Genomic DNA, 144,179 nt, shown 5'->3' on the forward strand with positions numbered 1-144,179 from the left:
GCACGCGGCTACCTATAGAAGCCTATAGGAGAGCATGTGCACAGTGGTCTGAAAAGAATCAGATTTTCAGACAGCCCATGGACCTCACCAAAGGACAGTATGGGAACGGTGGAGTGGGCGAGTATAAAATATATATATATCCCCAACTCCTCATTATCTCCCCGAAAAGCACCATAACTTAGTTTATGGCGCTACTCGGTTGTGACAGGTTCCCTTTATTGGGGTCTGTTTGGCTATATTAGGGATCTGTGATGTGTGGGATCCAACATTTTTAACGGGGAAGAACACCTAAATTAGAAAGCGTAGATATGAACCAAACCTGAATGTAGTAAAAGTGCAATAAGACACAACACACGATATCTCATTTAAAAAGATTTCTTTATTCTTTATTTTAAGCAAAATTACTTTTAATAACTTTTTTCAGTATTATTTTTACAAAACCGTGTTCTGTTTTTTGTTTTTTTTTTCTTCCATTGGAGGCGGCATGAGAGGGAATACAATGAGAGGAGGAAGATGAGGGGGTGGTCAGTAAACTACGGCATTCACACATCAAACACACCCCTCACAATCAGACACAGCAGGGTGGGAAAGTCAAGATCATTCTGCAGCATAATGGTAACTGAAGGAAGGCAGAGAGAAGGCGCCCAGCCTGAGAGAAAGGGGAGAGAGACCCCACTCTACCTAAAATCTCACAGCTTTTTATGTTTAACTCCTTCAATGCCAGAATGTTTAAATATGTTACAAATGTCTTTGGCAGCGACGTGTAATATAATAACAATAATAATTACATATATATCAGCTCTTGTCCCCTTCTCTCTTGACATTGTCACTCTCCCTTATTCCAGAGCAGCTTACACTTCAATAAGCTCTCACAGTAATAATTAATACCTTCCTCTTTCAAGGGCCCTGCAGAGAATGGCGCATATGTGGAAAAAAAAACAGCAATGCTCTGCATTTTGTGTCAAATAAAAGGTAAGAAATATATTTTTTCGACTTCTGTATCAAAAAAGGGTGATGCTTTTGAAGACTCCTCTGTCACGCTCCGCCCTTGAGGAGGGAGAAGTCACACACTTTAATAATACAAATAACATAAAATAAAACATATCCCGTACAATCGCTGGCCAATTGCATTACAATGGAGTTAGTTCCAAGTATAAGTTACAACAACAACAACAATAAACTACTGGGGTCATGGTGTGAGAAACAGGAGCGAAGGACAAGGGGCTGAATGGTCCTTTTCTTTCTCTTACATGGGGGTATTTCCTAATTACTGGCCCAAACACAAGGCCACCGGTAGCCCTCACTTGTCCACTTTATGGGCTTCAAACCCAGCAGTTGCCAGATGGAAAAAATGCGATAGCAAAAAAATTCAAGGCCTCATATATAAAACTAGTGCTAAAGGGGTTGTCTAACTTTGAGCTGTTTTACTGTAGGAAACAAACAGCTCCGCACATGATTTAGTGGCCTGGGTTGGTACTGCAGACTGAGTCCTACTGAAGTAAATGGGACTCAGCCTGCAGTACCAGCCCGAGCCAGTGCTCAATGCACGGAGCTGTCTGCTTCCAGCAGAAGAACAGCTAGAAGTGGGACAACTCCTTTAACAAAACGTGGGACAGTAATCCATATCAATCAATCAGATTAAAGGCACACTGGAAAAAGATATGTTATCTGATTGATTGTTATTGTCCCATGCCCAACAGCTTTAGTTTTTGCACATGAGACCCTATCAAGTCAACCATTGCTCTAGCCATTATCTACTGAGTCTTCGCTCACAAAGCGGTTTAGCAAGTTCTTGCTCCAAGCCATATAGTGGACATTTGGTTTTTGTATGGTGGCCCAGATGAATGTCAACCAGCTCCTGACCATAGATGATGCGTATATTGGTGTATTTTACATTTATATATATAGTGCATGTATGTCCATACTTGTGAATGTCTGAGTGTACTGTATGCAGATCTGCACAGCTTCATGTGCATCCATAGACAAAGACTGTGTTCTCTATTGACATGTACACATATACACAGTACGAACGGATTCATACAGCATCAGTGTGTGTATATGCGCCTGCCGGTGTATCAATGTCAGACTGCAGGCTCATCTTATAAAGTGTAGCTGCCTGACTATGTTTACAGATGGACGTCTAAAAAGGCAGGATAAAGGGCTAAAGGGAAGGCAACTGAGGGAAAGGAGAACAGAGGGGGATACTTGAATCCTTTTACATTCACACCATGCAGTAGCACCATAGTTGATGAGGTTAATCGTAGCTCTCCGACTGTTTATTTTCTCCGCCTGCCGCAGTATTTTCCCTGGCCGCACTGTCCAGCACCTACATAGAGAAAGACTTTTAGTAAAATGTGGCAAGACAGTATTGAGTCCAAACACCGAAAAGGCCTTCATTCAGTATTACAGGGCTGCTTTATTATTGGTTCATTTGTGTGATACATCCTTGATAATTCAGACATATTGAATAACATGGATGGAGGCCATTAAGCTGGACTCCCCAGTAATTCTATAGAAGGAACTAAAGTGCTTGGCGATGCACCTGAGCTTCTCGGTGTTTGCCGGAAATATATAGAAGTGTCAAACACAATACGACTTTGCCATATCAATTGCATTACCATGTGCATCCCTGACCTGGCGCCATTGAATCAATGGAACATCAACTGGAAATTTTTAGTTGATGGAATCTCCAATAACTAGCATTAAAGGGGGTGAAAAGCATTAGAGAGTCATGGTCCATGAGAATTGTTGAGGTCCAAGCATACATACTATATTATCTGATGATGGTGACACAAAGCATCATTAAAGGGTTTTCTGGGACTCTGATACTGATGGTCTTTCCTTAGCGTAAGCCATTTTAGATAGGTGGCGATCTGACACTTCGATTCTGGTATCCCCACAATCAGCTGACTGAGGGGGTTCCGTGTCCCCTTCATTCTTTACCAAGCACAGTTCATATATATTTTGTAGTGAATTTTCCTGCTGTAGCAGCTCAGTCCCATTCACTCAAATGATTGCTCTTCAGCTCTATGCAGTACCTTATACAGCCACTACAAAATGTATGGAGCTGTGCCTCTCAAGCAATGAAGGTGACACAGTACTTACCAGAGCCACTTAAGTCCGTGAATTGGTGTGCATGGTAGTGAATTACACCGTGTCCATGATGTACCACATCATGAAAAACACAGTGAGTGCCTGCTGGTCTGTAACTGAGTCTGAGCACATGACAAAACCTTTAATGTTCAATGGAAAGGAGTTAAGGGGATTGTCCCCAGGATAGGTCATCAATAGTTGATCGGCAGGGGTCCGCTGCTCCGGTTTCCCACCGATCAACTGATCACTTTGCCTGATGTCAATGCAGACAGCGCTGGAAGAAGATTGCACTGTCCGTTTTGCAGTGGCCCATTTTGATACTGCATGCACAGCTCCCATTGAATTCAACAAGAACTGTACCTGTAGTACCAAACCAGGCCGCTGCAATGTTGGCAAAGCTATCTGCTTCCAGCTCCGTCCGTACCGACAGCCGGCCCAGTGATGAACTAGTGGCAGGGATTTTTAGTGGTAGACTCCAGCCAATGAACTATTGAGGACCTATCCTGAGGAGGTCATCAATAGTAAAAGTCCCAGAAGTCCTGGAAAACCCCTTTAAGTAAAACAAAGGATGAGGAGGAATGGCCCAATGTAAATCAATGGGCTTTTAGGACGCATGAAAAATACGACTGTATGAGTGAGCCCTTAATGTCTTGCTAATTAGTGACATCCATTTACATCAGCAGGTATGTTATCCTACCACAGGGTGACGGCACCTGATAAAATGGATATTCACTGCTGTCCAGAAGCATTAGCAGTTCATGAACCCTGATCTTATGTCATTCTGACCCACGGATAAGATAATTGGAACACACGGTAAAGGCTAATTGTCCTGGCCAGACCCTAGTGTAGGCTATGGTGTAGACAGGACATATGCCTCTATGTGCTAGACTTTGATACTATATATTATACAGCTCTATTGATTGTGCTATAAGCAGCTTTTATCTGTATTGTTGCCACCTATTGAATGGAGCGATACAAATAAATCTTACATATATGTAATCAATACCGTTTCTCTTACTAGGAATGCTCCCTTACACAAGTGTGCCTATATGCAGTACAATGTGACTGCAATTGGGATATACTTTATATGGAGTCGATAGCAACTTTGGCATGAGGTGACATCATTGCCTGACTTTAATATTCCCTTTTATGTTTATGGAAAGCACGCAATACTTTTTCACCTTTCTGTGTTCCTACTAAGTTTACTTGAAGCATTTGATTATATCATACAGCTGACTAATCCTGTTTGTGCTCATGCATTATAGATAGGGCTTTGGACAATATTTAGCCTCATACAGTTTAACTGATACTAAATGCCATGCAGAATTTTCCAAGCCTTTATTGCAAAAATTGTCAAAATGTGTCCCAAAAAGGTGTCTGGCTTTATAGTGGCGCGTAGTATCAAGGGATTGTTCAGTTGTAAACTATTGATGGTCTACCCTCAGGATAGGCCATCAGTAGTAGACTAGTGATGTTTTGTTGCCTTGGATCCTCAGTGTTCTCTGGACTGGTATTCTCATGCATAGTGCTGATTTCTGCAGTTAGCAGATATCTCTGTCACCACTGCAGTGGCCAAACTTGGTATTACAGGCAAAGTTGCCATTGAAGTGAATGGCCTGCAATACGAAGCCTGGCCACTACAGTTGGAATAGAGTTGTTTAGCTCCTGCGGAAATCATCTCAGTGCATGTATGCATTGGCCCGCTATACAGTTGTTCAATGAGGGTCTCTGGTGGTGGACCTCCACTGATTTATTCTAAGGATAAGACCTCAATAGTTTAGAACTGGGCAGCTCCTTTATTGTTTGCTACATCTGCAAGTTAGGACAACCTCTTGCATCGTAATCTTTAATGTGGTATAATTGTGGCACACCCTGCATAGAAAAAGAATATCGGCGCACCACTTCAGTAAAAGTAGATATACCCTATTGTGTCGAGCTGTACAGTTTTTAAGAGACATTCTATATTCTGAGTACTGCCAAACTGCAGAAACAACATTCATAATTACCTCGGTAGTAGGATTTAGCTGGCTTTTGAGCTGTAAAAAAAAAAGGTTTACATTAATATAATTATTATGCATAACATTTTCTCCTATCATATTAGTTGTGGAGATTTTTTTGGGAAAAAAGTAATAATGTACCTCCTAGCGGGTATCCTCCCTGTCCAGCACCTGTAACTGAACAACAAAGAAAAAGGTTTGGTACCATGTTAGCCAGTAGAGTAAAGTGTGATTGTTCCCAGCAAGAGAAACCAAGTCATCTTGTAGATATGATACCTTTTAATGGCTAACAAAAATACATGATGTAATAGCGAGCTTTCAAACTTACTCAGGCCTGAAAAAGAACCCTGAGTAGATTCAAAAACTCTCTGTAACATCCTGTATTTTTGTTAGCCATTAAAAGGTATCATATCTACAAGATTACTTGGTTCCTCTTACTGAGAACAATCACATTGAGCAAAAAAAGAAAACGTTAGTTTGAGGCACCATCTAGTGTTCATTACACAGAATGCAAGCTTTATCATATGCATTATTACTGCTTGCAGAGGTCTGAAAAATACACAGGGATAGTAGATATATCAGAAGATGGGCTCTTGTTGATGATTTGTAAAATGTTATCTCTGCTTTATATCCTTTTCTCCTTCTGTATTTAGGAAAGATGAGCTTAGTGAAAATAAATAGATAAACCCATTTGACAAAAATTGTGTGGGTGATTTTCTATACCTTCTAGTCCCCAACACTCGATTGAGATAATGTTCTACAAAAAGTTATCATAAGTCATTGAAAAGCTATTACTGTCTTATCTTAACACAGTAAAAAAGCAACTGAAAGGACAAAAAAATATGCCACAGAAAGTTATCCTAAAGTGTTAAAAGTTAAGTTAAACTTTGATACATTTGTACATATCTGAAACATTGAAAAAAAGACAAGGGTTACATCCAGTCCAATGTACAATGTTGATCAAAAGAAAAGGCAAGAAAGACTATTTTATTAATATGTTTGAAATAATTATGTCTGGAGAAAAAAACATTCTTAGTTTTCTGACAGCCAAGTCAGTCAGGCAACAAAGAAAGCAAGAAGCTTGCTTGACTACATAACTAGAGGTATAACCAGTAGAAAGAGGGAGATTGTGATCCTGCTGTATAGAGGTCTGGTGAGATCACAGCTGGAATACTGTGTTCAGTTCTGGAGACCTCACCTACAGAAAGACATTGGTAAGGTAAAACAAGTCCAAAGACAGGCTACTGAAATGTTGGAAGGTCTTAAGAACAAAACTTATCAGGAAAGACTTAAAGAACTTATTTTATATAGCGTGAAAGAGTAGTAGATGCTTGGAACAAATTTCTAGCAGATATGGTTGGAAAATCAACAATTAATGAATTGAAGCCGCCTAGGATAAGCATATCTATCTTAAGAGAGAAATAATATAAGGCCAAATTAGATGGATCGGGGGTCTCTTTCTGCCATCAATTTTCTATGTTTCTTAATTGGTCATCTGCTGGAAACAGCTTTAGAAAGGAACTATATAAATACATAGTAACATAGTATGTAGGGCCGAATGAAGACAATGTCCATCTAGTTCAGCCTGTTTATCCTCCTATGTTGTTGATCCAGAGGAAGGCAAAAACCCCAAGAGGCAGGAGCCAATTAGCCCTTTTGGGGAAAAAAATTCCTTCCTGACGCCCTAATGGCAATCAGACTGTTCCCTGGATCAACCCCTAATAGTTTCTACTTGCCTGTATACCCGGATTAACAATTAACCTAAGATTCATATCCTGTAATATCCTTCCGCTCTAGAAAGACATCAAGTCCGCTTTTAAACTTCTCTATGGATTTTGCCATCACCACGTCCTCAGGCAGAGAGTTCCACAGTCTAACTGCTCTTACAGTCAAGAACCCTTTTCTGTGTTGGCGATGAAACCTGCTTTCTTCTAGACATAGCGGATGCCCTCTTGTTACTGTCGCAGTCCTGGGTATAAACAGATCATGGGAGAGACCCTTGTATCGTCCCCTCATGTATTTATACATAGTTATTTGATCACCCCTTAGCCGTCTTTTTTCTAGAGTAAATAATCCCAATTTGGATAGCCTCTCTGGGTATTCCAGTCCTCCCATTCCATGTATTAGTTTAGTTGCCCTTCTTTGAACCCCGTCAAGCACTGTAACAAATGGACCAGGCTAAAGGAAAGCAATCTTATATCTTGGTATTGATTTTCAGTTTATATACAGTGATATTTGTTCATGGCAGCTTCTTCCCAAACAGGGTCCCTGGAACCAGGTCAGGGGATCCCCAGAAAGCAGCAGTAGTCTCTTGATTTGTGCCTATTTTGCAGAAGAGATTGCAAACTGATTTCAATCTACTCAAAGATGCTTGGCAAAACAGTCAGAACACCTTGCTGAACTATACAGTAACATTAGGCAAAAGTTATGGAATGCCTTATCAGTAGAGATGAGCGAGCACACTCGTTAAGACGATTTACTCGAGAGAGAGCATCGCCTTTCTCGAGTACCTGCTGGCTCGTCCATGAAGATTCGGGGGGGGGGGGGGGGCTGCACGGGGCAGCACGGGGCGGCGGAGGGGAGCGGGGTTGAGAGTGAGAGAGATCTCTCTCTCCCTCCCGATCCCCTCCGCAACCCCCCGCTCACCCTTACTCACCCCTGTGGTCCCCGAATCTTCAGGGACAAGCCAGCAGGTACTCGAAAAAGGCGATGCTCTCTCTCTCTCTCGTAAATCGCCTTAACGAGTATGCTCGCTCATCTATACTTATCTGTCCTTTCATTGAGCTTTTTTTAAAGTACTAATGAGAGTAGGGCTTCCCCGAGAGATCATTTGTTTAGCACTTCCTTTACGGACTAGAAACCACTGGTGATATAATAAACTTCAGTGTTTGGCTTTGTTATTTTATATACTCTTGGTTGGTTGTAATTCTACGATCTAATCTATTGGTTCTGATAGAGTGGCTCTATGTATAGAGGGGTCAAGATATTAGTGACCAAAGCAACAGGCCTAAATATGGATGAACAGATTTTTTTGCCATTTATTGACTAACTGGATCTTAAAGGAAGTCTCAGTATTTTCCTTCTTTTCAACAGTGACTTTCGGCAAATTCTCACAAAATATTAGAGGACTGCTATAGCCAGATTTGTTAACTCTTGACCCACTTGGAGCCTTGTAATGGTATGAGCTGTTATTTTATTATGGCTATTATGTTTCATTTATTGAAAATCCAATACAAACACAGTGTATTAAAAATCAGGCTATTGACTTTATTTAGTAGATGATTAAAATTATACCTCCAAAGCCGGCTCCTCCTGGCCCGCCTGCCCCGCCTGGTCCTAAACTTGCTCCAGCTCCATAGCCTGAGAAAAGAAGAATCTTTTTATTCTGTTCAGACTCATTGTAATATGAGACATTTATACCCCATAACAGTGAATATGGCCAAAGATGACCTATGGAATTTTATTTCAGGATAATGACACTATTCCAAATTGTATGGTCAGAACATGATAGTAAGTTCATTCTGCGTATCCTGGCCCTTATGACCTTGTTTGTTTGGTTTTTGTTGCCATAATTGCACCCAGATCTTGCAAATAGCACCACCCATATTTCTATCCACATTAGCACTAATCTAGCTTACAGAAAAGCTCTTCAGATATTGATCTTTGCTTCCTTACCTGGCTTAGGTGGTTTGCCTCCAGCACCTGGGTATTGGCCTGGCAATAGAAAAAGATCTTATATAACATCTGTTGAGCAATGTCATTCTTATTTCATTTCAGTCACATCCATCTTTCTTCTTTTATCCCTTGGTTCTTAGCTTTGCAGAGTGGTTGCACTTTGATGACTTATCCTCTGTCTGCCCTTACTCTATTATTATAATTAAATCTCACCTCCAGCTCCTCCAGCACCTCCTGGACCGAATCCAGCTCCAGCACCAGGTCCAAATCCAGCTCCAGCACCAGGTCCAAATCCAGCACCAGGTCCAAATCCAGCACCAGGACCAAATCCAGCACCAGGTCCAAATCCAGCACCAGGACCTGCACCAGCTCCACCTCCTACCCCAGATACAAGGCCACCACCATAACCTTTCAAAGGAAAAGTCAATAATCGGAAATCAAGCTATGTTCGTTATGATTTAGACTGTTAATAGAGCGCATACGTTGTCCAGCTTACCTGGCTTGGGTGGTTTGCCTCCAGCTCCTGGGTACTGGCCTGCCAAAAATGAGACATAAATTGACCCAATGTGCCTTGCTGAAGCATTCCGTGAATGGCTGCTCATCATACGCACTATAAAACAATCTCCTCATAATACAGCTGCTCTGTCAGTATTTCTCACTAGCACCACATATTTATGGCTATACTAGGTATTTCTGCATTTTCTATACCGTCTGCAGTTCACTTGCTTTCCTGCAGCTGCCTGCAATCTGTTTTGTATCCATAAAACTCCACTGAGACAGGCAATAACAATAAATGTCATTTTCCAAGCTTTTTCTCACATGCTTGTGTTTGGCTTCCTTGAAGCCAAACGGCTTGAATTGTTGTATTATTATTTTGATCTTTATGACAAATTTTAACGGTTCCAATTCTATGGAATGATCCATATGTCTGTGGTCCCGCTGCTCCCTAGTACAACCTTTTGATGGAATATATTGTAACACTGGCTCGTGTAGCCATGTCTACTCACTCCACTGCAACTATCTGCCAATTAATGTAAGCAGTTGACCTATTTTTCAAGCTGTCAAGCACCAAACAAATTTATGATCCATATTCATTTCATCATGTTAACATGTAAAGCTTTACTCCATCCAGCTTAAATCTGTAGGACCTTCGCAAGTGTTTGGCCAGACATACTGAGGAATGCTGGCGGTAAAATGTACGTCTGAAACTGCTGATAAATTCTTAGGACCATTTACAAACTAAAAAAAATGCAGAGGCCACGAGTAGTTCACTTAAAAACAGACCCCTGAAAGTAGAACAGAGGGTTGTCTGTTTTAGGCAGTCGCTTTTCAAATAAGCAGTCAGACTTTATATGGCAACCTTATGTGGCACTTCTATTTAATCCTTTGCAATCCAATTTTGGATTCAGAGTTTCCTAGGGGGTTTTCTCTTTCTGCCATTATACAATGGTGCCATCTGCTGGCTAGAGCCAGTACTGCGGTATGGGACATGTTGGAGAGGCCCCCCCGACAACAGAGCGGCCAGTAATCTACAGTAAGAATACCCTGCCGCACGTCTTTCGACATCAAAGCTGTACAGCCTTCAATCAGAATGTCTTTAGACGTCAGACAGTGAATTGGAAAGGGGTAATGTGAAGTCCCTGAATGAGGCCACTTTAACGGCTATGTACATCTTTGCACTCTTTTTTTATTTTAATTTGTCTTTAGAAATTAAGACTTTTTAAATTGCTTTTTAATTAAAAAAAATTCTCATTGCTTGATTTCTTTGCTTGCATTGTTTTCCAATGCACTGTAGACTGGAGGACTGAAATCTTAACAAAGTCTGTCAGTCAAAGTAAACTGCCAGCTCATCTTCTAGTTTGCTCCCATGCTGTGAACTTGCATTTGCTGCCTTTCCACTGAGCCATTACAGAGGGCTGAATGACAGTTGCGAGGAATGGTGGAGAAAATTGGGACAATAGAGAACAGAGAAAGCTACTATTTCAGAAGGTTGTAATTTTTCACTCCTATCAGCAGGGAGCTGGAATGGGAACAGCAGCTACTCAGAGAGAAGATGAGAGATAGCTGTGTAGTATTGAGTAGGTGTGGTTCTGCTACACAGCCTTTGAAAGAGGAGAGAGGAGGGGGAGCTGAGCTTGTGTGCATTCATGAGAAAGACTAGCTCATCAATGCTGGGAATGTCCCCAAGCTAGAAACTTGAATGTAGGAAAGCCTGCAAATCAAGTATGAGGTTTTCTAAATGCATAAGAAAGATAATTCAATGCAAAAGAAACCCCAAAACAAATTTGTGCATCATATGTTTTCTACGGGGACTTAGTAATATGTGTAAGTATTGATTTTTCAGGCACAAGCGTTTCCATAGCCTTTAAGCAGATAGTAGACATCATTAAACTGACAAATCACAATTTTTTTCCAGCATGTGTCCATTACTTTAGTTATATAGGTAGTTAGTACAAAATTGTTACCAATGTTCCAACGCCTGCAATATAGCATCTTATCCCTATCCCTATGTATAAATAAACCTCACAGTCAGTATAGAGTAGAGCAGGATCGAAGTTTTAACTATAAATCGCTATCAATCATTTTGGTGTGACATAGTTACTTAGGTCTAAAAAAGACACCTGTCCATCAAGTTTAACCTTTCTCAGATCATCTATACAGCTTTTAAAGCTGATATACAGTAAAGCATATCATTATAGTATGCCATCATGTTATGATTGATAAGAATCTGAGAGTTTAACTTCTAGGACCACTACTGGTCTTGAGAATGAAGAGGATGTAGTGCTGGTTTAACGCTGTTACTCCTTCTAAATTTTTCATGCACAGTGGCTGACTTGAATGGGGTCATAATGCTGTTCCCCACAAAATGGGTCACAGAGGTGCTGCTATGCAGGAGAAAAACAAGGAAAAAGATGCAACATTATACCAATGCTGCATCCCCTTCATTCTCAGGATCAGTGAAGGTCCCAGAGGTTCGACCCCTACGATAATAAAGTAATGGCATATACTAGCAATAAGATTAAAAATCCCATTAATGTATTTTGTGAGAACAGATATTGGTTTTAGCTTGTTTTAACTTTGTCTGGGGTTCTGGCTGTTGGACCCTGTTAGGGCACAATCAAAGTGCGCAAAGGTATATCCTATCACCCCTAATGATTAAAGGGGTTGTCCCGCGAAAGCAAGTGGGGTTATACACTTCTGTATGGCCATATTAATGCACTTTGTAATATACATCGTGCATTAATTATGAGCCATACAGAAGTTATTCACTTACCTGTTCCGTTGCTAGCGTCCCCGTCTCCATGGTGCCGTCTAATTTCAGCGTCTAATCGCCCGATTAGACGCACTTGCGCAGTCCGGTCTTCTCCCTGGTGAATGGGGCCGCTCGTGCCGGAGAGGTGGTCCTCGTAGCTCCGCCCCGTCACGTGTGCCGATTCCAGCCGATCAGGAGGCTGGAATCGGCAATGGACCGCACAGAGCCCACGGTGCACCATGGGAGAAGACCCGCGGTGCATCGTGGGTGAAGATCCCGGCGGCCATCTTAGTAAGGTAAGGAAGAAGTCGCCGCAGCGCGGGGATTCGGGTAAGTACTAAACGTTTTTTTTTTATCACATGCATTGGGTTTGTCTCGCGCCGAACGGGGGGCCTATTGAATAAAAAAAAAACCCGTTTCGGCGCGGGACAACCCCTTTAAGTAATCAGGGAAGAGACACATTGCATTCATGTAGTAATGAGAAAGTTCCTGTTTATTTCTACAAGCATCTTGGTTTTAGACAAATTTAGAAACCGGGATATTTGATATTTCGATCATGCGCAGTATTCCTGTTGATTCATTTAAAATGCATTTCGCAGTTTTAAGAGCTAGCATGCACAGATAATATTTTTCGTTGTCTTGGCAACTTGGTTTAAAGGTGATTTTGTTATGGCTCATTATGGGCCCTAGAGTGGAGAAGGGTCCAGCCATTTCTTAATTCCTGCAAAACTTTGCAGTTTAGTTCCCCTGTGTAGCTTTCATGTTCCTTAACATCAGCTACACTAAACCACGACTTGTAAATTGGCAAGACAGGGCCTATAATCTTTGACATATATTTCAGCAATGCTATATAATCAACTTGAAATTCATAGAAAATGACTGATTGATTTATAAATGGATAAGAAAATAATAGATAGATATAAGATATGAGACAGAAATATAAAACAATTATTTGTTTGGATATCGCTTGCTCTATTAACCCCTACCGAAATGTCAGATTAATATATAATAAAGGTCTTCTGTATTGAACCCTTTTCATTGGCATAGAACCCATTTACTGTACATTGAAAGGTATTGACTTGCTGCTCTCACCTGCACCACCTATTCCACCAGGTCCAACTCCAGCACCAGGTCCAACACCAGCACCAGGCCCAACTCCAGCACCAGGTCCATAACCACCTCCAGGTCCAAAGCCTCCTGCACCTAATCCCCCAGCTCCAAGTGCATAGCCTACAAAAAATTATATTGAGTAAGGGGTTAAGCCCACTTAATATACCTGTCTTTAAATGATTGAACTAGTATGTGAATTTAAGAACCTTCAGAGAGGTCATATTTCTCTAACTTTGTTGCTGTGGACTAATAGGAACTGAGCTTCCTGCTGATTGGCTGATGGGCTAGGTATAAAAGACAGGTCCTGTGTAGTGACTCAGCAGTTTTGCAGAGATCAGAGCGCCTTTTGAGGACTGAACTGCCCCAGTGCTACTGGAGAGCTAAGTTTTCCTGTTCCAGAGAAAGAAACTTGGATTCCAGGAGAGGAACTACCCAGTTGCTGCAACATGCATGCCAGAAGGAGTTCTGCCGATTATCCAAAGAAAAGTCAACTGCAATTATTTACTGCGAGTGCCCATCCATCACTGGGACACCACCAGTGTGAACAGACAGACCGATAATCAGTACTCAAGTATCAGTGGTGTGTAATCATGAGTCCCATCACCCAGGTTCATCACTAGTAAAACAGATTATTTTGACTTTATCACTCTATAGCCTCCCTAAAGGTTCATGGGACGGTGACTGCATATTTCAGTTAGTGGATTTAGTGTTTTAGTTAACCAAAGTTCCTGCCAGACTAAGTTACTTGAGAGGAGGCTCTTATTTTCAAGCAACATCTTTAGCTATTGATCCCTAGCCATGGAAATCCATTTATTGACTGTGTTAATTTTATACTGCGTGAAGTATATTAAGGATACCCTATTCATAGCGCAAGGACCAAAATATAGTGTTAATCAAATGTTAGTAAACTGTTTGCATTATATAATACTGCTATATGTCATTTCCATATTATTCTCTATGGTACATTCAGTTGAGCATTCTTTTAACTGAACTGGTGTAAAGCCTCTCCACAACCAGCATTATATTCCACATTTGCAGCACATTTCATTTGAGGCTCTCTCATCAGGCAAGTTAATAAATTGAAAACTGAGACAAATACACAACGATTAAATTATATTACATCAAGATGTTGTATATGGGATATCACACCAATAAGATAAGCCAGGGGGAAAAAACTAAGGTTTTGTGTACATGATAGAAATGGAAAAGGTGATGACGCAGGAGGTCACAGATCTGGGTTCAGGTTGATGTGTATGAAGGATCCATGTAATGAGTCATAAATCTCGGTGTTAGGTTGAGCCCTTTGGTCAATGACTGGAAAGTTCTTGTCAATTTGAATTCCCAGAATTTTCTTTCTCAGTCGTTCTTAAAATGACCTTGCAAGATTGAGACCTTTAAATCTGTCACACTGTGTCCTGGTATACAGAAATCTTTGCCCACAAGTGCCACTATCGTCTTTGTTATTATTTGTCGGTGTAGAATCATCTAGGACTAGAGATTCTCTTCAAGATGTTCACCTGGACGTTGTATGTGACCACTAGGGGCAGCATGATGTTCTCTTTTGTTTGTATTCCAAGAGGCTGCTCCTTGGAATCCTTGTGGCTTTATGGATGTGCTCACCAGTAGATGGTATCCATGTTGTAGGTTCTAAGTATTTCTAAACATGAGATTGCATCCAGGAAGAAGAGAGACAACTCATTCATGAAAAAATACTTCACGCCGCTAAAGGATGAACCCACCAAGAAATATACAGAGCAACTTAAACATATAATTAATTATGTCAATCCAGCATCATTCACTCTACTGGAACTTATACCACACAATCCAAAAATGGGTGCTTTCTACATGTTACAAAAGAAGGCACCCAGAAAGACGAGCCATAGAGAATATTCAAAAACCCTTGGTGAGGCGCATACCCGGCTATATCCAGGACACTACGGACATTCTCTGCAAACTTTTATTCCTAGGAACACAACTAAAAGGCATAATATTGGCAACTATGGATGTAGAGTCCCTGTACTCTAGCATCCCCAAAGAGGATGACATGGCCACATGACAATACTTCCCTAAAAAACCTAGCCAGACAGCCAAACATACAACTGATTAGGTTTGTACTCCATCACAATTATTTTTCATTTAGGAGAAACACATACCTGAAGTGCATTGATAGCACCATGGGGCAAAATGTTAGTATGATATGCCAACATTTTAATAGCCAAAGTAGGAGAAGATGCTTTCGTTATATTGATGATCTGCTGAAAATCTGAAGATGAGCTGCTGATCTTTACACAAAAACGAGTTCTATCCACTATCAGGTTTAGTTTTAACCACTCACAGTCTCAAATTCATACTTAGGATGCAGCCATACACATCAAAAGGAATACCATACAACATCAATCTACCATAAATTCGCAGGTTGTCCAACATATGTAAGATGTTACAGCTTTTATCTACAACACATACAGAAGTTCATCGCCTACATCTGTTCAAACATCTGACAGATCTGTTCAAACAGTGAAGACAAAAAGTAGCTGTAATCTCTGAGGAATACTTTCCTACAACAGGGATACATCCATTGGTTATAGATGAAAAGAACCACAATGATTCCAAGAAGCAGCCTCTTGGAATACAAACAGAAAGAAGAGAACAGAAGGATGCCTCAAGTGGTCACATACCACCCCAAGATGAACATCTTAAATGAAATCACTGCTGATCTCCAAGATATACTTCACAAAGACAATAAACTGAATCAACATTAGGAAAGCACAGTGAAAACTACGATCTGGGATGAAGTTGCGCAGACATACAATAATGAACATATTTGATACACCTGTGAGCAAACTGTTCTCTGGATTATACCACAGTGTGACAGATTGAAAATGGTTATCCTGAAAGGTCATTTTAAGAATGACAGAGAGAGAAAAATCTGGGAATTCAAACTGACATGAACTTTCGAGTAATTTACATAAGGATTGAACCTAACCTAACCCCTGGATTTATGACTCATTACATGATAGACAGTTCACACCCATCAGACTGAATCCAGATCTGTGACCTCCTAAGTCATCACCTCTTCCACTTCTATCTTATACACAAAACCTGAGTTTTATTGCTCTGGCTTATTTTAATGATGTATCACCCCATGTACAAAGTCTTGATGTGATTTTTCCAAGCAAGAGAAACCAAGTAATCTTGTAGATATGATACCTTTTAATGGTTAACAAAAATACATGACGCTAATGCAAGCTTTCAGACTTACTCAGAGTCCTTCATCAAAGGACTCCGAGTAAGAGCAAAAGCTTGCATTAACATCATGTATTTTTGTTAGCTATTAAAAGGTATCATATCTACAAGATTATTGGGTTTCTTTTGCTGGGAACAATCACATTTTTCTTTACTGGCTAACACGGTACCAGACTTATTTCAAAGTCTTGATGTAACATCATTCAAGGTTGTTAGAGATGAGCGAACGTGTTCTTAACGAACACTTACGCACCCAGACACCGGCTTATCCGAGGACTTCAGTGTCCGCGCGTAAGTATTCGGCCGGCGCCGGGCGGCGGGGGGAGGTGCGGCGGCGCGGGCGGCAGCAGCGGGGAACAGGGGGGAGCCCTCTCTCTCTCCCTCTCCCCCCCACTCCCCGCCGCACCCCCCCGCGCTGCCACGGCGACCCCCGAACTTTTTTCGCCCGAGCACGGAATTGCTCGCAAAGTTCGGTGCTCGGGTGAAAAGGGGCGGAGCCGAACACGTTCGCTCATCTCTAAAGGTTGTACATTTTTCTCAGTTCTCTATTTGTTAACTTGCTTGATCAAGGAGCTCTGAAAACTCGCAAATATAATTTTTCTGCTTAGCTTATAAAGGTATCATCTCTATAAAACTTGTCTTTCTTATACATGAGAATTTAACATCAAATGGATTTTTCTGGCTAACATAGTACCATACAATCACTTTTACTAGTGTGGACCATTATCTAACATCTTACGACCAATCTGTTGGTTCTCTCTTTCTAGTACTGGCCATTCCTCTTAAACATTTAAAGGATCACTCTAAAGAAAACACATTCTTCCATCCCTGTCAAACTCTGGATGTCATTGTCTGTCCCCCCATGTATATTGCAGTCATTTTCATGCACTGCAGCCTCTTGTTTGATGCTTATCAGGCACCATCTTGTTGAGATTTCTCCCTTCTCACTTTCTCTACAGTCTGCTAACACTTCCATGATGCATCAACACAGCATCTCATGACTAGCTACAGCCTGTACCATCGCTGCCTGATGGGAAGACACTACCATTGCAATCTGTATTCTGTATTTATCTAAATAAACTACAGATCATAATTATACAGTCAGGAGAATGAGCTGTAATCTCCTTCATTATAACTGTGTGATAGGAGCTGTGCGAACTTCACCAGTAACTATGATAGGAGTGTATACAAGCTGACTACTTTGAAGGCACATAAACCCAAGTAAATTTCAGCTGGTCATAATTGAGATCACATGACCACATGACATGAGGAGGAGAACTTCAGGGGTTTTAGATAGAAAGGAATAACTAAACAAGGTAATATTAGCCAACTTATATTCAGTATACTGGGGGAAGAGTTACATAATGAATTAAAACAAATTTTCTGGAGTGGCCCTTTAAGGCCTGAAGATCCCTGCTAGCTACATAATGGTACCACATTAATGATTACCTGGTTTAGGTGGTTTGCCTCCTGCACCAACTCCAGCTCCAGGATAACCTGATAGCATAAATAAAATGAGACAGAGAATTACAATTCGGTCATGTAGCTAAAATATTTATTTCACAATCCTTAAAGGATATGTCCACATTTAATTACTATTTTACTGCATGCATGCAAGCTGAGTAACTTTGTAAATACGGAACACTGAATTTATTATCTTGTGGTCCTGAGAGGTCCTACAGCCTGTATTACAGTCCAGAGTTGCTTTTATATTGCATTGTATAATAATTAATAGTAATTAATACTTCTTTGCAGAAACTTGAATTGTCCATAAAGGTTTGTGCATAGGCTCATGTGCAATCATAGCTAAAGCAGACCACTAATACATCATTTTGTGTGTCTCCAAACCTGAGATACTTTAATATATACTATGTAGGACCACCTAAAAGGAAACTGTCAAGTGACTGGCCCATGATTCCATGTAAATGATACCTACTAATTGGCCCAGAAGTACAGATTGGGGTGCTGAAGCATATGCTAAATGTAAATTGTAGTTGCTTTCCTATCCTTAGACTTGAAGTGCTTGTAGACATGACTAATACATTACAGAGAGTTCAGTGAAAGGTGTTATAGACCTAATAGTAGACATTGACTTGTTCTGTATAGAAGGGTGGGCATTCAGAATTAAGACATTCAGGTGTGATGCTACCCCCTTGATCAGCACCACTGCTTAGAGGCTGCACTTGCACTCACTAGTTTATCTTCAAGGCATCTTGCTATTTGAAATGGCTTTGTCCTATGACATAATCCCTTTAAAATACAGATTAGAAGCAAAGATAAAAAAAGAGATTTCTGTATAAATAATCCTTTCTAATGTCTAACTGAAAAGATGATGACAAATAGCAAGCTTTTGAAACTACTTAGGTCTCTTCATCAGGCATGGTGTCCAACCAATTCATCTTCACTTGTAGAAGCTCTTCATAGCACTGAGGATGCACTAGCTGTATTGTCCCGTATGAGACAAAAGGCACATACTGTACATATGAGATTCAATCATTGACGTACTTCATTCCCAGGGGTACAATTGACTTTGCTTCTTCAATTTTTGAAATTTTTTTCCAGCTGTAACATGCAGTCCACACAGACTAACTAATTGGATGGTTTGCAAAAATTCACAAATCAACATGTCGTTAACCAATAAACTAACCATAATATTTATTTATCTGCCCTTATTTCGTATTCCTGGCTAGTAAGGATTCCTTGGAGAGTCAACATGGTTGGCCAGCTCAAGGAAAACAGAGCCACATGCTTAATGTCTTTGCAGCATCCAGTAAACAGCCGTCACACGGTGACATTACAGCTGCATTATGGTGACTCATGATTTAGGCTTTTCATTATGGAATTAAAATAATTTTCTCCTTTAGACTGATCGCCAACGTAGGGTATTTCCAGGGTTTTGGTGATGTAGCTCTGGGGAATAAGAGTTATACACAGAGCCAGATATATTTCATTGCCTTTGAAAAGATGTTAGCTAACCTCGGGTCAAAAGTGACATCATGGTCTAGTCCTGCTTTTCCAAGATATTTTTGAACACTTTTTCTGTTTGTTTCAGTTGGATGTAAAATGATATTTGTATGTTCCCCACAGCAAAACTGTCAGACCTTGTCGGCAGCTCATTGCTATTCAATGTGACTCATGTATCAAAGTTCAGCTGTTGGTATCTTTTATTTTCATTGTGTAAGACTATGTATATTCCTAAATTAGGTCTGGAAGTTGTGTTCTAGTAGTGTTGGGTTTCGTAAAAACAGAGCTTAACAATCGATTTTAAAGGGCTTGTCTGAAGAATTCAACTCTGGCCTAAATGTCTTACATATAATATGTGATGGTATATACAGTGGTACTCTGTTTAAGATCCCCTTCCTATGAGCCAGAGAAGAAAGCTGCTAAAAACGACTAATTCCTAATTTGGTGGACTTGGCCCTTCCATGTTTTATATGGTCATCCATTCATTTGAAAAGCTGGCATTTAAAACTAAATTTTTAAAGCTCACGGCTTTCTTGGGGTTTTTTGAACCTGGCAATCAGTTGATTGCCGAGGTGTTTTTTTTTTTTAAAGTGCAATGTTTAAGTCCTTTTCCAGCATATTGCATGTACCACTGATGATCATTCCTCCCAAATAAGGGAGATGGAACAATACCTTCACAGTGCCACCTATTGGAAGGCAGCATTCCTTCAAGTTAATGTTAGACTCTTTATATAAGCCTTGTAACAATGACTGGGAATTGAAAGCAATGTCTGGCTTTGCTTTTAATTCTTGGTCATTGTTACAAGGCTTGTATAAAGAGTAACATTGACTTGAAGGAACGCTGCTTTCCAATAGGTGGCACTGTTGAGTTATTGTTCCATCTCTCTTATTTGCATATTACCCAGAGGAGCATTAAAGGCATTTTAAGTCTCCTCACTCACTTACCATCTAGGTGCTCTCATAAAGAGAAAAAATAGCGTTTCTGACCCTTGTTCACACAATGTGTTCTTTATTACTATACATTCATATTAAGAAGAATATCTTCATTAATTATGCCTATTTGTTTTAAAGGAACCCAAAATGATCAGTTTTTTTGCATTTGTGCGTTTTTACAGATAATTTAAATTAATTAGGAGGTTATTTTAAGTAAATAGAATGATGAATAAATACATATATACTCTCTGCTACCAGTACTTTCAGTTAAAACAGTTATACAATGCCCCATTATACACACCTCCTGCTCCAGTGCCTAGACCACCAGGACCACCACCAAGTCCACCAGCACCAGCTCCCAGACCACCAAGTCCACCAGCACCAGCTCCCAGACCACCAAGTCCAGCACCAATTCCCTGACCACCAAGTCCAGCACCAGCTCCATAACCTTAAAGAAAAATATTCTTGTCTAATAAAACATAATAGAATAAATTTAACTGAACCAACACCAAAAATATTGTAAGATAAAAATAATAGTTTGAGTTGAGTAAACTTAAGCATTCATTGCATCAATTGATAAAAAAGTATTCTACCTGGTTTTGGTGGTTTTCCTCCCGCTCCTGCTCCTGCTCCTGGGTACAAGCCTGCCAAACAGAAAGAAGAAAACAATACAGGGTTGTAGCAACAAAACTGAAAGAATAAACCTTTCAAGCAATACTTTATAAAGTAATAAACTATAAATAAACATACATCATGTTTCAATAGACATAAATATATGGACCCTTAAAGGGGCTCTGTCATTAAAAAAAAGTTCTATACTAACCTATTCCTCCCCGTCAGTCTATTTACCAGATCTTCACCTCACCTATCATCTTCTGTCTCCTGCAGTCCGTGCACAGCCTTGCACAGAGTGCTGAGCTTTTGCAGAGACTGCCCATGCCCACTGTCTTTGCAATACATCAGCATTCCTTCCTAGCCAGTGAACGCTTAGTCAAAGGGACATGACCTTCACTGATCTGCAGGAAGAAGAATGTGAGGAATGCCGGCTTCATAACAAATCGACCGGCTGGAGGTGATGTGAGCCGGAGTACTGCAGAAGCTCAGGGAGGAGAAGATGCCATAAGGAGTCTGCCTGTGGAGGAGTAGGTGAGTATAACATTTTTTTTTAATGACAAAACCCCTTTACGTCTCACCTCCAGCTTCTAGGGGTCCATACTGTATTATACAACCACCAGCTAATACTCCTGATATTTGTATGTTCCCAACAGCAAAACTGTCAGACCTTGTCGGCAGCTCATTACTATTTACTGTGACTCATGTATCAAAGTTCAGCTGTTGGTATCTTTTATTTTCATTGTGTAAGACTATGTATATTCCTAAATTAGGTCTGGAAGTTGTGTTTTTTAAAAACAGTGCTGAACAATTAATTTTAAAGGGCTTGTCTCAAGAATTCAGCTTTGGTCCAAATGCCCTATATATGACAAGTGATGGTATACGCAGTGGTCCTCTGTTTAAGATCACATTCCTATGACCTAGAGAAGAAAGCTCCTAAGACTAGCTCCTAATTTGGTGGACCAGGCCCATCCATGTTTTATATGGTCATCCATTGATTTGAATAGCTGTTATTTAATACTACATTTTTCGAATTCACTGCTCTCTTGAGGGTTCTTGAACCTGGCAATCAGTTGATTGCCAAGGTGTTTTTTTTAAAGTGCCATGTTTATTTCTCTTTGTAGCATATTACATGTACCACAGATAACCATTCCTTGTTCACACCATGCGTTCTTTAGTACTATACATTCATTTTAAAGAGAATATCTTCATAAATTATGTCTATTCTTTTTAAAGGTTCCTCCTGCACCTGCTCCTGCTCCTGCTCCTGCTCCTGCTCCTGGGTACAAGCCTGCCAAACAGAAAGAACAAAACAATACAAGGTTGTAGCAACAAAACTGAAAGAATCAACTTTTCAAGCAATAAACTTATAAAGTATTACATCATGTTTCAATATACATAAATGTATGGACCCTTAAGGGGGCTCTGTCATTAAAAAAAAATTCTATACTTACCTATTCACCCCGTCAGTCTACTTTATAGATCCTAACATCACCTATCGTCTCCTGTCTCCTGCAGTACGTTCACAGTTCACAGTCTTGCATAGAGTGCCGAGCTATTGCAGAGACTGTGCATGCCCGCTGCCTCTGCAATACATCAGCATTCCTACCTAGCCAGTGAACGCTACGTCACAGGGATGTGACCTTCACTGATCTGCAGGAAGAAGAATGTGAGGAATGCCGGCTTCATAACAAATCGGCCGGCTGGAGGTGACGTGACCCAGGGTACTGCAGAAGCTCAGGGAGGAGAAGATGCCATAAGGAGTCTGTCTGTGGAGGAATAGGTGAGTATAACATTTTTTTTAGTGACAAAACCCCTTTAAGTCTCCCCTCCAGCTCCTATGGGTCCATACTGTATTATATCACCACCAGCTAATACTGATATTTGTATTTTCCCAACAGCAAAACTGTCAGACCTTGTCGGCAGCTCATTACTATTCACTGTGACTCGTGTATCAAAGTTCAGCTGTTGGTATGTTTTATTTTCATTGTGTAAGACTATGTATTTTCCTAAATTAGGTCGGGAAGTTGTGTTCTAGTAGTGCTGGGTTTTGTAAAAACAGTGCTGAACAATTGATTTTAAAGGGCTTGTCTCAAGAATTCAACTTTGGTCTAAATGCCCTAAATATGACAAGTGATGGTATACGCAGTGGTCCTCTGTTTAAGATCCCCTTCCTATGAGCCAGAGAAATAAGCTCCTAAGGAAGACTAGTTCCTAATTTGGTGGACCAGACCCATCCATGTTTTATATGGTCATCCATGCATTTGAATAGCCAGCATTTAATGCTACATTTTTCGAATTCACTGCTCTCTTGAGGGTTCTTGAACCTGGCAATCAGTTGATTGCTGAGGTGGTTTTTTTAAAGTGCAATGTTTAAGTCCCTTTCCTGCATATTACATGTACCACTGATGACCATTCCTTGTTCACACCATGCGTTCTTTACTACTATACATTAATTTTAAGAAGAATATCTTCATTAATTATGTCTATTCTTTTTAAAGGAGCCCAAAATGATCACTTTTTTCGCACTTGTGCGTTTTTTTTACAGATAATTTAAATGACTTTGGAGGTCGTTCAAAGTAAAAGATAAAAATCAAGAATAAATAGATGTTGTACATGTTGTGCTATCAGTACTTTGAGTTAAAATAGTTGTACAATGCCCCATTATACACACCTCCTGCTCCAGTGCCTAGACCACCAGGACCACCACCAAGTCCACCAGCACCAGCTCCCAGACCACCAAGTCCAGCACCAATTCCCTGACCACCCAGTCCAGCACCAGCTCCATAACCTTAAAAAAAATGTTATTGTTTAATAAAACATAATATAGTAAATTTAACTGAACCAATACCAAGACTATTGTAAGATAAAAATAATGGCTTGAGTTGAGTAAGCCTAAGCTTTCACTGCATCAATTGATGAAAGCATTCTACCTGGTTTTGGTGGTTTTCCTCCCGCTCCCACTCCTGCTCCTGGGTACAAGCCTGCCAAACACAGAGAACAAAACAATACAGGGTTGTAGCAACAAAACTGAAGAATCAACTTTTCAAGCAATACATTTATAAAGTATTAAAATATAAATAAGCATACATCACGTTGCAATAGACATAAATATATGGACCCTTAAGTCTCACCTCCAGCTCCTAGAGGTCCATTCTGTAAATTACCACCACCGGCTAATACTTCTGATGTTCGTATTTTCCCATCAGCAAAACTGTCAGACCTTATCGGCAGCTCCTTACTATTCACTGTGACTCATGTATCAAAGTTCAGCTGTTGGTATCTTTTATTTTCATTGTGTAAGACTATGCATATTCCTAAATTAGGTCTGGAAGTTATGTTAGATTTCGTAAAAACAGTGCTGAACAATCTTTTTTAAAGGGCTTGTCTCAAGAATTCAACTCTAGCCTAACTGTTTTATATATGACATGTGACGGTATATACAGTGGTCCTCTGTTTAAAAGCCCCTTCCCATGAGCCAGAAAAAAAAAACTCCTAAGGAAGAATAGTTCCTAATTTGGTGAACCTGGCCCTTCCATGTTTTATATGGTCATCCATTCATTTAAATATCCGGCATTTAATACTACATTTTGAAGAGCTCACTGCTCTCTTGAGGGTTCTTGAACCTGGCAATCAGTTGATTGCCGAGGTGTTTTTTTTTAAAGTGCATTGTTTATTTCCGTTTCCTGCATATTACAAGTACCACTGATGATAATTCTTTGTTCACACTATGTGTTCTTTATTACTATGCTTTCATGTTAAGAAGAATATCTTCATTATTTGTGCTCCTTCTTTTTAAAGAAGCCCAAAATGATCACTTTTTTGCATTTGTGTGTTTTTATAGATAATTTAAAATACTTTTAAGGTTATTTATACACACCTCCTGCTCCAGTGCCTAGACCACCAGGACCACCACCTAGTCCACCAGCACCAGCTCCCAGACCACCTAGTCCACCAGCGCCAGGTCCCAGACCACCAAGTCCACCAGCACCAGCTCCCAGACCACCAAGTCCAGCACCAATTCCATAACCTTAAAGAAAAATATTCTTGTCTAATAAAACATAATATAGTAAATTTAACTGAACCAACACCAAAAATATTGTAAGATAAAAATAATGGCTTGAGTTGAGTAAGCCTAAGCATTCATTGCATCCATTGATGAAAGCATTCTACCTGGTTTTGGTGGTTTTCCTCCTGCTCCTGCTCCTGCTCCTGGGTACAATCCTGCCAAACAGAAAGAACAAAACAATACAGGGTTGTAGCAACAAAACTGAAAAACAATCAACTTTTCAAGCAATAAATGTATAAAGTATTAAAATATAAATAAGCATAAATCATGTTTCAGTAGACATAAATATATGTCTAGATATACATGCTCTGCTACCAGTGCTTTCTGCTAAAACAGCTGTACAATGCCCCATTATACACACCTCCTGCTCCAGTGCCTAGACCACCAGGACCACCACCAAGTCCACCAGCACCAGCTCCCAGACCACCAAGTCCACCAGCTCCCAGACCACCAAGTCCAGCACCAATTCCCTGACCACCAAGTCCAGCACCAGCTCCATAACCTTAAAGAAAAATATTCTTGTCTAATAAAACATAATAGAATAAATTTAACTGAACCAACACCAAAAATATTGTAAGATAAAAATAATAGTTTGAGTTGAGTAAACCTAAGCATTCATTGCATCAATTGATAAAAAAGCATTCTACCTGGTTTTGGTGGTTTTCCTCCCGCTCCTGCTCCTGCTCCTGGGTACAAGCCTGCCAAACAGAAAGAAGAAAACAATACAGGGTTGTAGCAACAAAACTGAAAGAATAAACCTTTCAAGCAATACTTTATAAAGTAATAAACTATAAATAAACATACATCATGTTTCAATAGACATAAATATATGGACCCTTAAAGGGGCTCTGTCATTAAAAAAAAGTTCTATACTAACCTATTCCTCCCCGTCAGTCTATTTACCAGATCTTCACCTCACCTATCATCTTCTGTCTCCTGCAGTCCGTTCACAGCCTTGCACAGAGTGCTGAGCTTTTGCAGAGACTGCCCATGCCCACTGTCTTTGCAATACATCAGCATTCCTTCCTAGCCAGTGAACGCTTAGTCAAAGGGACATGACCTTCACTGATCTGCAGGAAGAAGAATGTGAGGAATGCCGGCTTCATAACAAATCGACCGGCTGGAGGTGATGTGAGCCGGAGTACTGCAGAAGCTCAGGGAGGAGAAGATGCCATAAGGAGTCTGCCTGTGGAGGAGTAGGTGAGCATAACATTTTTTTTTAATGACAAAACCCCTTTAAGTCTCACCTCCAGCTTCTAGGGGTCCATACTGTATTATACAACCACCAGCTAATACTCCTGATATTTGTATGTTCCCAACAGCAAAACTGTCAGACCTTGTCGGCAGCTCATTACTATTTACTGTGACTCATGTATCAAAGTTCAGCTGTTGGTATCTTTTATTTTCATTGTGTAAGACTATGTATATTCCTAAATTAGGTCTGGAAGTTGTGTTTTTTAAAAACAGTGCTGAACAATTAATTTTAAAGGGCTTGTCTCAAGAATTCAGCTTTGGTACAAATGCCCTATATATGACAAGTGATGGTATACGCAGTGGTCCTCTGTTTAAGATCACATTCCTATGACCTAGAGAAGAAAGCTCCTAAGACTAGCTCCTAATTTGGTGGACCAGGCCCATCCATGTTTTATATGGTCATCCATTCATTTGAATAGCTGTTATTTAATACTACATTTTTCGAATTCACTGCTCTCTTGAGGGTTCTTGAACCTGGCAATCAGTTGATTGCCAAGGTGTTTTTTTTAAAGTGCAATGTTTATTTCTCTTTGTAGCATATTACATGTACCACAGATAACCATTCCTTGTTCACACCATGCGTTCTTTAGTACTATACATTCATTTTAAAGAGAATATCTTCATTAATTATGTCTATTCCTGCACCTGCTCCTGCTCCAGCTCCTGCTCCTGGGTACAAGCCTGCCAAACAGAAAGAACAAAACAATACAGGGTTGTAGCAACAAAACTGAAAGAATCAACTTTTCAAGCAATAAACTTATAAAGTATTACATCATGTTTCAATATACATAAATGTATGGACCCTTAAGGGGGCTCTGTCATTAAAAAAAAATTCTATACTTACCTATTCCCCCCGTCAGTCTACTTTATAGATCTTAACATCACCTATCATCTCCTGTCTCCTGCAGTACGTTCACAGTTCACAGTCTTGCATAGAGTGCCGAGCTATTGCAGAGACTGTGCATGCCCGCTGCCTCTGCAATACATCAGCATTCCTTCCTAGCCAGTGAACGCTACGTCACAGGGATGTGACCTTCACTGATCTGCAGGAAGAAGAATGTGAGGAATGCCGGCTTCATAACAAATCGGCCGGCTGGAGGTAACGTGACCCAGGGTACTGCAGAGGCTCAGGGAGGAGAAGATGCCATAAGGAGTCTGTCTGTGGAGGAATAGGTGAGTATAACATTTTTTTTAGTGACAAAACCCCTTTAAGTCTCCCCTCCAGCTCCTATGGTCCATACTGTATTATATCACCACCAGCTAATACTGATATTTGTATTTTCCCAACAGCAAAACTGTCAGACCTTGTCGGCAGCTCATTACTATTCACTGTGACTCGTGTATCAAAGTTCAGCTGTTGGTATGTTTTATTTTCATTGTGTAAGACTATGTATATTCCTAAATTAGGTCTGGAAGTTGTGTTTTTTAAAAACAGTGCTGAACAATTAATTTTAAAGGGCTTGTCTCAAGAATTCAGCTTTGGTACAAATGCCCTATATATGACAAGTGATGGTATACGCAGTGGTCCTCTGTTTAAGATCACATTCCTATGACCTAGAGAAGAAAGCTCCTAAGACTAGCTCCTAATTTGGTGGACCAGGCCCATCCATGTTTTATATGGTCATCCATTCATTTGAATAGCTGTTATTTAATACTACATTTTTCGAATTCACTGCTCTCTTGAGGGTTCTTGAACCTGGCAATCAGTTGATTGCCAAGGTGTTTTTTTTAAAGTGCAATGTTTATTTCTCTTTGTAGCATATTACATGTACCACAGATAACCATTCCTTGTTCACACCATGCGTTCTTTAGTACTATACATTCATTTTAAAGAGAATATCTTCATTAATTATGTCTATTCCTGCACCTGCTCCTGCTCCAGCTCCTGCTCCTGGGTACAAGCCTGCCAAACAGAAAGAACAAAACAATACAGGGTTGTAGCAACAAAACTGAAAGAATCAACTTTTCAAGCAATAAACTTATAAAGTATTACATCATGTTTCAATATACATAAATGTATGGACCCTTAAGGGGGCTCTGTCATTAAAAAAAAATTCTATACTTACCTATTCCCCCCGTCAGTCTACTTTATAGATCTTAACATCACCTATCATCTCCTGTCTCCTGCAGTACGTTCACAGTTCACAGTCTTGCATAGAGTGCCGAGCTATTGCAGAGACTGTGCATGCCCGCTGCCTCTGCAATACATCAGCATTCCTTCCTAGCCAGTGAACGCTACGTCACAGGGATGTGACCTTCACTGATCTGCAGGAAGAAGAATGTGAGGAATGCCGGCTTCATAACAAATCGGCCGGCTGGAGGTAACGTGACCCAGGGTACTGCAGAAGCTCAGGGAGGAGAAGATGCCATAAGGAGTCTGTCTGTGGAGGAATAGGTGAGTATAACATTTTTTTTAGTGACAAAACCCCTTTAAGTCTCCCCTCCAGCTCCTATGGTCCATACTGTATTATATCACCACCAGCTAATACTGATATTTGTATTTTCCCAACAGCAAAACTGTCAGACCTTGTCGGCAGCTCATTACTATTCACTGTGACTCGTGTATCAAAGTTCAGCTGTTGGTATGTTTTATTTTCATTGTGTAAGACTATGTATTTTCCTAAATTAGGTCTGGAAGTTGTGTTCTAGTAGTGCTGGGTTTTGTAAAAACAGTGCTGAACAATTGATTTTAAAGGGCTTGTCTCAAGAATTCAACTTTGGTCTAAATGCCCTAAATATGACAAGTGATGGTATACGCAGTGGTCCTCTGTTTAAGATCCCCTTCCTATGAGCCAGAGAAATAAGCTCCTAAGGAAGACTAGTTCCTAATTTGGTGGACCAGACCCATCCATGTTTTATATGGTCATCCATGCATTTGAATAGCCAGCATTTAATGCTACATTTTTCGAATTCACTGCTCTCTTGAGGGTTCTTGAACCTGGCAATCAGTTGATTGCCAAGGTGTTTTTTTTAAAGTGCAATGTTTATTTCTCTTTGTAGCATATTACATGTACCACAGATACCATTCCTTGTTCACACCATGCGTTCTTTAGTACTATACACTCATTTTAAAGAGAATATCTTCATTAATTATGTCTATTCCTGCACCTGCTCCAGCTCCTGCTCCTGCTCCTGGGTACAAGCCTGCCAAACAGAAAGAACAAAACAATACAGGGTTGTAGCAACAAAACTGAAAGAATCAACTTTTCAAGCAATAAACATAAAGTATTACATCATGTTTCAATATACATAAATGTATGGACCCTTAAGGGGGCTCTGTCATTAAAAAAAATTCTATACTTACCTATTCCCCCCGTCAGTCTACTTTATAGATTTTAACATCACCTATCGTCTCCTCTCTCCTGCAGTACGTTCACAGTTTACAGTCTTGCATAGAGTGCCGAGCTATTGCAGAGACTGTGCATGCCCGCTGCCTCTGCAATACATCAGCATTCCTACCTAGCCAGTGAACACTACGTCACAGGGATGTGACCTTCACTGATCTGCAGGAAGAAGAATGTGAGGAATGCCGGCTTCATAACAAATCGGAGGTGACGTGACCCAGGGTACTGCAGAAGCTCAGCGAGGAGAAGATGCCATAAGGAGTCTGTCTGTGGAGGAATAGGTGAGTATAACATTTTTTTTAGTGACAAAACCCCTTTAAGTCTCCCCTCCAGCTCCTATGGGTCCATACTGTATTATACCACCACCAGCTAATACAGATATTTGTATTTTCCCAACAGCAAAACTTTCAGACCTTGTCGGGAGCTCATTACTATTCACTGTGACTCGTGTATCAAAGTTCAGCTGTTGGTATGTTTTATTTTCATTGTGTAAGACTATGTATTTTCCTAAATTAGGTCTGGAAGTTGTGTTCTAGTAGTGTTGGGTTTCGTAAAAACAGTGCTGAACAATTGATTTTAAAGGGCTTGTCTCAAGAATTCAACTTTGGTCTAAATGCCCTAAATATGACAAGTGATGGTATACGCAGTGGTCCTCTGTTTAAGATCCCCTTCCTATGAGACAGAGAAATAAGCTCCTAAGGAAGACTAGTTCCTAATTTGGTGGACCAGACCCATCCATGTTTTATATGGTCATCCATGCATTTGAATAGCCAGCATTTAATGCTACATTTTTCAAGCTCATTGCTCTCGTGTTTTTTTTAAAAGTGCAATGTTAAAGTCCCTTTCCTGCATATTACATGGACCACTGGTGACCATTCCTTGTTCACACCATGCGTTCTTTACAACTATACATTAATTATGTCTATTCTTTTTAAAGGTTCCTCCTGCACCTGCTCCTGCTCCTGCTCCAGCTCCTGGGTACAAGCCTGCCAAACAGAAAGAACAAAACAATAGAGGGTTGTAGCAACAAAACTGAAAGAATCAACTTTTCAAGCAATAAACTTATAAAGTATTAAAATATAAATAATCCTAAATCATATTTCATTAGACATAAATATATGGACCCTTAAGTCTCACCTCCAGCTCCTAGAGGTCCATTCTGTATTATACCACCACCAGCTAATATTCCTGCTCCAGTTCCGTAACCTAAACACATATTGTAAGTTGTAAAGTGATAAGGAAACCTATATGAACAACTCCCAACCTTTATATACATCCAGACGTCCAGCCGGTGCTAACATGCTCACCTGGAGGTTTGGGAGGTTTGCCCCCTGCTCCTGGATACTGCCCTGAAGAAGTAAAGAAAACATAGCTTACCATTTGATAATCAATAGATTTATATAGTAACTAACGATTCTTCAGATTAATAATATATTTGATATTGATTTTAAGAATACATTTTAATTCCAAGAGACCGGTGAATTACATGAGCCCCAGGTTTGGAGGTAAGCAGAAATTGAACAAATACTGTGGACATGTTTAGATATTATGGATACTTTAGATAACTATTGGTCAAATGCTCATTTGAACTATTCCTTGCATGTCCTCCACAGCAATGCACACTTGAAGTGCCTCTGGCAGTGGCTTATCTCCTATCAGAACAAAGAAGGTAGACTTGTAACATCTCGCTATACATTAGATACTATGTGTACTGTAGGCTAGTTCAGCTAACTTTCATCTAATGTGTATGGGCGCCTTCAGTCTGTACTTAGAGTACACTATCTCAATAAAAGCAATTGGAGACCTGTAAAGGTCAAAAGTAGTATTTATCTACATATGTTAATGCTTAGTAGGGCCTTCTATTGACCTAATGACATAGCTATGGTCTGGGGATGTTTTACATGGCATTGTCTTGCTTTGTTCGTTGTAGTGGCAAGAACCATGAACACAGAGGTGTACTTGACTTTCTAGGCAATAATGGGTTGCGTACACTGTGGCAATACTCTGGGAATGGTCAGCAATACTTCCAACAAGACAACGTGCCTTGTCACAAATCCAACACTGTTTTACTTTGGTTTGAGGATGTGGATGGTCCATGTGAAAAAAACATCCATGTGTACAGCCTCATAGGCTATAATTGGGCTGTGTGCTATCCTTGGAATACCACAGACAGCACACAGTCTGGAAATATGCCCATGTGCACCTAGTCTAAGGGTGGATTCAGATGAGCATGTTTATGTGCGCACAAAACAATGCGTCTATTAGAAACATTGGTTCCCTATGGTGTGTTCACATGTCCGTATTTTACAGGTGTGCAAATGCGCGCACCTGTAAAAGATAGGACATGCATGCACTATAGGTCCGTGGTGCGTGTAAATATTCCCCACTGTGTTCAGTGACAAGGGGACTCTCCGCAAGGAGTGAAAAATCCCCCGCCACAGCTGTCACAGCTGTGGCAGGGGATTTCTTCATCCCTGCAGAGTATAAAGAATCTCCTGCCACAGCTGTCACAGCTGTGGCAGAGGATCACAATGTTCTCCCTTTGCTTTCAATGGAATGGGCGCTTCTGGAGTTCTATTGAAAGCAATGGGCTGCAAGCAAGTCCTGCAGAGATTTTCGGGGAAGGGTTTTAAATATTTTTCCTAAAACTGCTATGTGTGAAACCACCTTAAAGGTTGCAAATGGTAGAAGCTCTAATAAGAAGGTTGCCTTACGTACCTCCTGCTGTTACACCGCCAACTCCTAGTGGAAACAAAATGAGAGAAAAATGAAACAGGTATTATGGCTTCAGAAAATCAATTCAATTGTTTGTTACTTGTACATTGGGTGATATTACCTCCTACTGGGTAGCCACCAGGTCCAATACCAGCTAGAGAAAATACAATGATGAAATGATGAGTATCACAGACAGCACACGGGTCCAAAAATATGCCCATGTGCGCTTAGCCGAATGCATAGTCTAGTTATCTATAAAATGGTGGTTTCACACACATTTTTTTGCTAAACGGTGCTGTTTTGTGGCAGTTTTACCTGTCAGAAGTGGATTCAAATGGAATGGGAAATATAAAGGAAGGACTTATACTTCTCCTGGATCCACTTCTGGCTTTAGTCCAAAAACTACACTAAATACTGCAATGTCAGTTTTCCAAAATTTTCTGTGTGAAACCACCCTCAGGCCTCCTGCACATGGACGAAAATTCCGCAGTGGCATTTCCCGCAGAATTTCCGTCCGTGCCCGCTGCCACACGCAGTAAACAAAACACACGTGGTAAACAAATCGCGGCATGTTCTATTTCTGTGCGAGCCTCGCAGAGGCCCACACAGAAATGTCACGAGTGATGCACCAGCTCTATGCTGGGCATGGGCCGCCTGGGTGACAGCCAGCATATAGCAGGGCAGAGTGAGACACTAGGAGGAGGTGAGCGCCGGGTCACTGCAGAGGCACAGGTCCCATCCCACTGTGAGAATTCTCGCATTGGGATCCCACCTGGCCGACTGCAGGAGGCCTAAAGGTTGCAAATGGTAGAAGCTCTCATAAGGAGGTTGCTTTACTTACCTCCTCCTGGTACACCGCCAGCTCCTAGTAGAAACAAAATGAGAAAACAATGAAACAGGTATTATCGCTTTAGAAAATCTTTCTAATTGTTTGTTACTTGTACATTGGGTGATATTACCTCCTACTGGGTAGCCACCAGGTCCAATACCAGCTAGAGAAAATACAATGAAGAAATGATGAGTATCACAGACAGCACATGGGTCCAAAAATATGCCCATGTGCGCTTAGCCGAATGCATAGTCTAGTTATCTATAAAATTGTGGTTTCACACACTTTTTTTGCTAAACGGTGCTCTTTTGTGGCAGTTTTACCTGTCAGAAGTGGATTCAAATGGAATGGGAAATATAAAGGAAGGACTTATACTTCTCCTGGATCCACTTCTGGCTTTAGTCCAAAAACTGCACTGAATACTGCAGTGTCATTTTTCCAAAATTTTCTGTGTGAAACCACCCTTAGGCCTCCTGCACATGCACGGAAATTCCGCAGCGGCATTTCCCGCAGAATTTCCGTCCGTGCCCGCTGCCATAGGATTGCATTAAATAATGCAATCCTATGCAGACAGCTGTGATTTGACCGCGTGAAAACACACGCGGTAAACAAATCGCGGCATGTTCTATTTCTGTGCGAGCCTCGCAAAGGTCCACACAGAAATGTCACTAGTGATGCACCAGCTCTGTGCTGCGCATGTGCCACCTGGGCGATAGCCAGCACATAGCAGGGCAGAGTGAGACACCAGGGGCAGGTGAGCATTGGGTCACTGCAGAGGCATGGGTCCCATTCCGCTGTGAGAATTCCTGCATTGGGATCCGACCTGGCCGACTGCAGGAGGCCTAAAGGTTGCAAATGGAAGAAGCTCTAATAAGGAGGTTGCTTTACTTACCTCCTCCTGGTACACCGCCAGCTCCTAGTAGAAACAAAATGAGAAAACAATGAAACAGGTATTATGGCTTTAGAAAATCTTTCTAATTGTTTGTTACTTGTACATTGGGTGATATTACCTCCTACTGGGTAGCCACCAGGTCCAACACCAGCTAGAGAAAATACAATGAGGAAATGATGAATATTAATCCCAAAACAACTGTTAAATATTATTGTATTAAAAGAAAACTTTACCAGCACTAAAAAGATAAAAAGAGACGAAAAAGGAACGTACTCAAATATGTTCAATCCTTCCCACATTCCTTCATGGTTCAGATTTGCCATAGAAACATTGTGTGGATTCATATCTTCATCCATATCAATGTGTACATCCTCACTTGCCATAATGTGAATGAAAATCATCCACACCATATACCTGCAGTAACACCATGCTGCCAAGGTACATATTTGTGGAAATACCCATATAATGGATTTGGGTCAAGAGCGGTGTCATCTCTCCTTAAGGAGATCACCCAAAAATAGTGTGAAGATACCTAGAAAGTGAGTGTGTCGGGAAGGGGAGGGGCATCATCTCTCCCAAAGGAGAGCACCCAGAAAGGGGTGTGAGGAGGCACCTGAGAGGTGAGTGAGGAGACGTATAAGGCAATTACCTCTGGGTAATTTATGCAAATAAGGAAGATGGAACAATACCTCTGCAGCGCCACCTATTGGATGGCAGTATTTCTTCAAATTAATGTACGACTCTTTAACAAGTCTGTACAAGAATGATTGGGAATAGGAAACCAAGCCAGAATCCATACACAGACAGCTGTTTTAGGTTGTTTGCCCCTCATCAGTGTGCAATAGATTTCTGGCTTGGCTGTTGGGAGGCCTGAGATGTGGGTCAAGAGGGGTGTCATCTTTCCTTAAGGAGATCACTCTAAAAGTGTGTGGAGACACCTAGGGGGTGAGTGGGTCGGAAAGGGGGGCGGGTCATCATCTTTTCCCCAGGAAAGACCATCACTTTAGTTTCTGTTACAGAAAGTGCAGATGTGAACACAGCCTAAGAAATTTTTGAAGTTTGGTAGCTGTGTTTTGGTAATTGCAAATGAAAACTCAATTGTTGCTTTCACACCATCAAAAGAATGGAAATAAAAAAGCAAATCAATACCCACCTCCGCCTCCAAGAGCTCCATAGGCACCTACATGAACAAGTATAAAAAAGGGCAAATTAGATAATGTTAACTGAAAAGATCAATGTTCTATTGTGTGCAGCAAACTCTTGTCAAGAAATGAATACTGACCTCCGGTCTTAGGGGGTTTGACAACTAATTAAAAAATAAGAAATTGATTTTAGTAAAATAAGAAAAAAACAACTTGTTTCAATTTTATTGAAACATTTTTATAAAACAAGTAAGAACAATCTGTGACACAATTTAGTGCAGGTCGATGTAACAAGACCACTTCTTCTGGAAAGCCGATTCTTCGATCGGCTTTGCAAAAATAAGCTACAACCCGATTGCTTGCTAAGGGCAGCAGCTATGATTTTCTTGTGACAGTTTTTATAGGTGAGGATTATAATTTCTTTCTTTCCCTTTTCCCATCACAATATCTTATTAAAGATATATTTAGAGCTGTTATAGGGCTCATAGAAGAGAAGTTAATGCTAGTAGGTGTTGACCCATGTACTGATGTCCAATATGCTACTGTAAGCATAGAAATGCATTTATTTTGACAACAGATTTTTAATAATTCACTAGTAGTGACCTGATGAAGTACCTGGTCCGGGCATGAAATATGTTTCCCATGGTTGGATGTGTCCTGTCAAAATAAATTCAGTTCTATACTTAATATATCTGACATCTCTACATGAGACAGAACCTGCAAACCTTTATTTCTCTTCTATTAGTGCTATAACAGATCCAATCATAGCATTGGCATAGCTGGGACTACAGAAGGACTCTTTAACATAAGCTCTCTCAAGCATTGTGCATTGACAAACACAATAGACTAAGGGTACATCCAGAGGCTTAACTTGAAGTTTCTGGGCCCCAATGTGAAACCTGTAACAGGGCCCCCAACTATATTGCTTTATTTATACTGCTAAGCTTAATACATGGAGAAAAGAGGCCTTATGGGCCCCCTAAGTCTCCTGGGCCCTGGAGCAACCATATCTTCTGCATCCCCTATAGTTATGCCCCTGGGTACATGCACATGGATGATTTTCCTGTCCGATTTTCAGAAAGATTTTTCCATCTGAATATCGGACAGCAGTAGTACCCATACTCTTGAATGGGAGTATGCACACTTTTTTTTTACTCCTACTAATACAAGTAAAAAGATTTGTAGCATGTCCAATTTTGGGCACAACTTTTACAATGCCCATATGCAAGTACCTAAAGGTAAGCGTAGAACTATATGAGGCTCTTTGGTAATGCACATGCAGCACTATGTCTTATTCTCTTTTGCATGTTTAGAGCTGCTACACATTATTATATACAAGAAGGCATAACACAAGGTACAAGAAGTGAAAGAAGGTTGCTAAAAAGTAGATTATCACATATATAAAGACTTTAAATACAAACCTCCTCCAGCACCAGCACCGCCAACTGTACAGGAAAAAAGAGACATAGTTAACTAAGTTACCAAGAGCGTTACTTAAAAGGCAAGAGTCATGTGAAGAGTGTGGCGATATGGACAATTATTGTTGCCTAGGGATTAAAGACTTATTTTGTGTGCAATGCAATCCCATTACTGCACTGTCACTGAAACACAGAGTGGAGACAGATATAGATGAAATACACAAACCTCCATATGGTAGTCCCCCAGGTCCAACTCCAACTATATGTCAGGTCATAAAAAACAATTTCATGTATTAGGGAGATATAAGGTTCATTATTTTCCCTTTAAGAAACACTTAGGAAATTGTTTCAAAATGGTCTTAAAGGGATAACACCATAATAAGCATTGAGGTGTATCACATAGATATTCCATCAATGTTTGAGCTGTGGAAGTCTATCCACTGTAAACCCTATTAGTTCTTGAGGCTAGTTTCACACGGGCGAGGGTGATATTGGCCAATGAAACTCGGACTAATATCTCGCTCATGCAATGTGCCCGCAGATATGATGTTTTTGTGTCAAAAAAATCCCATCACTTTAGTACAATTCCAATCCTCCGGAGCGGATCGGCAAGGGCTTCCCATTGCTTTCAATAGAAAACCTCACATCACGCGCCATGCATTGTGTTTTCCGGTACCATTAAAAACATTTGGCAATGCGTTCCGAGGGAACGCCCGAAGATGGGACATGTAAAGGGACCCCATTCAAAAGAATGGGGTTCATATTCATGCAAGATTTCTGTATCTTGCAATGCACAAATCTAGAGCAATTTTCTCAGCTGTGTAAAAGCGGCCTAAAGCAGAGGGGCCAAGATGATTGATTGAGCAATGTCTCCAGAATTTAAAAAACTGAAGCCATGGTCCCTTCATTTATTAAACACCGGTGGAGTTCTGGTGGCCACACATTGTTGATCAGAAATTGGTGAAATATTAAATTAATAGACCATCAATGCATATTGCTGAAAAAAAACATCTTAATGTTTGGTTGAACCCGTTGGACCTTTTTACTTATAGTTATGAGCGATTTGTGTGAAGTTCTCACAAAGTCATCATCCTAAAAAAGTCTGGAATTTTTTGCCAAACATCAATTCTTTGTTAAACCATTAGCTATAATTTTATAAATAACCTGGTGTCTGATCTGCCAGCCCCATGTTATAAAGCAGCAGGACTCCTTAATATAAGCTCTCAAATGCGTTGTACCTTGACAAACCCAACAGACTTAGGGTACATGCACATGGACAATCATTCCCTCCGATTTTTCGGCTGGAAAATTGGATGAAAATAGCATTCATTCATTTGAATGGGTGTATCCACATGGCCTGTTATTTAGTCAGACTGATAGTCCGAGTAAAAAGAATCATGTCATGTGCTATTCTTCTATGATTGTGGACGAAAGTAGCAGATGTCAATTTGCAGTGTTCAGTACATTGGTCAGCAAACAGATGAAATGTCCAATTGCTGGTTTGAGTTGTGCCCGAGAATCTTGAGCACAACTTTTGAAATGTCCATGTGCAAGTATGCCTGTGTTACACATAAACATATAAAAGAAAACATAACACGAGGTACAAGGCGTGCAAGAAAGTTGCTAAAAAAGTACATTATTACATATATAAATAGTCTAAATACAAACCTCCTCCAGCACCAGCACCGCCAACTGTACAGGAAAAAAGAGACATAGTTAACTAAGTTACCAACATCGTTCCATAAAAGGCAAGAGTCATGTGAAGAGTGTGGCAATACGGACAATAATTGTTACATAGTGACTAAAAACTTATATTGTGTGCAATACAGTGCATTACTGCATTGGCAGTGAAAACAGAGTGAAGACAGATATAGATGAAATACACAAACCTCCATATGGTAGTCCCCCAGGTCCAACTCCAACTATATGTCAGGTCATAAAAAACATTTTTGTGTATTAGGGAGATATAGGGTTTATTATTTTCCCTTTAAGAAACTGTCGTGAAATAGTTTGATACAACATAAAATTTTTGATGTAACCCCTTAACGCTCCAGGATGTAAATTTACATCATGGAGGTTTGGGATTTCTATGGAGTGGGATTGGGGGTTGTTCCCGCTCCATACAATGCGGGTCCCAGCTGTTTTTTTACAGCCGCCACCCACCTTCTAAACGTCCTATCAGCTCCACCGCTGATCGTAGCAGTTAACTCCTTAAATGCAGCCATTAATTCTGAGCAACATTTAAATGCCCCGATTGGAGTTTGGGGGTCCTTAACGGCCTTCCACAATGACATTGTGGGGTTCCGTCTTGTTGTCATGGCAGCTGGGGGCCTTCTGAAAGCCCCATGGCTGTCATTGCAGATCACGGTATAATGTAATTGTACTGCAGGATCAATCAAACCATTGCAAGTTCTTATCCCTTACGGTGACTAAAAAAGAATGTAAAAATCAGTTTTAAAAAGGTTTTATTTTAGCAACTAAAATAAATGATAATGAAAGTTTGAAAAAAAACAACCCTTTTGCCATATTTTAAATTAAAAAAGTCTAATTAAAAAACCCCAAAACATATTTGGTATTGCTGCGTCCATAAAAGTCCGATTTATCTGAGTAACACATTATTTGCCCCGCATGGTGAACGTCGTCGGAATAAAAAGTAAAGAACACCAGAATTGCACTTTTTTGGTCACCCTGTCTCATAGAAAAAAATGTAATAAAAAGCTATCAAAAAGTCATATGTACTCCAAAATGGTACTAATAGAAACTACAGGAAGTTCCACAAAAACAAGCCCTCATACAACTATAAAAAGTTATGGCTGCCAGAAGATGGCAGCAGAAAATAATTTTAGTTTTTTTCCAAAGATATTTTATATTTTAAAATCAGTACAGTAAACAAAAAACTATATCAATTTTATATTGTAATCATACTGACCCATAAAATAAAGTTATCATGTCATTTTTGCTGCAGTGTGTTCACTGTAGAAATAAGACGCACTCAAAGATGGCGGAACTTCTTTTTTTTTCCGTTTAGGAACATAGTATGAAAGGCCGAAAAAAGACTTCCAGTTCAGCCTAAAACCCTTCACTGTTGATCCACAGCAAGGTGAAGAAAATGGACTGAGGTAGAAGCCAATTTTGCCATTTGGCAATTGGAATAATCCCTGGATCAACAACCCTTTTGAAGTTATTAATGATTATAACATATAATATTGTATCGCTGAAGAAAGGTGTCCACACACCTCTTCAACTCTTTCACTCCACTTAGAATTTTTTGAATATTTTTCAGCACGTCATATGGTACATTATATAGTACCATTGAAAAATATAACTCAGCCCACAAAAAACAAGACCTCAGACAGCTACGCCGATTAATAAATAAAATTAGTTCTGATTTTTCAAAAGTGGTAAGGAAAAAACATAAATTAGAAAAAAAATGCCATGTCCTTAAGGGGTTAAAGGGATTGTACCTTAATGAGGAAAGAGGTGTATTACATAGATATCTATCAATGCCTAATCTTTGGGAGTCTAACCATTGGGATCCCTATCAATGCTTAAAATAAAGGGGCCAAGATGATCAATAAAGAAGTATTTTTTCTGGTTCTCTGGAACTAAGAAACTGAAGCCATGGTCCCTTCACTATAGACACCGGTGGAGTTCTGGTGGCCACACATTGCTGATCACATATTGATGAAATATTAAATTAATAGACCATCAATGCATATTGGGGAAAAAACATTTTAACGTTTGGTTGAACCTGTTGGACCTTTCTACTAATAGTTATGAGTAATGTGTGAAGCTCTCACAAAGTCATTATCCGAAAAAAGCCTGGAATTTCTTGCCAAACATTATTTCTTTATTCGACCATTAGCTATAATCTTATAGATAAACTGCCATGTTGAATATGGAGTCTGATGAGCCAGCATCATGTTATGAAGCAAGAGGAACTGAGCAGATTGATATATAGTTTCATGAGAGAAGATTGGGGGGGGGGGGGGGGGAGGTTCACATCTGTGCCCGGGGTTTCAATCCCCTGCTCCATTTCAGAAGAAGGAAAGGGGAATCCCCACGACCGAATAGCTCCATCTCTAGATGAAACCGAAGAGCATCAGATGGATCCTATTGACTATAATGAGGTACGTCCGCTTTCTGCTCAGCTGCTCAGGCTTTGGATGGAAGAAAAAGTGCTGCATGTAGGCTCCTGACCGGCGGGTACCTGGCAAATAACTATTGATGATCTATGTTAACGAAACGTCATCAATAGTTTTTGCATGAAAAAACGCTTTCAAATAAATTATTTTATTCTATATACATTATCTTTCTTTCATTTACTGTTATATTTTTATATGATAATCTTTAGGACTTACCCCCTCCAGGAAGACCACCTACGCCGACACCACCAACTCCGCCTGCAACACCACCAACTCCACCTGCGACACCACTAACTCCAGCTCCTGAAGAAACAATGAGTTGGTTTACAGATGTAGCAAAGTTTAACTTGACTGTGATAACTATTCAAGAACTATTGTGCTTTTATCTTAACATAACTAAATCCATTAGAAAGCTATTGTAAGAGTAAACAAACTGTAGCACAGAAGTTACATAGAAGTGCCCTGTTGAACTTGCTATAGCTTTCTATCCGATTGTCCAGTTGTATTATGTCTTTGCATGTGTTTGTTGGAGCGTATTCCCTCATCTTCCCTGAAGATGGTTTGGGCACCTGCTGTCCCTCCCCTCCTTGCGTTCTGGGGTGCGTGCTTCGAGTAGTGTAGGGTATGGTGACCACACAGGTGCATACACCCGCAGGTTTCTCCTTATCCTTTGGCAGGTGCAGCTTCCAAACATTGGATTTTCTTGTGCAGGCTGGTGATGCCAGCCACGGTGTTCCTTGATACCAGGTGGGTGATGCCTGTCGCCCTTGTACAGTGGATGTGGTGGCTCCATACTGCTTTGGTTGTATTGGTGGCATGCATGACCTCTGAGTGATGTTCATATGTTATGTTATGCACTATGTTCTCTTTATGTTGTGCTGACTTTCCCCTGAGTATGACACTATCTGTAGTAGTATTTCCTTCTCCTGCTGACTGCCTGGGGTCTGCACTAGGCCCATATAGATAAAACCTATGAGACGTTTGTGTCTGCATGAGTGGTTGCCATCTCTTCCCCCTCTGGACTTATGCACTCTTTTTGCACACTTCTGTGACTGAGGCTGGTTGTGTAAGGCATGGAGGTTCTGTTTAGAGGTGCACAATTTGTTACATCTTCCTATTTGTCATCTTTGCCTTGGTGTCTTCCCAAGTGTGGGTGTGTTAAGCTTTCTCTGTTCTCATTTCTCTCTCAGTGTTGTGTGAGCAGGTTCTATGTGTGATGGCTGCAAGAAAGGTTTGTGTCTTGTGGTTTTGTTTGGTTATGTCTCTGGACTGCTACTTTGTGTGGGGACTGGCGGTATTGCCGGGAGCCATGACGTGGCCTGCTAGCTTCCTTATTTTGGCCAAAATGTCAACAAATACCTGGCATTTATGTGGTCAACATCTGTTACAAGTGTTTGTGTATTGGCTGCCGTATTGTATGATTTTGGCTCTCTGTGTGTTTTCTTATCTTGTCCAGTTGTCCCTGTCGGTGGTGGCATGTGTATGCATCCTAGCCTGGGTGCATGGGTTCCTAGGTGCAACAAGAGCCCATATTTGAAGACCGCTGGGCTGCCCCCTATTGGGGTGATGTCCACGCTCAGGTAGGTCCTTGGTCATCTTCCTTTGTAGAGGATAGTGAGAGGTGTTAATCGGTGGTTGTTTTACATGGTGTTCCCTATCCTTGGTAACGTTCATGTGGGCCCGGTGCTCACTGCTCACAAGAACGTAACGCATACATATGAAATATCATGTCTGACTGGGGTGAAGCACTGCTCAAGGGTTTGTTAAAGAGGAATAGGCCTTACTTCTATATAGCAGACAGTGAATTCCTCTGATGGACCCCTGCCTTAGATTATCAGCACATTACTTGATTGGTAAAGTATCTCACATACAATGATGTCACTAATGTGTATGGACTTTACTAGTTCAACCAAGGACTAATTCATTTTTAATAGGTATCACAATATATAGCCATGTTTTTGTGAAGTACATAAAGAACATACAAAACTCACAGAACATCCTTATAATTTATAAGAGGCAGAATACAGAGAAATCACAAGCTTTGCTTTGAAATATTAAAGCAATGTTTCCTCAGTAAGAACTTTTGTGCCTTTAGGTGTCACTGTGACCATACTTTTAAAGAGTGACAGAGGAAAACATATTAGGAAATAATATAAAGAAGATTATTAGAAATGTACCATATTTTGGAGGTTTGCCACCAGGTTGTACTCCCAGTTGAGGTATTCCTGATGAAAAACAAAGGATTAAGGATTAATTTTACAAAAAGCATGAAAATTTCCACTTTCCCCTTTTGCTATTACGAGTTCTTGACAAACCCTACCTGCTCCTGGTACTGCTCCACCACCTGGCAAAACACCACCAGCTCCAGGATAAAGACCAGGTACAACTCCGGGAACAGCTCCTGGAATACCTCCAGGAACACCTCCTGGTACGCCTCCAGGTACGCCTCCCGGTACACCTCCCGCTCCCGCTACTGCAGGGAATGATGAAACATTAAAAGTACATGCATGATATTCAAAAAACTGTATAATCGCTACATGTAATATGTTTGACACAATTAATCCTTAAGTTCTCCTCTTTAAACACTGAATTCAAAGAAGATGATAAAATTGCTAACAACCAACCGAACGTATAAAGAATCTGCCATTTAGGTGAAAGTTGCTTAAATAAATTCATGATTATGTGAAAGAAATTCCAATTTTACAGTCTTCAGAATATAACATATCAAAAAGGCATAAGCAGCACTCCTCATACACAAAATATGTGCATGAATGCAGGTCGCAAAGTCCTGGAATCCACATGTATCATAAAAGCTAACCTTTATTGTGTTACTATAAAGGTGCCATGGGTGCATTATAATTATTACTATATAGCGGCCTTCTGGGCATTATTATTACTATAAAAGGGCCATAATGAATTTAAAGGGGTCATAAGGGGCATCATTATTACTAAATGGGGCTATGATGGGCATAATTATTACTAGAAAAAGGCCATGACAGGCATTATTACTAAAATTGTGCTATAAGAGGCATTAATATTGCTATAAAGGAAGCCATGAGGGGCATTATTATTGCTACAAAAGAGTCATTCGGGGCATCTTTATTACTGGAAGGAAACCATTAGTAGCATGTCTATTAGTAAACGTAGACTATGAGAGAGTGATTATTATACCTAAATGGAGGCCATGATGGGCATTTTTACTAAAAGGCGGTCATCATGAGGGACACTATTACTGAATGGAAGTCATGAGGGACTTTATTATTGAATGCAGGCCATGAAGGGCATTATTACTGAATGCTATCATAAAAGGGAAGCATATTACTGACACTTACTGTGTGGGGCCTGCAGGAAGCACAAAAAAGGGATGCTATTACTATGTGGGGCACATGGCATTATTACTATCTGGGGCACCATAGATGGGGAAATTATGTAGAGGTTTCGAAAACAGAGGCAGGTGGCTGGAAAATGGAGGAGTCAAATATGTCTGTGTGTTAGCTTCCACAGAGAGGAGTTGTGATGGGGAGAAGCCATCATCATGGTCTGGGCTGGATGGAGAAAGAAAAGTACAGAGAACAACCTCAGTAAGAGGGGATGTCTGTAATCACTGGAGGTAACTCTACTTAAATCACTTATACAGTCTGCAGAGTGCCTGTGTAGAACTAGTATGTATGACTATATGGTCACTATAATGTTATGATGTAGTCACGAGCTGGGGGTAAAATTTGGCCCTCATATAGTATTATTGATTATTGTAGTGGTTATTGAGTTACAATATGGCGGTATTACTGTCACTTTTTTGGGGTAATATCTGATTGTGGTGTAATATAGTGTTATTATTGGTAATGTTGGTCTTGGTATAGTCACTTTTGTTCAGTAACAAATGGAAGTGATTACATGAGTCATGATGCCTGCAGTGATACTGCGTGTGGGTGGTTTTATTTCACATTTACAAAATAAACAAAAAATTATTTTATTATTAACTGCACATATTTTTCAGATTCTTTTTAATAAACTTCATTAACATTTATTATGAGATCTATTTAGTTCCACCAGGGACATCACAAACGGAATTGTTTGATCACTTTTATAATGCCGTGGTATACTCGGGAAGGAAGTGTGTGTGTGTGTGTGGGGGGGGGGGGGGGGGGGGCGTTTGATGTTCGCACTATTGGCCAAATTCCCTAGAAACTGCTCTGATCTAAGCTCAGCTCATTTCTCTCAATGCCTTTAAGGTGTAATCTTCTAATGAACTTGCACATATCGTGATCTTATTGAACGCAATCAATGTTATTCAATGGACAATATGGTAGTCCCCATAAAATACTGTATAACGTGTCATTTTAGTTCCTTTTGCCCTTAAGTTATTATTACGTAATTCTTGAAATATCCATAAAAAGAATTACATTATCAGTACTTCAAAGATGCTGTTTATCAGCTGTGATTGTTCAAAGGGTTTACTGCGGAATATAGTTTTACTTATGATAAAAGGAAACATCCTTCTTAAGATCGGGTCAATTGTTTGCAGAGCACAAGTCATGTGCATAATACTAATTTGGCCCATATATGGGAAAAGTTAAAGGGGCATTCGCATCTCAGCAGGATTTTCCCTATCAACAGAGATCCAGAGGAACCTCACCAGGGTGGATCCTGAAATTTTGACAGCACTGGTTGCACATGTGCACCACTCACTTCAATGGAGTTGCCGGAGATGTCTAACTTCAAGCGTTTGGCAATTTACGGCAGTCCCACTGAAGTGAATTGGACTGCCGGAGATTGCTGAGTGCTTGAACTTGCCAAAAGTTCCTATTGAAGTGCATGGTGAGGTGGCGCATATGTGCAGCCAATGTCGTCAAAATTTAGAATGCCTCGTTGCTGATTTTGCTGTATCGGTAAAAAGTTAAAGGGATCTGCCCTGGAAGCTCTTAGTGCAGTCTCTGGCACAGATTTAAACATGCCCTTACATAGTAACATAGTATGTAAGGCCGAATGAAGACAATGTCCATCTAGTTCAGCCTGTTTAACCTCCTTGTTGATCCAGAGCAAGGCAAAATACTCCAAGAGGCAGCAGCCAATTAGCCCTTTCGGGGAAAAAATTCCTTCCCGACTCCCTAATGGCAATCAGACTAATCCCTGGATCAACCCCTAATAGTTCCTACCAGTCAGTATATCCGCATCAACAACCCGCTGGTCACCTAAAGTTTATATCCTGTAATATCCTTCCCCTCTAGAAAGACATCAAGTCCCCTTTTAAACTCCTCTATGGATTTTGCCATCACCACATCCTCAGATCAAAGAGTCTAAGTTTGCCCAGAATGAAGCTCTACTCTTGTTTGTGAATTGGGTCTGGTATTGCAGCTGTCACTATTCAGGTAAATGGGGCTAAGCTGCAGTACCAGACACTTCCTCTAGATAAGAGGGGTGCTGTAGCTGGAAAAATAGGCAGTCCCTTTTTTTTTCTTAATGTGAACATGCCTTTAATATTTGGATTTGTAAAGATACAAGACAAGTATAGAGCACAGGTTTGACTTCTTGGTTCATGTATATTAAAGCTATCCTTTCTACGATAAAACAACTGGAGAAGGTAGGTATGATAGTTGGCATTGTTTTTTCGTATTCTTCCACAGAGGGCATCAAAGCTGCCAGGAAGTTAAATATTATCTTGATATACTGCGTTCTCTGTGTTATTAGCTCGTCTAACTTGTACTCAGTTTTCTGCATTGAGATCCCTATATAATAAGCCTGAAACAGAGAAAAAAAATGCAAAAATGATCCTGAATCTTATGCATTGCAGATATGGAAATAACACATTATGCATGAGTGGATTGGGCGTTTTACCGCCATATCTTCCTGCTTTACCCCCAGCGTGAGCTCCAACTCCTAAAAACAGAGCAGAAAGCATAATGAGTAGATGTCCTCATGTTCAGAACACACCTGCTTATATTACATCGCACTACATATTACGGCACAAACCCGCCATAAAAGATGAAAGCAGGAAATTAGCTTACATTTAATAGGAATAATAGTTAACTCATTTCTAACCAGCTAAACTCCATCCAAAGAAAGACAGAGCTAATTAAAGGAACTGTCCATAGATGATTGCAAAAGCCATACTAAATTACACATCTACGGAATAAATTCAGCGCAATATTCAAAACAGATGCCGAGTAGTATCGTAACTTTATATGCAAATAGAGAAAGCAAACAGCCAGCGAGCTGTCCAAAGTGATATAGAACTCCGAAATAACTGGGGACCATTTATATGGTTACTAGACTTGTACAAAAACAACACCTGTCAACACTGCCGAATGTTACACAGCTGGGATATGTTACATGTTCTACAATGTTCCACCATCTTTACCATTGAACTTGGAACATACCTGTTCCTGTAGGGTATCCAGCCTTGCCACCAGCTCCGGCTCCAGCGACACCTGTAACACAGTGAACAGTTCTTATTAATAGAAAGGTTGTACCTTTGGGAGACTTTGCGAATTGTGTCAAGTTTGTGTTTTGAAATGAGCGGCCAACTTTTAGAGTACATGTAAGCTCAGCGGAGCTATAAAATATTTTATTGCTCTTTTACAGAACCCTGATGTATCCGCACTCTCCCCCATACTGCATCTACAATGTGTGCACAGCATCACCATTACAGCTTAGTGAAGTGACTTGTTATTACAGGTTCTGGGATATCTGGTGCTTCCCATAACTTGGTCATTTACAGATACCGAGCTATAGTTTTCAATCAACATGATTCATCCCCCGTTGCAAATTACGTTCATTTGCCAAATTTACAAACATTCAGCTGTTTGCACAAAATCAATCAATCACATTTAGGCGGACAAAGCCTTGCATGGAAGGTTCTATGAGTGAACTGCAAAACGGGCCAAGCTGAGAAAGAGCGGAGAAGAAAATTGAGAGATGTGTATGAATGCTACGTTGAAATGCCCATCTTGTTATGTGTATAGCACCAACTTATCCTGCAGCGCTTTCAAGTCATTTATTTATTGCCTCCCACTAAACTGGGTACTCATTTTATTGACTTCAGAAGGATGGAAGGCTGAGTCAACCTTGAGCCGGCTACCTGAACCTAGCGGGGAGTGAACTCACAACCTTCAGGTCGTGAGCGAGAGCTTAGGACTACATTTCTGCTGCAGTAACATTCTGCCCATCATTCTATTGGTATCCATACCCCCACTAGCCCCATCTGCTGTTGTCCCAAAACTGGGTACTCATTTTACTGACTTCGGAAGGATGATAGGCTGAGTCAACCTTGAGCCGGCTACCTGAACCTAGCGAGGATTGAACTTACAACCTTCAGGTCGTGAGTGAGAGCTTAGGACTACACTTCTGCTGCAGTAACATTCTGCTCATCATTGTATTGGTATCAATCCCCCCACTAGCCCCGTCTGCTGTTGTCTCAGAACTGGGTACTCATTTTACTGACTTCGGAAGGATGATAGGCTGAGTCAACCTTGAGCCGACTACCTGAACCAAGCAATAATTAAACTCACAACCTTCAGGTCGTGAGCGAGACTGCATTTCTGCTGCAGTACCATTCTGTTCATCATTGTATTGGTATCAATCCCCCCACTGGCCCCATCCGCTGTTGTCCCCAAACCGATCCCTCCACTGATATCAGTTCCCTAGAAAGTCCAGTCCAATGTTGAATCGGTAACAGTACCATTTCAATAGTAAGTCCAAAACTGAAAGTTCTAGAGTAGAAAGAACATAGGCCCAAATAACAAGTAGTAAAGAATGTGTGTAAAACTATTCCTGGTTTCAAATGTTTAACTTCATGCAAAACTCCCTTTTACGCACTCCTCGATTATTGCATCATTGTTGTTTTCAATAATTTTCGTGGACTGTAACCAATAAATGTTTATGGAAGATAATACCCAAAGGAGAGTTCTACACAATGATCCTATTTAATCTCCATAATGTGTTCTGTACATTTGAGCTGTGTTAGTGTTTCCCCCTCCTGAGTCAAACTTTCAAGCCCCTGGGTCAAACCTCTCAGCTCACTGCAAGGAGAATGGTGTAGATTAGAAGGCTATTAATGTCAGCCACACTCATTACATGTCACAGTGCGTTATAAATTATTCTCATATTGGCCAGACACGCTCTGGACTTCTTTTTTACTGTACATAGTTTGAATTTTGCTGCATAGAGACAGATTTCAGCGAACGTTCGGCATGCCAGGAACTATACTGGAATAATACGCTAGTGTTGTTTATTTATTTCAGCTCTCGTATGGTCCCAGCCCGAGCCTGCTCAATGTTTCATCCGTGTTAACAATAAGGCAAGAACAGTATGTCTTGGTACATTGACGTTAAACTTTCCAAATGGCTTTTTGGACATTTTCTTTCCTTCACATTCGATTACGTTATGCATTTATTATACTCATTAAATAATGTGATCCACATACCACCGAGACCTCCTTGTACTCCTGATGTGTAAGGAAGCCCATATCCACCTAGGAAAGGAAACAAAATATTTGCTCTAAAGAAAATGTCTCCTATATCCATTTTTAGTTTTATTAATGAGATGTAAATCTGCAGAAATTAATGAGTTTTTTTCATTGTTGTAGCCATATAGTCTTTATTTTTCATAGTAGCGGCCATATTGGAGGCACACCTTTTCTTCCTATATTGTCTGTGTAACAGTACAGCAAGATGTATGTTTTAGCATTGGCAGCTGCAATAAATGGGAAGTAGTTGGCAGAGAAATTTTGTAGACTGTTACAGTCATTAGAAAGTGATGGTGTTCCCTCCTCCATAGACCAGCAAGGGGCAGGAGATGCTTACAGAGGCTTATCTGTGCACAGTATATAGTGTTAAGGTCCATTTACACACATAGAAGATTGCTCAGAATTTGTCAGAAACTGACTGTTTTGAGTGATCCTTTTGTATTAGGTACTAATGGGCTAATCAGCCCATTAGTAGCTAACTAGCTTCATTTGCATGTATTTAGAGAACAGCAGGTGGTCTGTTCTCTAAATACATCACTATCATTCATAGAACAGCAGCTGAAACAATGTTATCAGTGCTACCCGCAGAGTCACAGCATGTGGCACCTGTTATCAGGGATGAGGAGTTTATGCTGAGTTGAACTCAGCAGTGGATGAAAAGTGCACAGTAAGTGCACGATGGGCACACATTTACACACAACGGCTATCGTTCAAAAGCCATCGTTTGGACGAATTTTGAGCAATAATCGTTGGGCGTAAATCAGCCTTTACTATCCTGTCTTATCTAGACCTCCAGCAGTACAACAGAGCTTTCATTAACTTACCCACTTTCTAGTGATAAGGAGATTACTCTGCTCATTCTGTCCCACTCTACACTGTAAAACTAACAACAGAACTACGGAAAACAGGAATTATCAGATAATTGTCAGTGCTCTCGTGTGGAAATTACCAAATTAAACAAAATATATGTTTATAATAAAATATTTACATCTAATTTAAATTATATGTGACTTTCTGATTTCTTTTAGGAAGAAAGGAGGCTAAAATTATCACCACAGAAAATATAGGCACATAAAAAGGTGAACTTTTAGCATATGGAATATCATAACACTGCATGTAATACATTTTAATGGGGTTGCCTGATGACATATTGGAGCATGCGGATCTCATGGAGGGGGATCCTCTCTTTAGAACATCCCTTTATAAGCCTGATCAAATAGTCCCTACCAGAGATTGGCTATATAACGTTAGTGGGCAGAGTGGATTTATTTAGTTGAATGGCAATCAGATAGTAATACATATCCCTGTAGTAATTGTTGCTTTCACCTAGTTTCAGAAAATTGGGCCCCAATGTTCAGCTGATTGCTGGGCGAAGCTTGAGTTTAATAAGGTCTTGTTAGCATGAGACAACCTCTTTGAGAGTATATCCTAAATAGAGATGAGCGAACGCGTTCGTCCGAGCTTGCTATTCGTGCGAATATTAGGGTGTTCGGGATGTTCGTTATTCGTAACGAACACCATGCGGTGTTCTGGTAAATTAAACTTTCTTCCCTGAGACGTTAGCGCTTTTTTTTGGCCAATATAAAGACAGGGAAGGCATTACAACTTCCCCCTGCAACGTTTAAGCCCTATACCACCCCCCTGCTGTGAGTGGCTGGGGAGATAAGGTGTCACCCGAGTATTGAAATCTGCCCCTCCCGCTGCTCGCTATGGATGCATTCTATATGCGCTCAATGGGGCCAGCGGCAGCAGCGCTGACCCCATTGAGAACATATAGAAGACAAATCCTTCTTCTCTGGCACAGCTGTAACAGCTGTAGCAGAGAAGAACGATGTTTGCCCATTGAATTCAATGGAACCGGCAATACAGCCGACTCCACTGAATGCAATGGGCTGCCGGCGATCGCAGGATGAATGGTCGGAAAGGGGTTAAATATATAACCCCTTTCCTGCAATTCATCCAGAAATGTGTTACACTAAAAATATATACCGGCGTATAAGGCGACCGGGCGTATAAGACGACCCCCCAACTGTCACCTTATACGCCGGCAATACAGTGGAGCAAAGAATAAAAAGCATTACTTACGTTTTTAGATGATCTGCGGCGCTCCTGCAGGCTGTCACTCCCTCCTGGTCCACGGCAGACAAGCTTTCTCCACGAAAGACTTTAAATCCCTGCCTCCAGAAGCACATGTGCCTTCAGCCAATCACAGCCAATGACAATGATGTCATTGAATGGCTGTGATTGGCTGTGTTTCTGGAGGCGGGGATTTCAAGGCTTGAAATCCCCGCCTCCAGAAACACAGCCAATCACAGCCATTCAATGACATCATTGTCATTGGCTGTGATTGGCTGAAGGCACATGTGCTTCTGGAGGCAGGGATTTAAAGTCTTTCGTGGAGAAAGCTTGTCTGCCGTGGACCAGGAGGGAGTGACAGCCTGCAGGAGCGCCGCAGATCATCTAAAAACGTAAGTAATGCTTTTTATTCTTTGCTCCACTGTATTGCCGGCGTATAAGGTGACAGTTGGGGGGTCGTCTTATACGCCCCGTCGCCTTATACGCCGGTATATATTTTTAGTGTAACACATTTCTGGATGAATTGCAGGAAAGGGGTTATATATTTAACCCCTTTCCGACCATTCATCCTGCGATCGCCGGCAGCCCATTGCATTCAGTGGAACATGCTGTATTGCCGCTCCATTGAATTCAATGGGCAAACATCGTTCTTCTCTGCTACAGCTGTTACAGCTGTGCCAGAGGAGGACGATCTTTATGCTGACAGTGGGGGGGGGGGGGGGGCACTCTTGCCGCTATTGTGGCTTAATAGTGGGACCTGTGAACTTGAGATGCAGCCCACCATGTAGCCCCTCGCCTGCCCTATCCGTCACTGTGTCATTCCCATCACTTTCCTGAATTGCCCAGATTTTCACACATGAAAACCTTAGCGAGCATCGGCGAAATACAAAAATGTTCCGGTCGCCCATTGACTTCAATGGGGTTCGTTGTTCGAAACGAACCCTCGAGCATCACGGGAAGTTCGTTACGAATAACGAACACCCGAACATTTTGGTGTTCGCTCATCTCTAATCCTAAATAAATAGATATTTGCCAATGATCATGAAATGATCTCTTTTTCTATTTATTCATACCTGGTAGTTTGGGAGCTTTAATGGGATATCCTAAAGGTACACCAGGTTGCTGTCCACCAAAACCACCAAAACCTAGAAAAGATAAAAATAATATTGCAATAAATTGTGAAAATATCCTGCTTAATAAATTAATCTACAGAAAGTCTTACCAGAAAGTTATATAATAAAATTATAATACTATATATTATATAAGACGTCAAATACAAATGGGAATTATGTGAATTTTAAGGCTTCAGAAAGTTACCAAAAAATTTAGAATTTCATAATTTAAAGCAGTAAAGTCATAGGAACAAATGTGGGTTTTCCATCAGTAATTTGCTGAACTTTGAATTTTCATGTTCCTGCTTTCACACTTCATACATTTTTTAATTTGACTTTCCATTGGAGTAATGATTCTAGAGGTAGCCTGAAAAACAACATTGTTCATTCAGAACGATGAGGGTTTGGTTTCCGTTTGCTGTTCCCTTTTCTGATACCACTATGCACATAACAAGTATTAGCAGATTGAGGGCTCCTGTTCTTCTCTGGACTATTATCTTAACTGGCTCGCCAATGACGACAGGGTGGAGGAAAGGAAAGGACAACATGCACTTGAAACTTGCTTCCTCGTCCAAAAATGTTAACAAATGCAAATATTTTTTGACTTTTCGCAGATTTCTTGGACGATTTGGTGGCTTATTTTCTTAATATGACTTTGTCAATTTAATGGGGTTGTCTGATGACATATTAGGGCATGCATTTCTCATATAGGGGGATCTCCTGCTTAGAACAACCATTTATAAGCCAGATTAAAGAGTTGCCAGCAACCTGCCTACATGATCTGAGGATATTCAATTTTCCAGCAAATGATGCATATTGGAAGTTGCTATTCTACACCTGACTGTATAAAGATAAAGGTGTTGCCAAAAAAGATGATGCACCAAGAAGGAGCTGTGTGAATGTAATTATGATATATGTAAGTGATTAGAATATTAGGGGAAAGGGACTTGTTATTTAAATAGCACCAGCTTATTCCGCAGCTCTTTCAGGTAATTTTTATTTATTACCCCCAGCAAGCTGGGTACTCATTTTACCGACCTCTGAAGAATGGAAGGCTGAGTCAACCTTGAGCCGCCTACCTAAACCATGCAGGGATTGAACTTCAGGTCGTGAGTGAGAGCTTAGGACTGCATACTGCTGCCTTAACACTCAGCACCACACGCGGCTAGAACAAAAGGAGGTTTATTGGATTAAACTGCATGATTCAAAGGAGGCTCCAGTATCCTGTTGGGTCATCTCTAACCTGGATACATAATGAGAGTCGGTCAGGCATGAAAGCATACAGGTTCTGAATATTATCTTGCGGTTCATTTGCCCACAGATGTTGCAACTAGGCTTCTAGGTCATGCATACTTGTAGATTGCTGAAGCTGGCATCCCAGCGGGTCCCATAAATGCTCAATCGGCAATAAATCTGCCAACCGGGCAGGCCAAAAAGTGTGGAAACCTAGTGGGAGCATTCCTTGGAAACCCTTGCTGCATGTGGGTGAGCAGTATCCTGTTGAAAAATGCCATGAGAGGCAACACATGTGGCTACAAGATTTCCGGCACATGTTGCTGAGCTGTTAGTGGTCCTCATATCACTACTAGAGGTGACCTAATATCATATGCGATGGCTCCCTAGATCATCACACTAGCTGTGGAGGCAGTGTGGCCCTCCATAGCAAAAGCAGGATTGAAGTGCTCACCAAGAGGCCTCCATAACTCAAACATGACTGTTGTTGGCTCCCAAAAAGAACCTGAATTCGTAGCTAAAGACAGTAGGGTTCCAGTCCATAGCAGTCCATGTTTCTCATTCACTGCACTACTGCAAATGAAGGCAACGATGTTGGAATGTTAATGGCAGAAGATGTGAAGAGCACCGTGACACTAAATTTTCTTCTGGTAAGCTCCTGGAAATGATCATGGCTGAGACAAGGTTCTGTAATGGAGGTGCCACCTCTGTATAGATGGTGGACAATGAAACTGTTGGTTCTGCTTGTGCATGTAGGCAGACCAAACAATCCTCTATACTGGTAGCCTGTCTGGGCCATCCAGAGTCTGTTCACAATGTGTGTGAGCTCCCATGTAACTACTGCTCTCAAAACCTCCTAACAGCTTGGTCAGAATGGCCTAGATGGCAGGCAGTTAGTTGAAACGGCCATCCAGCTTCTATCATTCCAATGATGAGCCCCCTCTCAAAGTCTGTTAACTGGGAAAAATATTTTTGAGTGCATTATAGAGGGATGCCTAACAATCAACGAACTTCCAGTAAAGCTATACTACTCAAAAGTATTCTCTGAGTGCCTTTTTTATAGGTCAAAGAGGAAAGCACTCTTTTGGCCACTAGTGGCAAGATCCAGTGTCTACTCAGACCACAACTGTAATCACTTACATACTTGGGTGCATTTTTTTGTCAATAAGTATTTATATTTATACAAACATAAAAATATTGAAATTTTTCTATAGCCTATATCTACAAAAATAGGCTTACCTGGGATTCCACCTAAAGCACCACCAGCACCTATGAGCAAAGACAACTATTAAAGCGTGACAAGTTATGAGGTACAGAAGAAAATAATTTGGTTTCAGAGTGAGAAAAAATCTAGATAGAAGGTTCTCTGCTTGTAAAGGGTGTAGCTATGGGGCTAACATAGCATCAGCCCTGAGTGATGAGAATCGGGAGGTGAGAGTAACCATAATCCATTATGTCTTGGCCAGTGTCATGCAGCATCCTTCTCAGGCTCTGCACTAAGCATAGTATAATTTATCCATTTTGTCCAAAGTGCTCCTTTTACAATACAATAACAAGATTCTCATTGTACGAATCCAGAAGTGAGTCCTTCCGCCTTCCTAATGAACAGCTTGCTAGACACCACTGCAATGAGTTTGTTAACCAGCATCGAAACTAGTGGTGGTAACCATTAACCACAACCACACTAAATTGGAATACATTTGTAGAGATGGAATGGGTTGACAGAACAATAATTGGTCACTCAGCACACACCACATGCTATTGATTTCCCGGACTGGTCTTTGGCAGTGTTACTATTTAGTGAGTGTTTAAGGAGTTGTTGGAGAGCAAAGAATTAGTAAGTTGATATTAAAAACACAGCTGTATTACAAAAGTAAATCTGACCTTGTGGTTTTTGTTTGACACCATTCCCAGTGGCTACTCCAGGGAGAACACCAACTCCTGGGTATCGTACACCTAGAATATAAAAGTGATTGATTATATGTGTTAAGGATCAAGTATGGGAGAGGAAATTTCAATAGAGGTAATTTTGTTTAATATCTGCTGGTTCAAGTCTACTATTATATCCCAGTGACATTGCATCTGTGTTCTGTCATTTTTTTTGGGCCATTCGTATCTGATTTGGCTGCCAATTTGGAACTTTCAAGATCACACTAAAATAATAAATCATAATCTGACACTTACCTGATCCGGGCAGCACTCCTCCTGGGAAGGCCCCAGGGATTCCTGCACCTGTTAAAGTTGACCAAAGAGTATGATTATAATAAATATCCTATAGTGTGCACAAAATTAGGATTAACTTTGTCAACCTTTGTAGGGAGACACTACTAATAAGAGGAATCGTGACACTTAGTAGTCAATTCATTTATATATTTCCCAGAGGGAAAGGGAAGTACAGGATAATGCAAAGTTCTCTCTGACGTGTCAAGAATGCTTTAAGTCCAAAGAAATGCAGTTTCCAAGACTTTATTATAACGTCTGGTGAACAATAGTATAAACCACTGGTGTAACTATAGGGGATGTTATTGCACCTGGGCCCAGGAGCCTTAGGGGGGCCCATAAGGCCTCTCTTCTCAATATAGGGAGCCTAATACTATGAATAAGGCATTATAGTTGGGGGCCCTGTTACAAGTTTTGCATTGGGGCCAAGGAGCTTCAAGTTACACCTTTGCGTTAAGGGGTTAAGAGAAGTTGGGGAGGCCCAAATAAACTTTTGCACCCCGGCCCATGAGCCTTTAGCTACGCCCCTGGTATAACCACTACAGACCATGAGTTAGATTAATGCTTATCTCTGGGATTTTCTCATCCCAGGGATTTTCTGTAATTAGCCCCCTTATTAGAAAACAGAATATAAGGCTCCAAAGCATGCCACTATATAGCCACACTTCACGGATTGGTCGCAACAATGTTAAAAAGTAGTGGCTCAGAGCCTGTTGCATTTTCTTACTGTATATAGTGAAAAATGTTATATAGATGCATACTACCCTGAGACAACCCATTCATAAGCCAACCTCTTAAATGCATGTAGTCCAAAAGAAGAACATGCGTAAAGGGGTTGTCTAGGGATAGAAAAAAACATGTCTACTATCTCCTAAAACCAGCATCACTCCTGTCCAAAGCTTTTGTGTGGTATTATAGCTCAGCTCCACTGAAGGACAATGGTGGCGCTGTGTTCGAAAGAAAGCAGCCATGTTTATCTAACCCTGGACAACCAACCCCTTTAAGATTGTCTTTGTGTAATACTACATTTTGTTTACAAATTATAAACCATAATATTGAATCTTGAAGGGTCAAATAATCTTAACAGACACGATACTGAGTTATCTGCAGCCATTAGGTGCAATATATTGCTCTACCTGGAAGTTTTCCTGCTTTTCCCCCAGCTCCTGGTTGGACTCCTGTTTGAGGTATTACACCTCCTTAAAAAAATAATCACAGAATAAGGGGTTAATGGGACAATTACATTTTCAGCATATGTCTCACCAATTTGAGCCATTCAGGGGAAAACAAATTGCATAAAATAGAATTGGTTACATTTGCCAAGGTGCAGCATAATTATGCACTAAAGTCTACTACATCTGCATTTTCTACACGGTAACTCTAGAAGGCAAAAGTAATTACCTGCAGTAACACCAGGAATCAGACCGGCACCTCCAACACCTAGTAAAGAGAAATTGATACAAATGTACACATAAAAGAGTTTTTTTTTCTAAATTTTAGGTGCACTTATTCTCATTTTTCTTGCATTAAGCACAGTATATGTGAATACATGAAGTGTTATAATATATCCTATTATTGCAAAGTACCCTCATCCGCACATACCCCCGGCCCCTTGAAACAGTAAAAAGAAGGCTGGGAGGAGGGGGATGCAGCTGCAGAGCCTAACTGAAGAGGGGAGAGAGGTTAAAGCAGTGGGAGACATTTGATTGGCTCAGAGCTCATAGCCCAGCTCTTACATCATACCAGGAAGAGCCCGCCCACTCTCACAAGCATGGAGAGAAAAAAGTGTGAATTTACTCTAAACAACAAAGAGTTGGAAAAGAACCCAAGATATGAGGTTAGTTCCAACATTTCTGGCTGCACTACATCTAGTATATATCAACAGCTGCCTATAATTTTCTTTTAAACCATAGGTGCACTTTAATTTGAATGAACTCTCCTCCATGGTGCATGACTTGGACACATTTTACATTCGGCCTCCTTGTCTTTAGATGATTATCTCTGGTATGAATGTCTGCTCTGCAGGTTTATTATTATGTAATCTCCAGCACAGTCCTGACAGCACAGTGAATACAAATATGTCCCAAGAGACTTATTGAGAAGCGAATAAGGCCAACTTTAGCCTTTTTAACCCTGGAAAGAATTGTTTCCCTGCAGCCACACACATGTTGCTGAGAAAGCAGGATTCACAATAATGTGCATATACATAAAAGCAAACTTCCGCTCCCATGTGTGTTATTGGCAAACTGGATAAAACAACACAGGTCACAAGTGCAAAAGTCCGGAAGAACTTCTTACCTGGGATTACACCACCTGGATAAGCACCAGGTACTCCCCCTGTAGTGGAAATAGTAGAAATAAACTGTAAAATGTATATAATGTAAACCACACAAAATACTATACTATCCTGCCAAAAGTAATTGGAGACCTGAGCAAGAATCAAAAGTAGTATTTATTTACATATGTTAATACTTAGTGGAGAATCCTTTGGCCCCAATGACATCGGATACTCTTCATGACATACTTTCTACTAATGTCTAATGCACATTAGCTGGTATTTTCCCTCCATTCATCTTGAAAATATCTGCAGAGTTTCTCTTACAGGATGCATTAACCTGTCTGCAAAAAGTTTGAGGATAAGGTTGTTCCACAATGTTCCAACCTGAACTCTATTGAACATGTTTGGGACGAACGGGAACGTCTGATCAGGAAATATGAACAGCGTCCATTTTCTTTGCGAGAACTCACCAGATGTTTGCAGGATGAATGAAGGGAAATATCAGCTGGAGTGTATCACACATTAGTAGAAAGTATGCCACGGAGAATACCCCATGTCATTAGGGCCAAAGAAGGCCCCACTTAGTATAAAAGTATGGAAATAAATACTACTATTGATTCTTGCTTCAGCAAAGACATAGGTCCTATTAGGAACAGCATCTTTAAGACCCAGAGCCCAGACTCTGACTTGTAAAGTTTTCCTAAATATATTGGGGCTATAGAAATAAAGATTACTATAATTATTATGATTAATATAATTAGTATGGTGTCTAATAATCCACGGTTACATAGGCATATCTTGAAGGTCCTATGATGGATCTCCTGTTTACCATGTGCCAGGTGTTTACAATACTGATGTACTCTTATGAGGCAGGGGGACTCTTGGGAATCCTTAGGCACTGGGGTGCAGGTACCACTGCTGCTGCTGTACCCCCCCATTGCTGCGCCATTAGAAGGATGCTCACTTGAATGTGTGTATAGGAGTTAATTAGCATATTATAATACTACTACTATAATAAGCACTAATCTGCAGTGGATGGGAATTGGGATTACGTTATTATGTAAAACTTACATTGTAAACCCTTTTGTTAACCACAATACATGACATAATCTCATGGAAAGTTCTAACTCAGCATCCGGAATATTATACAAGGTTATCATGATCACAGTTGCTAGACCAGGGTGGGAACAGAGGAAAAGGAAGAGAGGATTCTGACCTGCACCTCCTTGAACCCCTACTCCAGGGAACAAGCCAGGGATCCCTGCACCTGTCAGGAAGTAAGGATCAACCATGTAATGCACACATAAAAGTACAGATTACAGCAGGCTTTCATTCTAGTATGAAATTTGTATGCTTGAATTAGGGGTTAATATTAGAGATGAGCAAGCACCAAAATGCTCGGGTGCTCGTTACTCGGGACGAAATTTTCGCGATGCTCGAGGGTTTGTTTCGAGTAACGAACCCCATTGAAGTCAATGGGCGACCCGAGCATTTTTGTATATCGCCGATGCTCGCTAAGGTTTTCATTTGTGAAAATCGGGGCAATTCAAGAAAGTGATGGGAACGACACAGCAACGGATAGGGCAGGCGAGGGGCTACGTGTTGGGCTGCATCTCAAGTTCACAGGTCCCACTATTAAGCCACAATAGCGGCAAGAGTGGGCCCCCCCCCTCCCAACAATTGTTACTTCTGAAAAGCCCTCATTAGCAATGCATACCTTAGCTAAGCACCACACTACCTCCAACAAAGCACAATCACTGCCTGCATGACACTCCGCTGCCACTTCTCCTGGGTTACATGCTGACCAACCCCCCCCCCCCTCCGCACGACCCAGTGTCCACAGCGCACACCAAACTGTCCCTGCCCAGCCTTCAGCTGCCCTCATGTCACGCCACCCTCATGTCTATTTATAAGTGCGTCTGCCATGAGGAGGAACCGCAGGCACACACTGCAGAGGGTTGGCATGGCTAGGCAGCGACCCTCTTTAAAAGGGGCGGGGCGATAGCCCACAATGCTGTACAGAAGCAATGAGAAATCCAATCCTGTGCCACCTCCATCTGGAGCTGCACACGTGGGCATAGCAATGGGGAACCTATGTGCCACACACTATTCATTCTGTCAAGGTGTCTGCATGCCCCAGTCAGACCGCGGTGTTTTATAAATAGTCACAGGCAGGTACAACTCCGCAATGGGAATTCCGTGTGCACCCACAGCATGGGTGGCTCCCTGGAACCCACCGGCGGTACATAAATGTATCCCATTGCATTGCCCATCATAGCTGAGGTAATGTCGTGCTTAATGCAGGTGGGCTTCGGCCCACACTGCATGCCCCAGTCAGACTGGGGTTCTTTAGAAGTGGACACATGCAGTTACAACTCCGTGTGGACCGACAGCATGGGTGGGTGCCAGGAAGCCACCGGCGGTACATAAATATATCCCATTGCAGTGCCCAACACAGCTGATGTAACGTCAGCTTTAATGCAGGTGGGCTAAAAATTAATTTGATTACACTGTAGGCGAGGGCCCGCAAAAATTGGTGTACCAACAGTACTAATGTACCTGAGAAAAATTGGCCATGCCCAACCAAGAGGGCAGGTGAAACCCATTAATCGCTTTGGTTAATGTGGCTTAATTGGTAACTAGGCCTGGAGGCAGCCCAGTTAAAATAAAAATTGGTTGAGGTGAAAGTTTCAACGCTTTAATGAGCATTGAAACGTATAAAAATTGTTTAGAAAAATGATATGACTGAGCCTTGTGGGCCTAAGAAAAATTGCCCGTTCGGCGTGATTATGTGAGGTTTCAGGAGGAGGAGCAGGAGGAGGAGGAGGAATATTATACACAGATTGATGAAGCTAAAAGGTCCACGTTTTTGATGGTGATAGAGAACAATGCTTCCATCCGCGGGTGCAGCCTACGTATTGTTTAGGTATCGCTGCTGTCCGCTGGTGGAGAAGAGAAGTCTGGGGAAATCCAGGCTTTGTTCATCTTGATGAGTGTAAGCCTGTCGGCACTGTCGGTTGACAGGCGGGTACGCTTATCTGTGATGATTCCCCCAGCCGCACTAAACACCCTCTCTGACAAGACGCTAGCCGCAGGACAAGCAAGCATCTCCAGGGCATACAGCGCGAGTTCAGGCCACGTGTCTAGCTTCGACACCCAGTAGTTGTAGGGGGCAGAGGCGTCATGGAGGACGGTCGTGCGATTGGCTACGTACTCCCTCACTATCCTTTTACAGTGCTCCCGCTGACTCAGCCTTGACTGGGGAGCGGTGACACAGTCTTGCTGGGGAGCCATAAAGCTGTCAAGGGCCTTAGAGAGTGTTCCCCTGCCTGTGCTGTACATGCTGCCTGATCTCTGCGCCTCCCCTGCTACCTGGCCCTCGGAAGTGCGCCTTCGGCCACTAGCGCTGTCGGATGGGAATTTTACCATCAGTTTGTCCACCAGGGTCCTGTGGTATAGCATCACTCTCGAACCTCTTTCCTCTTCGGGTATGAGAGTGGAAAGGTTCTCCTTATAGCGTGGGTCGAGCAGTGTGTACACCCAGTAATCCGTAGTGGCCAGAATGCGTGTAATGCGAGGGTCACGAGAAAGGCATCCTAACATGAAGTCAGCCATGTGTGCCAGGGTACCTGTACGCAACACATGGCTGTCCTCACTAGGAAGATCACTTTCAGGATCCTCCTCCTCCTCCTCAGGCCATACACGCTGAAAGGATGACAGGCAAGCAGCATGTGTACCCTCAGCAGTGAGCCAAGCTGTCTCTTCCCCCTCCTCCTCATCCTCCTCATGCTCCTCCTCCTCCTCCTCAACGCGCTGAGATATAGACAGGAGGGTGCTCTGACTATCCAGCGACATACTGTCTTCCCCCGGCTCTGTTTCCGAGCGCAAAGCGTCTGCCTTTATGCTTTGCAGGGAACTTCTCAAGAGGCATAGCAGAGGAATGGTGATGCTAATGATTGCAGCATCGCCGCTCACCATCTGGGTAGACTCCTCAAAGTTTCCAAGGACCTGGCAGATGTCTGCCAACCAGGCCCACTCTTCTGTAAAGAATTGAGGAGGCTGACTCCCACTGCGCCGCCCATGTTGGAGTTGGTATTCCACAATAGCTCTACGCTGCTCATAGAGCCTGGCCAACATGTGGAGCGTAGAGTTCCACCGTGTGGGCACGTCGCACAGCAGTCGGTGCACTGGCAGATGAAACTGACGTCTGTGCGGGACTTGCGGAAATGTGCGCAGAGCCGGCGCACCTTTCCGAGCAGGTCTGACAAGCGTGGGTAGCTTTTCAGAAAGCGCTGAACCACCAAATTAAAGACGTGGGCCAGGCATGGCACGTGCGTGAGGCTGCCGAGCTGCAGAGCCGCCACCAGGTTACGGCCGTTGTCACACACGACCATGCCCGGTTGGAGGCTCAGCGGCGCAAGCCAGCGGTCGGTCTGCTCTGTCAGACCCTGCAGCAGTTCGTGGGCCGTGTGCCTCTTATCTCCTAAGCTGAGTAGTTTCAGCACGGCCTGCTGATGCTTGCCCACCGCTGTGCTGCCACGCCGCGCGACACCGACTGCTGGCGACGTGCTGCTGCTAACACATCTTGATTGCGAGACAGAGGTTGCGTTGGAGGAGGAGGAGGAGGAGGGTGCTTTAGTGGAGGAAGCATACACCGCCGCAGATACCACCACCGAGCTGGGGCCCGCAATTCTGGGGGTGGGTAGGACGTGAGCGGTCCCAGGCTCTGACTCTGTCCCAGCCTCCACTAAATTCACCCAATGTGCCGTCAGGGAGATATAGTGGCCCTGCCCGCCTGTGCTTGTCCACGTGTCCGTTGTTAAGTGGACCTTGGCAGTAACCGCGTTGGTGAGGGCGCGTACAATGTTGCGGGAGACGTGGTCGTGCAGGGCTGGGACAGCACATCGGGAAAAGTAGTGGCGACTGGGAACTGAGTAGCGCGGGGCCACCGCCGCCATCATACTTTTGAAAGACTCCGTTTCCACAACCTTATATGGCAGCATCTCCAGGCTGATAAATTTGGCTATGTGCACGTTTAACGCTTGAGCGTGCGGGTGCGTGGCAGCGTACTTGCGCTTGCGCTCCAACACTTGCGCTAGCGACGGCTGGACGGTGCGCTGACAGACATTGGTGGATGGGGCCGAGGTCCCGCCAAGATCAGCCGAGGAGCCACCACCACCAGCCTCACCACCACCAGCATGCGCAGACATATGATGGCCAAGCACCCCACAAGGTGGGACGAAGGCCGTTCACCGCCTCCGGTTTTCACCGCTGCCTCTCCCCCTGTGCCCCAACCTGCCACTGAGATCCAACCCCCCTCTCAGGGCACAGGCACTACCTATTGCGGGACCATTTATACAGGTCTGTAGAGCAATGATTGGGAATTTGAAACGAAGCCAGAATCTATACACAAACAGATGTTTCGGGGTGTTTGCCCCTCATTAGTGTGCAGTAGGAGAGATGTTACCCCTCCCGTTCCACATCACAGGCCTTTCACTAGCCAGACCAGGATCCTACTGCACACTCATGAGGGGCAAACACCCCGAAACAGCTGTCTTTGTATGGATTCTGGCTTGGTTATAAATTCCCAATCATTGCTCTATAGACCTGTATAAAGGGTCAAGCATTGATTTGAAGGAATGCTGTGATCCAATAGGTGGCGCTGCAGAGGAATTGTTCCATCTTCCTTATTTGAAAACAGCCTTGTGATGGAATCCCAGAACAGAACCCAATGGAACCATTCTCTGTCCTTGAAACAGACACCAAAGTGGTTTCACAAGGTTTCCATTTGTTTCCATTTCATAGTTGACTATGCTATTCTGTACACCAAGTAAAACTGGAATGAAGGGGATTGAAAGGGATCTCCCCCGAAAATACATTTATCACCCATTCAAAGGATAGGCAATAAATGTATGATCACTGGGAGTTCAACCACTGAGACCCCTAGTGATCACAAGAGTAGAGCTCCACAAGTTCCCCAAATGAATGACAAGGTGGTTCCCACGCATGGCCACCACTCCATTTACTTCTATGGAACTGATAGAGTTAGCTGAGTGCTATCTTTGCTATCTCAAGAGATAGTGAATAGGATGATTGTCATACATGTGCACCACTGTTCCATTCTTTTGGGGGTCTTGGGCACCTTTATTCTCATTACAACTTGGGGGTCCTGTGGATAGGTTATAAATATATGTAATGGGAACCTCTTTAAGAACAATATAGGCTGAATGAATGTGAAGACAATGACATTATTACCTGGTCCTTTTCCTGGTTTAGCACCTGGTTGGACACCACCTGAATATAGAAATATGAATGACAGATTTACTGTAGTTCATGCTGGAATAAAGCTAAATCGAGTTAACTTCATACAGAAGTCAACTCTCTGTCTTCTGCCTGGTATCAGTATTATTAGGCAATGGAAACAGATACATAAGAGACACAAACTACAGTACCTGGTCATCCAAGAAAGAGCCAGAGGTCTAGGAAATATTACATATCCCTGACAAGATAGCTGCTACTAAGTCATTCAGGAGAACAGAACTTGACGTACGAAGAACAGATCAGTATTTTTCTCCATAGTGTAACTTTTAATCCTTTACCTGGTAGCAGCCCACCACCAATACCACCAGCACCGCCAACACCGCCGCCAACTCCACCAATACCACCACCGCCAACACCGCCACCAACTCCACCAATGCCGCCAACTCCACCAATGCCTCCAACTCCACCAATGCCGCCAACCCCACCTAGCAGTAAAAAGCATTATTCAAGGATTACACTACATTTTAGCCTCACTTTACTTGTAGTTGGTAATAGTGCAAAAAAGATAGAACAATTATATATGATTGCGAAGATTACATCATTTTATACCCTGCCGATAAAGACGCATTTTTGATTTGAAAAACTTTTAGGAAAAACGTATGTTCAGTCCTCATCCAATTGGAGTATGTCGTATTTAGTGGAATAGGATATAAATCACACTTAAAAGGGTTGACCAGTTTTCTACACGGCTCTGCGTGATCTTACACATTCACTCTGAAATCAGTGGGTGTTTAAAGTGAGTGTCTTTAATATGAAGGTTCGTCTATGATGCATCAATACTTATGTTGTCTATTAGTTAACTTGTCGATTCCTTGACAAACAAAGACGGCCGTGGTGCTTCTCTGAGTACCTGATGCACACTGTGTATTAGTATGCATCATTAGTCTAAGACACTACATGCTGCTTTGATCAGTGCTGCCCATGTGAGCAGCTCTGGCCCGTCAGAGCAGCATGTAGTGTCTTAGAATTTAGTCATTGTCCGGCCTGCCTTATTCGAAAAGGGAGTTTTTGTGATGAGACAAGACCTTTAATGCTTCAATATGCCTTATATTGTTTAAAAAATTAAAAGTCATCTTCTTGGAAGATTCTAAGAAGATTTTTTAGCATTAATTTTAATCTAGAACTGGCCGAATAGTTCATCCTAATTTACTGATTGATTTTAAAGTGAGGACCAAAAGTTTTCAATGTTGAGTTACCAGATTGTTTTCCTGCAGAAGTAGTAAAGCGTTGACATCACCAACACTAGGGACATGTGATCGCTGCAGCCATTCACCAGCTTGCCTGTGATTGGCTTAAATGGTCCTATGTCTCTATATCAGGAAGTCATCACTGGTGGTGCAGGAAGTGGAGAGCAATAGGGGACTAGCATCCTTTGAACAGGAGCAGTAGAAGGATCGGGTGAGCGTGGCTTCTTTTTATGTTGAAGCATCCTGATGAACAGCTTTGCCAAAAACATTTTGTGTTCCGATAACCTCTTTAAGGGTCTCGACAAGCACTATTAGCTTTTGTACACTACCGTTCAAAAGTTTGGGGTCACATTGAAATGTCCTTATTTTTGAAGGAAAAGCACTGTACTTTTCAATGAAGATAACTTTAAACTAGTCCTAACTTTAAACAAATGCACTCTATACATTGCTAATGTGGTAAATGACTATTCTAGCTGCAAATGCCTGTTTTTTTGTGCAAAATCTACAAAGGTGAATAGAGGCCCATTTCCCGCAACTATCACTCCAGTGTTCTAATGGTACAATGTGTTTGCTCATTGGCTCAGAAGGCTAATTGATGATTAGAAAACCCTTGTGCAATCATGTTCACACATCTGAAAACAGTCTAGCTCGTTACAGAAGCTACAAAACTGACCTTCCTGTGAGCAGATTGAGTTTCTGGAGCATCACATTTGTGGGGTCAATTAAACGCTCAAAATGGCCAGAAAAAGAGAACTTTCATCTAAAACTCGACAGTCTATTCTTGTTCTTAGAAATGAAGGCTATTCCATGCGAGAAATTGCTAAGAAATTGAAGATTTCCTACAACGGTGTGTACTACTCCCTTCAGAGGACAGCACAAACAGTCTCTAACCAGAGTAGAAAAAGAAGTGGGAGGCCGCGTTGCACAACTAAGCAAGAAGATAAGCACATTAGAGTCTCTAGTTTGCGAAACAGACGCCTCACAGGTACCCAACTGGCATCTTCATTAAATAGTACCCGCAAAACACCAGTGTCAACATCTACAGTGAAGAGGCGGCTGCGGGATTTTGGGCTTCAGGGCAGAGTGGCAAAGAAAAAGCCATATCTGAGACTGGCCAATAAAAGAAAAAGATTAAGATGGGCAAAAGAACACAGACATTGGACAGAGGAAGACTGGAAAAAAGTGTTGTGGACGGATGAATCCAAGTTTGAGGTGTTTGGATCACAAAGAAGAACGTTTGTGAGACGCAGAACAAATGAAAAGATGCTGGAAGAATGCCTGACGCCATCTGTTAAGCATGGTGGAGGTAATGTGATGGTCTGGGGTTGCTTTGGTGCTGGTAAGGTGGGAGATTTGTACAGGGTAAAAGGGATTCTGAATAAGGAAGGCTATCACTCCATTTTGCAACGCCATGCCATACCCAGTGGACAGCGCTTGATTGGAACCAATTTCATCCTACAACAGGACAATGACCCTAAACACACCTCCAAATTGTGCAAGAACTATTTACAGCAGAAGCAGGCAGCTGGTATTCTATCGGTAATGGAGTGGCCAGTGCAGTCACCAGATCTGAACCCCATTGAGCTGTTGTGGGAGCAGCTTGACCGTATGGTACGCCAGAAGTGCCCATCCAACCAATCCAACTTGTGGGAGATGCTTCTAGAAGCGTGGGGTGCAATTTCACAAGCTTACCTCAACAAATTAACAGCTAGAATGTCAAAGGTGTGCAATGCTGTAATTGCTGCAAAAGGAGGATTCTTTGACGAAAGCAAAGTTTGATGTAAAAACAATGTTATTTCAAATACAAATCATTATTTCTAACCTTGTCAATGTATTGACTCTATTTTCTATTCATTTCACAACGCATGGTGGTGAATAAGTGTGACTTTTCATGGAAAACACAAAATTGTTTGGGTGACCCCAAACTTTTGAACGGTAGTGTTTGTCTCACACAATACGGGATTGGTAATATACCATCTTAGCCATAGCATGGTAGATTGGAGAAAGACAAAATATATGAACTAAGGCATAGTGGTGGAGCTAGTGCAACTGTTATTGCTATTCCAAGTATATGGTCAATAGGGTAGCACCAGCGGGGAACTTGTATCTGCAAGCCAAGCCAGAACAGCAGCAGATTAGTGGGCTGCCAGGAACTGCCGGAGAGCATTGTCTGCATCCAATGACGTACAGGGGGAGTGTCAACCCCCTGTCAGTCTTGTCTCCACCAGGACTTCCTGGTGGCATCAAGATACAATAATACCCAATAGGGTATTTTTAAATGGGGCAAGCAAAAACATTTTATCAGTCTTCTCCCTACCACACGAACCTATCCCTGGTCCTCTAGTAGATTGCCAAACTCTAGAAAAAGTAGATGTCATACTAAAAAAAATGTAAATCATTGCACTTGCTGTGTTTATTGGGACTATGCAAAAGAAACTGTTGCTATAGTTCTTGTAATTGTGGCAATTAATATTTGAGAAGCCCTTGGAATAAGTCATAAGTGGAGTCTGAATTCCATCCGCAACTTGTAATGTGGAATTCTTTATCAGTAGACATTTGTAGTCCTCACAAGAAGTGCAATGTGCTGCTCTCACCCAATCACTGCAGTATGTTTAGAGTAATGAGCTCCAATGAATGCAAGATAAAGAGTCAGGAAGCCAGCAGCAGCCAACTCAAACAAACCACAATGGTAAGGGCTGATGTCAACGTGAACTGACTAACCATTTCCAATGTTATTTTTATTAATGTACTGGATAAACATGCATTTTCATTTTCTGGTGTATCCGGTTGTTTTATTAAGGTTTATCAGATTAAGTCTAAGAATCTCAGGATTATTTGGTGGTTGTGTAATCTGTAAGAATACACGGGAGTCTCCTAAACAATTGGCGAAAAAAAATGATTATAATGTAGCCATGTCTCCTAATATTAAATAGGTCAGAATTCCGTGGAAGTGTTACATCACTTTGTAAATGCTTAACCGCTCTGGTTGGATTTAGTTTAATCATGGACTATAAAAATGACCTGAGGGATATTAAAGTGCTCGTATAGAGCCATGTAATAATGACGTACCACTGCCTTCTAATGTAAAATGACACAGGAAAACATATTAATGATTCATAAGCCCACCCAATAGTGCCATACAGATAAAATTATATGGATGAGAACATTTTAAAGGGGTTGTTCAGGAAATGGAAAAAGCACCATACCTGTTAAAGGGTGGCGTGTGGTATTATAGATCTGTCCCACTGACATGAGTGAGGCTAAGTGGTAATACAACACACAACCTGTGGACAGGTGTGGTGCTGTTTTTGAAAGCAGTCATGTTTTTCTTTTGACAAAGGTCACATTGCCCGAAATGTTGCTGTGATGTCTTCTGCTATGGGAGAATAAATTGGCGCATTGAGTCTTTTGCACCCTTATATGCTGCCACTGTACTTTTTTTCTTGGACTATTTGTGGGATACAAGATTCATGCCCCTGAGTGGCTCTTGCATGCTATTAGGCCCACCTGGGTTGGGTTTACAAGAGTGCTGCTGGTAAATCCTCTTTTTCTCATATTTTTCTAATCCTGGACAACCCTTTTAAAAGCTCTTCATGAATAACTATACTTCTACATGGGATGACTGTTTATATAGAGTAATAGGGCCCCTTGTACCCCTTTTACAGTGAGAGAGCCCCCAGTGCCCCAAAAATAGATTCCCCAGTGCCCATATAGAATAATAGAGCCCTTCATGCTCATTTACAATAATAGAGCCCCCCTGTGCCCCCAAAGAGATAGTCCCTCTGTGCTCATATAGAATAATAGAGTGCATTCAAGAGTGTGACAGCCATCCCAATGATATCGCTCCTGTTGATTTACACAGGAGAGATAATCGCTCACTGCATAGAGGTGTAACATGGTGGAGATGTCTTCCAGTTGCCCACCTTTATTGAGAGTAAATAGGCAGTCATTCATAGATAAATGACTGCTTGTTTAAACAAGCCAATAGTGAGGGGCGTAGTTAAAGACACATGGTCCGGGTGCAAAAGTTCGGCCTGGGCCCCCCCTATCGTCCCCTTCACAGCTATTTTCCGTGGCTACTGTCCATTGTCTGCCCCCAAAAATGTATACATCATATAAAATCAAACAGCTCAGCTCTTATAACCTCTCCACAATGCAGTCACCATATCAGTTCTACACAATGATAGTGATAACAGTGCCGTTACCTCCAGTGATCACAAGTGACATCTTCTCTCACTGGAGTCGCCCATTTTCACTTTTTTCTCTATACGGCCCAGACCACCATGAAGATTTCTTAAAGCTATATCTTGTCTCTGTATACTCTACCCATCCTGTTGTTACCTCCACTGACCCTCACAGTGCCTGCTATAGAATAAGTGCCCCTCTTGTGATCCACAAAGTTACACTGCTCGCATGCAGTAATAATTCCCCCACAATGATCACCACAAGAAAAAGTGCCTCCTTTGCCCACGACCACATTGTAAGAACAGCGCTTCATGTGCCACATAGTAATAATTCCCCTCTGTGTTAACCAAAAAGTAATATTGCCCACTTTGTGCCCCAGAAAGTAATACAAGTCCTTTGTGCCCCTTAAAGGAGTTGTCTGAATAATTATTTTTATAAATTCCTGCTCCCCATATATAAAAAATAATAACCATATACTCATCACTCCCCATTCCCTGTAGCTCCAGCGTTGCAGCTCCATTTTCTCCATCAGGACTGTGTTGACAGGCTGCAGTCAGCTTGTTTATGGGATGTCACAGGCTGCTGCAGCCAATCACAGATTTTAGAACTAGAACGCTGGGATCTGTGTAACTTTGAAAACAGCCTTGAAGTTAACAGACCCTTCCATGCCCTTTTAAAGTAATAGAGCCCCGCATGCCCCTCTAAATAGAGCTCCTTGTGCCCCTTTTACAGTGAGAGAGCCCCCAGTGCCCCAAAAATAGATTCCCCCATGCCAATATAGAATAATAGAGCCCTCCATGACAATTTACATTAATAGAGCCCTCCATGCCAATTTACAATAATAGAGCCCCCGTGTGCCCCTAAAGAGAGAGACCCTATGTGGCCCTATAGAATAATACAGCCCCCTGTGCCCTTCTCCCCTCCAAAAAAAATCTTAATGTCCCACCCCCTTACTAAGCCCCTTGTTCAGCAGAGCAGGAAGATTGCAGGAACAGCTAGTTAGACAGCAGCGGTGAACTCATGCCACTCATGCTGGCTATCTGGCTTTTGCTTAGTTATGCGAATAGACCTTAGAACAGTTTCTGCCTATGTTTACTATATGCCCTATGAGATCTGACATCAAGACATGGGGAAGAGGCATTCTACATTCTAACCGCATAAACTAAGCGACAGGCAGCATGCGTGCTGTGAGTGCATTGCTTCTGTCTGTGTAATAGGCTGCTATGGCAAACCTACTGGTGCACCAGACAGGGTCACAGGGGGATGCAGCAATGTAAGTGAGAGGAGTCTCTGGGCCCCCCTAGCTTAGGAGCCGGGTTGCAACTGCGACCTCTATTGCTATACCACTGCTGATAGTCACTTGGTTTTCAGGTGAACAAGTGAGCATTGACAATACGTATATTATTATTTGTATAGCTCTGGTGATGCATCTTTTGTTATTAGCTTGTAAGTAAAAGCCGGGATTGAAAACAGTAGAACCAGTAGAGCTCTGTTTTGGGTCGAGAAGTCTACTTAGGGCACTAGGAATTGGCATTGGCATTGGGAGAGCACAGCAATGAAGTCAATATAAATTATACCCCAGAAAGCCAAAAGTATGGTAATATAAAAGAAAATACAAAACGAGTTGTCTACATTTGGGCAGCAATAGTCAATAAGTAAATCAGTGCAGTGAAAAAGTTTTGGTTGATCTTTCCTTCTGGGAAGAGGGATCTCTTATTCTGATGTGGCATTCCGTGGCCAAATGTGACGTTGGGCACTCAGAAGTAGTGTTCAGATCATGGCATCAATACCACATGTATCTTTATTTATAGTTGAATATGTATATTGATTCCAAATAAGATTAACTCAGTATGATTCGACCCATGGTCATTCGCACTGGACCTAAACAACCATTGTGTAACTTGAATATATTGTACACTTTGTGAAACAGAAGCCAGTATTCCTAGTAGTTGGGTAATAAAGGCTTCAAACATTCTCCAGTAGGTTTATAAAGAGCATGCTTTCACTCACCAATACCGCTGACACCAGTCGCACCTCCATAACCTGATACAAAAGAAAGACAATAGTAAAATATTAGCCATTATGAGACATCTTTATGATCATACTGATACAAGTCTAAAATTCCTAATATATTTGTCACAATCAGAGTTTTTCTTTTTATGATAGAAACCTACAACCCTCTGGATAGACATGAAATGATAACATTTTGGGTGCCTACAATGGCAACTAGGGAGAGGAGTTTAAAGGGGCTGTGCCAAGATTAATAGTTATCCCTAACCATTGTCCCATTGAAATGAATTGAGCAACAGCACATATGCTTCATTAATTTGGGGCATTCAAAACCCCTGATCACATATTAGTTGAGATCCCAGCAGTCAGACCCTCACTGGTGTGCTGAGTTGTATGCAAATTCCTGGCGTATTGTTGTGAGCTGTGTTCAGTCCTGCTGTGTTTCGTTTGTCATCTAGGTCTAGGTAGGTTCCTAGGTTTCATTGTGGGGCCGTCCTTGTCAGAACAATTGCCCCACATGCAGGCAGGTTTCAATTGGATGTTGTCTCATTAAAATAAGGACCTGCAACACAATGAAGACCCTTAAAGTGGGCTCGCAGGCTTAAGTATCTTGGCCAAAATATGAACCAATACCTTGCCTCATAACTATTTACATCTGTTTATGCGTGCGGAAATGTTTGGTCGTGTTTTGGGCGTTTATCACTCAGTGTGTTCTGTCTGTCCGTGAGTTATGTCTGCTGTTTCCGAGTTCCGCCAGAGTTTCACCAGTTCGTGAGTGTGAATGACATAACATAGGATCTATTAGAGATAGATAGGGTTCCTTGCTTTTTAACTGATATTTATAAAAGGTATGTTTAATGGCCAAATAGACAGCTCTTTTTTCTGTGACAAGTAATATACTGTCTCCACACTCTGGTTCTGGGACAGAATTTTTTCCTAACACTGGTTGCGTGAATGTGGAAAATTCTAAGCTCTGTACTTGAAAAATAGGCCCCAATAAGTATAAAGCTTAGTAGAATAGGTGGACATTTACATAGTATGGCATATACAACAAAACCTAAACAATTTTAATTTGCAATTAAACATTATCAGCATATCGTTAAAATGTCAGATGAGATTTATCCTCTGTCTTTTAATGCATACAATAATGGCACAATGCATATTATACATAAGCAATGACACAAATTCTTATTGTTATGTAACCATTTATGGCATATGGCAGTCAGTTAAACTAACCTGGTTTTGGTGGCTTGCCTCCAGCACCTAGTCCACCAGCTCCAGGTCCATATCCCCCAGCTCCAGGTCCATATCCACCAGCTCCAGCTCCACCAGCTCCAGGCCCATATCCACCAGCTCCAGGTCCATATCCACCAGCACCTAGTCCGCCAGCTCCAGGTCCATATCCACCAGCTCCAGCTCCACCAGCTCCAGGTCCATATCCACCGGCCCCTAAGCTACCAGCTCCAATTCCGCCAACACCTATTATAAAATGTTTATATTAGATCCATAACCTGGAAACAACTGATATTTCAGTGGTTTGTAACTCTGCTCTATGTACTTTATAAAGAATATTTCAACAAAGAATACCAAGGGATACAAACCATTTTTAAATTAAAGTGACATAAAATAAAAATTGGAAACGGCATTGGACTCAAATTGAAAACAGGTGACTGCACCGCCCCTGAGGGATTAATTTGGAGATTAATGCAGGGAATTCAAAGCTCTGTACTGGAATAATGAGCTCCAATAGCTCTAAAGATCAGTAGGATGTTGATCAGCACAGACTTTTGCACCTGAACACAATATTGTATCAATAGGTGGTCATTCACATAGTATGGCATATACAACGAAACCTAAACAATTTAACACTGTAGTTCTTAAAATGGTTATCATGTCATTCCAAACCTGTGATTTTTCTCAGCAAGAGAAACCAAGTAATCCAAACCTATTAACATTATCAACACACATAAAGCAAAGGCACAATGCCTATTATACATAAGCAATTACACAAATGCTTATCATTATGCAACCATTTATGGCATATGGCAGTCAATATATCTAACCTGGTTTTGGTGGCTTGCCTCCAGCACCTACTCCACCAGCTCCAGGTCCATATCCACCAGCTCCAGGTCCATATCCACCAGCTCCAGGTCCATATCCACCAGCACCTAGTCCACCAGCTCCAGGTCCATATCCACCAGCTCCACCAGCTCCAGGTCCATATCCACCAGCTCCAGGTCCATATCCACCAGCCCCTAAGCTACCAGCTCCAACTCCACCAACACCTATTATAAAATGTTTGTATTAGATGCATAACCTGGAAACTACTGATTTTTCAGTGGTTTGCGATACTTTTCTATGTGTTTTATAAAGTATGTTTCAGCAAAGAATACCAAGGGCTACAAACCATTTTTACATGAAGATTGAGTTATAAAATAGAAATAGGAAATGCCATGGAACCCAAATTGAAAACAGGTGACTGCAGTGCCCCTGAGAGATTAATTCATCAAGAAAGAAAATGCAATGGTAATTACATATTAATGCATTATTATTTTAAGTTCATGTAATTGTGTTTGACTTGGCTTTCTATGTGGAACATGTTAATACAGCATTCTCTAGTTTCCTGCATTGGGGAATACAAGAACGTATCAATACTGTAAAACAAATTAAACTTCTGCACTCACATTGTGCTTTTATGAAAACTGTTCTCAATCTCTCTACCCCGTTACTGACCAGAGGGCTGTATAACTTTGTGAGCAGAATACATTTCATAACTTTGCTATGTGCCAGTAATATACAAAATATCTATGTAATACATTGGGGTTTATTTGATTACTCAAAAGTACAGTAAGGGCAAAAATGTTAAAAAAGGCTCCATGTAAAAACATGACTTTTAGAAAACCCAACTCCACCTTTAAAAGGGATATTCTTGGCACTGTGTTCCCAAGACGTGTGGCTGTATTCCCATGAAACTTGAGGGGCTTGGGCTGCATTAGTGACCTTCTGGAGGGAAATTAATAAACCTGATTTTTACTTCCATTGACTTTAGAGGGAGTCGGAATCAACCATCCCGATTCACTAAGGTTTTCGTGAAATCAGCCCAATACTGTCAAGAACTGATTATTTATTCACCTAATCACTCATCACTAGATATCACTAGTATATGACATAAAAGTCTGGTAAATCTCTGGTACACCCACACATATTCCCAGAATGGGTTCACCAACCCGTCTCACTACCATATGCACAAGAGGGCAGAAGTATGGAAACAACTGAGCGGTATATGATCTGTGTGACAGTAACTCCCAAAGAAATTAATGGCATCTTCAGAAACAGCATAGCACAACCTGCTTAGCTTTATCTATACTCACAGCCACCCCAGCTGCCTAGATGGGAATACTGCTTTAACTAGTAAAGATAGTGTTTTTTGTATAAGGGACTCACCCTAAAGGATTAATGGTGCCATACAGGTGGAATGGAAAAAAAAAACCTAAAATTGCACCAAATTTTGGCGCAGCATTAATGAGTATGCTCAATGAATACTTGCTGAATAGCTGATGCCTTGCTATAAGAAAAACAATTTTTTGCTCCATAGTTGGGCACATAGAGTGAAAGGAAGGCTAAACGAGCTGTTTGCTGAGCTGCAGAGAAGAAAAAAGGTACCAGACAGAGGTAAAAGGAAGCTGCTGCCTGAAGAACTGACCAGCACGGCTAGAGGATGAAGAGGGAAAAGGAGACTAGTGCCCCCAAATCCCAGACAATACTGTGGGATTGCTGGAGTCGATAGAAACAGCCAAACTGTAAGTGAGACCGGCTTCTGAACAGGCACTGGAACTGTAACTGTGCAGACAATAGTGAGTCAGCAATAATTAGCCAGCTGCTGTAGAATTTAGGAACTGCACTGAGGGTAAAACAGCTACTCCAGAAAAGCTATAATTTGTATCTCTAAGATATTGTACTGATACTAGTAAAGTGTTACAAAAATAGTTTAGAAGGTGTAACTATATTATAGTTGGTAGCGCACTGATTAAAGAATCTAAAGGACAGTTTAATTGCTTTTTCATTATCATTCCACTGTTCACTTTTATTCTTGTTTTCTTAAGTAAATTTTGTGCCTTGTATTGTGTCTGCTAAATCGTATCTTGAATTCTGCATCCCTCCTGGATGCATCCACCAACAATATTTTCAGCAGTTGGACCCGCAGGGATCAGTAAGTGATGGTATAACCTTTAACTAACTTTGCTTATTAACTCAGTAAATTAAATTTTAAGTACATTTTATATCAATGTCATATTATTAACCTTTTTTGCTAAATATATAAAAAAAACTGTTTCTACCTCAATCAGTCAGAAAACTTGTTGACTCCTAATAGTGGATCTTATTAGTGATAGTATTGGTCATGGGCAGAGCATAGAAGCCTTGTATAGGACACATACATAAATGCCTTGTTACATATCAGCTACTTTACTGACATGCTGGATATATAACCTCTGTCTAGCAGCTTTTTCAGCGGTGTGCTGATTTTTCATGTGGTTTGTAATGCAGCAGTAATTAGCAGACAGCATAATCATTAGCAATTCTTGCTACACAATCATAGTAGGAAGCAATTTTATGTTCTTTCTAAGATGGAAATGGGGCCCTTTTGCCTATAAAGCCAATGTGCATCTTCACATATTATATTGCTCTACCACATATAACAGATTGGATTTAGGAAAAGGATATGATTAAATACATTCAAGGGACATTTTGCTGCCATGAATATTTCAGTTTATACCAAAAAAGGTTGTACAGAGCAATTCTATGGAGTCAGTTCCAAAATCAGTAATGAGAACATTCTGCGGAAATGTAATGCATGTCTGCACATTCTGCTTTTCACAAATGGCTTTTTATCATACTCTATAAAAGAGGCACTGATTACTTCTTTCTTTAACTCTATAGGGGTACAACATACTTAGGACTATGGTGCAATATGGTAACGGCGCTGTGTAATGTCAGCGATCAAGGGGAGTTTTCCATTAAACAGTACAGCTCTAGATGATGATATCATTGCAGTATCTGGCCAAAATCTCGTGCATGCTTAACAGAGTGTTCTGTAAAAGAATGCTGTGCCTGGAAATGGAGAAGCAAAAAAAAATCCTCTTCACAGCAGTTCCTATTTAATATAATGCATTGAAGACTAATGACACCCCAGTTTTAGTGTGGGTAACATGTATAGGAGGTTGAGTCCAATATTCAGAGGATGTCACAGCTGCATCCTTATGGTGGAAAGCCTGTTCCTGTATGACATCAGTAGGGTTTCATCCTATCCGTTTTCTATCTCAAATTTCCATGTTATAATGTATTAAAATTAGAAACTGCAACATCAGAAATATGTGACCAAATCATCATTTTACCTGGCTTGGGGGGTTTTCCTCCAGGATATAGCCCTAGATAAAATAAAATAGTTTTGATGTTAGGCATATCACTATATTGGATTATCATGACATCACATGAGCCAGAGGTGTTGCTATAGGGGTGCAGAGGTAGCAGACTCACCTGGGCACTAGTGTCTGAGGGCACCCAAAGAGTCCTCTATTACTTGAGAAGACTCAAGTATTATAAATAGCATATGGTACATGCCCTAGATGTGTAGAGTTTTGCAATGCGACCTTTCTGACTTGAGCTTTTCACTTTTCAATAGCGCTTACCAGGGGCATAACTATAGAGGGTGCAGGGGATGCGGTTGCACCCGGGCCCAAGAGCCTTAGGGGGCCCATAAGGCCTCTCTTCTCCATATAGGGAGCCCAGTACTTTGAATAAAGCATTATAGTTGGGGGCCCTGTTACAGATTTTGCATTGGAGCCCAGAAGCTTCAAGTTATGTCTCTGTGCAGCATGGTTTAGGTATGGGTACGGGTACAGATAGAGATAGAGGGGGGGCCCAGCTCACGCTTTGCATCAGGGCCCCTGAGCCTGTAGTTACGCCCCTGGCGCTTACATTAGGTAAGCATGCTTTTTACTAGGTGTAATTTCATTCCAGGGATTGTCCAGTTATAAATTATTGATGGCTTGTCTGCAGGATTGGCCATCAATAGTAGATAAGTGGGGTTCCGCTTTCTGGGATCGCCAGTGATCACGTGTTCACCATACCAATACATTCATGCGTTGAGCTGTTATCTGTAGGGAGCAGACAGCTCCATTCCCACTGTAGTGGCCAGGCTTGATATTACAGAGCATTAACCTCAATGGCAAGTTTGCTTATAATACCACGTTGCCTGGCCACTGCAGTGAGAAGGAGCTGTCTGCTTCCTGTTGAAATGAGAGCAGGAATTCACCAGCTAAGGTAACAGCTGATTAATGGAGATTCCACGGAAAAGTTTCCCCCCCGGTCAACTGTTTATTCTGTATTCTGTGGATAGGTCATCAATAGTTTACAACTGGACAACCCCTTTAATGATCCGGGACTGATGAGAGTTGTTCTGACCATACACTTATAGTAAGACAACCGATCATCTGAGAATATACAGAAGAAGATAAGAGAAGATAAGAAGTTACCTCTGGCAGAGCTTTTTCTACTGGGAAAAGAAAGTATTAGGCATGTTGAACTCCAATTCTGATTGCAAATGTGCATACAAACATCATGGAGACTGCAAATATGAAGGTTTCTGGCCATGTACAATCACTGTGCTACATTACCCTACAAAGAGTGAAGTAAATACTGGCTAACTAGTTTGCATAAAGACTTTTGATACCTTTTATCTGTAGCCCTTGTAAGGCTTCCCTTACACAGGCATTTGCAAAAATGCTACATTTTGAACGCCGCATTTACTGTGGTTTCAGCAGCATCATCATGTGTTATTGACAATGCTTTAGCTGGGTTTTCAGCATAGCTTGAATGACTGTGATTGGTTCATCGAGCGCTGGCTCTGATTGGCTGAGGCCAGCACTCGAGAACCAATCAAAGCAATCTCTTGCTGGAGGGAGGGATTTCAATCCCCATTACCAGCAAGAGATGCTCTGTTGGAGCTGACAATGCACGGGAAGCCTGTAGCAGCACCAGAGAACAGGGTAAGGGACCCTGACAGAGCCTGCTAGGTGATTATTCACGTAGTGTAGCTAGGGCGTTTAGCGCTGTCAACTCTGCCAATTCATTTCAATTGGCGATGCACAGCATTTAAAAATGTTGAAACACCCAAAAATAGAAGATGCACCGCTCGAAAATTCCGGCGCTAAAAAGCACCTTGATCAAGCAGCTGTTTGTGCCTGTGTTAGCGGTCCCATTGAAAACAATGGAAGTGTTGTACCGCAATTAGCGCGGACCTGAAAGCCTTAGTCTAGGAATAAATGTTGTACTTTGTTGGAACAGCTGTATTCCTGCAACTAACAGTGCAACCTCGCTTTTGGGTTGTCCTTGATCTGACTGTGGGCCATAGCTTATAAACTACAATGTAGAATAACTGAAGGCTTTAGGTTTGTCACTGTTGTCTGTAATGTACTTCTTACCTAATATATGCAGCAATAGAAGTGAATCGTGACTCTATTTTACGGCTGTTTGATTTTCTAATAAAGCAAGTCAACAATATGATAGTCAATAATGTAATAAAAAAGGCTTTTTTATTCCAAACTGTTTCACATAGCAGTAATTGAAAGCTGGTGAATTTGGAAGGTGACCAAATGCACCTGTTTTCATCGGCTTCTATGTTAATCCTTTTGGAATAAAAGAGCCTTTTTTATCACATTGGTGAGTGGCACATCATTTACTACTTTTCTTGTTGTATTGTATAAAAACTGTAATTTTTTGTTGAGCACCACGATGTTACACAAAGTCCTTGAATTGTCTCAAGTGGCTATCCTAAGTGGCGATGCTGACCATGCTGTATTCAAAGCTACGAGTATCTGATTTTCTAACTGCATTAACACTAGTTTGTAATGCTATAAAGAAATCAATAGATTATACTGACCTGCTCCTCCTACACCTCCAGGTCCTACACCTCCAGGTCGTAAACCTCCAGGGCCTACACCTCCAGGTCCTACACCACCAGGTCCTACACCAGCTCCTCCTTTATAAAGAAACCCAGAATAGTTGCAGTCAGAATCGTATAGAAGTTTAGACATTGGAGGAATAAATTCCACCAGTACCTCCCCAGTAAGAGGGCAGAGTATGGCATAAAACTGTAGAAACTGTGTGAGAGTACATCAGGGTATACAAATAAGTACAGGATTTACAAAGGGAAGGACATCAAATTGTGCACCCAGAATACCCCCTTCCTTGGAGTTACAGGAATAGTTGTATGGGAATTGGTGCGCCCACTGCTGGACCAGGGTCCTTTATCTAGATAATTTTTGCACCAGTGTTCCCCTATTCCATAGCCTCCCTTCCTGAAAAACTTTAGCATTATAGCAATATAAAGTAAGCCTATGGTAAAAGTTAATTATTACCTAATTTGTGGTGCATAATTATTAGAGATGTTTTTCAGCTTGTAAGACAGATAATTATTAGAGATGAGCGAGTATACTCGCTAAGGCACATTACTTGAGCGAGTAGTGCCTTAGCTGAGTATCTCCCCGCTCGTCTCTAAGGATTCGGGGGCCGGCGGCGGGCGGGGAGCGGTGGGGGAGAGCGGGGAGGAACGGAGGAGAGCTCTCTCTCTTCCTCTCTCCCCCCGCTCCCCGTCACAACTCACCTGTCACCCGCGCCGGCCCCCGAATCTTTAGAGACGAGCGGGGAGATACTCAGCTAAGGCACTACTCACTCGAGTAATATGCCTTAGCGAGTATACTCGCTCATCTCTAATAATTATCTGTCTTACAAGCTGAAAAACACAAAGTTTGAAAATTGCTAATTTTTAGAAATTTCAGTAAACTTTAATTTTTTTCTTATCCATGTGCCGTCCTGTGTAATTTCCCTGTGGGCTACCAGCAAACAATTATTTTTCAGTCCAAATAAAAGAAGGAATCAAGTGATAAACAAGGATTTTCTTGTTCGTTTACAGGGTCTTTTAACTCAATATTTTGCAATGTTCGAGAGCAAATGTTTGCAATAACATTTGTTCAGCCGATCATCACCATGTGAAAAATGGCCTCATCCTATAATTAAAGTCAGAAGCATACGCCCCATACTGTACCCCAGTAGAGAAACCAAGGTTCAGTTTGGCAACAATTTACACATTTTGGTAAGCTTATACACAGTGTAGTGATTCAACTCACAAATCCAAGCCCCAAATGTGTGTAGATGATACATTCACTTAACATTAAATGAATGTGTAATCAAAATCTACTTCTTACCAGGATATGACCCTGCACCTCCACCTGGTAAATACTGGCCACCAGCTACTCCTCCAGCAGGAACGCCTGTGAGCAGAAAAAACAGAAAGTCGTTATATACCTAAATATTTAGTTACATTTTAGTTACGAATGATACATTTAGGATACATTTAATATTAACAAATACATAAAAACATATTCAATGAAAGCAAGAAAAGCTGTAAGTTGGACCAGTTAGTCTATCAAACAGGGTCAGTGGTAATAGCTGGTTTAAGAGCACAACTGGTAACAGAGCGGTTCAGTCCACAACCAAGTGGTGCTGACCTATAGTATTAGACACAATGGTATGGACGTGTTGGATGCTGTGTCAATACTGGAATGCAAGGTCTGTAGTGTTCCAGCAAGTGCCAATGCGCTCAGCTTACAGTATCAATGAGAATTCCATGGGTGGGAAACAGAGGACACATAATAATGCCCTATATTTTATAGATGGGCAACCAATAAGAAAACCTAAAAAACCTCTTTAAAGGGCCACTGTGATGTTTTGTTTTATTCATTCATTAAAGGGGTTGTCCCGAGGCAGCAAGTGGGTCTGTACACTTCTGCATGGCCATAATAATGCACTTTGTAATGTACATTGTGCATTAATTATGAGCCATGCAGAAGTTATAAAAAGTTTTATACTTACCTGTTCCGTTGCTGGCGTCCTCGTCTCCATGGTGCCGACTAATTTTCGCCCTCCGATGGCCAAATTAGCCGCGCTTGCGCAGTCCGGGTCTTCTGCAGTCTTCTATGGGGCTCCGTGTAGCTCCGTGTAGCTCCGCCCCGTCACGTGCCGATTCCAGCCAATCAGGAGGCTGGAATCGGCAATGGACCGCACAGAAGAGCTGCGGTCCACGGAGGAAGAGGCCATCTTCAGCGGTGAGTAGAGAAGTCACCGGAGCGCGGGGATTCAGGTAAGCGCTCCGGTGAGCTTTCTTTACCTCCCTGCATCGGGGTTGTCTCGCGCCGAACGGGGGGGGGGTTGAAAAAAAAAAAAACCCGTTTCGGCGCGGGACAACCCCTTTAAGCAGCTACACCCCAAATATATATGTTAGTGGGCTAGTGTTACCTTGGTTAGTTATTTCTTTCTGCCTGAAACTCCTGGCCTCTTTTTCCTCACATGGTCATGTGATCTCAGTTCTGACCAGCTCAAATCGACTTGGGATTATGGATTCATTTTCTAGTCAATTTGTCAGTCTGTATGATACTGTTACATAGACCTACCACTGAAATTATGTTGATGGGCACACAGACATTCCAGTCACATTTTTATCCAAACTGGAAGTTCACCAAAACTCCTAAAACTAGTGTATAACACAGTTGAAGAGCCATAAAAGCCCTGTATAACACAGTCAAGGAGCCATAAAAGCCCAGTATAACACTTGCAGTGTTATACACCAGTGTACAGGACTAGTGTCGAACAAACTGAACCAGTAGAACCCCATTTGGGTAAAACTTTGCTTACAGTTCTTTTGGGTTCGATCTGAAACAAGGTCCTACTGGTTTGGTTCACTCAACAGTACTATTAGGGCACATAGAAGTTGTAGAATGTAGCCCCCATTTTGGACTCCCTCCACGTGCCAGAATGGAAAGATGCTCTCTAAGAGAGGTTCCCATTCTTTTTGACCGAGCATCCATGGATTACAAATGAATGGTAGTCAAGTCATGTAATGCACATTATGTAGCTGGCTGCTGGAAATGTTTGGCTGGCCATGGCTTTTTCTAGCAATAGAGATGATCATCCTTTGTGAGAGAAGATAGAGAGACAATCTGCTAATCACCACACTAACTTCTTTTTGAAAAAACGGGTTATCATCATGTGACAAGTTCTGTAAACCCTAATCAAACAAGTAGAATTAAATGCAATACAGATGGTACAGTAAGGCATATGTCCCTTGGTATGATTCTTGAATTTTTAAAATAATTAATAATATATATTAAGACATGTATCTAGTTTTTTTTTCAAAATTTTAAGACCAGGTGCACTACTAGAACTGTGCTGATATTTGTATCTCAGTGTTGGAGTTAATTCCCCTTGTGTACTAATCCAAGGAGATATAAAGCAAAAGGGGCATTACCATTGGAGTAACATATTCAAGATAAGATTTACAGACACACAGTAGAGTAAGGACAGTAAAAAGAGCGAGAAGAGTAGGATCTGTGTATACTTATACCTAGGTGAGTAACTGGGTGATTCTGCCACATCGCTCCAGAATGGCTTTCTATGTCTCCAAAGACAGCAAGAACAGCTTTGGAGCACAAACTGCTACTCTAACCACTGACATACAATAAAGACCTAGTACTAGGAAGGAAACATGGCTGGAGCAACCGTGAATTGCTGTCTCGAGATTTGAGGTTGTACAGTATGACCGTGAACAAGAAATAGAGTTTGGATGGAGATGCTGCCAACAAGGTGGACACTTCACCCAAATGTGTGGGAGTGAGAAATTGTAGGAATGAACCATAAAAACCAGGTACACGGCACAACTTCCAATGAAGATACTCTCGGCAATATTCTTTGCTGGTGTTTTGCAAAATAAGGTTATCTATCTCCATCCACCTGGCAAGAGTATCTCAAGTCGAAGGTTGCATCATGTACTAGGTTTTTATAGTTCCTTCATTCAATGTGGGCCAACATCTGGTTTATTGCTTGGAGAAAGATGCATTTTATTGGGTGTGTTCTTTGTATAACCATAAAAATTTACTGCTTCTGCTCATATAGAGTATAGATGATCTGTCAATAACAGAAGTCTAATGTCTTCCAATATTCTGGCAGTGTCCAATTCCCCAATCTCTTAAAGCCTTGTTCACATCTGCTTCAGACACTGAGTTTGGCGGCTCCAGTGCAGATCCGTCCACAAATCCCAGATAAAATTGAGCAGCATGCTCCTATGCTATTTTGTCCGTGAAAATAATGAAGGATGGGCAAAAAGGTAGCCAGATCGACCCCATTATAGTCAATGGGTTTGTCCAACACCTTGTGATTCCATCATAGGACGGATCGGGCTTTGTGTTTTTCTATTCCTATGGTGGAACAGAAGAATGGAACTCATAATGCAGATGTGAATGGAACCTTATTCTTTAGACTGTTTTTAACCACGCAGTGGTTGCTTGGAGTTCTTTTTTCTCCAGATGTCTTTACAACATAGCAGATCTCCAAGGGAGTAATGTTAACATAGCATGACTGGCGTTTACATTATATATATGAGGATTAATGGAGCGATTCCTGCAGTTCGCTGCCCAGTGGATGGGATTTGCACAGATACGATCCATATGTTTTTACGAGCAAGTTAATATAGTAAAGGGCACCATAATGTTGTAGTAAGTGTTCATTCGATTGATTTGTATGTTTTTTAAACAAGTCCGGAATAAGACAGACAGTCTTCGCAAGTCATGATGCAATGTCAAAGCCTCGCAGGTTATCACAGTTGTAAAATGATGGATACCAAGTGTTATACATCACACATATCATCCATTGCTGTGACATATACGATAGGGCCTGTGCAATGTCTCATGTAGCACACATAACCGAGGCATATCATCTTTTTGTTCTCTGCATCTCTTTGATATTGTGGGATGCACTGAACCTTACTTTTCCTGAAAATAAACACATTCCTTTGGTGTGCACATAGACGATCAGTGATTAGTGGCTTTGTAAATCCAGCTTTGTCATGACCCTTGAGTATGAATGATTATGGATACAATTTCCTAACATTTGCAGGATTTTGGACCATATTCCAGACTTATTATTGCATAATCTTATATGGAACCATTTCAACTATAATGCAAACCCTTGATGGATTTATAGAGTCGTATCTGTCATGTCGATGATAAGGGAATGCATTTGGCTATGTGAACCTCCTGGCAGTGAAATGGTTAGTGCAGGAATGTCTGGCAGGTTGCACTGCAATGACGGGGTTAAAACAAATAACCACAACTCCACATGAGAGGTGTGTATTTGATTACTGAAACCCCGGAGGAATTAAGAATTCCAGAATTGTTGATCTCAGCGTGAGAGGAATTTGGAGCGCTCAGTATCTGATACACCAGCGCCAGATCTCAGTGTAAGACTGCCGGCCGTGGGGGAGCACTGCGACAATACTGGCTCAGGGGCAATTTAGTAAACAAATTGCAGTAGGGGGGCCATATAAGTGGTGTTCTATTGAAAGGCTGGCAATGACTCAGAGAGCGGCAGCTTTTGGGCTCATCATTATTTATAGTTTTACTTAAGAGGGTATTTCAGGTTCTACATGCTTTTCGAGTTTTCACTCATACATTGGATGGGTGCAAACTGATGGATTGGTGAGGGTCCAACTGCTGGGACCTACACCAATTTTGAGAATGCGGGGGTCCCAGTTGCCCCACTTCCATTCACTGGAGGAATGCAGCTTCTATCGGATCCAACCTGAGCATATTTGTGTTTAATAGAGTGCTCTATTCATTTCAATGGGGCTGACAGAAACATCCAAGTGCTATGCTCAGCTATTTCCACCAACGCCACTGAAATGAGTGGAGCCCTACCACACATGTGAGCTCCATGCTTCATTGAATGCAACCATGTTCAGGTTGGATTGTGTAAGAGCTATGGGTCTCCTGTAAAATGAAGTGGAGCAAATAGGACACCTGTGTTTTCAGGATTGGTGGGGATCCCAGTGGTTGGACCCCATCGATTCATCAGTTTTCACCCATTCAATCGATAGGGGAAAACTAGAAAAAAAACATTTAGTAACTGGGATACCTCTTTAAGGTTAGGTATTAATTACCAAGATGAATGATGACTAGCAAGTAGAGATGAGCGAGCATACTCGCTAAGGCAAACTACTCAAGCGAGTAGTGCCTTATGTGAGTACCTGCCCGCTCATCTCTAAAGATTCGGGTGCCGGCGGGGGAGAGCGGGGGAAAGAAAGAGATCTCCCCCCCATTCCTCCTCTCTCTCCCCCGCCGCTCCCCGCCCCACGCAGTCACTCGAATCTTTAGAGGCAGGTACTTGCATAAGGTACTACTCGCTCGAGTAGTTTGCCTTAGCGAGTATGCTCGCTCATCTTTACTAGTAATTATTGGTGAGTTGTCATGTGTGTTGCATATAGTAGAAGCTTATTGACAATGGACTTCATCACACCCAAAGTCTCCATGCCAGCAGCCATTGGGAGGCTTCTTTCCATTGTCTGCATTTAGGGGCATATTGGGCATTGTAGCTACAGTTTGATCTCAGAAAGACTGATAGAGTTGTTTAACAATCAATCACACATGGTTACAGCAAATCTGGCAATGTAACTGCTACAAAAAATAACTAGTGATACAAAGAAAAGAAAGAGGATCCTATAGCAAAAATCAAACTGGGCCATCCATTATGGCTTTACTGCCCAAGACATAACAACTCCTCCAAGGCCCTTTTCATGAACCTTTGGTAAATTCCTCACTCATTTGCTAACAATACTACTCTTTTGGAGAGCCAGAGCTCAACCCATTCCCTCCAATGGTCCCATAGCAACTGCATGGGCTGCCTCTATGGTATTATAGGTACCTGCATGTATATATGGTTGTAGTAATGATATGCTTCCCAATTACTGGACAGTCATTGACTACAGGCAATGCTTCCATGTGAACCCATTGAAAGCAACACCCCTGTTACTGGGTATACTTTGCAATACACCTGTGACCTCAAGGATATATTTGGATAGGACACTAAACCCTGCACACCCCCATCACAGTACCTGTCAGTGGCCCTTTCACCACCCCAGGGCCCCTTACATAGCTATAGTTCAAATGTGCTCTAGTACATGGGACGTAATTGTTGTGCATGTATGTTGTTGTGCATTGTGTACTGTCTATATTTGATTGTAATATCATCTTGGGGATAATCTTAGAGGCAGTAGTCAAAACTGCTTTGTGCAAGAATCATAAGGTATCATTGAATTAGTAATGATTTAAAAAAAGATTGTTTCAAAGCTAAGATAGAATTATTCTTGTAGTTCAACTGTAGTTCAACGATGTTACTAGACATTTTATAACAAACACAATATTACGAATATGGATATTGGTCATTGAGTTAACATTCTGGTAAAAATAGTATATGGAAACACAGGGTACTAATGTAGTAAAATTTAACTTGACTGTGATAACTTTCTGCAACAAGTTATCTTAAGCCATTAAAAAGCTATTGTTCTCTTATCTGGACATGACAAACCCATTGTACAGCCATTGAAAGTTCACAGAAAGTTATTTTAATGCATTAAGAGTTAGGGCGCCCACCCACTGGCGTTTGCGATTTTCGTGAGTGAAAAACGCAGCGTTTTCCGCGTGTTTTTCGCTGCATTTTCGCGGCTTTTTCCGTTAATTTACATTGACATTCATGGGTGCATTAAGAGAAAAATAAGGACACGTATGCAACTGACAGTTCCTATGTTAAAAATTGCAACGGACTGAAAAAAAAAACGCCAGTGGACAGGAGTACATTCAAAACTAATTGCTCTTGAGAAAAAACGCAAAACGCAAAGGAAAAAAAATCGCCAGTGGGTGGGCGCCCTTAAAGGGTTTTTCCCACGAAAGCAAGTGGGGTTAAGCACTTCTGTATGGCCATATAAATGCACTTTGTAATATACATCGTGCATTAAATATTGGCCATACAGAAGTTATATACTTACCCCCTCCGGTGTTGGCGTCCCCGTCTTCATGGCGCCGACCAAAGCCTTCTTCTGCCTGGATTAGACGCTCTTGCGCAGTCTGCTTCTTCTGTCCTGCTGAAGGGGCCGCTCCGGCGTGCTCACACCGCACAGGTCTTCTGCGCATGCGCAGAAGACCTCTGCGACGCGAGCACGCTGGAGCAGGGTAGAAGAGGGCAGACTGCGCAAGCGCGTCTAATCCAGGCAGAAGAAGGCTTCGGTCGGCGCCATGGAGATGGGGACGCCAACACCGGAGGGGGTAAGTATATAACTTCTGTATTGCCAATATTTAATGCACGATGTATATTGCAAAGTGCATTTATATGGCCATACAGAAGTGCTTAACCCCACTTGCTTTCGTGGGACAACCCCTTTAAGGCCCTTTTACACACAACGATTATCACAAAAAAATTCCCTCAAAAGCCATCTTTTGAGTGATAATTGTTGCTTGTAAATAAGTGCGCACTGTGCACTTAGGGTGGCTTCACACGAGCGTGTTCTTGTGCGTGTATACGCACGCACAAAAACACGCTTCTATTGGAACCAATGGATTCCCTATGGTGTGTTCACATGTCCGTGTTTTACAGATGCGTGCCTGTAAAGATAGGACATGCGTGCACCATAGGGAATGCATGCATTGTCTTCAATGGAGCCGCAGCTTCTGCCAGCAGCTCCATTGAAGACAATGGTCTGCCGGCACCTCTGAATTCATGAATAAGTGGGTGCTGCCTCTGATTAGGTGAGTACAGGGACCAATCAGAGGCAGCTCTCAGCTGTCATTCAATAGCTGAGAGCTGCATCTGATTGGTCACTGTGCTCAGCCAATCAGAGACAGCTTATTCAGCAGGTGGGGATTTTAAATCTCTGCCTGCTAAATAGTCCTCAGAGCAGTGCAGGAGAAGAGCCGGCTGGATGCGGCTGAGCCCCGGCATCTGAAGAAAGGTGAGTATTTTTATTTTTTTATTTCTATCATCATTTTTTCTTGTTTTTCAGGGAAGGGCTTATATTTAGAGCCCTTCCCTAGAAAACAATTACAGGATGACGGCAGCTGGATCCCCTACCACAGCTGTCATCTGTGACAGCTGTAGTAGGGAATTCTTTATTCCCTGCAGAGATGAAGAATTCCTTTGCTGCATCTGTCACAGATGTGGCAGGTGCAGCAGGGAATTCTTTTTCCTCACATGGATGAAGAAAACATCTGCCACATGTGGCAGATGTGTTCTTCATTCCCGCGGGGACACGGCAGCGGCGGACAGATAAGTATTTTTTTTCTTTTACACTAAAATTCTTGTTTTTCAGGGAAGTGCTTATATGTAAAGCCCTTCCCTGAAAAACAATTCAGGGGTGTCGGCAGACCATTGCCTTCAGTTCAGCCGCTGGCAGCAGTTGCGGCTCCATTGAAGGCAATGCACGGACCTTCATACATGCGTGTTTTTGCACGTACATAGGTGCGCATTTATGTACGCACCTATGTACGCATAAAAACATGCTCGTGTGAAGCCACCCTTACCATGCACTTTTCATCCATCGCTAAGTTCAGCTCAGCTTAAAATCCGTTGTGCCTGATAAGAGGGACTGCATACTGAATTCTCTGCACAGTGCTGATAACATTCTTTCAGCAGCTGTCCTGCTGGAGAATAATAGGGATGTATTTAGAAAACAGGCCACCCGCTGTTCTCTAAATACATGCAAATGAAGCTACTTAATTACTAATGGGCTGATTAGCCCATTAGTAGCTAATGCAAAATGATCACTCAAAACTGTCAGTTTCTGACGAATTTTGAGCGGTCATCTGTGTGTGTAAATGGACCTTTAAGCTAAAGTCTGCTACATCTGTACACACAATAGAAAAGTGACTAAGACAGCTAAAGTTAAGGGGCTGCAAAGAGGCATTAGTCCATCAGTTACCCAAGAATTACAAAGAGCACTTGTTACAGAAGAGTAAATAATATATACATTATAACCCTGTATCTGGATTCCGATGGTTGTAGGACTATCACTGTCTGGTGCAACAAACCCCTTGCCATTACGCATTTTAGAGTAGAGTTTACAGGAGACAGCACTGGGAACCACCTTGACCTATAATAAGCCTTTGCATTGGGGCAGCTGTCCAGGGTTCTGACACCTTACAGATTAGAGCTGCAGCTGTTCTTGTTTCTGGCAATTACTAGAGAACAAGCTTACAGAGATCTATTGTGCTAATTAAGGTATTTTAGGTCAATGTCTCAAATGGCAAACATCTTAATCTCCGTAATTCTTAATGCACAACACAAAATACTGACAAACAAGCTGTCAGTTGCAGCAGTTGACATTGCAAAAATCTTACTACACTCCATCCGTACTAAAACTTCACATGCTTTTGCTGCACTAAACCCTGTGGAATGCAAGTTGGATATCTAAGATTTACACGCTCTTTTGCAACAGACTAGAGAATAAGAGACAGTCAGCGAACAATAGTATTCATTTTCAATGACTGGTACCTATTTACTATTAAGTGGCTGCATGTCTATAAAGTCCATCATACAACCTTAGTTGCTGATCTGGGTTAATAATTCAAGATGAATTTTTATTGCTTCTATGCATTTATCTGTAGGGCTGGAAAGTGAAATGAAGTCAATCATCAAGACCGTTGTTCTGGTTAGCCATGTTATTAGATGTTTATAGGGAAGACGATGATGCCCTCAACTTGCTTTGTCACAATGAAGTGTACATAAGTAGCTGTGTGATGATTGCTTGGAAGGATCCTATGATTATTCTCAGAAAAGTAATGACATACAGAATAATGCATAGCAGCTATTACATCAAGTGACCTAGGGCTAGTGTTGAGCGAACATTAACCCTTTGCAATCCAATTTTGGATTCAGGGTTTCCTAGGGGGTTCTCTCTTTCTGCCATTATACAATGGCACCATCTGCTGGCTAGAGTCAGTACTATGGTATGGGACATGCTGGAGAGGCCCCCGACAACAGAGCGGCCAGTACTATACAGTAAGAATACCCTGCCGGATGTCTTCCGACATCGAAGCTGTACAGCCTTCAATCAGAATGTCTTCAGACGGCAGACAGTGGATTGGAAAGGGTTAAAAGTTCACTTTGATCAGTTTTCAGAATTAGTTTGAACTGGAACTTTGCCAATACCTCGAAGTATAATAATCATGGTGGTGGCTCAGTGGTTTGCACTGTTGGGGCTCTAGGTTCAAATTTGACCAAGGACAACATCTGCATGGAGTTTGTATGTTCTTCATGCTTCATAATAATCACCTTTATTTATATAACACATACATATTATACAGAACCTTATATCAATTAATATTTTCTGTCCCCATTGGGGCTCACCATCTATATTTACCTATTAGCATTAGGAAACCCACACAAACACAGGGAGAACATACAAACTCTGTACAGATGTTGAACTTGGTTAGATTTAAACCTAGAACCCCAGCATTGCAAGGCAAGAGTGCTAACCACTGAGCCACAGGACCACCACAATCATAATCATCATCATCTTCTTCTTGTGGGTTTGACTGCGAAACTGACCAAGGGTTCATGTTTAGTCTGAACCAAGATTTTAGCAAAGTTCAATCGAAGACAAGGTTTGGTTTGCTCAACACTACCTGGGACATACATCTATTCTTTTGAATTGCTTTGAAGTGGCAACGTATTGTGGAAAACTGTACAATAGATACAATATCTTGTGTCTAACATTGGCTACACATGAAACTAGTAGCATGGGAAAGCAAGGAGCCTATGTATATGTTTGGATTAATGAAGTTGTATTGAGTAAGTGATGTTGATATTGACCTTGTCAGACTCGAACCCAAGTTTTCCCATCTCTATTTCCCAGTTGTAGCAAAATTGTAATTCTTTACTTGTTATGAACATCTGTTCCTATTTTATCTCAAATGTAATTTGTTATCAACAAGTGCAGATCTAGCAAATGTTGACTTGACATTTAATGTGTTGTGATAACTTACCAACAATGCAGTACAATGCTGTAAGTGGAGTTATCACAATGTGTCAGTCATGGTAATGATTGCTACATCCGTATAGATGCATTTGATTGCAAAAATGTTGGATTGATGGGGGACTGACTACTAAGGTTTATCCATGCTTATCCTACTGACCCCAGCTAGTATATTTTGGTTATTAGTCACAGTTTTCATCATTGTCCCAGTTAGGATTTACATGTTAAAGAAAGCTAGTCCGAAAATCACAATGTTATACTATTATATGATCTGGAAAATTAATCTATATGTTATACTATAAGTATGGATTGCCAAGATGACTACCTCAGACTCAGATATCTTACAGTATATATTTGTAGCAGGAATTCTAAGGAGTTGTAAAGAGCCTTAGGCTATATCCACAGATGTTCTTACTATGAAGAGGACAGGGAAGGAAGAAACATCTTGTATTCTGTACTGAGGCTGCAGAGGAAGATAGGACATGAAGCTGTTAAAGCTTTTCCTCTTCCGCAGAGAATGACCTTGGCTTATTTTTTCTGTCTGTCATACATAATACTAGCAGAATCTAAAACCATGCATTTTGTTCTGTGGAGGAGCAGCAGACAGCAAAGTGAGCTGCAGGTGCTGCCAAATAATGAAACCCCTCTGGGATCATATGGTATAACTGTCAGGTTGTGCTGCTGGACTCTGTGTTGTATTTCAGAGTTCTAGTAATACACCTTCACAGGTAGGGGTTAACTGAGCTGGCTGGGTGTGGTTGCTCAGGTCAGCCAATCCCCTGGGTTTGGGGGTAGATATATATGCCAGCCCATCTGCAAGAGGAAGCTGTATTTCCTCAGTCTTGTCTGCCTGTGTTTGTGTCATGTCAGCTTGCTGTATGTGTAGCGTCTGGTCAGTTTGCAGCTTGCTGGGTGTTTTGTGTCCTGTACTGCCTGTTTTGTGTTTTGCTAGAGTAGGGACCACAAGACACGAGGAGCCTTGATTGTGGCCTTGCGGCTTAAGATCATTGGCCAATGTACAAACTAATCCCTTGTTTTTCTATTCAGCTTTACCATCTGCTTTAGTGTGTGAGGTTAAGTGGTAAGTGTGTTTGCCATCTGTTAGTTACCAGTTTGTGCATTGGGTTTGTCTATACTTGTCCTGGTTCCATGTACCACCTATTCTGGAAGAGCCAGGGCCGAGGTTCAAGCCTTTATTGAGGTGATAGCTCCACTGTTAGGTAGGGCCTGACCATCTTCTCTTAACACATGGTCAGTTTCCCTAACCCATGTTTTTGGGTCATGTTCGTGTGGACCTTGGGCTTATTTGCCAACAGGAGCGTAACATTAACCCTCACAGTCATTCACATCAAGAAAATAAAAAGTTATTAATTATGCTTTAGTTCCTTAAGAAATGTTACTGATTCAATTAACGCAGTGTAGTACTGTCAAGTGTAAGTATTTCATTGTATACACATTTATAGTTATCATTAAAGCTTATCTTACAGTACTTCTACAAAACCTACACATTTCTTTGTATTATTGATACTTCATGAATTTGATCATTTCATATAAATTTCAAACATTTTATTCAATATGTGACATATTTATAGTATGCCATGATAAATTAATTACCATTTTTTAAATCTTTAGGGTTTTTGTATACCTGCATATATGGTTATGTTTTCAGCATTTCTAAGAAATTAGTACCTACACTAAAACTTTTTATCCTTACATACAGATTACTTCAGATTACTTTATACTTAAAGCCACAACTTTATCATCCATGTTGGGATATGGCATTGGAGAAGCTGAGCTGGAAAACATTTCAGTAGAGAACATGTCAACATAGCATCGATGTTGGGTTAACATAAACAGTGTTGTCTTGTACATTTTATTTAAATAATGAATCATACATCTATATCTTAGAGTTCTGTATTTCAAAAAGTTTGTTTCAGCTGGTTCAACAAACTTTTCAAAAACTTTTGTTTGATCCAAATTAGTTTGAACCAACCTTGAAGATCACCAAAACCCCTATATAACACTGTCTAAGAGCCATAAAAGCCCCATATAACACTCATAAAACCAGAATACAGTGTTAAGCCAACCAAACCAATAGAACCCTGTTTCAGGTAGAACTTTGCTAAAAGCTTGGTTCAGATTAATGCCAAACCAAACTGTTAGCAAAGTTCGACACAAAACAGGGTTCTACTGGTTCTACTGGTTCGGTTCGCTCAACACTATTAGGAAGTTAAATTAGTTGTGGACAAGTTTTAAAGAGGTTCTTCTCAAACTGTAAGCTGGGTCTCCACTTGTTGGTGAGGCACGGCTGATCTCTTCTGTTACACAGGCATTTTCATGACTGTTCAAATCTTAAGCCTAGCAACATAATGGACTACTTTTATGCTCATGACAATATTATTATGGGTTTTGGAAGCAAATAAAATATAAATTGACCACTATTTCTCATTTTATTATGGACTTCAAAGACTGTTAGTCCCAGGTATTCTGTTCTTTAGGTTTAGAGGGTTTGTTGTCTTTGGGGTGGAACCTAATGTGAGAGGGAAGTCATTACAGGCCTATAGGCTGTAAGCATACAGAGAAAGCTGTATTTTAAAGGAACTTATTTATACTGCTGTCTGTACGTGACTATGGGGACGGCCATCTTTCCTTAGCTACATTTAACAGCATTTAGAGATATGCGTTATAGCAACTTCATTAGACATTCACAAAATGGACAGGAGTTGATCCATTGACTTGTATGGGAGATTGTTCTAGGTATGCTCTGTGACCTGTGCATTTTGCATTGAGGAGGACTAGATAGTTACCGCTTATAGCTATTGTGAAGGGCGAATCCTGTTATCTACTATGGGTGTTTTCAGTGTAATTCTGCCTGTGATGTTAGTGAGATGACTGCTGAAAAGTATTTTCTAAAGATCAGGAAGTGACAGACTAGTATTGGGCTCTGTAGCTGGTATATAATAGGCCATCTTCTTGTTATACATTTAAGGGCACCAGGCAGGGTTGAACCACTTGATAAATACTCATGAGGTAATAATCTAAAATATACAATATGTATAGCTACCCAAACCTCTTACCAGTGTTACTAGATTAACCCAGTAGGGGCACGTAACCTGAAGATCTGCTGTGGTTGGTGTCCTCATTCTCAAGGTCAGAGTTCCTTGAGACCTGTCTTCTATATTACCTAACATTTCTGCTCATTAGACTGCTTAAATGAGACATCAGATACCCTTCTTACAAAATATACATGTACAAGGTGTCACTGCTGAGTGTATAAGATTTTAGACCAAATGCCATTTTGAGTAGTCAACATTTATAAGGACTCGGTCTACTGTACCTCTTCAGTAGAGACTATTTTTGGATACTGTTTTGTTCTAATTGTTCCTTCTCCTATGGCAATGCATGAAATTAGATGGGTTTCTTACCAAGTTTAATCACTTGTGTAGAATACTCTAGTATAACAGTTTGGGTTTGGTTCAGTTTTATGTGGTGTGGAAATGTGTTCAGACTAAACTACAGTCTATTTACTTTTAGCTTAATAAATCAAGCCTCAAGTTAAAATCCCTTGCAATGAGTATCCATGGAAAATTATTTAATAGACTCGTCTGGCCAGGTTTTCTAAATATAGGGTTATTTAACAAGACACTCCAGACAGGAAGATTTAAACACATACTTTTTGCACTTATCTTCAGTGCTCTCCATTTATGATGTTTTTATGCATTGATGGTGAGGATGTGACATAAAGGAGACAAGTGCGTACATATAATAAGCTAGAGCTAATCTCTAGTTTGGGTGGTAAAGGAATCATAAAGAACATGTAAATACATTGGGTATAATGTAAGTTTATTAGTCCTTGTATGAAAATATTGCCTCTATTATGTACTAATTAGTGGTGAACAAAAACTCCCTTGGGCCAGAGTTGTAATTAAGCAAGAGGCACCACTATGCACCTTTGCTAATCCATTGGGGCACCATATTTGATATGAACCCTGGATGACTTTTTACTACACCGATCAAGCAACACAAATGCTTTAAATCACCAACACTATGTGGTTATCTCTGAAGGGATATAGAAAAATCCTCTCTCAGAGCTTATGTTATGAGTGATCAAGTCACAAATCCCTGCCAGGTGCCCATTTTCTGTCATATTGTTTGACTTAACATTGAAATCATTTATATTGCTGGCAGAGATTTTGTTTTCACAATAGTGTTGGTGCCCAGATTGGCAATAAACAATGGTCGTCAAGTTACTCACCAAGAGCCCTTTTATCCCAGTGATAATCCTCCTCTGCCTTCACACAGCAGCAATGATCGCTCAGCCTATGGAATGGGCGGCTGGAGATCGTTCCAGCTGCCCATCTCCATTCACCGTCAACAGGCAGTCTTTAATAGATGAACGACTGCCTGTTTACACAGGACGATCGTCGTCTAGTTTTTATGCCTGCCTAAACTGAAGTTGAATGATAAGCGAAATATCGTTCGTGATTCATTCGCTGGCAGCATTTATACTGAACATATATTGTTCATATTCCTACGATCCTAGAGAGAATCTGAACCATTTTTGGTCCATGTAAAAGGGCCTTGAGACCAACTATTTTGTAGCTCTGCGACCTTGAAACAAAGCTGCATCACAGAAGGGGAAATAAAAAATTTAAAACAATCTCAAATAATGGCCGTTACTGACTGAGGAGTGCATATAGATGCAACCTCTCACCATGCAGGTAGCTAACTACCAAGTGGAGGAGCCAATAACACCTGTGCAGGACACCGATGAGACACCCACTCACACTGCCTCCTGATAATGAGGGGGGTGGATGCTTGGTGTACACTCCCACACATAGTGGATACAGGGTGCCAGACCATTCTGATATATGTAGTTCACCATGCAGACCAGCAACCTATTAATGACGCCATGATAATTTGGCGGGTTGCCCTGCATTTCCTTCAGTGAACCACATTGGTACTGCCACCCTGGGCTCCCCCTGAAGTCTCAATGCCACGCTGCATGTAAATGATAGATAATAAATGCAAGGCATTGGTTGGATGTTGGCCAAGATACATGAGCCCACTAACCACTTCACGGTTCCTTGCGTTGTAGTGGGTCCCTACACTAATATAAATGCTCCTCCATTTGGTAATTAGCTACCTGCATGGTGAGAGGATGCATCTATATGCACTCCTCATTCAGTAACGGCCATTTTCTGTGATTGTTTGAAACAAAGCTGAGTCCAATGACTAGAACTTTGTTGCTCACGAGCTGAGACATATGCTCTGTCCCCCCACACTATAGCTTTGGCCTGTTCAGGTTGGCTTTTGTGTATAAGCACAAGCCCACCACATGTCCACCAGGTGCATAGCACTACCGGTAAGTACATGGGGAGCTGATTTCAATTAAAGCAAAGATAAAATAATAATATACTATGGACAACTAAATTAAAATCGAAATCTCTGCATTTAGATGAATTTACATTGTGCCTAAACACATTCTTAACGTGTGTGTGCTGGTGGTGGGGGTCATTATATCCTAGCCAAACGAAAAGCTCTAAAAATATATCTGCAAGTGATTCTCATAGAGTTGAACTTCCTTTTCTAGCAAGCAGTAAATGAGTGTGATCCTAAGCTTTACTGTCTATCTGCCATATAAGCACATGCTAAGTATTCTAGTATGTTTCCTATATAAGGGTTACTGAAAGGTTACAGTACATCATTGCTCCACCACATGTGAGTAATTTACTCCTGAGCCTTTTATACAGGAATCAATTGCAAGGAAATCTAGATGAAATAAGGAAACTCTGATGGAATGGGATTTAAAGTCCCTACAAACTAATATTATATATGCATTTCATCACCACTTTAATAGTTAACAAAATGTTAAACTAGCCAATAACAGAAATTAGATATGCCAATAGAAAGACTAGAGGTGTACTAGCATTACTGCTAGAAAGATCTAACAGTGGTGTAGTGGCACATGATATATATGTATTATATTTACAGTATATTCAAGCAGAGCTACATGGGTTTGTACAGTGCCTTTCATATAAAAAATAATTAAAGCGACCCACGAGTTTCAGGGCAAATTCTATCCCGGGTGAAGAAGGGGTAATAGTAGCTGCAGTTGTTCTTCTCTTCCAGCCTTCTGATTCACTGCTTCTATTTTCAGGATTCAGAATTTTCAGACTACCTCTGATTAGCCATGTGATTAGTACTGGCCAATCATAGAGAAGTGCATAGTGTACATTAGATAGTTAGAAAATTGTGGTGGTCATCTTGGATGGTCGAAAACAGGAAGATCAAAGGGATGACAAGAAGGTTCCAGAGCAGGTAATATATGACTTGCCCCACTCTGTTTCCGGGACACATTTTTGTCCCTAAACCGGAAGGATGCTTTAATTGTGAAGCATTTGTTCCATTACACATTTTTAGTATTCACGCACCTGTCTTGATATAAGTGATCCGTTATAGATCACTTTTGCACAAGAGATTTCTCCAGTTCGTCCCTAAGACTCCATCATAGGCACAATTTAGGAGCATCATTAGAATCACTATTTCTTGGTATTGAGATAAAACACAGCATTGTCTTCAATCAGGACCAGGAAAGGGTTTTCACAAGGTTAATAAAGGGCATGAATATGGTAGGACTTACAGTTGAGAAGTTTGCCGGTAAGCATGCTTACATGATAGATGCTGTTGAATGGCAGATAATTATTTTTGTGCCTTTGAAAAGAAGTGTAGCCAAATAAACCTGACATACACCTGACATATACTGTACTTTAATCCAGGACAAATTAAAGTTACTGTATGCATCCTATGTCTGCCAAGTCCCACTCCATTGGGTATCCATCTTCACTGATTAGTCATATTAAAATTACACCATAGTTCATTAGTTCATTTCTACCTTTGGATGTGGCCCACTATGGCTAGACAAATTGACGCCACTAATGTGTGTAGTATACCTTGTAGAAGGTAAAGTCCCCTGGTTCAAACACCGAGCCATGACTGACTCTTAGGGTGACATTTTCTTGCCAGAATGTTTTTGCGGGCTGGTTTGCCATTGACTTTCCCAGTCATCTTTTACCCCCAGCAAGCTGGGTACTCATTTTACCGACCTCAGAAGGATGGAAGACTGAGTCAACCTTGAGCCGGCTACCTGAACCACGCAAAGATTGAACCTTCAGCCTTTCTGCTGCCTTAACACTCTGCACCACACAAGGCCCTACACAACCTCGTGTACATAGGTCTAGCTACTCTTGAAATATAAACTAACCACTGGAATCCGTGAAAATAGACAGATTACTTTTCATCATCCAAAGAGTAACTTTAGTATACCTTCAGTATGTTACTAACCCTCCTCATAACACATAGCATTTTGTTCCCCAGTTTCCATCTATGTACCTTGTACAATTTGTAAGGAATGAATGATGCAAGTATAGGAAAGCTTTGTAATACTTCTTATTGAACTTCATTTTACTTGATCTATTGATTTATACAGAAGCCATTCAGTCCCATAGTGAAGACTATAGAGTCAACCTCATAAGATCAAGCCAAATATATACTGCATAAAATGCACACATAGCTATAAAATATAACAATTATGGCCAAAATCACCTACAATATTATCACAGCCATTCCATGTTACATTGGCAGATATGCCAACACGACAACTTGCCCAGTTGCACTAGATCCCTGTGAATGAGATTGTCCACCCCTACTATGTGTAAAAATAATAGAGTGCCCTACTATCTATTAAATTAAGGAGCTACTCTAGCGAAAACACTGTTTTTCATCCCTGCACCATTTAGCAGATTGCCTGTCAGACTCTGGAAATCTCCTATATACATTGAAGTCACTTCCATGCAGTGCAGCCACCTGTCTGATGCTTATTAGCACCATCCTGATGCTGAAATTAATCTTTGCTTACTTTCCCTATGGTATGCTAACACTCCCATAATGTGTCAGCACAGCATTACATGACCAGCTAGAGCCAGTAACATCCTTGCCTGTAGGGAAGACACTGGCATTACCTTCTGTATTCTGTTTTCACCTAAATAAATTACAAACCATATATATGTATACAGTCGGGAGGATGAGCTGCAATCTTCTTCATTATAACTGTATGATAGGAACCTCTAATCAGCAGTAATTGTGATGGGAGTTTTTGCATCCCCCTTTGAGGAGCTTGCATGGCAGGGTCCATCACAAGCACTGGCATAACTATAGGGGATGCAAGGGATGCGGTTGCACCTGGTCCTAGTAGCCTTGGGGCCCATAAGGCCTCTCTTCTCCATATAGGGAGCCTAGTACTATAAATAAAGCATTATAGTTGGCGGCCCTGTTATATATAGGTTTTGCATTGGGGCCTAGGAGCTTCAAGTTACGGCTTTGCGTTAAGGGGTTAAGAGAAGTTGGGGGGCCCCAAGATCAACTTTTGCACCCAGGCCCATGAGCCTTTAGCTAAGTCCATGATCACAGGAGTTATGCTGACTGCAAAACTGACTAATTTAAGAACACATAAACCCAAGTAAATCTCAGCTAGTCAGAATGAGATCACACGACCACCTGAGGAGAAAGATTCCAGGAATTTCAGATAGAAAGAATAACTACATAAGGTAATACTAGCCGAGTTCTATATACTGAGGGACTAGTTACATAGTGAATGAAAAAAAAGTTGCACTGAAGTGGTTCTGTAAGTGCAAGAGACTTGGTAATGATTCCATGGTTTACAATTTCGGGTGGATAAGCTAATGACGAAGGATTTTCTGGAGAGGTGCTCTACAATTAGCTTCTCAATTGGGACTTGGAAAGCTGAGGGCCTACATATTGTTCTTGTGCCGGGGCCTTCTGCTGAGTAGTGGAAATACTGTGGAGATATCAAATGTAAGCCAAAGGATGAACAATGTCTCTGGCTTGTGCAACAGAGTAACATAGGCAGGTTATTTGGAACCTAGAACGTCCAGTTACACCACTACCACTTTAAAAGTATAAAAGCTGACCTATTGTTATACTCTTAATGAGAGCGGAAAAACCTAGAGGCAAGATAAAACTTGAAAGCGTGAACCAAAAAGGATGTTTAATTTGTCTTAGTTTTCTTTCACACATAAAATATTTCCTTTTATGTTAATATCCTGCAAAAAAAAAATAGGAAAAGAAACAACGCCTTGCCAAACCTCATTCTATCTTCTGGAAAGAATACGCCTGAAAACCTTTTAAAAGTACAACTGGGAGAAGTATCATGTATCCGAGTCTGCTGGATCCAGACCTGGTGCTAGCATGGACCAAACTTGTCAAAGTATAAAGCTGCAATCATTTCCTCCTGTAATTCTATTGCTTTAACGGTCCAATTAGCAGCAAAGTGAGTGATATATAGCCATATCTGGGCAGCAGCTTTGACATTTCAGAGATTTGTTTACCTCGATATTTGTAGCTGTTAATAGGTTCCCATTGACTACTATAAATTGTAGTCATGTAAAAAAGGCCGGCCAGGGTTGTAACTTAGAGCTTCTGAGCCCCAGGGCAAAATTATACTACCTAACTGCCAGGACATGACATGCCATTATCTATCATATTTTATAGGCTATGTATCTAATATAAAATTGAGCAGTGAGATGACGCCACCCAGTGTTACTACATCATTGTGAAATTAGGGCAATATGTTTTTTTGCGGGAGCAGTCCTATAAAATTGTAGTGAATTCTATGGGATCCACACACGGATGTAACTAGTTACCACACGGCTCTATAACTTACCAATGACTATGGTCAGATTCTTTCACATGACACCTATTAGTAGCTGAGGTGTAACTTGAAGCTTCTTACCCCAAATGTAGAATCTCTAATAGCACCACCTACCATGGTCATTGATAATAATGCTGTCTTCACATGGGGCATAGGGGCCTTTAGGCTGGCGCAGGCTCCAGGATCTATGTGCAATTGCTAAATCTCTGCAACCCCTATAACAGCCTGCTAAGGGAGTTCAGGAAAGGTCATGATTATTGAGCACACTCAATTTCCTCCTTGTATCATGCGATGTGATTAGAGATGAGCGAGCACGCTCAGTTAAGGCAGTTACTCGAGCGAGCATCGCTTTTCTCAAGTAACTGAATACTGGTCTGAGCAGATTTAAAGGATCTCTCTCCCCCCTGCTGCTACCCCCCCCCCCCCCGAATCTTCTCGGACGAGTGTGCAGTTACTCGAGAAGAGCGATGCTTGCTTGAGTAACTGCCTTAACCGAGCATGCTTGCTCATCTCTAGTTGTGATCACCAACTATTCTTCACCTTTGAGGTTTCTTTAACAATAGAAAAGGCTTATGAGCTGGTTGGCCTCACAGCAGCCACCATGTCTATTAAAGGGGCTATCTGAATTTTAAAAATTGATGGCCGATCCAGAGGTCTAACTTAAAGATTCGGGGCCCCAATGCAAAACCTGTAACAAGGCCCTCCAACTATAATTATTCATACTACTAGGCTACCTGTATGGAGAAGAGAGGCGTTATGGGCCCCCTAAGGCTCCAGGGCCCGGGTCCAACCGCATCCCCTGCATCCCCTATAGTTATGCCCCTGGGTCTATCCTTAGGATAGACCATCAATGTCTGATCCGTTGAGGTCCATCGTCTCAGACCATTAGATGTCTGAAGCAGTTTCAACACTGCTGTGGCTTTTTCAATGTCTATATCGGTCCAGCAAGCTGAGTTTACTCAGAACGCCATCATTTTACAGTGGCCGTTTGGAGTACTGCAGCTTTACCTCACTGAAGTGAGTTGGACAAGGCTGCAGTACTCCAAATCACCACTATGAAAAGTACAGCATTCCGAGTAAGTGTTGCAGACCCACCAGTCAGCTGATTGGCAGGGTTCCCGGATAGGAGATGCCATTCAATAAGATATTGACGCCCAGTGACCAAAGTCCCTTTTTATCTGAATTAACTTAGTGACTATACATGATAGTGCTAAATAATCCATAACATTTTGGGAAGATCAATTAACCCCCCCCCCCCCCCACAATGCTCTTGTTTCATCATTCCTGGTCTAATGACTTAACAAAGAATTTACTGATGATTCCAAAGCTGTAAACAAATGTAGAATTGCAACAGATCCATGAACTCACATCTGTTATTTTTGCTTTGTTGCTATTTGCACTAACCATTCCAAAAACCTGCCTACGGACATCGGTGTCAGCTTTATATTATGCATGCAATTGTTATACAACTGTACAAAACTGTAAATTCAGAGACGTGAGAGTCCATCCAGAGGGGACACATCTGCTAAACAGCGACCGCTTAATCCTATACATATTCCACTCACTATATCATGCTGCGACTCTGCTTAATTGGGAGTGTAATTCACATACTAACAGGATGTTGGTCTTGTAATCAAGATGCCTGAAAGCATTGTTGTATTAACCCAAAGTTCGCCAGAAAACTGTTAACTTTTCAAGCCCTGCCAAGACAGTTAAAGTCCTTGCATGAGACATTGAGGCGGCTGATTTAAAGTTATGGTGTAATCTGAGTTCTATTACAATGGGGCAATGGCAATGTTACTCCGTAGGTATGCAGGTCCTCGCTGGCAGGAAGGCGTTAACAGCTCCAGCCTTTGCTTTCGTGTCAGATGTGAATGTGTCAGCTTTCACTTGCAAGTTAAAGCTTTTGCTTCCCTTGACAGAAAACATCTGGAATATCTGGAGAAACAGATCTCTACTACAGTCCTCTTTAGAGTAAGGTTTTCATCTGAATCTAAGAATAACATGGATAAGGATAACCTTAATTGACCATGTTCAGCTGATCTCGACTAATACTCTACATGGGTGTCCAATGCAAAGATGGGCAATATCTTCAAAATGTGAACATATGCAAAATTATTATGTATAGGCATTGATGAAGTGAGTCTTTCCTTAATGGCTATGGTATACAATCTGTAATTAGTTGTCATGTAACTACGTTGTATAAAGCATGCCTATGAACTCTATACTATGACTCAATGGACTGATCATAGTATGTAACATGCAGAATCCTTTAGAATTGACAGGAGGATGTGAGTCCGTCCTCATTGGCTATATTATATAATCAGCAGTGCAAGTGTTAATGTATAGTATATATACTCTAATTAGTTGTAAGGTAGTAAAGTTATATAGAAAATGCCCATGAACTCTATACTATGACCCGATAGACTGATCATAGTATGTAACATGCAGAATCCTTTAGTATAGACAGGAGGATGTGAGTCCTTCCTCATTGGCTATACTATACAATCAGAAGTGCAAGCGTTAATGTATAGTATATATACTGTAATGAGTTGTCATATAACTTAAGTTGTATAGAGCATGCCAATGAATTCTATACTATTAACCAATAGACTGATCATATTATGTAACATGCAGAATCCTTTAGTATAGACAGTGATGACGTGAGTCCTTCCTCACTGGCTATGTTATACAATCAGAAGTGCAAGCGTTAACGTATTGTATGTCTAGTATAAAAAGTTGGAAATCAGCTACGTTGTATAGAGCATCCCTATGAACTCTAAGCTAAGAACCAATAGACTAAGCAGAGATGCAGAATCCTTTGGTATTGACAGTGATGAAGTGAGTCTTCCCTCATTGGCTATGTTATACAATCACTAGGATAAGCATTACCATATTGTATACTGTAATTAGTTGTGTATAGAACATGCCCATGAACTCTATAGTACGAAGAAGTAGACTTAGCATAGTATATAACATGCAGAATCCTGATGAAGTGATTGCTTCCTCATTGGCTATATTATACAATCTGTAATTAGTTGTTGTGTAGAGCATGCCCATGAACTCTATACTATAAACCAATAGACTCAGCCTTGTACATAGCATACGGAATCCTTTACTATAGACACTAATGAAGCTAGTGCTTCCTTATTGGCTATATTATATCATCTGTAATTAGTTGTCATGTAGCCAAGTTGTATAAAGTATGTCCATGAACTCTATTCTATGAACAAGGAGAATCAATGTAGTATATGATATGCAAAATCTGTTAGTATAGACAGTGATAAAGTGACTACTTATTGACTGAATGTATAAAACATGCCCATGAACTCTATACTATGAGCTAGTAGATTGAGCATAGTATATAACATGCAAAATCCTTTAGTATAGACACTGATGTAGTGATTGCTTCCTTATTGGTTATATTATACAATCTGCAATTAGTTGTCATATGGCCAAGTTGTATAGAGTATGCCCATAAACTCTATACTATAAACCAATAGACTGAGCATAGTGTATAACATACAGAATAATTTAGTATAGACAGTGATGATGTGAGTCCTTCCTCACTGGCTATGTTATACAGTCATTAATGCAAACGTTAACATATTGTATGTATAGTGTAATTAGTTGTAAGGCAGTGACATTGTGTAGAGCATGCCCATTAACTCTATACTGCGAACAAGTAGACCAAGCATTTTATATAACATGGTTTACTGCTCTTGACATGGAAGGCAAAAATGAACTTGCCATTCCTAGTGCCATTCGCAATCCATACAACCTACTCAAATGAACTACATCAAAGTACTGTGCCCTTACAGACATGGTTGAGAACCTAGAATCTAGATCATGGACAGTGACCTCCAAAGAGATATAGCCATTCTACAATATGGGCATCAATGAGTTGTGAACTAGTAATCTTAGCTTTTCATACCATGGACAGTGAATTCTTCTACAGAACGTATACATTTGAGCTTGTACATGTATAATAATGTAGAGTTCTTTCCAGAAAATGTAAATTGCTGAAGTAAGGTAATCTTTCTTCGACATAATCACTCAACGTCGTAAGTGAGAATGACATTTATTTACTCTACAGAACTACAATTCTGCCAGAACTTTTATAATCATTCTTCAACAGCCTAAAGTATCCCTTATAGAGCCTATCTTGGATTAAGACTAATTAACTGCTTGACAGTTGTAGCTAGGCTTTCCAAAGATTCAGTTCACAGCTGGCAAAATTGCAAGTCAAAAGTAAGTGAACCCTTTGGAATGACCTGGAATTCTGCATCGATGACTAACAAAATGATTGTTGTCTAAATCGCAAGGATAGACCAACACAATCTAACTAATAACACACAAAACGTTGTACCGTTCATGTCTTTTACTGAGCACACCCACAGTGCAGGGAGCCTTAACAACCTGTCAATTCCCCTTTAGCCGTAATCACCTCCAGCCAACATTTCCTGTAGCTGCAAATACGATTTGGACAACATTGAGGAAAAGGTCCTTTCAGACAAGCCGGTTCCCATTTGAACGAGCGAATGAGCGAGTGACGTCACCACTAACTTGTCCGCTCTCATGCAGCCTGTTTAGACAGGCAAATGCATCATTGGCTTGCTCAAACGAGAATCGTTCAGCCCCTGTTTAAGCGCATGAGAGGGACTGAATGATTGCTGTTTAAGCCAAATAATAAGTAAATGAGCCAACTATGATTTGTATGCCTGCATAGAATTAATGGCGAACGAAAAGTTCGCCATTCAGCCATTGGCGTGCATTTAGACTGAACTATTATCATTCACTTTTGCTCGTTTGAAAGATTTTTTGAATGATGATCATTCCTAACTTTTCAGCTATAACTGGCCCTGGCAAGGGGAAGGGTGTTTGGTGGCACCCCAGTAGCATTAAGTAGATAGATAGATAGATAGATAGATAGATAGATAGATAGATAGATAGATAGATAGATATGTGTGTATATATATATATATATATATATATATATATATATATATATATATATGCTATTAAGCAATATTTGATTAGTGTTGGCAATTCCCTGACTGCCTGGACATGTTCTAAAGTTTAATTAAAGCCTACATGTACCCATTTACCGGAATGTCTTCAGCTAGTATAGGAGATAATATATGTAAAGTAGCACTAATGCATATGATGTATATCCATTATCAGCGTTGTAGGATTGTTGCACAGATGTAATATTATAAAGATGCAAAAACTCATATATGCTGTATTATCTAGTAAAAGGTATCAGGAGGTGAAACACGACGGCAGTGCTTGCACATAAGGCAGGCACATGCAAGATTTCCTTACAAGTTGGCTTTGTTAACTAACCCTTTCCGTTGCTGGCAATGTGTTTAAATGTAAGAATTACATGTATACTAGTCTACTTTCCAGTTAGCGTGAAATGTACAGTTTAACCCCCATAATGTACTCAGATGTCTGCAAGAAACAAGACATTCAAGTACAAATCACTGTAAAATTCACTTTCCAAAGCACTTATGGTCCATAGAAATTTGGCAGCAATTCAGACACTTGTTTCCTCTGTGGTACTAGACCCAGCCCTCTATCAGAGCTGTAGTATCCATCCAGAGTACAACTCCGTACGCTTCTCGCTGTGTATACACATTGCTTCAAGAAGGAACATTAATTACATGAACTTGTCTGGAATACATTAGAGCCAAAGACGGATGCTTGAAAAAGTTTTGAAGCATGGAAAAGTTTATCCTGCTTGTGTAGCATGCAAGAGGATGGGCAATGTCTTCGGGAGAACCTAAGCAGGTATGTGTGATATACAGTATAGATATTATTATAGGAATTGCTCTTTTATTCTACTAACAAGGTAAAAGAATGTCTAGAAGTTTAGAGAAGTTTCAGCTGAGCTATCAGATAGAGCAGTGATGGGCTTTGCCACTTGTCACCATACAGTACCTGCAGTTTGCATGGCATTGCATGACACAAGTTATCACAACACAAAGTGTTAAGTGACAAGTTTAGTTTTTCTATATCTGCATATAGTATTATCTAATATAGTACACTTGTGTTGGCATTTTATATCATAGCATATTATGGTAACGAAGAGGTTAAAACTAGGGTTTGATGTTCTAGTCCAAAAAATGCACTTTTACCCCTATTACATGCAACCTAACTTACGTGAGAGGTAGTTTAGTATCTCTGGTTTCCAGGGCCCCTCTAGGTTTACCTTTCTTTATACATCACGTGTGAATATCTGCTTGATACTATATCTGAACTGAATGAATTCACATGTCTTCACACGCCTTCTCTACTCTACATGTCAAGCCTGGCATTCACCCTGTGCCTGCTCTTCTTTCTAAAGTTTTGTTGTTTCTGGCAAAACTTGGGAACTGCAAAAATCCAAACTGAGGATATCAACAGCTCCAAAACCAGGGTTCTGCACCCCATAGGGGGAGAATTAAAGGTGTTTTCAGCAACTTTCCAAAATTAGTGAGCATCATACCTTTCTTCAAGGTATGATGCTTACTAGTCATAGCAAGCACCTAGTGATCTATCAATTCTATGTTTTATCAACTGTGTATTGCAGACAGGTGGATGTGGTGTATAGAATGTGGTGTGCATGGTATGATGTCCAATCTAAGATATATGTAAAGTTCTAGAGAACATTTATTGAACTCCAATTTAGCAATGTGCAGCCTAGAAAAAGCATCAGGAACACTTGCAGAATATTGAATGATCCGGCCCTATCTGTAGGTAAATGTGCACTGCTGTGTGCATAGTCACTCACCTCCTTGCAGAGTAGTTTGGCAGAAGGCAAGAAGCAGGATGATGCTCCGAAGTGGAGCGGCAGGTCGTATGCTCTCCATGTCTCACAATGCCCCCGTCCCCTCACACATGCTGGGTTTTATCCCGCCGCTCAGCTCACATCCCCAATGAGGGAGGGGCAGCAAGAGACACGACGTCATTCTAAGAGTGCCAGCATCCCCATCCCACCCCCCCTTATTATTGGGAGAGGAGGGGGAATATTTTATTTTGTTTTGTTTCCTTTTTTTCTTTTCTTTTTTTTTTTTTTTTCATTTTTCTTGGCTGACGTTCTGCAATTCTGGCTGAAATAGACATGGGAGCAGAGCCAGAGAGAGGGGGTGCAGAATTCTCCTCTCCGTGTTTATCTGTCTCTCTCATTTTCTGTCTGTCTGTCCTACACTCTCTTAACAGAGGATTTATCAAATATGTTTCCTAGCCGTACACAAGGGCGAAAAGACGTCCAATATTTATCAATGAACTCATCACGATATTTTCAAGCACAGGTGCAAGACTAACAGCGGAGAAATTGGAGAAGACTTGACTTTTAAGCAGATTGTTTCCAGCATGTACGAGAGCCTGTGCTTAAGGGGCAAAGAAACCCTTTGCCTTCAATATTGGATAATATCACATAGTAAAACAATAACTTGTAAAGACTCCGGTTTATGGTACTTTCCTATTGTAAAACAGGAAAATGGGTAGGTTTTTAGATCAAAATCTCAGTAAGACCTGTTACTGGTTATGATGGTAATATACAGTACAATGACTTCAAATGCATTTGCATGAGATCAGGTGTGCAGCTCTGCAACATATAGAAAATATAGAACTAATGTGACATCTATTTCGTTCCAAATGATATTTTTAATCAGAGTTGACAAGTATAGAATGATCCAACTTTGTTCAGTTGTAATGCATAGGGTAATTGAGAAGGCGAATGGAAACTAGTATGGAGTCTACTAACAAATAAGTCTATATAAACTCTTTATTTATCAACTTCCTGTATATACTATCCTACCAAATGTAATTGGACACCTGAGCAAGAACCAAAAGTAGTATTTATTTTCATATGCTAATACTTATTGGGACCTCATTTGGCCCTAGTTACTTTGGATACTCTCCATGACAAACTTTCTACTAACATCTGGTATTCAGCTGGTATTTCAGCTGGTATTACCCTCCAATCATCCTGCAAATGTCTGGCGTGTTCTCTCAAAGTAAATGCATCAACCCATCTACAATGGTGCAATGAGCATCATCACTGGATAGTTGAACAAAGGAAAAACGTTCTATGGAGTGATGAATCACACTACTCCATCTTCAAATCAGATGGATGTACCTCGGTGTGGAGGATGCCTTAGGAATGCCTTTTTTCTGAGTGTGTTATGCCAACATTTAAATACAGTGGAGGTTTTATTTGGGTCTGGGGATGTTTTATGTGGCATAGTCTTAATCTGTTTGTTGTAGTGACAAAGACCATGAACACAGAGGTGCAGCTTGACATTCTACACAATAATGTGCTGCCAAGAATGTGGCAATACTTTGGGAATGGTTAGCAATACTTCCAACAAGAGAATGGGCTTTGTCACAAATCCAACGCTGTTTTATATTGGTTTGAGGATATGGATGTTTCACGATTGGACTGGCCTGCACAGAATCCCAACCTCAACCCCATTGAACATCTTTGGGATAAACTGGAATGTTGGGTCAGTAAATATGAACTACCTCCATCTTCTTTGTGAGAACTTGCCCGACATTTGCAGATTGAATGGAGGGAAATACCAACTGAAGTGTATCAGACATTAGTAGAAAGTATGCCACAGAGAGTATCCGATGTTATAAGGACTAAAGGAGACCCTTCCAAGTATTTACATATACTTACATATAACATATACTACTTTTGATTCTTACCTAGGTGTCCAATTACTTAAGGTAAGATAGTCTATATCAAACAGGGTGTCTCTAGTTGCAATGCAATGGTTCCTCGTGGGCATACGTTTTAGGAGGAGACTGCTACATTGGTACCCACTGAAGAAGGTTTAGCTTGCATTCCTTTTGAAAGTATGGAGATTAAATACCCACTGACACCCATCTAATTTCCTGCCACTTTCTCAAATATTCACATCAGGACTTTAATTCCTACATCACACATAGGTGAAAAAGGATCCTCCCGGTTATATATTTGGTGGGCATATTTATTAGAAGCTCCTACTCTTCAATACTGTGGCCACCCAAATGTTGTAATGTAAGTATATTGGATATTGAGACAACGATCTGACTTGGTCTCCATACAGGTGATACAAACTATCTTGGTGCCCAAAACAGGTGTTATAGAACATGATTTGCACAACTCTGTCCCTGAAGTTCAACGTGATAGATGTAGGATGAACAAGTATTCATTTAATTGCCCCTGTCACCACCAATCCCTGGTCTTCGTATTTATAACATAAACATTCAGCTTCTCTCTACCCTTTTAACCCACCAGAACCACCTGGGCACCCTACCATGTACCTGTAGTAAAGATAGCAACCTTCTGGAGCTCTATGCCCTGTTTACCTATCTTATGTATTTTTTATATGTACACTGTGAGTGTACATTTATTTGTCTGACTCTCTTCAATCAGCCACTTGCCTCGATGGAGTGGTACTTTGGTTCCTATCACACAGTTAACAACCAATCTCCTAACCACACAATAGGTGAATGGTTTCTGATCCATGTGGTTCTGACCACTAAGGCCCTCACTAATCATGAGAATAAAGGTCCTAAGTATCCCTGTATGAATGAACTGGTAGTCACATGTGCACACTACCATTCCTTTCATTTCATAGAAGGGAGGGACCTCCAGGGTCATCGGGTCCAACCCCCTGCTCAGTGCAGGATTCACTAAATCATCCCAGACAGATGTTTGTCCAGCCTTTGTTTGAACACTTCCAGTGATGAAGACCTCACCATCTCCCATGGTAACCTGTTCCACTCATTGATCACTCTCACTCTCAGAAAGATTTTTTTAATATCTAATTTGTGTCTCCTCCCTTTCAGTTTCATTAATTAGCTTAAAAGGATGAGTGATCAAAAGTATGATCGTTCGTCCCATAGGCCAGCTGTAGATCTCTGTACAGGCTTTTTCATGCTTGCTGAAACTAACCTCTCAGCCTGAAGAGTTGTTCCTGATTGGGGCACCTCAGACAGGGACTTACATAGACTTACCAATTGAGTGGAAGACTGCAGGGCCAAGCAGTATTTCTCAGCTCTGTACCACCTCCGAAGAAAAACTCTGGGTGAAGACTTAGTTACAAGTTCTTCCAGAAATTCAGCAATAGTTCGGTGCAACACCACAGATGGACCTCATCTCTGCCAAATTAAGGTAACTTTTATTCAATGTGAAGAAGCACGGCAGTTTCTTGTAATAAGTAATTTGAATAACCCGATGCTGGACTTGCATAAGCAATGATGAAGGGTTCTCAAACATCAACTGCATAGTTCAGGCTCAGTTATATTGCTTAGTCTTTAAGGCTTTTGATAGCACCAACCAGGTAAGCAAGGGCGGTCTTAGAAGGTTCAGGCGGCGCTCAGGAGAATAACACATTCCCTTCTGCCCCAATAACTGTTGTGTAACTACCATTACTTCCGCTGCTCCGTGGAACATTATCATCTTGGTAGTTGCCTAGTAACAGGCAGTATCAGCTCCCTAGTTCCTACTCTGAACCATCACACCACTTATTTAGCACCAGGAGGCACAAGAGGTAGTGTGTAGCTCGAAACGTGTAAGGTGTTGCTCTGTGTTACGGACTTTAAACTGATGATGATCTAATAACGAAGATTCTGCTTTATGGAAGTGCTGGGCTTTCCTCTTCTTTGTTACATTGAAAGAAATAGTTACATAAAAAAAACAATTGAACATTTGGCAGTCAGATAACAAAACCTAATTGTAGACGGGCACTCTAATACAGATGGAAGCTTGGAACTATAGTTCTGCAAGTTTAGTTCAGGAACAGTCCAAAGTTCGTTATACAGACCCATGTTAACTGCATTCTGGAATACTCATTAGATGATGGGGTCCCTCAAAACGTCATAACAATCCAACAAACAAACTTTCTCTTGTTCATCAACTGATTGTTGGTCCTTTTACACTGTCCAATTGTCAGGGAAATGAGTGAGGAAAGGTCGGGTCTGATAATTATTCCATGTAAAAGGATCTAGAAAGTTAAAGATCATGAAGTATTATAATGGAACTATGCAATGGCCAAAGACGTACATACTGTAGGGATAGCCAATGTGGCTCCTATTGGGCCCCTATAGAGAGAAAATCCAGTCCTGGTAGGTTTCATCTACTTTGCTTGATGCTGTGCGGGACTCCCCTCTCAATTGGGCTTGCATTGTTAGCAAATAAGGTTTTGTGGAATTTGCCTAAGGGCCATGGAACGGATAAGGAGGCAAAATGAAATGCCATGCATGTCTGTCCTTGGTAACAAAACTCCAAACCATAATAGGGAACCCATTTTGATCTTAACTCTTCTCTGCACGCTACAAATCATCAATTCTATCTTCCTTCATTTAACTAACTTTCTAATGCATTATTCCAGTGAAATGCTGGTAAAATGATAAGATAAAGTATAAACAGTGGATCATAGGGAGAATTTAATAGAGAATCCTAAATTCTAATACAATGCAATTACAGTTACTGTAATTTATAGTCTTGTATTCAAGAAGTAGGAATAAATGAGAGGTTCGTAAAGTCGAAAAATTTTAAATCTAAATTCCTTCATCTTTTCAGTGACAAGTTGAGTTATAGTCTTGGTTTTTTCTTCCTTGATTACTCTAACCATCATTTCCCCAGTGTTCACATTTTTAGCCAGCTCCAAATGCGGCTCCAATAGTTGTAAGTACAGTATATCCTCCTATTCTGTTACCTATTTATTCCGATCTGTAAGTTGGCTAAAATGCAGCTCAAGATTTGCCTGTCTTCCAAGGTCCTTTATTCTGTTGTACCCTGTAACATCCTGTCCTAAGTCTCCCGATGCTTAATTAGATGACTGATACTTAGTTTTCCATATCTTTCACCTCATCATTGAAACAATTTTCCCTCTTAAATATCCATCTAATTGTCCATGAAAACCCTTCTTAAAACATGAGTTCATTTTCTCGCTGGAACTATTGTAAAGCTAGAGTCACCTTGTGTTCATGAATCTGTCTATGGTTTCCATCTTAGGGTTCTGTCTAAAATGCTGAAAACAGTATTCAGACAGAACTCTGGATGGAACCTTAGGCTTGCATTAGTCAAACAAAGACCAAAGGTGCCAACTTTGATCTCTGAGCAGGTTTCTGTTCGTTTCTTGCATTTTAGCCAGACAAAATAGTATAGTCAACTACGATATTTTAGCCCGAGAGAATAGCGTAGTCAACTTCACTATTCTGTCTGGCTTACATGCCAGAAACAAATAAAAACCCAGTCAAATGGAGACTAAAGCTTGACTGATGCAAGCTTATGGTCCCATCCAGGGTTCTATCTGAATGCCTTTTTAAAGGGGTTGTCCCGCGCCGAAACAGGTTGTTTTTTTTTTCAACCCCCCCCCCCCCCGTTCGGCGCGAGACAACCCCGATGCAGGGGTTAAAAAAGAACACCGCACAGCGCTTACCTGAATCCCCGCGCTCTGGTGACTTCTTACTTACCTGCTGAAGATGGCTGCCGGGATCTTCTCCCTCGGTGGACCGCAGGGCTTCTGTGCGGTCCATTGCCGATTCCAGCCTCCTGATTGGCTGGAATCGGCACGTGACGGGGCGGAGCTACACGGAGCTACACGGAGCCCCATTGAGAAAAGAAGAAGACCCAGACTGCGCAAGCGCATCTAATTTGGCGATTAGACGCTGAAAATTAGACGGCTCCATGGAAACGAGGACGCTAGCAACGGAGCAGGTAAGGGAAAAACTTCTGATAACTTCTGTATGGCTCATAATTAATGCACAATGTACATTACAAAGTGCATTAATATGGCCATACAGAAGTGTATAACCCCACTTGCTTTCGCGGGACAACCCCTTTAAGCACTTTAAATGGAACCTTAGAATGAAAACCATACATAGGTTCATGAACACGACATGAACTTTGCCTAACTCATACCACAAAGTGGCCCTGCAAATTTGTATTTCCAATCCCAAGCCCTCCAAATGTCATTGTATGGTGTCTCCAAGCTGTATAGTCTCTCCTAGAGTCAGTAATGCTAAGGATATGTTCACATAGGTAAAATTTTTATGATAAAAACCCAAAGTTGGAGCTTTCCCATGTAGATTCACCATATAATCTGCAACAGAAATCTGAGTCTGAGTCTTGGATTTCCGCCATGCATTTACATGTACAGATGTCACTTGAGGATATCCTGGTGTGAATTCTGCACATGATCCAAGAGACATGTCACTTGTTTTTTTCTGCAACCTGAATTTCAAATTGGTGCATAGAAAAGTCTGTGCTGTAGCTTATAAACTACAGCAAAGATTCACATTCTAATGAATGAGAAGTGGATTTGATTTAGAATCCATGTGGATCTGACATATTCCACACCAGAATCTGCCGGATGGACATTGCCGAAGGGAATATTCCTCTGTGATACGGCATGGGAGTGAATCCATGAGAAAACCCCTCTATGTACTTATATTAAATTGGATGTGTACAGAGGCACAGACTGGGCCCATAGCAGTCTATGAGCATTGTACTATGGATTCATAATATGGCCATGTGCATGGATCCTTACTTAAAACCCTTTCAGATGCTAGCTATTCTGTACTGATGGTAAATGAGAACTAGACTTTGCATAAAGTCCCATCCTGATCCCAATGCTATCATTAGATGAAGGGACCAGTAAAGGGTTAACAGTAGTGATATTTCAGCTTCACATTGCTTTTTATGGACATGACGATGATGAAAGGCTTTATTCTTGATTTTTAGATATCCATTTCCTTGTTGGACAGTTATATTGTTTATAGCACTCAGTAGAGAATTATTTTATTCAAAGGACTGTGGTTGACTTCACAAAGAGACCTCAATGTAACGTACAATGTTGCAGTGTGTAAAAGTAACCTTTATACTTACTGCCTTTTAACACATTTTTGTTTATGAACACTCATACTATTCCAGATGGAAAAGGGATAACATGAAAGGTTGATGTCTGGTATGCACTTTCCAGTGGAGTTGACAGAATATAGAAAGGAGGAAAGTAGAACATGTTCCATTTTCAGCTCTGTTACCTGCTTTGGAAAGCGTTCCATGCATAAGTATTGCTAGATCAATGATCACAATAAAATTGTTAATGAATTCCCTTAAGTGTGAAGTAAGAGGACAACAGAAGAATTGGAGCATCCAATCTGCATTGTGGGTACAAATCTTTATGTATTAGTTTTATTTAATGACTTTTATTTGGATATATACACTGACATAGCAAAAGCCATGGGGCAGTAACTAATATAGTGTAGGACCCCCTCTAGGCTGACAAAATACAGAATACAGAAACTCAACATGTGACTGATTCCACAAGTGAATGGAAGACATCTGGATGGATGGGGATCCAAGCCACCCACAGCTCAAGTGCAGGATCTTGGGTGTGAAGGAACTTCTTAATCACATCCTATAAATGCTCAATTGGGCTAATGTTGAGGGAATGTGCAGGCCACACCATTTGTAGGAACTCTTCAGAATGCTCCTCGAACCAGGTTAGGCAGGACAGGTTAGGCCCAATGACACAGTGCATTATCCTGTCAGAATATCCCCCCATTGTGTGAAAGTCCATGAAGGGCTGCAAATGGTCACTGAGCAGTGAAACATAGCAGTCACCGGCAATGACATGTTTTGGTGGACCAATGGACCCAACCCATGCCATGAAAACACATCCCACACCAGTATGGAATTACTTACAGCCTGAACAGTGCCTTGTTGGCAACTGGGATCTATGGCTTCACCGGGTTTGTGGCACACATGAACTCTACCGTTAGCCAGAAACAATTGGTATTATGACCACTTCACATGTTGCCAGTCGTCTGGGGTCCAGATAGTAATATCTTGAGCCTGGGTGAGGTGCTGTCTCCAGTGTCATGGAGTTGACAGAGGCACTCTGGTGAGCCTTTTACTTGCATATCCCATGGAAACTAAACAACCCTGCACTGACCTACAGGATATGTGTGTGTGGCCTCCTGCATTTACACATACATAGCTCGTGTGCTGAGAGGACCTGTGATGTTACCGTCATATGATCAGTCACATGGTCTCTAAACTGAATAAGGGATTATGGGCAGACTATATCCCCCACAAACCCCCATTGGCCTCAGTTGCTATAGATACACCAGTACGCAGTCTGGCAGTCTGGAGGTGGTTGTGAGATAGCTGCACACTTGTGTGGCACTCCAATAAATTACACCTCCCAAATTTACCCATATCGACCAACAACATTGAAGCATAGTCCTTCAACACTATCTTGACAGCCTCCTGAATGGGATATCATGTCATCGCAAGTGCTAATGCTACCAACACCAGTTGAGCCTTCATCTAATTGTCAACCGTTGTCCAGTGTTAAAACAAGCCCTTTCACTATATATTATTAGATTAGTAAGTGGCTCATTGTGCCACCAGAAACACTGGTCCTATAAATAATACTAATAACTAGTACTGTACTAAAGAGCATTAGCTAGGCACATTAAACATGTTTTCTACTTTGGACAATTCCTACGTATTAGGAGCATCCCTTGACAATACATTGTTTTCTTGCTGCAACCCCTAGTGATCAGATGAGCTGTAATCTGTGGGGAAACCTGGCAGTCAGTATCATTTTCACTGCTAGCACAGGGTAAATTAGGAATTACACAGTAGCTATTCAAATCAATGGATTGCCTGTGCAATGCAGGGTAGGTCAGGTTCTCCAGAGCAAAACACAGTCTTTGAAACCATTCTCCTCTTTGGCCGAAAAATGACAGTCCTGACTAGCAAACCCCATGCTGAGAATTCCCTAATAGCATATATGGAAATGGATTTTCTAATTCATAATTCAAATTCAGTAGTGAACTACTAGAAACGAGGGTGGACACTGAAAAACAGGATAGACCTAGATACCACCACCAAAAATGAAGTTCTGTTTACCCCATTCCCTATATTGGTATGGGCTCTTTCATCGGTAAGTACAAAGTTTGATCATTCTAAAGTTGATCTAGCCATACATATTAGATTGAAGCAGGTTGCTAACTCAACATCCTGAAGTGATCATCTGAGGACGTACATGACACAGACACAACCATAGAAATTTCAGTCCATATTGCTGGTCGCAATTGTTCAAAGAAGCCATACATGTTGAATAACATTGGGCAATGGATGAAAGTCCTTTCTGAGAACATTCTTTCAATGAAAGATCTTTTGTCCAACTATGGGATGAAAATTTCAAATGATCTGCTAAAATGATAGTTTATTGCTGAAACTGTTTGTTGTAAACCATTTGGAATTGTCCATTTCCATCAAATTTAGTCTAATATGTAAGGGCACCTTTAGTTCTTGCCAGTTATAAATACTGCCTGAAAAACTAATGACTAATGGGTGAAAACTAGGTGATAATCTGATTATGATGACGACTGGATAAAAACAATTGAAAAAAAGGAAATTATAATGAAATACATTTGTTCAATGGAAAGATCCCAGTAATTTAACTTACCAGACTTGTGCACACAAACAAGAACATTGGGTGGATTGCATAAGCTTTTGGGTATAATACACAGCATTAACGGTATTTGACAGACTGCATGAAATTCAACAGGGCTTGTCAAACTCAATGAGCCTGTGACACTTTGGCTAGAGCTCGGCTTACACGTCATAGTCTCCAAAAACTGGGCTAATATTGTCCTTCTCAACTCAACTGACCGGCCTTTGAAGTGAGGTTCTGTGCCACCTCAGTAATGCAGATGTTCCTTGCCAGGTCATGGTTTTTCTCTTCCTTCTTTCTCGTCCAAGACTTGTGCAACTGTTCTGTAAATTGTTATAATTTCTCAGGTTACTCTCAGAATGCCAGTGCATTTGTTAAGCCTAATTTCTTCTCAATGCTTTCAGTGCTTACTAGATCCTTTTACCATCGAAATTATTTAGTCTTATTACTGTAAATGTACAACTTCCATGGTGCTCCAATCCCTGTAGTCCGAGGATACACAACGTTATCTGCTTCGAGGACCACATTGTCAGACTGAATTGATCCCAATGACTGTAATGAAACTTAAAGGGCTTGCCCCACCAAAAAAACTTATCAAAAAGATTGGTGATAAGTACCTAATTGGTGCCGTTCCGCTTGCTGGAACCTTCACAAATCATAAGAATGATGGTCCCTCTGTGAATAGAGCCATGGTCACCTGTGCACACTACTGTTCCGTTCATCTCTATGAGACTGTAACCAAATGTTTGTCTTGCAAGGGTTGTGTACCACTATACTGTTTAGGATTGCATATTGGAAAGATATGATTGCATATCTCTGCACTTGTATGCACACAAGGGACTCCAAAGTCTTTATTAAACTGTCAGTATGTCAGCAAACTGTAAAAGAAATTATTCCAGTACATCATTTAACAGACTAATACTTCAAAAACAATCTTGTTCTCTTTCACTGAATCATAGAATGGTAGAGTTTGAAGGGACCTCCACTTCCATTGCAGGAGAACTCACCACCTCCCGCCGCAACCTGTTCCACTCATTGATCACCCTCACTGTCTAATATCTAATTTGTGTCTCCTCCCTTTCAGTTTCATCCCATTGCTTCTAGTCTTTCCTTGTACAAATGAGAATAGGGCTGATCCCTCTGCACTGTGACAGCCCTTCAGATATTTGTAGATGGCTATTAAGTCTACTTTCGGTTTTCTTTTTTGCAAGCTAAACATTTCCAGATCCTGTAACCGTTCTTCATAGGACAGTTTGTCTATGTCTTTTTTTTTAAAGTTGGGTGCCCAGAACTGGACACAGTATTCCAGATGAGGTCTGACTAAGGCAGAGTATAGGGGGAAAATTACCTCACGTTATCTCAACTCTTTCAAGAGTTGAATTTGCATCTGTGGTGTAGATGTAGGTCATAATATTGCCTATGAGGCCCACAGAGAGAAACCGAAGACTAAACTGTATCTCAGGCACTGAGAAGAAAAGGTTCATTACCAGCATCCCACTTAGCCACTGTCACAATATCTGCAGAGCAGCATGGAATGTGTACCATGATACTGTCTATTCAGCACTACCAGTCCATGGGTGAGGGTATTTCAGTACAGCACACATACCAGTTTCGCCTTTTGTGTGTGCACAGTCCTAACATGTACAAAAAGTAGGTAATGAATTTTTGAGATTGCTTTCAAAAAATGTACTAAAAATGAGCTATAAGATTAATTTATGCAATGACAATTAGAATAAGCTAACTTATATAACTGCCATTGCCCAGGTAGCCTTACTATTCTTGATACACTGGCTTGCCTTTCTCTTTTTGAATTTGGACCTGATGCTGTTCCAGGGTCTCTGCACCCCTTGATTTAGTCGCTTTTTCCTGCAATGCCTGATGTTGGGCCTCACACTGTTCAATGGTTTCTGTTGCCCTTGATGCCCTGTCTTTTTTCCTCTCTTTTTGAACTTGTGCCTCATGATGTTCCAAGGTCTCTGCTGCCCTTGATGTCCTGGCTCTTTCTTGCGCTTTCTTGCTTATTCTTAAGTCGTTGGTCACGTTGTTTGCTTGTCTCACTCACTCATAGTAATTTTACTTTTTTTGCTTTCGACTGGACTTTGTCCAATGGAATTCCGTTTTTTTGAAGCATTCTGGATCCACTACATGTCTAAATTATTCACCACACTGGATCACAAAAGATCTTATTTTACCATATATTATACAATCGGTCTTATTTATTGAAACTGTTAAAAACGGTGTCTGTTGCAAATAGCAACCAATCATTATTCCTTAAGCTACTCTAATAAAATAAAAAGGTGTGCTGTGATTGGTTACTATGAGCAATCATCCTGCTGCCTTAAGTATTTTAAGGTGGATCATGAAAAGTTTATGTACCCAGTTTGGTTGAGATCTAACAAGGAATGTAGAAGCCTATGAAGAACAAACAAACACACTTTCACTTTTATATATATAGATACAACGCACTGCATGGTAAGGTCATACATGATAAAGACACGTGTGCAGATTACATAAACTCAACCTATATGATAACATGGAGCACAGACAGAGTACATGCAGATGTTAACCATTGAAAATAAAAAAATTGGAGGGCATTCAACAATAATGTGTCAAAGACTCCAGCCGGCATAATTAGAAGAAGACCACAGAATATTTATCAAACCGTAGTGTGGTGTAACGGAATTCAGCAATTCCATGTAAAAATTTCCAGTTTGCACAACTGAAAGACATTTATCTGTACAAATCCATGAAAAGCTGTAGAGGGTCATAATGATCTGGCTGTAGAGGAAATGGATAAAGTGAGAGGAAAAAACCACAACACCAGATTCACGCAGCGGGGGGAAATGTGACACTGTATACTTTCACTCTGCTAAAAACCCCACAGATTTACTACACAATTTTGGATTTTGACAGATCTAAAAAATATTATTCAGAATTGTTTCATTCTAGCTGCTACTATGATTTATAGCTTTATTTTCCAGTAAGGTGACATCTAAAAGGGCAACTTTTAACTGATTTTACTTCTTTTCTATCTTAGATTACATTTAAGAATAAAAAAAAAATTCTAAATTTTGCAAAAAAAAGCTGGGTTCAACTTTATTATAATATATATTTGCTATACCATGTATGTTCACAGTTCTGGTTTGCAAAAAAGGTCAAAATAATAAACATTAATGAGCTTATTTCAAATTTGTATCTCTGTTTGTGGGTGATATATGATGACTGACTACCATGTGATTCCTTAAAGGGTTTTCCAAGACAAAAAAATAAATAATGGACTGGAAATGTAATAAAATAGAAAAATAAGCCAACCTTACCTCACTAAAGGGTCCCCAATCCAGTGCAGGAGCCACAGTCCCCCTGAGCTGTACCTAGAAGCTGCCGCAGTCACATGGCGTTCATTGTACACATGACTGCTCAGCCAATCACTGGCTTCAGCGATGATATGTCCATGAACAACACGTGACCGCTGAAGCATGTGATTGGCTACACGGTCAAGTGTACTATGAACAGCATGTGACAGTTGCAACTTCTTCTGGGATTGGAGCAGCAGGGACCAGGACTGGATTGGGGAGCGGATTCGGGATACATTTTTTGTTTGTTTGTTTTTTATTACATTTCCTGACCATTTTTTACTTTTTTGTCTCACTAACCTCTTTCAGTGCTTTTTTTGTACATAAACAATATATAATAGTAGGTGATTTATGAATAAGTACATGATTATCATAGCACAGAAAATGGGATCAAATCTTCTTAAAAATGACACAGTCATCACCTTTGAGCCCCATAAACTACGTTATGGGGCTCAAAGGTGAGAAAACAGCAAGTCCAGGGAAGTATCTTTCATACCCACTTGGTCCCTTGTTCCAGTGCCGTGTCTCCGTGACGTCAGCACGTGGCAGCATCTTGACTCTTCCTACATGCACATCTTCAATTAAAATGAAAAATAAATCTTGTTATTTGTATAGTGCCAACTTATTCAGCAGCGCTTTCAAGTAATTTATTTATTACCCCCAGCAAGCTGGGTACTTATTTTACCAACCTCAGAAGGATGAAAGGCTGAGTCAACCTTGGGCCGGCTACCTAAACTATGCAGGGTTTGAACCTGCAACCTTCAGGTTGTGAGCTAGAGCTTAGGACTGCATTTCTGTTGCCTTAGCACTCTATGGGAGGTGAGTGCCTTATCTTCTTTCACCATATCTTAGTTTATGGGGCTCAAAGGTGATGACTGTGTCCCTTTAAAAATCACAGAAAAGGTAATACCTACTGATACAGAGGTGCACGGACAGGTACAAACACCAATTTCCAGCAGATTGCAAAAAAGGCAAAATGCTATGGAGGTTAATTGCAAAGTACTGATGAGCAGCCAGTCTAACATCTAACATTCATCAGGGAAAGGCTTCTTTGTATTATACTTGCAGATAGATAAGGCTTGTACAGGGGGCTTGTCGCACAGATACGTGTAGTGCACCATGCAGGCTTACAGCCTATTACTGACGCCCGTACTATCTGATCAGGCGGGCTGTCTCGTACCTTATAAGTAAACCACACAAAGTACTGACGCTCCAAGTTCTCCTAACATTTTAAAGCCAGACAGCTTTGTGCAAAAATAATCACAAGGTATCAATTAATATTTTGGACAAGCTCTCATCCCACGTCATTGGTGCAGGATTAGGAAAACATGGATGCTTTCTTCCAGAAATAGCCACGTAGTACACCTTAAACATGTCGTCTATGTCTAGCATTGCTGAGTGTTGACCATTTTACGTGGCCTGGACCTTTTGTATTTTCAAGACAGCAATATGGCAGTATTACTATTTAACCTGATATGTAATTCTATTGTTCCTTGTTTATAATAGGTTCATTGTAGCCACAAATATTTAGTGTCTATTCATCATTTTAACAGTCTATTAGAGGTGAGCGAGCATTCTCGCTAAGGACAATTGCTCAAGCGAGCATTGTCCTTAGCGAGTATCTCCCCGCTCGGAAGAAAAGGTTCGGCTGCCGGCGCGGGTGAGAGGTGAGTTGCAGCAGTGAGCAGGAGGGAGCGGGAGGGAAAGAGAGGGAGAGAGAGATCTCCCCTCCGTTCCTCCCCGCTCTCCCCCGCAGCTCCCCGCCCGCAGCCGAATCTTTTCTTCCGCGCAGAGAGGTACTCGCTAAGGGCAATGCTCGATCGAGTAATTGCCCTTAGCGAGTATGCTCGCTCATCTCTACAGTCTATATATGATAGATACATTTACACTTAATGCATACTAATGTCAGTAATGGCTGTTTTACACACAATATGAAATGCACTTTTGCCCAAGCGAACGAGCTGGCGACATCATCAGCACATCATTTGCGCTCATGCAACGTGTTTAGACAGGTAGATCATCCTTGAGAATCTTTCACTTCTTGTTCCATGTTTCCTATGTGAAACATTTAGCGGGGAGTGTTTAAATGCAATGAGAAATAAACGAGCCAATGACGATTTTTGTGTTGGCTGAAAATGAACGAGGAATGAGAAGCGAAGATTAGCGTGCACTTGAATGATTTTTGTAACAATAATCGTTTTTTCTAAATGCACCTTTGGAGATACCAGTGTTGGGAAGACACCAGCTAGCCATGATTAGCTGTACAAACAAATTGTATTCGAGTACCATGGGTGGCAATTAGTTTTTTTCCTCCATGTGTGAGAGGGGAGAGGAATCTGTAAAACTAGCTACTAGTAGTACATTAATAAGTGATACATTAGGGCGAGCACCCACTGGCGTTTGCGTTTTCCGCGGGAAAAAAACGCAGCGTTTTCGCCGCGTTTCCCGCTATTTTTCCGCGCATTTTTCGCGGCGTTTTTCGCGGCGTTTTCGCGGCTTTTCCATTAATTTCCATTGACTTTCATGGGTGCATTAGGAGAAAAATAAGGACACACATGCAACTGACAGTTCCTATGTTAAAAACGCAAACGCAACGCAAAAAAAACGCCAGTGGACAGGAACACATGTTATCTCTATGCCTGTGCAGGAAAAACGCAAAACGCAAAACGCAGGTAAAAAAACGCCAGTGGGTGCTCGCCCTTATATTGCATTTAAATGATTTGAGCACATTTTCAAACCTGTTGTAAAAAGATAAAGAAAATCCGTTCTCACCTCACCTGATTCCTCACTGCTACTGTTTCATTGGTGGCCTGTCCCCCGTTGCTCTCCAGCAATGACATCACCAGCACCAAGGATATGTGACTGCTGCAACCAATCACTGGCTCACTCAGGCGTAGATGCAGTGGTCACATGTTCCTGCATCCGGATGCCAATGCTGCAGCAGCTGCATGTGCAGAACAATGGGGAACTGACAATTGACAGAACAGGAGCAGCAAGGGTCCGGGTGCAGTAAGGGCAGTCTCACATGAACTGGTTGGATTCTGTATGCGGGAGCCCACAGCAGAATCTGACCCTGTGCCCGGGCCGGTGTCCATGCATATCTCTCATTTCGGCCACCTCTTTTGTACTGCAGATGCTCCGCACTAGGGTATGTCATGCACATGCATGCTTTATTTTCGATTCAGTGTGTCAGTTTTCTTATGTATTGACAAATTCTGAGTTGATTGGGTGTAAAAAAAAATTTGGGGAAGCAATTTTTGCAATGTTTCATCATATAATTTGCTATTATCAGTGATTATTCCTGTGCCTGTGTGCAGGCCATCTAGGTGAAGATAAGAAACACCTATTTGTGATAGCAAAAAGGTGTTTCATGCCAAAGAGCGTGCTATGAAGAACTCGAAAGCAGAGGAGAATTCCAATGTTGCAAAAAGTCTTTAGCAGGAAGGATAACACTCTAATTCTTATGCATGATGAAACCACAGGCATCTTCAGGAAACGCACCACCAAGGAAAGTCATATGACTGTTAAAGAAGAGCCTAAAGGTCGCCGTCCTACTCACTATACACCAGAGCCCAAAACTAGAACAACAAAACTGGCCAAACAGTGTGCAATTGGATTATTTGACTGGTTAAAGGACAGAGGTATAGATCTTAGCCTCAAACTAATTGGCAGTGATACCACTAATGATATGTCTGGCTGGAATGGTGGCATGCTTAACTGTGTTGAAGAACTCCTCAAATGAAGACTTTTTAGGTCTTTCTGCTGGCTTCACATCAATGAGCAGCCATTCCGTCATATTGTGGCAAAGCTTGATAGACCAACCTCTTCAGAAAACGGCTGGTGGGGTACAGTTGGTAGACTCTTTTCCAAAGTTGAGACTCTGGATAGAAAGACTAAATTTGAGACAATTATGTTTCTGGAACCTCTTGTTAATATCAGTGAGAATATTGCTAGCCAAATGAGCACTGACAGCATAGTAGAATGGAAGTATCTTCATGCAATAGTGAAAGGCTAGCTCGATCCTGCAGTAGCAGCTCTTAAAAGTCGTCAACTATCACACAGTAGGTGGCTTATGTGTGGCATGAGGAGCATGCTGCTCTATATGAGCAAGCATGATCTTGGACCTGAGCATACAGAGCTCTTGAAGCTGCTTGTAACCTGGATAACACAAGTTTACCTTCCCATGTTCTATGAGTTTAAGGTGAAACATGAGATTAAGTATGGACCTTGGCATCTATAAAGTTATTTCGATTTTGGCAGAAGCAAAATGCGAGGGTCAATGGTGATTCTAAGCCCTACCTAGAAAGCAGATCTTGGTGGGCTCATCCTGAGAATGTACTCGTCGCTCGTCTCTTTTCTGATGATACAAGACAGAGAGTGTTTACAGTTGACACAATAATGGCAATCAGGGCTGGAAGTGAACAAGGTTCCACTGAAGTGCGGTCTTTTCTAGTTCCCGAAACGGTAAACCTCAATGCTTGCAACCTCAAAGCACTCATTGATTGGGAGGCAGAGACCATCACTGAACCAGTTTCCACAGCAAACAAGTCTTTGGCCCAACTTGATGCATTGAAAGTTGCCCCCGGAGCTTCCTCCATATTCACTACACACTCAAAGTTGTGACAGAGCAGTCAAATTGGTTATAGAGGCAGCTGAATCAGAGTGTGGTTGGCCAAGAGAGATGGCTTTATACAAACACAGTTGCGTAATCGGGAAGTGATGCCTTCTTTGAAAACAAAGGAAGACTTTCTAAAAATGATCCAAGCTAACTATATCACCGATTGCCTGGAGTTTTGCTTTTGTGCACTAAAACAGAATGCTGATATACTTTTTTGCAGGTCAGTCATATTCGTATGCACGTTGTTTTATCACCTGTTTGTTCTTATGTTCAAATTAATGTAATTTACTGATGTTTTATCACTAGCAGTGACTAAAGTAGGGTTTATTTTACTTCCTTCTTGCATTTTAACTATTAAATAAATGTTATTAATTGATACTAAATGTCTCTAAACTGTCAATAAAAGGCAAGCTTAATATAATTAATATTAACATTATTGCAGAATTTTAATTACCATTTCCTTGTAGGTGAAGCTCAATATTTTACAAAAATAATACCAGAAATGATTATCCAAATACATTAGGTTCCAAATGTACAAGCCAATGTATAAAAAATTTCCATTTTCACTGACACATGACTCCTGCTTTTCCCACGTCATCGCCTAACAATCACGTAGAATTCGCAATGTCAACTGCGGAAGGACAGCAGATCGGACGGCTTCCATTGACTTCAATGGAAGCCGTCCACACAAAAATGGAGCATGCTGCAATTTTTCCCTGGAGCCCGCTTCGGACTCCGCAATGCAAATCTGCCTGTTTGTAGGCAGCCTAAGCTGGTTTGAAAACATTTTTTGTCCTTGGATAACTCCTTTAAAGGGTCCTTTCTTGAAGGTAAGGTGTATAGCACATGATACAGTGCTCTGAAGTTTGAAATGTTTTTATATTGTATGTTTTAGGTCAAATACCCACAGCCGGGTCGGATTCCAACTGCGAAATCTTGCGGCGGAATCAGACCCTGTGCCCAACCAGAGACCCATACTCACCTGTCCAGATCCGCCTCGAATGTCTCGGCCGGCATGCTTGGGCGCGCATGTGCAGTTAAGGTCATGACGCGCCGGTGATGATGCGGATCCGCAGCAATTTCAAAATTGACATTTTGGAATCGCTGCCGATCGGACGGCTTTCATTGACTGCAATGGAAGCCGTCCATGCAATTTTCCGCACCAAATAGAGCATGCTGCAATTCTTCCTCCACGAGCGGAAATCACAAGTGATTTCTGCTTGTGTGCAGGGAAGAATCTCTTAACATTGTATGCTATGGACGGACATTGCTGTGGAATTTTTGGTGGCCGTCTGGCTGCGAATTCCGCAGCAAAAATCCGTCTGTGGGCATTGGCGCTTACATGCATTTCAAGTAGTATCCTTGTTTGTGTCACTTTGTACAAGCGTGTTGCCCTTCTGTTGCATGGAGAAAATGTCTATGTAACTGCAAAATGCTTCTGAAACACCACAAACCGAAATATTGTACATGAATAACTCCATATTTCATCATTGACTTTTATGAAACAGCTAATCAATGCTGTTTAGCATCCGACCTCATCAACAGAAAAAGGAAAATTCTCCTACGCATCATATGTGAATCTGGCCTACTAGAGTTTTTAAGTGAGGTTCGATTTTTATCTTTATCTCGTTTTTTGTATCCCATAAAAATATGAAGCAAAATTATTTATTTTTTAAGTGTCATTAATTCCAGGGTGCTGTACAAATGGAGAATTCAGTTAAGCTACTGTACATTGTACTACATAAAAGCTGCAGATACTACTACATATATGGCCACATTACATATATTAATACAGGAATGGCAAACATTTACTAAATGACTAACAAATTTATACGGAGGGAGAGAGGACCCTGCCCACAAGGGCTTATAGTGTACAGGGGAAGGGGGACGAAACAATAGGTGAGGGTAGGAGGTGCTCATCTTATGGTGGCAGCAGAGTTACTGTAGGTTGTAGGCTTGTCTAAAGCGGTAGATTTTCCACTTCCTTTTGAAGCTTTCCTACGTAATGGAGAGTTTCATGGGTTGAGGTAGTGAGTTCCAGAGTATATGTGATGCATGGGAGAAATCTTGAAGACAAATATGTGAGGAGCACACTTGGGGGAGTAGAGGAGGAGCTCTTGCGAGGACTCAGGGTTATGAGTGGGGACATATCAGGAGATTGGGTCAGAGATGTATGGAGGTGACATGTTGTGGACAACCTTGTATGTCATTGGTAATAACTTGAATTGGATTCTCTGGGTAATAGGCAGCCAGTGAAGGGATTGGCAGAGGAGAGAGGCAGGGAAGAATGTTGCATTTGTCTATAAGGTAGATGATGAGGACGTATATTGGCATGTTTTTTGACACTGGGTTGAGGAAAAATCATATCCAAGAGATGTTTTTGAGCTTGAGGCAGCAGGAGGTAGCAAGGCTTGTATGTACGATTTTGAAGGACATCGTGAAGTCAAATGCAACACTAAGACAACTGACTTGTGGAACTGGTGAAACTGGAGCCATCGGTAGTGATTGCTAAGTCTGGTGGGAGTGTAGCGTAAGATGGGGGAAAGACAATGAGTTCAGTTTTTTCTATGTAATGTTTTAGAAAGAGAAGAAGGAGGATATAGCCGATAGACACTTCTGGGATTCTGGATAGCAGAGAGGTCAATGTAACTCATACAAATACTCATCATGTTGGGAAGTTTCATTGGAAAAAGATTTAATACTGCGTCTTGATTGTAATGTTATTTGAGGAAACGTTTTTCTTGTTCTGTGAATCTAAAAAAATATAATAGAATGGAAACAGATAAAAATACACATTTACAACTACATATAACAGTTGGTGTGGTGCCATACCAAAATTGGGATGTCTGTATACAGTACGTAATTGAATTTAGGGACACAGAATTTTTATTAAAACATGCATTAGTAGCTAGTGTCACAGCAAAAATGATGCAATAAAGCTTTATCCTAATTATATGGAAAGCTCTTTGAGACAATTGCTCAAAATTGCTCTTAAAAAGGGTCATCTAGGGCTTGTCAAGAGCCATTATGCACAATATAGTACATGATGGAACTGACATCTGTCACAGGAAATCTGTCCTGGATAAAGGAGTATCTTCTCACAGAGGCTTCACTGTAGTCATTCTTTACTGTTTTTGAAAAAAAACAAGACTTGGTTTTATTCTTCAAAAAAGTGGAAATTTTATCTTAAAACACATATGAGCTCTTACAAAAAAATAGGACATAATACACATGTGCTTCTCCTAAGGAGGGTACCTGCAACCCTAGGGTGGATTCACATGAGCATGTGCATATGTGTACATAGGTGCGCACCCATGTACACGCAAAAACACGCGTGTATGAAGGTCCATGCATTGCCTTCAATGGAGCCGCAGAACTAAATCCATAATATGCTGCCTTTAAATAGACTGGCATATGCTGATAATGGATGGTCTTTAACCATCTTGTTGAACCACACACAATCAGCTTTCTAAAGGTAAAAAAAGAAAAAGGCTGCACATAGAATAATAAGTGTCAATTTTTCAAAATGCAGCATGATCTGGAGGTGGTGCATTTGAGTACATTTTCACCCGATGTACTTTAACTGTAGTTTCACACAGAGTGGTTTAGGAAAACTATAGGAATTCTTGCAGCTCTTTTCCTGGCATTTTGTCTTGCATTTTTCCAGCAAAAGCACCCTACTGTGGCCCAATGTTGGGTGTGAAGTAACAGGGAAATATGAGGTCATGCCCCCTGCCGACAATCAATGCCTTAACTTTGTTTGTAGCATGCTTCTTCTTTGTTTGGGACATGCAAAGGGCCATTATAGTTTGAATGGAGCATGGAGGGGGGCCACTATAGCTATGTTGGAGAACAGAGGGAGCCACTGTAAATGTGTCAAGGTGCAGTGGGAAATTATTACTTTTTAGGGGCAGAAAGTGGGCATTATTACTTTGTGGGCACAAAGGTAGACACCATTAGTGTATAGGGAGTATTGTGATCTGGACAGTGTGTAGTAAATGCTTGAAATAAGATTTTATGGTTTGAGCTGGACAGAGAAGGAAGGTGAAAGCAGATGTCACAAACTAGGGAACACATCACCTGTGATGACTGGAGGTAACCACACTGTAATCACTAACCCATTCTGTTATAAAGGTTGCCTTACAGATATGCTGTCTATGAGATTATAACAATGATAATATAATATAATTATGATAACACAAAAAATGTTTAGTACCGTGTTAGCCAGTAGAGCAAAATGTGATTGTTCTCAGTAAGAAAAACTAAGTAATCTTGGAGATATGATACCTTTTAATGGCTAAAAAAAGTACATGACGTTACAGCAAGCTTTTGAACCTACACAGCTTGAGAAAGAACCCTAAGAGGTTCGAAAGCTCACTATAACATTTTTTGCTTACTGAATATATATACCACAAAAATAGGTCTGATAGTATGACCTATCGGGATTTTTTGGGGGAGGGGTGGAAATATAAGGCCTCCCCCAAAAATAGGACCTATCTCGGGTGCACCCCCTCCCCCCAAAAATACTCACATGGCCCGCGGCGATGGTCTCTGGCTGTGCTTGCTGCAGCGAAACGGTGTCCTCCTCCGTCTCACAGATGCCTTCTGTTGGCGACGGGGCTTTGAATACCCCGCCTCCAGCAAAGCAAGCGCTGTGATTGGCTAATTGAGTGTCGGCAGCCAATCACAGCCAGGTGCCCGATGAGCCAATCACAGCCATTCAGTGAATGATAGCACTGCATGGTTGTGATTGGCTCATTGAGCGCCGGCTGTGATTGGCTGCCAGTGCTCGATTAGCCAATCACCGGGCTCACTTTGCTGGAGGTGGGGTATTCAAAGCCCCGTCACCAGCAGAAGGCATCTGTGACACGAGGAGGACACCGCCCCGCCGGACACCATCAGGACGCCGCGGACGAATACAGGCTTGGCCTGCGTTTATTAAAAAGTTCACAAATCAAATAAAACACAGCCTTAGCTTTAGGCAAAAACAAAATCCTGCTTCTCCAGCACTAACTAAATGGAGTCATTTCCCTGACTATACGACATGGCTAGCTGCAGCCACATGAACATAAAACACTTTAGTACAAAGTCCAGTTTCTTGTGACCTTGATAAGGAACACAGTATCTCTTGAGACCAGCAGCTTCCAGCAAGCTTGGCTGCACCCGGCCTCCACTCTGTCTGCAGCTTTGCAGACTTTATGGACTGGGTAATTACCCAGCCTCTGCACCTGAGGAGCTTGCCTCCCCATAATAAGACCTGGAGTGGAGGGAGTGGAATGGACAGCCCCACCACCGAGCCTGCCATCCATTCCAAAAAAAAAAGGCCCAAACAAGTTTTACAAAAACATCTCCAGCAACTACCTTTGCTGGAGATCACGTCACACCCCGGTTTTTCCCGGGTCTCACGTAGTGCTCTGTGCTCTATGCTGAACTTGTAGTTCTGCAGAATGAGAAACCCCCTTGTCACCCGTGCGTTTCATTCTTTAGCCTGGCTCATCCAGATCAGAGGGGAGTGATTCGTCATTAACCTGAAGTGATGACCTAGCAGGTAGTACCTCAGGGACTCAAGACTTTACCGCCAGACACTCTCACTTAATGATGCTGTAGTTTTTCTCTGCAGGTGTAAGCTTTTTACTCAGATAAGTGACTGTGTGCTTCTAACCTCCAACCTCTTGGGAAAGAACAGCCCCTAGACCCACATCGGAAGCATCTGTCTGAACTACAAACACTTTGGTGAAGCCGGGAGTAATTAGGACTGGCTCTCTGCAAAGGACCAACTTCAACCTTTGGAACGCATATTCTACTCCTTCATCCCACTTTACCATGATGGATCTACCTCCCTTGGTTAGATCTGTCAGGGGCGCTGCAATAGTAGCAAAGGTAGGGATGAAGCTGCAGTAGTAGTCCACAATACTCAGAAATGCTCTCACCTGTTTCTTGGTCACCGGCTCGGGCCAAGTTTGGATGGCCTCTACTTTATTAACCTGGGGCTTTATGACACCTTGTCCTATAATGTACCCCAGATAACGTGCCTCCTCCAAACCCAACGCACACTTTTTAGGGTTTGCCGTCAACCCTGCAGCCCTGAGGGAGTCAATCACAGCCTGTACTTTTGGCAAGCGACTTTTTCAAACCTCGCAGAAAATAATAATATCATCCAGATACGTGGACGCATATCTATGATGGGGTTTTAAGATAATATATCCATCAACCTTTTGAAAATGGCGGGTGCCCCATGTTGCCCAAAGGGAAGACAGGCTTACTGAAACAGACCCTCAGGGGTAACAAAAAGCAGTCTTCTGCTTGGCTTTGTCAGTGAGTGGCACCTGCCAATACCCTTTAGTTAAGTCTAATAAGTCTAATGTAGTAAAGAATCTAGCATGTCCCAGTCTCTCTATCAGCTCTTCAACACATAGCATCGGGTAAGAGTCAAACTTTGACACCTCGTTCAATTTCCTGAAGTCATTGCAGAACCCTTAGCATGCCATCTGGCTTGGGAATCAGGACAATGGGACTTGCCCAATCACTCTTTGATGCCTTAATAACGTCTTTTTAAACTCTTCTGATATGGCCTGTCTACGAGCCTCGTGCACCCTGTACGGTTTTTGATGGACCGGCACCTGAGGCTCGGTAAGGATGTCAGGTACTTCTAAAAATACATCAGAGTTTTTTGCACAAACTCTTTCGATTCCTGCCTTTGTATTTTAGACAGGGTCTCTGAGATACGCACTCCTACTTCTTTCTCACTAGGGCCGGATCCCAAAGATTTAACCGAAACATCACTACTCGGCATGCTCACAGCTGACAGAGATTCTCTATCTTTTCAGGGTTTGAGCAGATTCACATGGTATATCTGCTTGGGTTTTCTCCTGCCAGGCTGGTACACTTTGTAATTGACTTCTCCTACCTGCTCAATTACCTCATACTGCCCTTGCCCCTTAGGCAAAAACGTGCTTTCTACGGTGGGCCCCAATACCAACACTCTGTAACCCGGGTTAAAAGTTCTGACCTTAACTGTATTGTTATAGACTCGACTCTGAGCCTCCTGTGCTTGCTCTATGTGTAGTTTCACTATGGGCATGTCTGATGCTATTCTGTCCTGCATCTGCGCAATGTGTTCTATTACACGTTTGTGTGGGGTGTATTCACTCTCCCAGGCTTTTTTGGTGATGTCAAGGAGGCCGCGGGAGTGTCTGCCCTACACCAACTTAAATGGGGAGAAACCAGTGGAAGACTGAGGCACCTCATGGATGGCAAAAATCAAATATGGTAACAAACAATCCCAATCCTTCCCATCCTTGCTGACCATCCTTTTTAACATGCCCTTCAAAGTTTTGTTAAACCTTTCCACCAGGCCATCAGTCTGGGGATGATACACTGATGTACACAGCTGTTTAATTTTTAGTAGCTTACACATTTCCTTCATGACCTTGGACTTGAACGGAGTCCCTTGGTCCGTGTGGATTTCCTTGGGTATGTCTGTGCGGTAAAACATATGGAACAGTTCCCTGGCAATGAGCTTGGAGAAGGTGTTTCTTAGGGGTACCGCTTCAGGATATCATGTGGCGCAGTCCAACACAACCAGTATATGCTGATGCCCCCTGGCGGACTTCACTACCGTCCTGTCAAACGGGACCAAAATTCTCACACGACATTTTAAATTCAGGCATGTCAGGAACTTCCTCCTGACTCTCCACATCACCAGCCAGCACGGCTGGGGGAAAATTGTCATTGTCACCTGTGGTCACCCCTACAGCTGATACCTCGGCGCCTGGGTCATATGGTTCTGGGGTTACCTCCTGGCACACATTATCAACATATACATTTTTAGAAGACCCGAGGTTTCTACACCTCCACAAGTCCCAAAACAACAGAAAGTCCCTTCCAAGTATAACTTTATGTATTAGTGCCGGAACTACCCCTACTTCATGGGTAGTTATTTCACAAGGTGTGTCCATACGAATAACACTGGTGGGGTACTCCCGAGTCTCCACGTGGATGCAAAGCACTCCAACATTCCATCCGCTGTATGCCCCCGAATTGACCAGAGTTCCATGTACTAAGATTACAAGGCTTACAGAGTCCAGCAGAGCTGAAACAGGATAAGCCCCAATGCACATGGTGCACACCTGTGGTTCACTCTTGGCCATAATCTTTACGGCCAGAACGGGGTGTGCATATAAGGACACACATCTGGAGGTGCTGCAGTCCATGGGCTCGGTGGTAAGGGGACAGTGGGCTGCTATGTGACCCCACTCATTGCACCTCCAGCACTGTATGTGGCCTGGACTCTGTCACGAGACCTCCCGCCAGAAGTAAATGGAGCAGTCTTACTGGCTCCTTTGGCCGATTTGGCCTCCTTGGCAATGCCCCGGCCGGAGGAAGCCTGTAGCAGCTCCTCGGTGGCACAATACTGCTCCACCAGGTTCACCAGTTGGTCTGCGTTGGTAGGTCCTGCCTGTCCAACCCAGCGCTGTATCTTAGGTGGCAAGGAGCGGTTGAACTTGTCTAGGATGACCCTCTTGACCATCTGTGCTGGAGTGCACTCCTTAGGTTGTAGCCACTTATTCACCAGGTGGATAAAGTCATGTATCTGGGACTGTGGTGGTAGGCCTTCCAAGAAGGTCCAGGCGCGAACCCGGCCTGCATGCACCTGCATGGTAACCGCCAGATGAGCCAGGATCTCCGCATTTAGTCTGGCGTAGTCACAGGAGTTAACCTCGCTCTGATCATAATAGGCCTTTTGGGGTTCACCTGTCAGGAAAGGCGCCACAACATCCACCCACTGGTCCATAGGCAGCCTTTCCTGCTCTGCTACCCTCTCAAAGATGCTGAGGTACGCCTCCACATCATTCGTAGGAGTCATCTTTTGCAGTGAGGCTTGCACTGTGGCCCTCATGGATGGTTGCACACCACAGGCCCCTTGCAGGTTTGCGTTTGGCCCCTCAGCAGTCGCAGTATGCTGTATAAACACTGCCTCTCGAAGTGCAGCCACTTGTTCCAACAGTAGGCGATTGGTTTCCTGTTGCTGCAAATTGCCCTGCACTATCTGTTTGACCAGGTCCTCCATTGTAGCGGTCTTCTTATGCAGATCACCTGCCACTTTCACCCAAGACATGCAGTTTCAGCACAGTATGACAGTCCTTTTCCAATAATGTTTTCTAAGACTGCGTTTGCTCACTGCCCGCGTCCTCCACCATATGTGGGAGAGTCAGCTCAGGTAGAGCACGGGATTGCAATGTAAATGGTAGTCATAGACGAGGATACAGGTATAGTCCAATACAGGCTTGGCCTACGTTTATTAAAAAGTTCACAAATCAAATAAAACACAGCCTTAGCTTTAGGCATAAACAAAATCCTGCTTCTCCAGCACTTACTAAACAGAGGTATTTCCCTGACTATACAACATGGCTAGCTGCAGCCACATGAACATAAAGCACTTTTGTACAAAGTCCAGTTTCTTGTGACCTTGATCAGAAGCACAGCGTCTCTTGAGACCAGCAGCTTCTAGCAAGCTTGGCTGCACCCGACCTCCACTCTGTCTGCAGCTTTGCAGACTTTATGGACTAGGTAATTACCCAGCCTCTGCACCTGAGTAGCTTGCCTCCCCATAATAAGACCTGGAGTGGAGGGAATGGAATGGACAGCCCCACCACCGACCCTGCCATCCATTCCAAAAAAACCAGGCCCAAACAAGTTTTACAAAAACATCTCCAGCAACTACCTTTGCTGGAGATCACGTCACACCCTGTTCTTTTCCGGGTCTCACGTAGTGAGACACGAACTCCGTTCATACCTAACAGGCGTAATACCTGAACCTCGGCGAAATATAGCGTCCGTCAAGGGTTAACCCCTTCAGTGTCTAACTATATATATATAAAACTTTTAAAACACTATATATATATATATATATATATATATATATATATATATATATATATAAAATATTGTTTGGGGGAGGGAGGGGTTAGTGTATGTGAAGTAGAGCTTGTGTCCCTAATCTTTTAAGACTCTGGCAATGTTCCTGGCTGCTAATGCTGCTTTGATGAGCCACTTAGGAGCAATGCAGAAGAAAGTTCCTAGCGGTCCATGGCCAGCAACCATGACAAGCAGTGGGGAAAGGGATGCAGATGAACTTTTGCATCGGGGTCCATAAGCCTGTAACTATGCCGCTGGTGGCATGCAATTTTTATGGTGCACATTTCACTGCATTTTTCATTGTGCTTCCTATATGAACAAAAACGTGTGAATCAGGCGTTATGGTGTTTTGGGGTATTCTAAATTGACGTTTATTGTTAAAGCTATTATAAACATCCCCCCCTATATAACATGGAATAATCCAGGTGATATACGGTATTCCTATTTAATTTACATGCTTAAAGTATAACTGCACTGTCTAAAGACTTTTTACATATCATAGGGATTTGTTAAAAGGTTTTATCACCGGGAGGTCTGGCTGCTGAGATCCCTGCATATCGATAGAACGAACCAGCTGAAGCGCTTATCTAAGCTCTGTCACTACTCGCTAGCTGAAGGAGGACTTAATAGAAAGTCTATGAGCCCATGTTCAGCTAGCGAGCAGCGATAGCGGTTGGTCAAGTGCTTCAGCTGGCTCATTCTAGTGATCATTGGGGGTCTCAGTAGCAAGACCCCCAGCTATCCAAAGCTTTTAGAAAGCAGAGTTACACTTTAAAGAGGTTGTGCCACTTTTAAAGGGGTATTGTGGTGACATTGTTATTCTCACATAATAGGTGATAACTAGCTGATTAGTGGGGGTCCGACCAATCACCAGAACGAGGATCCTGTGTCTTCTGAAAGACCGACAAAATTAATGACATGTCAATGCAAATGCTCGTCCATCGTTCCATTTATTTCGATGGAGATCGCCGAGTGCTTGAACTCACCTATTTTCAGCTCTCCCATTGAAATGAATGGAGATATACCAAGCGCCTGGCTATCTCCAAAAGCCCCTCTGACATGAATGAAGCAAGAGTACGGAATCTTGACTGGTTCTCCACTCAGTTCTTGTGATTGGTGGGGGTCTGGCGGTCAGAACCTCATTGATTAGCTACTCTTCCTCTTTCCTGTAGAGGAGGGGTAAAAGCTAATACAACTCCTTTAATTGCTAACAGTTTTTTTTTGTGTAAATTTAACTTATTGAGTTTACTTTTTAGATTTATTTTTAATTGTTTTTAGATGTGTTGTATATTTATATACGTCATAATAACTCAAGGAAAGTATACAAATTCTACAGATACTAATGGCAATCATTTCCTAAAAGCATATAATACAGTAAGCAGCACAAGTGTGAGCACAGGGAGTAATGTGCATGAGTGAAGCATAGAGGGAGTCTTGTACTGCAGCTTCTTAGATTCTCCTTGCTATAAAGTGGACGGATTAGTCTCTGCTCTACATATAGGCTATAAATGATGCTGCTTACACACCTCTGGAACATGATGTCAGTACTGATATACAGAGCACGGCCGTCAGTTCTGCCATGTGTGAAGCTTCCCTGCATTGTCCAAATAAACCTATTGTGAGTTGGTTCTAAAAAAAGGCAACTGCAGATAATACTTTTTAAAAGTTATTTTTCTACATTTATTGGGTCCTTAGAATGTTTTTTCTTAATACGGCATGCTCTAGGTATGGCATTTCTCTTAGACTTCTTATGAGATGAGTGGGAATCTGCTTGAGACCCCCATTGATCTGCTGTTTAAAGTGGCCGCTATACTTGGATAAGCTCTAGGGCAACTTCACTGCATACCAGGCACAGACATGTATATTTCATAGTGGCTGTGCCTGGTATAGCAGTCAATTCCATTCACCTGAATGGGACTGATCTGCTCTTAGCCTATGTGACTGATGAACATGCTGTAACAGTCCTGAAAAGAGGCTCTCATACTCACCTGAGTACTGTGGCCTCTTCACTCAGCTGATCTATGTGGAACACGACCCATTGGAGGATAGGTCATCAATATCTTATTTCCTGAAAATCCCTGCAAGATGAATGCCCTGTTAGTTCAGTAGATAAACTTTAACCCTTTCCAATCCTATTTGTATCCTGGTTTTCCTAGGGGGCATACTCCTTTTCTGCCGTTATACAACAGCGCTATATGCTGGCTAAAGGCAGTACTGCATGAGGTCACACGTTGCATAGGCTCTGATAGCAGAGAGGCTGGCAATATACAGTAAGAGAACCCCCGACTAACGTCTTCCAACATCGGAGCTGTACAGCCTTAAATCAGAATGTCTTAAGACGTCAGACAGTGGATTGGAAAGGGTTAAGCATAAACATCTCAAGCGGCTTCATGCATCAGTGGAGAATATGAGAAATCTATAGCACAGAAAACACGCTGGCCTGGTGACCCCCTAACACCAATTTAGAGACCATAAAACTTTCACATCCCCTATCAGTGGACTAATTAAGTATTTACTCCTCTACTCATCCTGTTCTGGTATTGTCTTAAGTGCAAATTAATCACACCATGTCTGTGTTATATATATATATATATCTTCAGATCCATTCCATTATGGCTGAGGAAGAACCCTAAGTAGGTTTGGAAGCTTGCTATAGCATCATGTATTTTTGTTAGCCATTAAAAGGTCTAATATCTACAAGATTACTTGGTTTCTCTTACTAAGAACAGTCACATTCAGTTCAGCAGATGTTACAGAGTAGGAGCATGAGGCATTGCACATTGTCCTGAATATGTACAATAATATTTAGATCTAAATACATTTGGCTGGCTTTAATAGTCTGAGGATGTCTTATAACCTGTTTAGATTACTCTTTAGAAGCTCCCACCTGTTACATGCACAGTGCATTTATACATAAGGCAAGAAGAAGATTCTTCAGCAAAGTAGCAGTTTTTGTTTTTTCCGGTATGTAACGTGCATGAAGCTGTTGCTGTTTTGTTTTGTCCACAATCACATCTCTGTTATGAATTTGCAGTCAGAATATGAGTCAGCACACGCTTATTTTGCCATCTAGGCGTGTCGCAGACACAATTATCGGTGTCTAGTCATGTGACATAACTCAGCTGTTGTTGTCTGGTCATGTGACAAAGTTTACACCCCTATGACACTAACTCTGGCATCTCATCGGAGTGACAGAATAGCGCTGACATCTGTCTGTGACAGAGAACATGTGACGGTCTGCAGACTAAACCCAGGGCCCTCCTTAATGTCAACCCTGGGGGTATCAGAGCGAATCTCATAATTCAATGCTTTGCAGGGGAGGAATTCTCCATTGACCTCTTTAGTAGGGAGGGGTTAATATTGCCTTTTTAAGACGGATTTCACGACGCAAAAATCCACTTAAATGTACCCAATTTAATAAGGTTATGGAGTGACGTTCTCGGAGAAACATTTGGAAGGAAGAAAGAATTTAGATTAGGAAATCTTGTTCCATTTGCAGACGGTCTCTCTGAGTATTCCTTAAAACATGGCTGGGATCGAAGAACATGTTAACTCCTCCAACTCCTTTTGAAGCCAACAGCTATTGTAGTGTTCATTCCAGTGAAAAAAAAGAGTCAAGTCAAGGTTATATAGTATGATGGGCACAATAATAGACAAAGGATTCAAGAATTTATAGGGTTAATCCAGTGGAAAAAATCTTGAGGTTTTAACAGAGAGCCTCTTGAGCACAGCTTTGATATATCATAGATATGTAAGGGGGTCCCATTTTTATGTTATTTAAGTCGTGTTGAAAAAACGTAAAAGACTTCTCATGGGTGTTTCAGAAACAGGAGGCTGGAAGTGCAAGTTGTGGAGGCGCCATCTTGGTGGTGCAGTAAGGCGCTAGAACTGTTGGAGTATGGGGACGTGTTGGAGCTAGTTCCACCCGTGTTCTGTGTAGAAGGAGGCAACAACATATTGGTTGTCTCCGAAGGCTATAATACCAGTTTGCACCATAGACCATTGAAGCATTTGACTAACAGGACTGAATAAGTATCCAGAGAAAAAAGTTCTTGTCTCCACACAAGTCATCTGCTGCTTCCAGAATAAAGAGATTCTGTACAATTTGAGCTATCTGGATAATTTAAGAAGTCTGGTTTGCATTATAAGAAGAATGGGTCTGCCTGTGTCTACTCTGCGCATCATGCTGCAGTGTCCATTCGGATGGGCACATTTCCAGACCTATTTGCTAGATTAAAGGCCTGGTCACCGACGAGAGGAGTGTCAGCATCAGCTTAGGTGACTGAATGAGCCAAAATCATGACTGTTGCAACTACAGATGAGCCACATAACTCGGGATGGGAACCCCCCAGCCTATGCCCCCAGTGGGTGCGAGTCCTGCTTAACTCAGACCTGTTAAAGATACAGGTGATAAGATCCCAATGGTGGAGACTTTTGAACTACCACTGGTTTCCAGGGCTATAAAGCACTAGCACCACTTCTAGATTGACTTGTTACGGAAATCCGAGATAAGAAACATGAGGAGATGTGTACGGTCAACAAAATCGAGATCCATAGTCATAAACAGAGTTTTGCAATCTGTGTGGCTAATTTAATTTGTGTCCTTCAAGCTTTTCTTGAAGTGTCTTATGGGCTTTTAGGAATCTTAAATGAAACTTGTCACTATGTAAATGCTATCAACATCTACCAGCATCATACTGTAGAGCAGGAGGTGCTGAGCAGATTGATATATAGTTTTGTGTGAAAAAAGTTAATGTTACTTGTATTTGTATGATTAGGAGTCCAGTGAGTGGTCTCACTCAATAACTGGTAGCCTTCCCTGTTTGAACATGCATACAAAAGCTGTCAATTATTGAGTAGGACCGCCCACTGGACTCCTAAGCATAGATAGAGCAAGGATTTCAATGAATAAAAAGTTATACTGAACATTTTCCCATAAGCCCAATGTGATCAATGTGATCAGCTCATCCTGCTCTATAGCATGATGGTAATAGATCAACTAGAACTTTATTACTACTGCCTATATAGCACCAACATATCTCATAGCACAGAACATAGATTGTCCTCAGCCATATCAGTTACTACAATCTAAATGTCTCAAAAACACATAAACATACTAGGGCCATTTTCACAGGACTCCGGTAAACTTATCAGTATGTTTTTGATGTGTGAAGACACACCACAGTACCTTGAGGAAACTCACACGTCACATACCATGTAGATGGTGTCCTTGGTCTGATTTGAAGCCAGGACTCCACTGCTGCGAGGCAACAGTGTTAACCACTGAGCCACCTTGTTGTCTGGTACTATATAGTGTTTTAGAGTAAGTTCATACTTGGCAGACTTAGTGCAGACATTTCTGCAAGCTATCTTACTTCTCTTGCAGAAATTCACATACTTGCCACCAAAACAAATCCATTCAAAGTGGACCTTCTGCCATCCTGGTATTACTGGGCAGCCAGTCACGTGAATGGCTGTTCTATAATACTATACTTTCCCTGCAGGGGAAATGTCTGGTTGGTCACACCTTACCCACATAAAATCAGCTCATAACCGGGTGTATCTAGAGCGGGACCCATTGTGATCAGCTTTTCACCCCTAGCCCTGCATTCTAGGAGGCGTGGTACATCATAGCCCTTTTAAATTTTGGTGAAATACAAAATATGTGTTATGACCACTGGTCATAGCTGATGGCATGTCCTACCTCCTCTTGCCATCGACAGTGGCCAGCTCCATGTCCCTTTTGTCCTCTGCTGTAGACGCTGTATTTCCTGCCAGTTTCCTGCATCCCATAGCATGTATGACAATCCAGTCCACCTCTTAAGAGGTCAGTGCAAGCACCCAGCTTTTCATCATTGGCCAATCTGGACACATCTATGGCTATTTTAGGTATCATTTCCTGCTAGCAGATGCCTAAGCAATTAGTCCAGTTTGGTATATACAGGCATGCACTTGTTGTGACTGATTCCTTGTTTGACTAATGCTTGTTCTACCCAGCTTTTCCATCCTCTTCTCTCTTGACCTTGGCTTGTTTTTGGACCCTGCTATCTCTGTCTGATCTGACTCTTGGCTTGTTGAATCATTACACAAGAATTCAACCTCTCCTGACCACAGCTCTGTTCCTTCCCCCATTGCTTTGTCTGCTTCTCTTGTACCGCGATATGGTTAACGCTAACCTGACTGCATCAGCTGCCACAATTTCAAGACTACTTCTGGGGTAATGGCATGGGGATTCCTGCATCAAAGACCAGATCCCAATTCGTGGGATATAGGGTGAATACCAGGGTGCTGCCCCTAGAATTAACCCAAAGCCAAACCAATTTGTGGAACAGCAGGTCCATATCCTCTGTCTTCACAATATGAATAAGCGCTTTTTGTTGCTGAATTTCGACACAGTTACAGAGACATTTACTAAGAATAAAACATATATCATTGTCCTTCGCTAGACACAAGAATTGCAGGAGCGCCATAATAGAGTGACCTCAGGAGCTTTTTTTAACAGCAGTCGTCAAATGAGATGGATTTTCTAAGTCATAAAAAAGCAGAATGAGCAAATAGGAAATTGGTGCCAGACAGGGAATAGGAAGTAATGTTGGGCAGAATGGATGTGTTGTCCTTACTGCCAACCCCATCCCAAGCTGTTGAGCTCATGTCTAGAAACCAAATGGTTGGGCAAAGTTGGGGTTAAAGTTACAGCCAACAGCCTTCTCATGTCATGAAAAGTGTTTATTCTTCAGCTATGTAATTTTCCCTAACAATAACTGGACAGAAATACCCAGATTCTCTGTTGGTGATGCACTCATTTAATTGGTGAGCTAAGCTTCAATTGTACAAAATACAGTATTTCTATTTGTCCATTCAGACTTATCATGTAATCGCCTTGCAGCTTTTTTCCTAGCTAAAGCAAACCCGTTAGGTGATTTCTGCTGCCCATGAGAGCAGCATATGATAGAGGGATAGAAGCTTAGCTCTGTCATATACTAGTTTCTATGATTATGGAGCAGAATTTATGATTGAAAACCAAGCAGATCCTTATAGGAAGTCTAGGAGAGACACTGAGTCCTGTTTATCCCACCTATATGAAATAACAATTCTAGAATAGTTTTTCCTAGAATTTTGCCATGCACTATTCCTGCTTTATTGCACCAGGAAATGTATGGATCAATTGAGAATTGGGTGTTACCATACCATACCATACCATAACCCGTGGGGCTTGTCCCTACAGGCGATGACACCATGACCACTGGTTGGACAAAACGAGAATATGTGGCAAATCAAGGATAAAAGTATAACCTAAATGGGTTGTCCAGTTATAAACTATTGATAGCCTATCCATAGAATAGGCCATGAATAGTAGATCAGTATGGGGTCTATTGCTCTACATCCCCTACTTGCTGGGCAGATGAGCTTATACATTAAGCTGATTTTGGCAGGAAGCAGCTCCATTGCCACTGCAATGCCCAGGCTTGGTATTAGAGGCAACATTCCCATTGAAGTGAATGGGAGCTGTACATGCAATACCAAACCTGGCCACTGCAGTGGCAACAGAGCTGCCTGATTCCTGCAAAAATCAGCTCAGCACATGAGCGCATACGCCCAGTGAACAGTTGATCAAAGGGGGTCCTGAAAAGTAGACCCCACTAATTTACTATTATTGGCTTGTCCTAAGAATAGGCCATCAATAGTTTACAACTGGGCACCTCTATTAAATGTCACCTCGCTGTTTAACTCAAGGTAAGTTATAATAGAATGCAGCTCTGTGAAACAGAGGGAATAAGAAATGAAATGATAGACTATTTCCTTTTGTGCTGTAGGAGTAGTTGTACTGTCTATGTTCTCCTCTAGCAAAACTGTGCATGTTACTAATAGTGTCCATACACTTTCAGAAGCTGTCTGCTGAGACATCTTTTCCCCTGAATCCTCCAAACACATGAATGCGAAGTTCAGCCGATCATTCATGTGTTCTTTCATGAGTAGAGGGAGGTAAGCTGCAGCTAGACAGCTCTGGTGGTGGCTTATGTCCAGAGGAAAGAGGAGGATCTGGCATTGAATTTATTTCCCTCAACATCATCAGTGGGAGAACAGTTTAGAGGTCTCCATTCACATATGGGATCCCCTGGAATCCACTGTAATCAATGGGTTCAGACAACTAAACTCTTAAATATATGGGAGACTTAATTCTCATTTTTGGGCCAAGCAAGATAAGAAACTTTTTTTTCGTTTTTTTTTTAACAATAAGACTATAATGTTTTACAGTAATACAGCAAATACCTGTCATCATCTATAAACCTAATATTTTTTAAAAAACTAGCCCTTTAAGTTCCCAATCCCAATGTAGAATCTTAAAGTGACCCTCCGAGCCTAGACAAAGATGCTTGCACCAGCTTGTCTGACTGCCTGATGAACCTTGTGTATTAGTGTAA

The 144,179-nt window shown here is 41.4% G+C and overlaps 1 protein-coding gene across 31 annotated transcripts; it reads right to left on the minus strand.

The window, feature by feature from the left end:
* Window positions 1–361: 361 nt before the first annotated feature.
* On the minus strand, window positions 362–108,324 carry ELN (elastin). 31 transcript variants are annotated; one of them, XM_066599737.1, is made up of 58 exons: window positions 108,189–108,324; window positions 81,038–81,103; window positions 79,714–79,812; window positions 77,168–77,200; window positions 73,838–74,059; window positions 73,011–73,253; window positions 71,775–71,807; window positions 64,671–64,817; window positions 64,327–64,365; window positions 59,288–59,338; window positions 58,092–58,130; window positions 57,195–57,233; window positions 56,930–56,992; window positions 55,758–55,805; window positions 55,458–55,529; window positions 54,813–54,842; window positions 52,302–52,373; window positions 49,111–49,158; window positions 47,066–47,116; window positions 46,545–46,565; window positions 43,009–43,161; window positions 42,866–42,913; window positions 40,905–40,991; window positions 38,433–38,465; window positions 38,212–38,235; window positions 36,770–36,802; window positions 36,547–36,570; window positions 35,266–35,289; window positions 35,137–35,163; window positions 34,102–34,134; window positions 33,984–34,007; window positions 33,222–33,254; window positions 33,104–33,127; window positions 32,384–32,416; window positions 32,266–32,289; window positions 30,855–30,896; window positions 30,685–30,753; window positions 30,498–30,533; window positions 28,071–28,106; window positions 26,849–26,884; window positions 25,597–25,647; window positions 25,311–25,451; window positions 25,054–25,104; window positions 24,857–24,910; window positions 24,761–24,826; window positions 23,814–23,864; window positions 23,555–23,671; window positions 20,862–20,912; window positions 20,570–20,716; window positions 17,821–17,868; window positions 13,111–13,248; window positions 9,262–9,300; window positions 8,979–9,173; window positions 8,766–8,804; window positions 8,385–8,450; window positions 5,232–5,267; window positions 5,100–5,129; window positions 362–2,326 (listed from the first exon to the last, which is right to left on the minus strand). In XM_066599737.1, the coding sequence occupies exons 1-58, from the start codon at window positions 108,265–108,267 to the stop codon at window positions 2,277–2,279; spliced, it is 3,708 nt and encodes a 1,235-aa protein (XP_066455834.1). In that variant the 5' UTR covers window positions 108,268–108,324; the 3' UTR covers window positions 362–2,276. The 31 variants fall into 31 exon arrangements, with proteins under 31 accessions (XP_066455834.1, XP_066455833.1, XP_066455835.1 ...); XM_066599736.1 differs by having other exon boundaries at window positions 28,071–28,105; window positions 30,503–30,533; window positions 46,524–46,565; XM_066599738.1 differs by having other exon boundaries at window positions 24,887–24,910; window positions 46,524–46,565.
* Window positions 108,325–144,179: the final 35,855 nt, after the last annotated feature.

This window comes from Eleutherodactylus coqui, chromosome 4 (genome assembly GCF_035609145.1).
Source record: "Eleutherodactylus coqui strain aEleCoq1 chromosome 4, aEleCoq1.hap1, whole genome shotgun sequence".
Taxonomy (NCBI): Eukaryota; Metazoa; Chordata; class Amphibia; order Anura; family Eleutherodactylidae; genus Eleutherodactylus; species Eleutherodactylus coqui.

What these genes read in the sequence shown, in the direction of transcription:
- ELN (XM_066599735.1), bottom strand. Translation starts at nt 108,267, where the DNA reads ATGGAGAGCATACGACCTGCCGCTCCACTTCGGAGCATCATCCTGCTT. An exon ending in TCCAGGTGGTGTAATCCCAG is followed by an intron (nt 57,234 to 58,091) that starts GTAAGAAGTTCT and finishes TCTCTTTACTAG; the next exon opens with GTGTTGGAGGTGCCGGTCTG. An exon ending in AGGCAAACCACCCAAGCCAG is followed by an intron (nt 9,174 to 9,261) that starts GTAAGCTGGACA and finishes TTCCTTTGAAAG; the next exon opens with GTTATGGTGGTGGCCTTGTA.